The sequence below is a fragment of the Vulpes lagopus genome, chromosome 5 (assembly GCF_018345385.1).
Source record: "Vulpes lagopus strain Blue_001 chromosome 5, ASM1834538v1, whole genome shotgun sequence".
NCBI classification, from domain to species: domain Eukaryota; kingdom Metazoa; phylum Chordata; class Mammalia; order Carnivora; family Canidae; genus Vulpes; species Vulpes lagopus.
In genome coordinates this window covers 7,656,201-7,758,044 of record NC_054828.1, presented here as the reverse complement: position 1 = coordinate 7,758,044, position 101,844 = coordinate 7,656,201, and the positions used below count along the sequence as shown (strand labels likewise).

The 101,844-nt window shown below is 52.4% G+C and overlaps 2 protein-coding genes across 5 annotated transcripts; both read left to right on the top strand.

The window, feature by feature from the left end:
* Positions 1 to 6,368: 6,368 nt before the first annotated feature.
* On the top strand, positions 6,369 to 72,110 carry ZC3H7B (zinc finger CCCH-type containing 7B). The gene is made up of 24 exons (XM_041756527.1): positions 6,369 to 6,763; positions 30,709 to 30,767; positions 33,994 to 34,027; positions 34,153 to 34,350; positions 35,552 to 35,710; positions 38,553 to 38,633; positions 39,436 to 39,492; positions 45,875 to 45,917; positions 46,508 to 46,698; positions 47,048 to 47,369; positions 48,542 to 48,600; positions 49,393 to 49,492; positions 51,180 to 51,341; positions 53,387 to 53,592; positions 54,617 to 54,717; positions 56,129 to 56,310; positions 59,597 to 59,682; positions 63,200 to 63,333; positions 63,450 to 63,555; positions 63,697 to 63,805; positions 64,104 to 64,237; positions 64,377 to 64,540; positions 64,908 to 67,954; positions 68,850 to 72,110. The coding sequence occupies exons 2-23, from the start codon at positions 30,715 to 30,717 to the stop codon at positions 65,152 to 65,154; spliced, it is 2,928 nt and encodes a 975-aa protein (XP_041612461.1). The 5' UTR covers positions 6,369 to 6,763; positions 30,709 to 30,714; the 3' UTR covers positions 65,155 to 67,954; positions 68,850 to 72,110.
* On the top strand, positions 71,978 to 97,265 carry TEF (TEF transcription factor, PAR bZIP family member). 4 transcript variants are annotated; one of them, XM_041756531.1, is made up of 4 exons: positions 71,978 to 72,107; positions 86,349 to 86,666; positions 92,261 to 92,481; positions 93,664 to 97,265. In XM_041756531.1, exons 1-4 carry the CDS (start codon positions 72,005 to 72,007, stop codon positions 93,877 to 93,879), a joined length of 858 nt encoding a protein of 285 aa, XP_041612465.1. In that variant the 5' UTR covers positions 71,978 to 72,004; the 3' UTR covers positions 93,880 to 97,265. The 4 variants fall into 4 exon arrangements, with proteins under 4 accessions (XP_041612465.1, XP_041612464.1, XP_041612462.1 ...); XM_041756530.1 differs by lacking the exon at positions 71,978 to 72,107 and adding an exon at positions 81,748 to 81,982; XM_041756528.1 differs by lacking the exon at positions 71,978 to 72,107 and adding an exon at positions 81,990 to 82,490.
* Positions 97,266 to 101,844: the final 4,579 nt, after the last annotated feature.

Sequence of the window (101,844 nt, the reverse complement as noted above, 5' to 3'; positions counted from 1 at the left end):
GCTCAGTGGTTTAGCGCCTGCCTTTGGCCCAGGGCGTGATCCTGGAGTCCCGGGATCAAGTCCCATGTCAGGCTCCTGGCATGGAGCCTGCTTCTTCCTCCTCCTGGGTCTCTGCCTCTCTCTCTCTCTCTCTCTCTCTCTCTGTCTATCATAAACAAATAAATAAATCTTAAAAAATAAATAAAATGGGAAGGCTGAGGTTTAAAAAGATGAAGAAGGTTCCCCAAGGGTACACAGTGAGTCAGAGTTGTCCCGAGACATCAGTGTTTCCAAGCAACACATGTGTATCATCTCTCCTTCTCTTTCTCCAGCTCTCTCTCCCTTCAACGTTATCACCTGAGGGCTAGTTTGTTTGCCAAGAGCAGTAAATGGAATCATAGCCTTTGACAGATAGATAGAGCCATTTCACACCACCCCTTTCTTCTTTTCAACAGGCAAAGAATTGAGGACCAAAGAGGTTAAAAAACCTGCCCAAATTACACAGTAATTTAGACAAGAGATTGTAGATTTTTTTTAAGTAAGCTCTGTGCCCAACATGGGGCTTGAACTCACAACCCTGTAATCAAGAGTTGCATGCTCTATCAACTGAGTCAGCTAGGTACCCCCAAGATAAGAGACAGCAGAAGCCAGATCCCTGGGGTCCTTTTCAATAGACATGCAAAACAAGTCATTTTGTGAGTATGAGGTGGGTATAAGGGGAAAAGGGAATGCTTTAGACCTTTCTGTCTTTGTTATGCAGCTTTTCTTTCCTCTTTTTTAAAAGAATGTTTTGAAGAAAAAAAGCAGGCTGCCTCTGATTCGTTCGGTTTACTTTGACTGAGTGTTTTAAATTCCATTGTGGTGCCTGAAAACAAACTTAATTGCTAATTGTAAGTGGAATAAATAACAATATTTATACTGGTTTCCTGAAGAGCTACCAAGGCTGCAGACTTGCCATTTAGTGAGATCAAAAACAAATGCCTGAATTATGCCAGACATGTGAGGAATGTGGAGAGAAATTCTCAAGATCCAGCTGGGTACGGGTGCTCGCCTAGGGCCCCTAGAGAAAGGTGGTGGGCTTGGCCCACCAGTATTGCAAGGGAGCCTGTCCCCTCCCCCCCAAGGGTCACCACCCCTGCTGGGAAGGGGTTGCTACATTATCTGTTAAAGACCACTCAAACCACATTCCCCCCTAGGTTCAAGCCCAGGGCTCCCCATCAGAATACATGACCTTTTCAAACTTTGATAAATAACAGTAAAAATAATTCATTCCCCCCACAAATAGTAATCGAGTATCCACCATGTACAAGGCACTGTTCTGGCTCTGGGAATCCAAAGGTGAGTGAGACAGAAAAGGATGATGTCTGTGGAGGAGCTTAAATTAGGATCTAACGTTTCTGGAGAGTTTCCTGACACCAAATGCTTTGGGTAGATTATTTTTTCTTTTAAAAATTATCTTGGGATCCCTGGGTGGCGCAGCGGTTTGGCGCCTGCCTTTGGCCCAGGGCGCGATCCTGGAGACCCGGGATCGAATCCCACATCAGGCTCCCGGTGCATGGAGCCTGCTTCTCCCTCTGTCTGTGTCTCTGCCTCTCTCTCTCTCTCTCTGTGACTATCATAAATAAATAAAAATTAAAAAAAATAAAAATAAAAAAATAAAAATTATCTTAAAAAAAAAATTATCTTGGGGGATCCCTGGGTGGCTCAGCGGTTTGGCGCCTGCCTTTGGCCCAGGCCAGGATCCTGGAGTCCTGGGATCAAGTCTCGCATCAGGCTCCGGCATGGAGCCTGCTTCTCCCTCTGCTTGTGTCTTTGCCTCTCTCTCTCTCTCTCTCTCTCTCTCTCTCTCTCACATGAATAAATAAATAAATCTTAAAAAAAAAAAAAAAAAGAATTCTTTTGTTCCAGAGTGCCTGGGTGGCTGGTTCAGTTGGTTAAGTGTCTGCCTTTTGCTCAGGTCATGATCTCAGGGTCCTGGGGTGGAGCCCTACATTGGGCTCCATGCTCTGCTGGGAGTCTGCTTCTCCTTCTCCTTCTGCCCCTCCTCCTGTTCAAGCTCTCTCCCTCTAATACATAAAGTCTTTTTTTTTTTTTTTTAATTATTTTGTTCCTTGGGATGCCTGGGTGATGTAGTACGTTAAATGACTGACTGTTGGTTTCAGCTCAGGTTGTGATCTCAGGGTCCTGGGATCGAGCCCCCACCTCAGGCTCCATACCCAGCATGGAGTCAGCTTCAGATTCTCTCTCCCCTCTTTCTGTGCCCCTGCCTGTGCTCTCTCTTCTCTCAAATAAACAAATACATCTTTAAAAAAAATAAAATAAAAAATCTTTTGGTTCAAAATGGAAATAATTTTCTAAATAAATACGGACACAAAAAATTCAAAAATAGTATAAATGCAAAAGACCATTAAGAATAAAGTTAAGGGGGAAAAAAATTTAAAAAAAAAAAAAAAAAAGGGATCCCTGGGTGGCGCAGCGGTTTGGCGCCTGCCTTTGGCCCAGGGCGCGATCCTGGAGACCCGGGATCGAATCCCACGTCAGGCTCCCGGTGCATGGAGCCTGCTTCTCCCTCTGTCTGTGTCTCTGCCTCTCTCTCTCTCTCTGTGACTATCATAAAAAATAAATTAAAAAAAATTAAAAAAAAAAAAGAATAAAGTTAAGGGGAAAAAAAAGAATAAAGTTAAGGAGTGTCAGACTGGCTCAGTCGGTGGAGTATGTGACTTTTTTTTAAAGCTTTTTTTTAAATTTTTATTTATTTATGATAGTCACACACACAGAGAGAGAGGCAGAGACACAGGCAGAGGGAGAAGCAGGCTCCATGGACCGAGAGTCCAAGGTGGACCTCGATCCCGGGTCTCCAGGATCGCGCCCCGGGCCAAAGGCAGGTGCTAAACCGCTGCGCCACCCAGGGATCCCCGGAGTATGTGACTCTTGATCTCAGAGTTGTGAGTTCGAGCCCCACATTGGGCCTAGAGTTTACTTTAAAAAAAAAAAGAATAAATTAAAAATTCCCTGTTTTGTTTTGAAAAAATTTTTTATGCGGATTGATGGGTGGATGGATGGATGAATGAGTAGGTGATCAAGCAACATAGCAAAGTGTTAACGTTTGTAGCATAATCTAGTGGATGTGAGTATTCACTGCTTTCAGCTTTCTGTATCTTGGCCATTTTCATAATAACACGTTGGGGACAACGTGACCATGTCTTATTGCCTGGTTTCCTCCCTTCCCCCCTGCATATGCTAGGCTGGGGGCTAGCCTATCTCAGCCCCTAGGTTCATGAGTCCTCTCCACTTTTCTCTTTTTAAGTCACTCTCACCTTTGAGAATCTGAATTCTCTGGACTAGTTCCCAGAAGAATGTATTATTTATTTTTAGTTAATCACACCGTTATCAATGTTTTGTACGCAAGGACTCATTTAATCCTCATGACCTGTGGGGACCCAGTGGGGAAAGTGCTCTTTATATCACTGACCTAAGCTTTAAGTTATGCATCACATCTTCAGGGCCTTTCCCTAAACCCCAAATTAAGATCCCTTGCTGGAGGGCTGGGACCTGGGACTATGCGGGAGCTGTGGGGCCGCAGGGTTTCTCTGCATGTGGCCTTGCAATGAACATTTGTTGAGTGACTGAATGAACATTGCACATGCTTGCAGGAAAGGCTGCCATACATGCATAGACTCTCCACCAGGAGATAGTGAAGCATCTCTGAGGGCCAGACCACAACAGGTGTGAGCTCAGTAGAGGAGGTGCTCCTTGGAGAAGGGATAACTGAACACCATAACTGTTAGTTCCTCAGAGGTGAGAACATGAGTGTCTGATTCCCATTCTCCAGCAACCCTCTTAGGTGTCTGGTCCTCAGGGGTGATCAGGGATGCGTTCAAACTTAAGATGTCCCCATTAAAAAAAAAAAATGTCCACATCATGGGGCAGTGGTGGCAGCTTTATAGGTAGACAAGCCTGGGTCTGAATTCTGTCTCTGCCTCTTTCTTAGCTGTGTAACTTTGACCAAATCACTTAACTGCTTTGTGTCTGTTTTTTCACCCAAAACCGATCAAAATAATCCCTACCTTATAGGATTTTTAGAGGGAAGGGGATAAGAGAATCAACATATACAAAGTACTTGGTCCATCGTAATTAAGAGTTGGTGGTTGGGGACTCTTGGGTGACTCAGTAGTTGAGCAACTGCCTTTGGCTCAGGTCGTGACCCTGGGGTCCTGGGATTGAGTCCCACATCGGATTCCCCGCAGGGAGCCTGCTTCTCCCTCTGCCTGTGTGTCTGCCTCTCTCTGTGTGTCTCTCTTGAATAAATAAATAAAATATTTTTTAAAAAGAGAAAGTGGCTGTTATTTCTAATTAGGCTTTAATATGCAGACATAGAACATTTGCTGCCCAATGACATTTGCCTTCCCAGAAAACAATCTACTAGCACCAGCCTCAAGGATTTTCTCTCAAAAGCACTACCACATAGGTCTGATATCTTGTAAAGTCCCATTTACCATCTCAGGCAGCATTGACACTTTACCTGGTTGATGTCAAATCAAAGTGGAGAGCTGATGTCCAGCTGAATCCCCTTTAAATGATGGACAGTCTTCTAAGGATATGTGCTATTTTAAAAAAAATATTTTTTTTCTTATTTATTTATGATAGTCACACAGAGAGGGAGAGAGAGAGGCAGAGACATAGGCAGAGGGAGAAGCAGGCTCCATGTATCGGGAGCCCGACGTGGGATTCTATCCCAGGTCTCCAGGATCGTGACCTGGGCCAAAGGCAGGTGCTAAACCGCTGTGCCGCCCAGGGATCCCAGATATGTGCTATTTTACTGGCAGCTTGGGATGGTGGAATCACATCATTTACCAGCTAGTTCATTTGAGCAAGTTGTGGGGATCCAACTGGCCTCAGCATCCTCCTCTGTAACATGGGAGTGATAGTAACAGTGGTGCCTAAATCTGATCTATTGTCAAGAGTGTCTGACTGTAAATTGTACAGGGAGTATATATATTAGGTATTCTTATCCTTATTTTACAAATGTGGAAATTGAAACTGTGATTGTCCATGATCACCCAGCTAGCAAGAGGTGGGAGCTGGGACTCCCACCCACCCTGGTCTTCCTAATGCCACCATACCACCCCGCCTCCCTAAATTGCCAGGCTCTGCCTGTAGCTGCCTTTAACCCATGATCTTGGGTCTATCCCAGGTGACCAAGGGATTGAATTCCCACAAAATATCAGAACCCCCAAGAAGCGCTTGTCAGAAATGCTGAATTAGAGTCTCTTGACCGCAGGGAATTAGAAATCTTTATTTTATTTTTCATTTCATTTTTTTTTTTAAGATTTTATATATTTATTCATAGAGACAGAGAGGCAGAGACACAGGCAGAGGCAGAGAAGCAGGCATCATACAGAGAGTCTGACATGGGACTTGATCCTGGGTCTCCGGGATCACGCCCTGGGCTGCAGGCTGTGCTAAACTGCTGCGCCACTGGGGCTGCCCTCATTTTATTTTATTAAAATATTTTATTTATTTATTAGAGACACACAGAGAGAAAGAGATTGAAAGAGAGAGAGGCAGAGACACAGGCAGAGGGAGAAGCAGGTTCCATGCAGGGAGCCCGACGTGGGACTCGATGCCGGGTCTCCAGGATCATACCCCAGGCCGAAGGTGGCACCAAACTGCTGGGCCATCAGGGCTGCCCGGTGTGTTTAAATGTTAAAAATTTGTCCCATCGATGTATCCCCAGCTCCTAAGATGTGCCTGACACGAGCATTTTGGGAAGAGATAACATTTATAAAGTCTGCCAGCTCACAGCTGATCCTCCATAAATTAAATACACACATATGTATGTGTATATACATACATACACATGCACACACGTAGGTATTTGTGTGTGTATATATATATATGCGCATGTGTATGTATGTACAAAACTAAGAAAGGGAAAGAAGGAAATTTGAGAGAATTTTCACAGGATGTGGGAGTCCTCTGGACTCAACGGAGCATGTAGTGGTAGCATGCACAACACGGTATTTGGAGTAAGAAGCTCTGGATTCAAATCCCCCCTGGTCCTGAGCAGCTCTGAGGCAGCGTCAGGGGTGCCATACAGCCAGTCTCTCTGGTTAATGTCCCTTTCCCTCCTGGGTCTCCTCAGTTAGCCCCAGAATCCTTTCTGGAAAGATCTCAAACATAAAACAGCAGCCGATGGAAGGTCTGATTCTCCTCTGGGCCACCGGCCCTCATCCGTGAAGAGGGTTTGGGGAAACCTTCAGGGAAAGCACCTGGCGACGCGGGGGCTTTTTCCGCGGATGGGGTAGGGCCGAGGCGCGGAGTCTGACCAGCATCCGCCCTGAAATACAGACTTGCCCGGGGGGGGGGGGGGGGGGGAGCCCTAAGAGGGGAGGCCACGTTTAAAGAAAATAAAGGTGGCTTCCAGGCATGAGCTCGGCACGGGGCAGGGGGACTTCCCCGCCCCCAGGTGCGCCGCCCACCCCGGGCGCGAGGCGAGGGCAGCCGCGCTCTAGGACCGGGGAGGAAGAGCTGCGGGAGACGGTGCCTCCAGCGGGTGCTGCCGCGAGCGGCCGGCCGGCGGCTGGAAATGAAAGTACAGCGCTCCGGAGCCACATGGACGGAGCTGCCGGGGCGGCGGCGCCGGGAGCAGGATGCGGCCGCCCGTAATTAAATAGCACTTACTCTTATTATTACTAATAATAATAACGTAATCATACCTCTAGTCATAGCATACCATTTATCGGGCTCGGCGCAGGCCCGCGGGGAGCGCAGCCCGGCCGAGGTGAGTGCTGCGCGCGGCCCGAGCCCCGCGGGGCAGAGGCCGGGGCCGGGGCCGGGGCCCGAGCGCGTCCCGGCGGCCGGCGCGGGAGGGCTCGGGGGCGCCCGGGGGCCGCGCCGGGCCGGGGGAGGCGCGGGGGGCCCGGCCGGGCCGGAGCTGCGCGGGGCCCCCCGGAAAGTGCATTTTGCAGAGATAAAGAGCCGCCAAAGCCTCATTTCCTCCTTTTTGGGGCTCCCCCCTCCGCGTCCCCGTGCCCTGCCCCGAAGTTTCAAAGTTGCGCGGCCGGGGGCACCTGCCGCGGGCTGCTTCGGCCGCCCCTGCGGCACCCGGCGGGGGGGGGGGTGCCTTGCAATTTTCCTCCGTTGGGGGGGGGCTCCCGCCTCGGCGTCCGGAGCTGTGGGGCGCGCGGATGCTTTGCCGGCCCCCGCGAAGGGGTCCGGGGGGCCGGCGGGGGCGTCCCTGGCCGCGCGCCCCTGCCTTTTGTGTGCGTCCTGGCCCCGCAGCGCCGCGAGTTGGAGCGACCGCAGCACGGGCCGAGGACCGCGGCCGCCGACCGGTCGCCTCCGCCGGCTGCGGCGGCCACGCGAGCCCGGGGATCCGGGGCCTGCGGCCGGGCCCGGGGGGAGGGGTCGGCAGGAAAGGGGGGCGCGGTCTGGGCAGGGGGGCATTTCCGCTCGCGAGATCCACCCCCGGGCTCGGAGGCCTGAGCGGGGCGGGTCTCTGGGCCGGGAGCGCGCGGGGACCGCGGGGGGTGGGGTGGGGGGCGCCCCCCGGAGATGGGCGCCCTAGGGTCACCGACCCCGGCCTCGGACCCTCCTCCCGCCCTTGGCGGGCCTCAGGGATCCCCCCTGTCTCCTGGGCCTGCTCCCTCCTATCCCTTTTTAAATCGGATGTTTATAATAACATGCCTAGTTTGGGGGGGGGGGTGGCTTTCAACAGAGACAAAGCAGTTTTCCCAGGAGGAAAAAAAAGAAACAAAAACAAAACGGAGAAACGTTCAGTCTGCCCCTGATGGCTGTGGTGCCAGCATGGCATCAATGGGGAAGAGTAGGGTCTGGGGCCAGGAAAGAGTGCTGGCGAGTCTGGGGCTGGAGAGGGGGGCTGGGCCTGGATTGGGGGACTGGGGACCCACAGCATCTTTGTCGGGGATTTCACTTCTCTGGGGCTGCTCGCAGAGACTTTGGCGCCTGGGTTCCAGACTTTGAACCCCAACTTCTTACCATTTTCCTGGGCATCTGCAATTCATCCAGTCCCATGAAAATAGCAGAATGCAGATCCTTAGATTTTCACACAAATGGGATAATTATAGTACATTTAGCAACTGTCAGACCCAAGATTCCAGCGGAATCTTTACTTCTACTAGCAAGACTACTACTGCCCCTCTCCCCACATACAGTCCTACCCACCAAGGTCTCCATTCCTCATTTTGACTTCCTATAGAAATTGGACTGTGAGGTAGGAATGATACCTGGCCAAAACACTAAGGAGCAATTTTGAGGCATGGAATGCCTTGAGCTGAGAAGGAGAAACCTGTGTTGAGGAAGGATGAGGTCTGAGGATGGGAGAGAGATTTTGTGGTCGCTGAGCTGGCACGAGGGTTGTGTTCCACGGATGCTGTGAATCCTAGGCTGTGGGCTTTTTGTTTGGGATAGACAATTAAGAATGCAGGTGTGGGTGGATTATTTGGGGCTAAGGAGCTCTATGAGATGAGCCAGTCTCTAGGAATAAGAAAGTTAAGACGTTGATAGGTTTGGATTCTGAGAATCTGAAAATAATAATCCCTTAAATAGAACTTTTTAGTTTATAACAAAAGGGCTTTCGCATATGCTGGCTCATCTGTCCTCCATAGCAACCATGTCAGGTAGACATTATTCAATCCTTATTTTCCAGATGAGAGACCTGAGGCTTCTAGAATCGAATGTCTCCCTGGAAAGTCACATAGCAGAGATAGGATTCCCACTTAGTTTTTCCGACTCCAAATCTTCAGTCATCCCCCGAGTCCGCGGCCACCTTAGCAAGTTAGTTTTCAAATGCCCCCTTTGGGGCATGGTGAGATGCTGTGGGGCGGGCTTGGGGTTGAGTTTGTTACTTAGAGTCTGGCTGGAAAGAGAAAGCACTTTTGGTAGAACCCATGAGAGGACCAAGAAATGCTCGATACTGGAGTCGATGCAGTGGGATTGAACGGAAGAAAGATCCAGGAAGTGGATCTTGAGTTTGGAAGAATGGGGAGGTTTGGCTGGGAGAGGGAAGAGGAGGGGAATTCTTAGGCTCACCACGTTGCTTCAGTGCTGGGAGATTGACATACATCCTCATTGACTTTAACAGTGATTCTGTGAGGGGTGGGCATTTTTCTCTCCATTTCACAGATGGAGAAACTGAGGGATGCAGGATGAATGCAGTTGGTCCTATGTCATCCAGCTGGATTGGAACCCAGGCCTTTGTGACTGTTGAGTGTCAGAATTGGGTGGCTTCCATTTCAAATGAGTAGACAAAGAGCAGAGACCCAGACAGTCTGATTTGGCACATGCAGTGGAGGTGGGGGCTTACGCCCAAAGACCAGCAGGCTCCCCAAGGAAGGGGAGTTTTACGGAACTACCTTAGATCTCAAGGCCTCACAGGGCTGGCCCAGTGAAAGTACTAAAGAGATTTCTGGAAGCATTCCTGGAGAAGGCAGGATGGTGGTGAAGGAGGACTGGGCTCTGTTCACTTTCTTAGTGCCTGCGGCGGCCTGGCTAGACACTTTGAAAGAGCTTGTAGTTTGGAAAGGAGAAAGACATGGGTGATTAACCTGAGCTTCCCAAGGGCAGGAACGGGTTCTGATTGACCCCCTGTGCTCCAGGCCCCCGTGGAGGTGCCAGGAAGACCCATTCAGCCGACGTGTTGTCATTTGAATTATACCCCAGTGTAGAGGAGGAAGGTTTCTTTTGCCCTGGAGTGGAAGGTCTTCCTAGAAGAAGCACCATTTGAACATTTGAGAGGTGGGTTCAGAAAAGTCAGAGAAGGCATCCTGAGGAGAGGCGCTGAGGCCGGTAAAGGCAGGGCAGTGCAAAGAGAGAACCCACAGATCATTGGTTCGGCCACTATGTGGGTGGCAGGAGTCAGTTCACATTCAAGTCAGGCTCTGGCACTGGGGTCCCTTGGGCTCCCTGGGCCTACATTGACCTTTCTGAAAACGAGCCCTGAAGTTTGATGGTATGATGGTAATCTGTGGGAGAAACCCAGTGCCCAGGGATCGGGGCAGGAGAGTCCAATGCGAGGAACTATATGTAGAGAGGTTTTAAGATGTTTCTGGTTTTTTAAAAGACTTTATCCATTCTTTCATGAGAGACACAGAGAGAGAGGCAGAACATAGGCAGAGGGAGAAGCAGAGTCCCCGTGAGGAGCTGGGACCCCAGGACCACCATCCAAGCCGAAGGCAGATGCTCAACCTCTGAGCCACCCAGGTGCCCCGGTTTTAAAATGTTTAATCATGTAACCATTACCCAATCCAGCATTTCCTATGGTTGGGCCCTGTTGCGAGTGATTTTTCCTCAATAAGCTTACTTAATCTTTACAACAGATGCACAGGTAATAAGCACTGTGACTGTCCCCATTTTACAGATGAAGAAACTGTCGAGGGAGGTTACGTGGCATTGTGTAAGTCGCAGAGCTGGAAAGCAGACCCAGGCTGCCTGGTGTTAGGGTTTGCTCGCCGTGGGACTAGAGACTGGGAGGGACGGACCGGGCAGTGGTAACTTCACAAGGCAGAGGTGGAGGTGTCCTCTGAGGAAGTCTGGCTGCAAGCCGAAGCTGGAGCCTCAGCCCGGGCTGATGAAGTGACTGCTACGTGTCGGCTCCCAGGGGCCTCCACAGAAGCCAGCTCCTTTCATCACATTTAATGGCCCATAGAAAATGGGCTCGTTTTCCTTTCTCTGTCATCGCCAGCTACAGGGCTCCTTCCTGCCTTATTTATTTCCCTAGGAAGTCTGTTTCTCTGCTAGCGCCTTGATGGGTTCTGCAGGTGTGTGAGCACTGTCTCCCCATCGGGCTGTCAGGGCCATGTCTGCATCCAGAGCCCAGCTGCAGCCGACTTCAGTTCAGGCACGAGTCCCCAGCCCCGAATCAGAGGTTGACACATGGGCTTGATGGCAGCAGGGCAATTAGGGCCCCCAGCCACCACATACATAGGGCTGCCATGTGCCAGCCCTGGGCTTGGTGCTTTCTGGGCCCTCTTTCATTAGATTGGCTTAACAACTCTTAGAGGCAGCACCAAGTATTAGCAGCCCCATCTCACAGGTGAGATGGTCACAGGTCTCCCAGGCTCCAAGGTCACAGGGCCCTGGTAAAGCCAGGCCTTTTGTATTCCCAAGCCCAAGGCCTTTGCTGCTCAGCAGGAGAGATGCCTTCAAGTTATATTGTTTAGTTAGTTAGTAATCTCTACGCCTGCCCATCATGGGGCTCAAACTCATGGCTCTGAGATCAAGGGTCACATGCTCTTACTGATCAAGCCAGCCAGGTGCCCCATGAAGTCTCCGTGAAGCTCTTACCTATCTGGAAATCTCAATTATCTATCATTTGTATTGTGCTTTTGGCCGTATTCTCATGAGTCCTCTTGACACTCCTTTAAGGTGAGAAGTGTCTGCTTTGCAGAAGGAAAAAATGGAGAGGCCACCCACCCTCCAGCTCTTCCTACCCTGTCCACATTGGACTTGGAAAGGGAACAGAGTGTCGCATTCCCTGTGTCTTCCGAAGTGCAGGGGTCAGCCAGCGAGCATTCACTGAGCACTTCCTGTGAGGGCTGCAGGGGAGGTTGAGGCTGTGTGACCCTTCTGGGGTTTACGGAGGTTCATCTGTGCTCTTGGTCTCAGGAGCATTCCGTGTAGTGCCCTGTCCCCCTCCGGGCAAAGGAATTTAGGGTAGGGCATCCAAAGCCCTGAGTTTCATTCCCAGCTCTAGCATACACTAGCTGTGTGCGTGTTCTAGGGCACAATCATACTGTCACTCTTGGCCTCAGTCTCTTGTTCTGTGAAATAGCCTCATTGATTTGAGTCCCATTTTCCCCTGGTTTGCTGTGAGACTCAAATGAAGAGGATTTCAAAACTATAAAGACTACTGGTGTGACAGCATGGTTGTGGTGGCTATAGCCTCCAGAATGTTTCTAAATCTCCATTGCTTTCCTTGATCCAGGCTTGGACCACTGCAGTAGCTTGCTAGCTCATCTTCCAGCTTCTCCTCTTGTCATCTACCCTCAATGCAGCAGCCTGACAGATCTCAAGATTTAAATGGGACCTTGTCACTCTTCTGCTGAAAAGCTTCTAGTGGCTTCCTGACACACATAGAACACAGTGCTGGCTCCCCCAGTATGACCTGCATGTAGCTTTCTAAACAGCCTTACCCGGCCCCTCGAAATGTGCTTCCTACTTGTCTTGCCCTCACTCTAGCACTGCAGTCATACTAGCCTTCTGTCTTTGCCTCGAACATTCTGAGCTTGCTCCCACCTCAGGGCCATTACTTTTCCTGTACCCTCTGCTGGTGCACGCTTACCTACCTTGTGTTTTCCCGTGGCTGGCTCCTTCTTGTTTCTCTTAAATGCTGCCTCGCCGAAGGACCATCACTCCCACCACATTTCCCATTTCAGTTTGTTCGTAACTCTCCTCTGTAGCTTTACTTGTCTTGTGCATTTAACATTGGCCTATTTTTTTGTCTTCCCACGCCTGGACCACATGTTTCACGAGGTCAGGGACTTTATTAACCTCTTTCCCCCAGCATCTCACAGAGCTCCTGGTGCATAGAGGTGTTCTGTGGTTGTTTGTTTAATAGATGAATAATAGTAGCAGGGTTGTCCAGAACAGCCCTTGCCAAAAAAGAGTGGCCTAGATAGATAGAAACTGCAAGAAAATTGGTGTTGACTGATCAAAAAGCACTTACGGGGTAATTTGTAAGTTGCCAGGAGCTCTCTAACAGTGCGGGTTCAGGAGAAATACAAATGTCTGATCTCCTCTTGGATATGGGGGTGAGGACACACTGTAAATCTGCAAAATAGTCTTGCAAGGCGGGTATCATTAGCTCCATCTTTGACAAAACCAAGGCTCAGAGAGATGCCCTCAAAGCTAGTGGGAGGCTATGCTGGGATTGGAACCGGGTCTGGTGGACTCTTCAGCTCGGGGCTCTTTGCACTGTCCCTACCTGCCTGTCTTCAGGCAGTGAAGCAGGCTGGGCAGTCTGTGATAAGCTTTTGGTGCCCAGGCGGTATGACCACAAGGATTTCTGAGCGCCCGTGCACAGGGGGCAGTAACTTCTCAATTGCTCAAAAGAACAAGCACTCTACCAGTGGACTCTGGATGATTTCTTATATCATTATTATTATATAATTATACCTGCCCATAATTCCCAAGGCTTTTGCAATAAGCTCCGTTACTTTTCTGTTAAAGAAAAGTTTACTGTTTAAATGTCTTACTTTATAGCTGGTGAGTTATGATGGCGAATTTGGAGCCCCAGCCCTTGGAGATAGAGTTGTGGGTTTGAACCCTTCCTGTGCAGTTTGACCCCAAGGAGTCATGAGTGGAAGACAAGAAAGTAAAAGCCCTTTGTAACCAGAGTGGCAGGCAGGAAGGTTATGCTCTGCTGCTGACTCTTAGTTTGGCTTATAGAGGGACCGTGGGGAGGCCTAAGGGAAGTTTCCTGAACTTTGGTTTCTGTTCAAGGTAGTTAAAAGAAAACAAACTGCAAGTTGTTAAGGCCTGTGGGTGGTCCATTTCTCATGTTCATTCCTTGACAGGTGGTTTCTGGTGCAGCCTGAGGTTGCTGGTGCTGCTAGCTTGCTTCCTCAGCAGCTGGGTAGCTGTGGGCAGGTCACAGATTCTCCAACACTCACTTCTTTTTAAGACTTTGGGTTTTTTTTTTTGTTTTTTTTTGAGGTGCCTGGGTGGCTCAGTTGGTTAAGTGTCTGCCTTCAGTTCAGGTCGTGATCTTAGGGTCCTAGAATAGAGTCCCTGCATTAGGCTCTCTGCTCAGTGGGGAATCTACTTCTCTTTCTCCCTCTGCTCCCCCCTGACCTGTGCTCCTTCTCTCTTTCTCAAATAAATAAATAAAATCTTTAATTTATTTATTTGACAGAGAGAGCACAAGAGGGGGAGTGGGAGAGGGAGAAACAGACATCCCACTGAGCAGGGAGCCTGACGCTGGCCTCAATCCCAGGACCCTGGAATCATGACCTGACCTGAGCCAAAGGCAGACATTTCACCAACTGAGCCGCCCAGGCACCCCTAAATAAAATCTTAAAAAAAGAAAAAGCAGACTTTATTTTTTCAAGCCTAGCTTTTTCATAGAAAGTAGGGATAATAGCACCTACCTTTGAGATTATTGTAGGGATAAACATGATTCCTTAGGACAGGGCTCCTAAATCGTCTCTGCACTGCAGACCTGTTGGGTGGCCTGGGGCAGCCCATGAACACCTTCTCAGAATACTGTTTTATTTTTATTTATTTATTTATTTATTTATTTATTTATTTATTGGATTTTATTTATTTATTTGAGAGAGAGCACGCTCGCACAAGCTGGGGGAGGGGCAAAGGGAGAAACAGACTCCCGCTGAATGCAGAGCCCCATATAGGGCTCTATCCCAGAATCCTAGGACCATGACCTGAGCTGAAATCAAGAGTTGGATGCTTAACTGACTGAGAGTGCCCCAGAATACTGTTTTAAAATGTATAAAAGTAAGATACATGGGATTGCAAAGGAAAACGCTTCTCTCAAACTGTAGCTGGGCTCTTTTATCAGTGCACTGTAAAACAAGATCTGGCAGTGAGTCTAATATAAGCACCATAATTTTGAAGTTGTGATGAGCGTGAACAATATTTTATTGTGCCGGCAGTAGCTGAAATGTGACAGGGAAAGAGCTGTAATTTCTAGCACGACACTACTACAGTGTATTGCCTGCGTTCATAATTGAAGGGAATGCTAAATACCAGGTAGGGGTTAGTGAAAAAAACTTGTACATGTTTTCCCATCCAAGTTCATGGACCCCTGAATTCTCTCCATGGGCCCCAGGCTCAAAACCCCTGCCATAAAAGGTGCATGACACCCAACACGTTATCTCCAGAAATGAACCAAGACCCCTTGACCTCCTTGGTGCAGAGGATCCTTAGGTGGACAGACAGGGTGCAGAAAACCTGTGGGTAAGGGATGAATGCCGACCTAGAATTCTGACTAGTGAGGTTGAGGACGGTGAAACTGAACCTTTGCTGGTCTCTGAGTAAGCTGTTGGAGGGCCTGGTGAGTCAGGAGGAGTGCCAGGCGTCTTTGGAGATGACATAACCACAGGTAGTGCAGTGTGGGGCAAGTCTGCAGTCTGTACTGACTGCTCCTCTTCCATGAAACCTGGGGTAGGTAAAGGCCAGGCATGTGGAGTGTGGGATGAGGCTGGGGGTAGCCTGTGGGGATGGGGGAGGAGCATCTTCGAGTTGGGAGATGAGAGTGTGTGGTGGGCTCCAGAACCCAACTGGCAGGGTTCAAGTCCCCACTCTGTCACAACTTGTGTGACCCTTGGAGATAATTTCACCTCCTTATACCTTGGTCTCCTCATCTGTAGAATGGGGATGATAATAGTACTTTCTTATGGGGTGTGGTGAAAATTAAGTATTATATTTGTTTGTTAATTTTAAAAAGATTTATTTATTTATTTGAGAGGAGAGAGTGTGGGGAAGAGCAGGAGAGAGAAACTTTTTTTTTTTTTTTTTTTTAAGAGACACACACGGAGAGAGAGAGAGAAACAGAGACAGAGACAGAGACACAGGTAGAGGGAGAAGCAGGCTCCATGTAGGGAGCCTGACGTGGGAATCGATCCCGGGTCTCCAGGATCTGCCCTGGGCTGAAGGCAGTGCTAAACCGCTGAGCCACCGGGGCTGCCCAAGAGAGAAATTTTAGCAGACTACTCGCTGACCTCGGAGCCCAGTGCAGGGCTCAGTATCATAACCCTGAGATCATGATCTGAGCTGAAACCAAGAGTCAGATGCTTATGTGACCACAGCACCCAGGGGCCTAGAGAATTAAGTATTATATTTAAAACTCTTTGAGCAATATCTAGTAGGAGAAAAAAAGCTTAATAAAGGACTGAAATTGGGGCACCTGGGTGGTTCAGACAGTTCAGCATCTGCCTTTGGCTCAGGTCATGATCTTGGGGTCCTGGGATTGAGGCCCCGCATGGGGCCCCCCTGCACAGCGGGGAGCCTGCTTCTCCCTCTCCCTCTGCTTGTACTCTCATTCTGTCTCTCAAATAAATAAATAAGATCTTAAAAAAAAATAAAAAAGGATTGAAATCAGCATCTTCCCTGTTATTCTAGGGTTGGTGAGATTCCACTTACTCAGTATAGATTCTGGAGCACTGCTTCTGTGTGCTGCCCAGAGATGAATCAGATGTGGCTTCTGCCTTCAGGGAGCTCATAGTTTAGGGAGAGATGGGGACATAAGCATCCACTGCCAGTGAACTAGGGTAAGTGCGTTGGTTGTGAGCTTGGGGTACTGCCTTAGGGTGGGGGTTGGGGAAACAGTCTTCCTGGAAGAGGAGCCACCTAGGCTAAGCCTGAAGGAAGCACCAGGCCCTAGCCAGGGTGGAAAGGAAGGAGGGGGTGTGAAGGTTGTTGCAGACCAAGTGGGCAGCTTGGGTCTGACACTGTTGGGGAGAGTAACCTTCCAGGCCGGCCGTGGCGCTGGAGGGGAGGCCAGCTACTCCCTGCAGTGCTCTGTGCTCAGGATGAGCAGCTTGGCCTTTGTCCTTCTGGTAGTGGGCGTCATGAAGGTTGTATTTGTTTTTCAACTTTCTATTCACAGGAAGTAGCAAAAATAGTACAAAGAGTTCCCTTCACCCAGCTTCCCCTGATGATGGTATATGGTAGTTGTACATTATTGAAACCAGAAAATTGGCACTGGTACATTACGAAACTTCAGAGCTTATTAGGTTTTCACCTTTAAAAAAAAAAAACACCCCCAAACAACTGCATTCATCTGTATGTGCGCAGGTGCACACCAGGAAGGGTTTTGAGCAGGGGAGTGACATTGACATATGTGTTGGACAAATATCCTTGACCGTCAAACAGCAGCAGATTGGAGGGGGCTTGTTGGAGGCTGTTGGCAGGAGATGCTGCAGGCCTGAGAGCTGTGGTCATGAGGTGGTGGGAGGAGCTGCAGAGTGGAGAACTGTTTTAGAGGTAAAGGTGGAAGGAACGGGGGACTGAGAAAAGGATAGCAGTTGGAGCCGCGACTGGAGTTTGGGAGAAAAGGAGGAGGAGTAGAAGCAAGGGAGATGAAGTCTGGAATGTGGTAAGTTGGAGGAGCAACACAACTGGGATGGGCACCAGGGAGGACTTTCTGGACACGGAGGCATCTAAGCTGGGTCTTAACAGATGAATAGGAGTTGGCATGTGTGGGGAGAGGGCATCCCAGGTAGAGGGCTCAGGATTTGGAAAAGCATGGAGGTTCTAAGCAGCCTGAGTGTTGGACATCCAGATAGTGCTGTCCAGAGGGCAAAAGACATGAATCTGAAATATTGGGGAGGGGGCGAACTTGGCAGGAGGAATAGATTTGTGAGTCATCGACATGACTCATAAGATCATGAAATGCAAGAGCTCATCTGGGGAGAGCATGCAGAGTGAGGAGAACAGGAGCACTGTCCGTTAAATGGAAGCTCGGACGCATTGGTCTTGAGACCTGGGCAGAGGAAGAGGAGCCCCTAACAGAACAGGACCCATCAGAGAGACGTGAGAAGGACCTGGCAGTTGCAGCCAAGAGTCCCCAAAAAGGCGAGTAAAAACTGCCCCTCTACTGGACTCAACAACCAGGAGATCCCTGGGATGGGATGACCTTTGGTGGAGTGGGAGGGGGGTTGCTGAATTTTGGGGAGTGGAGTAGGAGGTGAGGATGTAGAGACAGTATAGACTACTGTTTCACAACATGTGACCAAGAAAATGAGAGGTTGTGCATTATCCAGAAGGGGATTCAGGATCAGGGGAAGAAATTATTTGTGGATGGGGGAGACTTGAGCATGATGACAGGTTGAGGGGTCCTGGAGCTGGATCTGACTGCTTAATGGGAAACAGATGGTGATCTGTATGGGCCCTGGGGCCAGGCTGCTGGGATTTGAATCCCAGCTCTACCATGTACCAGCGGTGTGACCTTGGGCAAGTCACTTAGCTTCTCTGTGCCTCTCTTTTCTCCTCTACAAAGTGAGAATGATAGGCTATCTCACAGGGTGTGCTAGAAAGAAAGCATTATGTATAAAGAGATCATGACATGCCAAGAAAAAAAAAAATAGAGATTATGCTAGCCCCTGGCAAGTAGCTAATGTTATTACTTGATTATTTCAGTGTACATTTTTCTCACTTATTTATTCAACACTCATTCATTTTTAAGATTTTATTTATTCATGAGAGACAGAGAGAGACAGAGGCATAGACAGGATAAGCAGGCTCCATGCAAGGAGCCTGATATGGAACTCGATCCCGGGACTCTGGGATCATGCCCTGAGCTGAAGGCAGACGCTCAACCACTGAGCCACCCAGGCGTCCCTATTCATTCTTTTTTTTTTTTTTTTTAAGAAATATTTATTTATATGAGAGAGACAGAGATAGCAAAAGAGAACATGAGTGGGGATGAGAGGGAGAAGCAGGCTCCCTGCTGAGTAGGGATCTCGATGTGGGACTCGATCCCAGGACCCTGGGATCATGACCTGAGCCGAAGGCAGACGCTTAACTGACTGAGCCACCAGGTACCCCAACACTCATTGATACTTATCTATGTAATAGGTTGAATGAGTTGATATTCATTGGTCCATTTCTTTTACTACCATTTATGGAGCACTTGCTCTACACCAAGCACAGGGCCAGGCATTGAGATTTTGAAGAGGCTGGTACAGTCCCTGCCTGGTCTGATGAAGATCTGAATCTCTGAAATTCTGTCATCATCAAACTCTTCTCCAAACTGGGTGTGTGTGTGTGTGTGTGTGTGTGTGAAGAAAAATTGTGTTTCCGTCATGGTTTTCAGGTCAATGATTTGGTCTTTCTCTTGGGAAGAACAGCTCATGGACATTCGGGCAGACCTGGAACACTGGGTTTGAAACCAGGCTACTGGTTCCCACTTGGCCTCTGCCCTATGGGGTTGACCTCAGGTCAGTCATCTAATTTTGTATTTCAGATTACAAGGTTGATACTTGCTCTGCAAAAAATCCAAATCACACTAAGGCACATAAAGTGGAAAGTGTTCTGCGTCCTGTTGCCCCTTGACAGATCCCAGTCCCCAGAGAGAACCAGTTAAATTTGGAGAATATCTTTCAAACTTCTTGATATAAACACACATTACACACAGATGTCATCGCACAACACAAGAGTGTTCAGGAATCGGCTGCTTTTTTTTCTTCCCTGACTGTGTATGGTGGCATCTCCATCACAAAGCCACATAATAGATGCCAATAGCTGCCTTGTGTTCCACGGTGGGGTGTACTGTAACTTAATGGAGTAATTCTCTACTGATGAACGTTAAGGTTCCCTCGAATTTTTCACTTAAAAAAATTTTTTTAAATATACTTACTCATGAGAGACACACAGAGAGAGGCAAAGTCCTAGGCAGAGGGAGAAGCAGGCTTCATGCGGGACTCAATCCTGGATCCCGGGATCACGCCCTGAGCAGAAGGCAGACGCTCCACCGCTGAGCCACCCAGGCATCCCGTGAGTTTTTCACTCTTAAAAAAAAAAAACAAAAAAACAAAAAACCAAAAAAAAACAGGGCAGCCCCGGTGGCCCAGCGGTTTAGCACCGCCTTCAGCCCAGGGCCTGGTCCTGGAGATCCGGGTTCGAGTCCCACGTTGGGCTCCCTGCGTGGAGCCTGCTTCTCCCTCTGCCTGCGTCTCTCTTGAATAAATAAATAAAATCTTAAAAACAAAACATCCTGTGCAACTGAGCGCTCGCACAAGGATTTTGGTCGATTAAATTATTGGAACTGAAGTTTCTGGGTTCAAAGGAAAGGGCGCTTTATCACGTAGAAAGCCTTTTGGCTGTAAGTAACAATTCCTACCTCAAAACAGGAGTTTATTAGACTCTCATGTGATAAATGAAGCGGAGCAGCGGCAGGATCAGCTGTTACTGGGTCACACACGCCATCCAGTAACTTTGAGCTCTTTCCGCCCCGCCCGTCCCCAGCGCACTACCCTCCCTCGCCGTCCCGCGGCGCAGAGACCCGCCCAGGGCTTCCGCCCCTTTTAAGGGTGAAGAAAACCATTCCCAGAAGTCCTTTGGCTGACTTCCTCTCCTTTCTCATTGGTCAGGGTGATGCCACGTGCCCTTGCCTCAGCCAATCACCTGCAAGTAAAATGACCACTGTGATGGGCTGAGGCTCGTGCAGGTTCACCAGAGTGACTTCGAAGGGAACAGGCTTGGGGCTGTGCTGGGGAGGACGGAGGCCAACTGGCTACCTTGCTCCTTCCGGGAGATGTTGCTGCGCGGCTTCACAGAGACGCTGCCAGTTCACTCTCTCCGGGAACTTGCAGCGTTGGAGAGTGCTCGTTCCTCTACCTGCATCAGCTGGGCTCTCCTCACAGTAGTGTCAGGGGTGAAAAGTGTGACGTCTTGTTTATTGTGCGGTTCTTGTGTCAGTGTGTTCGACTGTCTTTTTTTTTTTTTTTTTTTTTTTTAAGATTTTATTTATTCATGAAAGACACAGAGAGAGAAGCAGAGGGAGAAGCAGGCTCCGTGCAGGGACCCCGATGCGGCATTCGATCCCGGGACTCCAGGATTGCACCCTGGGCCGAAGGCAGGCGCTAAACCGCTGAGCCACCCAGGGATCCCCTGATTTTCTTCATGATTCATAGTTCCTCTGGATTTCCTGTTTATGTTCTTTGCCCTTCTTCTTGAGTAATAATACTGATCATAAAATAGGTTGACATTAAATGTTTACTCGGGGCCTGGCATTTCACTGAATCTTCACAACAACCCTGTAAAGAAGGTATTAGTATCTCTGGGGCATCTGGGTGGCGCAGTCCACTAGCGTGGGATTCTCGATTTCAGCTGGGGTGATGACCTCGGGGTGGTGGGATTGAGTCCGGGGTTGGGAGCCCCACTCGGTGGGGAGTCTGCTTCTCCCTGTTCCTCTGCTTCGTACCTGCCCCCCCTCCCATGCTCGTGCTCACTCCCACACTGTATCAAATAAATAAATAAATAAAATCTTTAAAAAGAAGAAGAAGGAGGTATTAGTATCCCTGTTTGAGAGATGAGGGAAGTGAAACACTGAGAAGTCAAGCAACTTGTATACAGTTAGTAAGGAACAAGGCTTGGATTTGAACTCATGTGTGAACCTGGGTATGTGGTCACATACACTGCTGACATGGTAAGGGAATTGTTTCCTGCTGGTTCCTTAATTAATGGCGATTTCTGGGAAGAGCCATTTGAGGTAAGTCCAGCTTGAGATTCCCAAATTGTAACAACATGGAGGTAGAGGAGGGGAGAGGGGACTGCCCTGCCTGGCACTGAGATCCTGGGTGAAACTTGGGCCTGTTTTCTCCTTGGACTTCTTTTGTTTGACCTACATGCTTTTTGCTCTTCCACCAAGTGCCCTGATCAAGCATGCCCCACCCCTACCCTCACCCTCAAGGAACTCCTCTCCCTCTTCAGCTGAGAAGGAATGCTCTTTTAACCACTATCTCAGTCTATTGGGGGTGCTATAACAATATAGCATAGACTGAGTGGCTTAAACAACAGAAGTTTGTTTTCTCATAGTTCAGGAAGCTCGAAGGCCCAGATAAGGTGCTGGCAGATTCAGATTCAGTTTCTGATGGGAACCCTCTTCCTGGCTTGCAGATGGCTGCCTTCTCCTTGTGGCCTCATCTGACCTTTCCTCCTTGTGTGGGCAGGGAGAGAGAGGAAGAGCTCTCTGGTGTCTCTGCTAATAAAAGCACTAACCCTATGATACCAGGGCCCCACCCTAAGACCTCATTTAATCTTAATTACTTCTCAGAGGTCCTATTTCATATTGGGGCTTAGGGCTTCAATATATGACTTTGGCGGGACACAAACATTCAGTGTATAAATTCTCCCCCTTGTCCCCCCAAATTCATGAACAGCCCCCAAATCTTAGATCCTTCTGCATCAACTCTAAAGTCCCAAGACTCATCTAAGTCTCTAAATCAGGGCTGGGTGAGACTGGAGGCAGATTCATCCAGAGTAAACTCCTCACCAGCTGCGAACCTGTGAAACCAGACAGGTTATGTGCTCCCCAAAAGCAATGGTGGGACAGGCATAGGATAGACATTCCCATTCCAAAAGGGATCCGTCGGAAAGAAGAAAGAAGCAGCAACGGGCCCAAGCAAGTCTAAGACCCAATGGGGAAAATTCCATTTGATTTAAAGGCTTGAGAATCATCTTCTTTTTTTTTTTTTTTTTTTTTGAGAATCATCTTCTCAAGATGATTTTGGCTTCCTGGTCCATGGGAGTGCAGCATACCCCCCACAGCTCTGAAAAGGAATCAGTGGCCCCACCAAGGCAGCTCTGATGATCTGTCATTCAGGATCAGACTTCCCTTGAAGGATAAAACATGTTCGCCTCCAAGTAACTCTATAGTCTGGTGCTGTAGAATTCGAGAAGTCCAGCAGCTTTCCTGCAGTTCGTCATCCAGTTTTCTCTGTCCCCTTTGGTTCTAACTGGCAGTGTTTCTGCTGGTATAATCCCATCTCTATTTCTGATTTCTGCTGATAGCTGATTCGATATGTGGTTCATACTCATACTCAGCTCCTTATCAAATGGTTGTTCAGCCACATCCTGTGTTCTCTTCAGGACACGCTTTCTCATTTTTTTGCAATACAGAATGGCTGAGAGTTTCCCAGTTCTTCAAGTTCTGGTACCTTTTGTTTAACAGTTCCTTCTTCAATTCATCTCTTTTCTCTCAAATTTTATTATAAGTGGTAAGGAGGACTCATGCCACACCTTCCATACTTTGCTTAGAAATCTCCTCAGCTTAGGGGCTCTGGTAGGGGCTCAGTGGGTTTTTGGCTCAGATCATGATCTCAGGGTCATGGGATCGAGTCCTGCATCAAGCCATGTAGCAGGCTCCGTGCTCAACATGGAGGCTCTCTCTCTCTCCCTCTCTCCCTCCCTCCCTCCCTCTCCTTTGCCCCTCCCCCCAACTTGGGCTTGCTTTGTCTCTCTCTTAAGTAAATAAATAAAACCTTTAAAAAATCTCCTCTGCTAAATAACCATTTTCATCTCTCTCTTTTTTTAAAGATTTATTTATTTATTTATTTATTATAGACATAGAGAGAGAGAGAGGCAGAGACACAGGAGGAGGGAGAAGCAGGCTCCATGCCGGGAGGCCAATATGGGACTCGATCCCAGGACTCCAGGATCATGCCCTGGGCCAAAGGCAGGCGCTAAACCACTGAGCCACACAGGGATCCCCCCCATTTTCATCTCTTGCAAATTCTACTTCTCACAAGAAAATGGAACACAATTAATTAATTAAAATTTAAAAGTTTATCTATAATCTCTACATCCAGCATGTGGCTTGAACTCACAACCCTAAGATCAAGAGTTGGTGCTCAGGGCACCTGGATGGCACAGTCAGTTGGACATCTGACTCTTGGTTTCAGCCCAAGTCATGATCTCAGGGTTGAGGGCTCTAGCCCTGCATCAGGCTCTCTGTGCTCAGCACAGAGTCAGCTTGAGACTCTCTCTCTCTCTGAAATAAATAAATAAATCTTAAAAAAAAAAAAAAAAAAGAGTCACAAGCTCTATTGACTGAGCCAGGCAGGTGCCCCACTAGAACATAATTTAGCCAAGTTCTTTTTTTCTTTTTTTAACATTTTATTTATTTATTCATGAGAGAGACACACACAGAGAGAGAGGCAGAGACACAGGCAGAGGGAGAAGCAGGCTCCATGCAGGGAGCCTGATGTGGGATTCAATCCTGGATCTCCAGGATCATGCCCTGGGCTGAAGGCGGCGCCAAACCGCTGAGCCACCTGGGCTGCCCAATTTAGCCAGGTTCTATGCCACATTATGACAAGGATGACCTTTCCTCCAGTTTCCAATAAACTGTTTGTCATTTCCATCTGAGGCCCCACAGGAACTGCCTTTAACATCCTTGTCTCTGCCAGCCATCCCTTCATGGCAATCAAGGGTTTTTCCAACTGCACCTCAGAGCTCCCTCATCTCCAGTCATCACACAGTTCCAAAGCCACCTCCATAGGTTCAGGTATTTGCTATAGTAGCACCCCACCTCTTGGTACCAAAATCTCTACTAGTCTACTCCGGCTGCACAAACAAAATGCAGGATCAGAGAGCCCTACCCTTATGATCTCATTTAACTGTAATTACTTCTTAGAGCCCCATCTCCAAGTAAGTCCTACTGGGGGTAGGGCTTCAACATATACTCTAATGGGAGAAACACACATTCAGTTCCTAACAACTGCTTATAAAAATATTCTTCCCAGAGGAAGGACATTGGGAAGGAGCAAGGGGTGTCAGCATTAGGTGCTTGCTGGGGCTGGGGGCTCTTGGTCACTTGGCAAAATGTTAATGAGGTTGTCCCATGCCCATCTTCCCAGGCCCTTTGAACCCAGGCTCCAGGATCACCGTGTGGCCTTGGACAACTTTCCTAACCTCGTGGAGCACTATTTTCCTGCCTGATGGTGTTGTAGTGAAACTTAATCACATTTATTTAATGATGACTCATTTTCATGCAGGACAAACCAGACACAGAGCTGCTTTTTTGTTCAAAACCTCCTGGATTTCTCATCTTACTAGGGTGAAGCCACAGTCCTTGCCCCACCGATGAAACCTCATATATGCTCTTCCCTGCTAATCTCTCTAAGCTTCCTGTTCTCCATTCTCCCACTGCCCACTCTGTTCCATCCACACTGGCCTCCTTGCTCTTCCTCAGATATACCAAATCAGTGTCCACCTCAGGACCTTTGCACTCACCGTTCCTTCTGCCCAAACACTTTTCCCCACATGGCTTGCTCCTTTCCATCATTTTGATCTCTGTTCAAATATCAAAAAGGCCTTCCCTGGGTCCCCTATATAATCATAGCACCCTGTCGCTCTATCACTTTATTTTTTCATTCTCTATGGGAATCCTTTCTGTGTGCCATTATGCATTTATTTGTTGTATCTCTCCTCCACCAGAACAGACACTCTGAAAGAGGAGAGATTTTGTCACCTTTGTTAATTGCTAAATCCCCAGGGTCTACCTAGAATGTTTAAAGAATCCCTTAAGGGCTTGATGCACAGGTGGCTGGCTGGCTGGCCCCATTGAAGCTCCTTTTTCTTCATGTTGTAACTGTGTCCTTGCAGCCTGCTTTCCCTGCTAGAATGTGAGCCCTTCGACGGCAGGGGTTTTGTCTGTGTGGTGGATGAGGCCCCTGCACTCAGAGCAGGACTTGGTACAGTGGAAGAGCCACTCACATTTAGTGACAGAGTTGAAGGCGTGATTGCGCACATCCCCCAGCTCACACAGGGTCACCGTCTGGCAGCCTCTCTGGTTTTATTTTCCAGGTATTGTGCTTTGTACTTTGTCCTTCCATCCGGGCATCTGGCACTTGGCAGGTGCTCTGTAGCTCATTTTCTGGGATGGGCATGGCCAGGCAAAGCCAGATATAGTACCAGACTACACAGCTGTTCGGGTTGTCTATGACCCTCCTGTTATTAGCAGGGACCCCTGGAGCTGCCAGCAGAAGGCCCTTCAATCAGGGGGAGGTAAGCCCAGTATCTGATGACAGAAGGCACCTAGGAAATGTGGGTTTCCTTCCCCCGCTACCACCTGACCTGGCTTTCTCCTAGTTGTGGGCCAGGCCTACTGACTTTCCAGGGCTATCTCTGCCCTTGGCCAGAGGAGACTATTCACCAATATGTTGCAGGAGTCAGAAAATTTTCCCAAAGGAGGGGGACATGGCGGTTTTCTTTGCACCCTGGGCCCCATTAAGACTTGCGCCTCCAGGGCAGCCTGGGTGGCTCAGCGGTTTAGCACCGCCTTCAGCCCAGGGCGTGATCCTGGAGACCCAGGATCAAGTCCCACCTCAGGCTCCCTGTATGGAGCCTGCTTGTGTCTCTGCCTCTCTCTGTGTCTCTCATGAATAAATAAATGAAATCTTTAAAAAAAAAAGAAAGAAAGAAAGACTTAGGCCTCCAGCTTGGTGTTACTTTGTATTACTGTGAATTTTAACAGTGGTTATATTCTCAATGGATAAGGGGTGTCTGAAGGCCTGAGGCATGTGCATCTCTGCTGGGCATCCCTTGTTCATCATACCTCCTCTCACATATGGTGGCACTCCTTTTTTTTTTTTTTTTTTTTTAAGATTTTATTTATTTATTCATGAGAGACAGAGACACAGGCAGAGGGAGAAGCAGGCTCCATGCAGGGAGCCTGATATGGGACTTGATCCCGGGACTCCAGGATCACGCCCTGGGCCGAAGGCTGGCACTAAACCGCTGAGCCACCCAGGCTGCCCTGATGGCACTTTTTCTTTAAACACCCCTAGGGAGGGCCCAGCCCCTTGGGGCAGCCCTACCAGCCTCTACCAGCCTGGCAGCGTTGCTTATGAGATGAAATCTGTTTGCCAGGGTGCCCTGGCCTAGGGCATTCACACTCAAGAGAATGACTCTAGAGTAGTCGACCATAGACCCTAGAACAAGAAATTAAAAGAAGCATGATGTTTTCACACAGAAATCTTCCCTCAAATGGCCCTGCAAACACATCTGCCTTTTCTGGGCCGTGAGTATTCATGAACACCAAGCACCAACTTTGTGTCTTGTGCCTTTGAGGAAGAGCAGCAGCATTTTTACTGATGTATAGTCAGTAGTTCCAGGCTTGGCCCCCATGTGCTGGCTGAGCCTCACTCTCCTCGTCTTTCAAATGTGGGTCCCAGAGCACTGCAGCCCCAGGGTCATTGATCAGGATCAGATAAAATGTGGGATATGACAGAGATTTCATAAATAGAGTTTGAATGCAGACTTCTAGAAGGCCCTCCCTCCCTGACCCCAATGAGCCAGCTCCTATTTACCCTTCAAAGCCGAATTCAAATGTGGACCTCTGTTTCCCAAATGTTTCCACTTTGGTTGTGCCTCATCCCAGCCTTTGTTTGCCACGGATGTCTGGTTTGGGGTGAAGGTGCTGGGATATTCTTTCCATGTCTCGAAGTAGGTTAGAAGAGCTGAGAAGGCACCCTGGCCTTCTCCCCTATATATGATAGGCATATAGGAAATATTGAATTGAATGCCCAACATAGGAGTTCTGATCCAAAAGCCACTATTTGTTAAGTGTCTGCAATATCCCAGGCCCTAAAATGAGTGCCTTCTCTGTATTCATCCTGTCAGTAGGTGCTGTCTGTAATCGCCACTGTACAAAGCAGGAGACTGCAAATCAGGGAGGCAGAGGAGCCTGCTCTGGGATTTGAACCCATCACCATAGTGCATGCATACAGCAGGCTGCTGCTTTGGGATATCGGTGGTCAGAGAGGAGGATTCACGCCAGGCTGTGTGAGGAGCCTTCTTCATATTGCCTGGGGCAGGGAGTGTTTTTTCCTTGGCTTTGGATTCAGTCTTAGGAATTAATCTCTTGGGATGGATATGGGCAATGCTTGTTTCTATTAAGTCTGCTCAGACCGCAGGGCTGAGAGGAGACTGGAAAACACTGCTTTCTGATTGCTGTGCTTTTCTGAGAGCTACAGGCTGCGCAGGGCTTCAGGAGGGTCATAAGCCAGCTGCTCCCGGATGGCGTGAGCTCATGTGGGGAGACGCGATCAGCCGAAATTCAAGAGAGTCATTAAGAGGCTCTAGGTGGGGGAGGGCAGGGTCTGATTTGTGGGTTCGAGAACCCTCCACCAGTGATGGTCTCAGGGAGGTAGGGGGCATTGAGGAGGCTGGTCCACTTGTCTGGGGGCAGGAAACACCTCAGGTGATGAGGAGGGATGGGGGCTGGATTTTGACCCAGGTCAAAGGGACAGGACTTGGTGGTCATGGCCCTGCGCTGCTGGTTGTCTAGGCCTGTGGGGGGCCCTTTCACAGGTCATCTGACCATTCTGGACCATACTACATGGTGATAAGTGCACCCCTGTCTCTCCTACCAGGGAAGCTTCTCTTGTAGGGTAGGACTGGGCCGGTGGCTCCCTAGGCTCCCACGAAATAGAATGAATGAGCATATGATGGTCCTATCGAAGGGAGAGGGGGAGACTGTGGAGGAGTCAAGCTTCGAAGGAGGGATGTAGGATGGCTGCCTAGGTGGAAGGAGCTGTGGAGTGAAAGCCAGGAGGCAGGAACACCACTCAGCCTGTTCTGGCTGGAGGCCCAGAGTAGCTTGTGTGTGTGAGGGTGATGAGCCCTGGTTTCCCAAACAGGGAAGCTGAGGGCAGAGAGACCAACAGAAAGGTGTGCTTGGCAAGGTCCAGGCAGCCCAGGCCATCACCGCCTGCCTCCTGCAGGAGAACAGGGTCATGTTGTGTCCATCCCAGGAAACACTTGCAGTTTTTTGCCAGAAGGAGGAGCAGCGTTGGATGACATGTGTTCCCATGGTGGCCGGACTGTTGCCCTATTCCACGTGCACTCCACGTGCTATCTCCTGAATTCTCACGACAGCCAGCAGGGTGGGGGCTGCCATCAGCCCCATTTTCCCCATCAGGAGACTGAGGCCCAAAGTCACCCAGCAAGTGTAAATGCTGGTGTTCACACCCAGGTCCGTGTGAGTCCAGAGCCCTGACCCAAGGCCCTGGCAGGACAAGCAGATGTGTAATGGGCATATGGCGATGGCCCTGGCCCTGCCCAGCATGAGGATCTGGTGTGAAGAACACTGTTCTGGGAGTCTGAAGACTCTGTGTGGCTTTGCCCCTCCCTGGGAAGGACACATGGGAAGAAGGAGATTCGAGGAACTGAGCTCCCTGATCCCACACTGTTTTTTTTTTTTTTTAAAAGATTTTATTTATTTATTCATGAGAGACACAAAGAGAGAGAGGCAGAGACACAGGCAGAGAGAGAAGCAGGCTCCATGCAGGGAGCCCGACGTGGGACTTGATCCCGGGACTCCAGAATCATGCCCTGGGCCAAAGGCAGGCACTCCACCACTGAGCCACCCAGGGATCCCCCTGATCCCATACTCTTATCTCTAGAGCCTCACAGCCACCCTTCCAGGCAAGCCTTGTCAGCTGTAACAAGCTACACAGAGGGGGGAAAGTGAGGCATAGAGAAGGGAGATGGCTGGCCCTGGCCATATGGTGTCTCATAGCTCTTAGTGTGGCCAAAGATGTGACGTTTGGTCTGATAGGACTGTTTGCCTATGCTCTGGGTGAGTGACCTCGGGATAGAAGCTTCATACTTTGTGCCTCACTGTTCTCATCTGTAAAATGGGCTAGTGACCCCTACCCCTTTTACAGGACAGGATTGTGAGAATGTGGCTGATGCAGTTGGAAGGGAGTTTTGCAAGGTGTTAATCTGACATGCTTACTCCCTCCCCAAAGTAGCCGGGTGTTTCTCACACCTTTATATATCTTGGTACCACCGCTTGTGTCTGTGTACCAGCCCTCTGCTGATGGAGCTCCACCTTCCTCGCATAGCCTGCAGTCCTCTCTCCATAATCTCTCAGTGGGAGAGAGAGTGAGGGCCACGCTGTGGGGTAGAGTGTGGAAGGGGCCTATGAGGGGCCTGGACAGAAAGTGCTGGCCTGAGGCCAGGCGGCCCCAGTCCCCTTCCCGCTAGGTAGTGGGAGCCCCAGGCTCAGGTTCTGACCCAGGGGAAGGCCCATACCTCTCCTGGGCTACCACTGGGTGGGATGAGCTGCCCCTCAGCAGGCCTTCCAGTCCATACATGATTCCATGGAAGCCAGGAAGGCTGACTGGATGGGTCTAGAAGCTCCTGGGCCCTGGAAGGCTTGCCCTAAAGGTACCTGAGCCCCTAGCTGCTCTGTCTGAGCCTCCCATCTCCTTTTTTTTTTTTTTAAGATTTTATTTATTCAGTCATAGACACAGAGAGAGAGAGAGAGAGAGAGAGAGAGAGAGAGAGACAGGCAGAGGGAGAAGCAGGCTCCACACAAGGAGCCCGATGTGGGACTCGATCCCGGGTCTCCAGGATCACACCTTAGGCTGCAGGCAGCGCCAAACTGCTGCGCCACCGGGGCTGCCCAGCCTCCCATCTCCTTAAACAGTGTTCACTCCCTGCCTCTCTCAAGCAGGTCTCCTGCATGTGTTCAGTACCATCACTTGATGTGCAACATCAGGCCAGTCCTCAGCCTTGCTGGGCTTGTCTTCCTGGTCCAGAACCTGAGGAATTCCCTCCATCTTGGCAAAATGGGGCACACACCATGCTGCTTGGCTTGGTCTGGGCCAGGCCGGCTCCGGGTGTGTGTGGACTGTGCGGAGGGGATGCTGGTGGTAAAAGAGGGTGCCCTGGGTTCAAATCCTGCCTCAGCTGCCTGCCTGCTGGCTCATGACTGGGGCTCCCTGAGCTCCTTTCCTCCTTGGTGAAATGGAGACAGAATGACACCTGCCTCGTCGCATTGTTGCAAGATTCAAAGAGATTCTTATACAAAGTGCCCGCCCCAGTGTGTGGTGCTACGTTGTAGCCATAATCAGCTCCATCATTTTGCATTTTCTGTATCTCTTCTCCTTGGACTGAGTTGGCTGGGCAAACAAGCTTTTCTCTTGGAACTTGGGGTGTCTGGCGCAGTGCTGCCGCCAGAGCCATGTGTGAGAACAGGCAGGTGGCCTCCAGGCAGCCCCCTGCCCATAAAACCCACCGCACAAAACCAGGGTCCTGCAGCACTGTGAGGAGGGCAGGAGCTGCATGGCTGGGTTCAGATGGCCTTTGTCGGCCATGAGACCGGTCACTGTCCTCAGTGTCATCTGTGAAACGGGCTGCGTGTGGGAATGAGAGAGACTACGCCATGGGGTGGGCACTGTGACCAGCCAGTGGCCCCTGCTGACTAATTGATAAACTGCTCTCTCCCCCCAGAGACTGATGGAGAGACAGAGACGGAAGGCGGACATCGAGAAGGGGCTGCAGTTCATTCAGTGAGTGTGGGGCAGGCTGGGAAGGCTGGGGCCTCTGACGACACTGCCCAAGGCCTGCACAGGCCTCCCCAGCTCCCCCTTTTCTTCCTGCTAAGCCTCTGCTGCCCAGGCTGCCTTGTATGCTGGGGAGCGAGGAGGTGGGACATGCTAGGAAGGGGCTGGAGGGACCGGAGGGTAGATCGGTGACCCCCCTCCAACCAGGCACACACATTCCCTGACCCTGGCCACCCTTCTGTCCTGCTCAGTGTACCATTTTACCCTCACCCTACACATACGGAGGCACACATCCTGTTAATTCTCCTGCTTACCTGTGTACATCCCAGGCTCTGTGCTGGGATCTTCACATCCATTAATCCTCACAACAGCCCAGGGAGGTAGGTGGTCTTAGTTCCATTTTGCTGAGGCTCAGAGAGGTTAAAAAACTTGTTTATGGTCACACAGCTTTATTTTTTATTTTTTAAAGATTTATTTATTTATTCATGAGAGAGAGACAGAGAGAAAGAGAGGCAGAGACACAGGCAGAGGGAGAAGCAGGCTCCATGCCGGGAGTCCGACGTGGGACTCCATCCCAGGACTCCAGTATTACGCCCTGGACCAAAGGCAGGCACCAAACCGCTGAGCCACCCAGGGATCTCCTCTAGTCACACGGCTTTAAAGTAATAGGATTTTTTTTTAAGATATTTATTTATTTGAAGGATTTTTATTTTATTTATTCATGAGACACACAGAGATTTTATTTATTCATGAGAGACACACAGAGAGAGGCAGAGACACAGGCAGAGGGAGAAGCTGGCTCCCGGTGGGGATCCTGATGTAGGTCTCGATCCCAGGACCACAACCTGAGCCAAAGGCAGATGATCAACCACTGAGCCACCCAGCTGCCCCTAAAATAATAGGATTCTAACCCAGGTTTGGCTGGCCCATAACCCACATTTCTTTCCATTATTTAAGCTCCCCCCTCCAGTCTCCACATGCCATGTTTGGAGGGTTCTATCCCATTTTCCCCCTTCACACACAAAGTATTTTTACTAACTTTTTTATTTTATTTCTCTTAAATAGATCCCAGAGGCACATTTATCATGACACTAATGAGTTAACTGCAGGGTCCCTCACTCGAGTGGGTCCTTTCCGAAACCACGGAAGGTTCCTCGAGCAATTCTTTGTTTCTAATTTTGTGGATTTTTTTTTTCTTAAATGGGAATCCCCACACAACTAGGATTTACATCTGTCTACCCTCAGATAAGTTCTCCAATTTTGTTTTCTCACAGAGACCTGTAAAACACAACCTGCCTCTTCCCCACAGCCTGGGCCCTTTGTCACACACACGGTATCTATGATGCTCTGATAGAGCTTGTGTCGACAGTCACACACTATCCTTCCCTCCGCTTGCATCATGGTCACTCTGTCTTGCTTAGGCCACTGGGAGAGCTGTGGCCCACTATTCTCTCCTCTCTGGGCGGGTCTCCTTCCATTTGAGGGTACTGCTCAAATTTTATGCCGGGGCCAATCTGATGAACAGAGTGAACCTTGCAAATATGGTCTTTCTTTCTTTCTTCCTTTTTTTTTTTTTTTTTTTAAGATTTTATTTGCTTATTCATGAGAGATACAGAGAGGCAGAGACATAGGCAGAGGGAGAAGCAGGCTCCCTAGAGGAAGGGAGCCAGATGTGGGACTCGATCCCAGGACCCCAGGATCATGACCTGAGTGAGCTAAAGGCAGATGTTCAAGCACTGAACCATTCAGGTGCCCCAAATACTGTCTTTCAACAGAATTGTGTCTTCAAGTCACTGATTTCTATGGAGCTGGACCTTTGAGTCCTGCATCCTGGTTACCCCACTTCCTGGGTGCTCTCCACACCTGCGAGATGAGATAGGCCCCTTCCCTCATGGAGTCATTGTGCTTGGAGTAAATGGTAGCTCAGTGTTCTCCTTCCCGTCTCCAGAGGGGAGTTCCCAGAAGGTTTAGCAATAGGACAGCCTCCTGGGAACCCATATGTTTGTCTCCTAAGGGATGGCTTTACAAGATAACACAGTAGGACGTGCTTCTTTTATGATTAACTGTCCTTTCACATATATAGACTTTGTGTGCTAAGCATTTATTAGGCACCTCTGGGCACCAAGCACTGTAACAGGGCCATAAAGCGGTTTGCACAGGTGGGGCGGTGCTGGCTTGTGTGGAGCCTTAAACATCAGGATGAAGTGACCTTGAGGTAAATAGGGAACTGGTGCTGGAGGTGGAAGGCCAGGTAGGAAGGTAGCAATGGGGCCTGACTAGGTGGTAGAGGGAGCAGTGATGGGCCCCGGTCCCGACAGTGGAGAGTCAAGTGAGAGATCAAGATGGGAGCCCCACTGTCACAATCAGGGACACCTCCTCCCACACACACACAGGGGACCTCGGCATCTCCTCTCATCACTTCTCACTCACTGGTTCAGGCTGGTCTTTCTTGCCCAGGTGTTGACAGCAACTCCGGGCAACAGAAGGAGTCCCAGCCCTGCACTCTGGCCCTGGCTCTAACACTGACTTGCTGTGTGACCTTGAGCAAGCCACTGCCCCGTTGGAGCGTGTGTTTTCCCTTCTGTGCCATGAAGGACTGGGAGACTACCCTTCTGGCTTAGCCATTTAGCGTGACAGATGTGCCTCCATTCTCCTGGGCTGTCATTTTCTTCTGCACTGAGCTGGATTTCGTTGGCCCCAAGTGGAGGAGAGGATACCCACAGCCCCATCTGCTTTGTTGGGGCTGGCATGAAGGGTCAGGCTCTGAGAGTTACCTGGCATTGGCTGGGGGCATGCATATTCTGCAGGAAGGGATGGGGGACCTGAGATTGACTCTTGTGCTACCTGGAGCCTGCATTTGCAGGTTTTGGTCCATCAAGGTGTGGTCATTCTCAGAGAACTGATTTCTTAGGATGAGGACAGCTGGATGGAGCTGGAGCTGGCCTGTTCTGTCTCAGCATCCGAACCTGGAAAAGCCTGGCCATGGCTCTGGGGCAAACACAAGGCCTTCCTCCAACCCCGTTCCATCAGAAATGGAAGACGAACATGGTGTTGGTTTAGGGAGATAAAACTGCCGTCCCCTTTCTAATCTGTGAGGTGACATCTGAGATCCGAGCTAGAGGAGACCACTCCTGGCATGATCTGTGGCCTTTGGCTCAGGCTACTGGTGCTTCCATGAGTCTGAGATGCAAGGGCTCACCCAGACTTTGTATCCCTCTCCTTTTCCTGCTAGGTCGACACTACCCCTAAAGCAAGAAGAATATGAGGTGAGTGTCAGCTGCTGGGTTGGGGGAAGGTGAAGGGCAGGGATGTCCAGGAGAGGGGGCGAGGTGTCTAAGCCTTGGGCTACATGGAGACCCCTGAGCCCCCTCTGCCCCCTGCCCCCTGGCAGGCCTTTCTGCTCAAGCTGGTACAGAACCTGTTTGCTGAGGGCAATGACCTGTTTCGGGAGAAGGACTATAAGCAGGCCCTGGTGCAGTACATGGAGGGGCTGAACGTGGCCGACTACGCCGCCTCCGACCAGGTGGCTCTACCCCAGGAGCTGCTGTGCAAGCTGCATGTCAACCGGGCTGCCTGCTACTTCACCATGGTGAGCCTGTCGCGTGCTCTTCCCCTCCAACTCTCCTCACTCTGACCAGCACATCCCCCAGATGCCCTGCTGAGCAGGCTCAGCCAGGCGGGCACTCCTTGAGGCTCTGCAGGGCCGGCTCCTCCTCCTTTTCCTCCTCCTCCTCCTCCTCCTTCTCCTCCTCCTCCTCCACCACCACCACCACCACCTCCTCCTCCTCCTCCTGTGCAAGTCTCACCATCCACTCCCACAGCTCTCAACCCCAGCTTCACCACAGACTCCCCTGGAGAGCCTTTAAAGTACTGATCTGTGACAAACCGAAAATGGTTTGTCATGAGCCTCAGCCTCACCCTAGGTGAATTAAGTTAGACTGTCAGGGTGGCTAGGGCAGTGGCAGGAATCTGGACAGTCAGGGCTGAGAACCACTCCCCTCATCACTGCTGCCTCTTTCTGGCCTTCCCTCTCCTCTCTCCTGGGCTCCCTCCCTTCCTGTCTCCCCCAGCCAGCCCCCCCCCCCCTTTTTAAGATTTTATTTATTTACTCATGAGAGATACAGAGAGAGAGGCAAAGACACAGGCAGAGGGAGAAGCAGGCTCCATGCAGGGAGCCTGAGGTAGGACTCAATCCCAGGTCTCCAGGATCACACCCAAAGGCAGGTGCCAAACCGCTGAGCCACCCAGGTGTCCCTCCCCCTGCCCCCTTAAAGCTTGGGCCTCCACCTCGTCCCTGTCCTGCTTGCTTGCTGACTCTGTCACTGACCACATCCTCCGGGAAACTCTGCTGTGAGCTCTGCAAAGGACCTAGTAACCCCTCTGTAATCCAGAGTGGACTGTTCTGGAAAAGCATGTGTCTACCAGATGCCTGTTCATACCGTCTTCCGTCCCCTGAGCTGCCTTCATGATTCCCCTTCTTCTCAGAGGTGCTTTTATTATTCTTGGTCCACGGTGCTCTGAGCCCAAGGCAGATGTACAGGTAGATGAGTCTGAAACACCACACTCATCACTGTTAGAATTGGAAGGCCCCTCTACTCCAGGAGACTGCCAGGGTGTGTTGGTTGCCCTCGACCAAAGAGTGAATGCCAGAGCTGTTTCTGGGGCTCTGGGGCCCTCCACCCCAACCCTGTCCTCCAGCATCCTCCGTCTCTACAGGGAAGGGGGCAGGAGACCCCGGCTGGAGGGAGGGAATAGGCGCCCACCGCTGAGCCACCCACCCCTCTCTGCAGGGCCTGTATGAGAAGGCGCTGGAGGACAGCGAGAAAGCACTAGGCCTGGACGGCGAGAACATTCGGGCGCTGTTCCGCAAGGCGCGTGCCCTCAGTGAGCTGGGGCGGCACAAGGAGGCCTACGAGTGCAGCAGCCGGTGCTCCCTCGCCCGGCCCCACGTGAGTGCCCCGCGGCAAGAGTCTGGGCTCTTGGCTCTTCCTTTTTTTTCTAGATTTTTTTTTCATGAGAGACACACAGAGAGAGGTAGAGACACAGGCAGAGGGAGAAGCAGGCTCCATGCAGGGAGCCCAATGTGGGACTCGATCCCGGGACCCCAGGATCACACCCTGAGCCGAAGGTGGACTCTCAACCATGGAGCCACCCGGGTGCCCCTCGGCTCTTCTGAGCCTGCTTCCTCCTCTGGGGCTCTCACTCACATGTATGATAGGGACCCTGAGCTCTGGTTGTGTTTCAGGCACTGCTAAAAATACACCTTGTGTTAACTCACCTAATCCTTGCATCACCCCTTTGAGGTAGATACTCTTATTATCCCCATTTTAAAGATGAGGAGAAAAAAAAATAAAGATGAGGAGACAGGCACTGACAAGAGATAGGAACTTACCCGAGATCACAGCTGGAGCTTACCCTTGAACCCAGGCAGTCCGATTCTAGGGTTGGCACTCTTAGCCTCTGTACTGTACGGGTACAGGGTGGCAGTGAGGACCAGTAGGGATGCCACATGTGCTGGGATCCTGATGTCCAGGCATTTACTAGGTGGGGGAGAGATGGAGAATTGACCTGTAGTGAGCCTTGCTTGCCCTGACGCACACACAGTGGGACACCTGCCCCCTCCCCGTTTATTCATCCATATAACAAGTATTTACTAAACACCCACAAATTGCCCAGATCTATGCCCTTCAGGGACCCACAGTCTGCTAGGAGATGTGAAAACAGTCCCCCCAGTCTAGGCCTGGCTCTACTGTGACTCCCAATATGACTTTGGACAAAACACTTCCCCTGTCTGCATATCAACTCCATGTCTATAAAATGCTCCTCCTACTTTATCTCTGAAATAATGAGTATGAAAGGGCTCAGAAAAGGCTCAATTCTGCCCCAAAGTGATCAGGATCTTGGAGGGCTCCCTCACAGGAGGAAAGTGGACTTGAGTGGGGCCAGAAGAAGCAGGAAGGATCTGGGTGGTCAGAAGAGAGGAGAGGCCGGGTGCACAGTGGTCAAGGACATGGGTATCAGAGAGCTGGGTTTGGATTCCAATCTTGGGTCAGCCATTTACTAGCTGTGTGACCTTGAACACACACAGGTTAGTCTCTGTGAGCCTTCATTTGCACCCCTGTCAAATGGGGGTGATAATATGCCATGCATCACTGGGCTATGAGGATGGAATCCAAAAAATCATACCTCAAGGCAGTTGGCACCATAGCCAGGCATAGTAAGTTCAGAAAACATTCACTGTTACTATACTTTTTGTTTATTATTTGTGCTTCTCCAATTCAATTTAGTTCATAATTGAGATATACAGACAGTATATCTTTCTTTCGTTCTTTTTTTTTTTTTTTAAGATTTTATTTATTTATTCATGAGAGACACAGAGAGAGAGAGAGAGAGACAGAGACACAGGCAGAGGGAAAAGCAGGCTCCATGCAGGGAGCCTGATATGGGACTCGATCCCGGATCTCCAGGATCACGGCCTGGGCTGAAGGCAGGCACTAAACTGCTGAGCGACCCAGGGATCCCCAGTATATCTCTTTCTTATGACAGTAGTCCCTGAGATATACAGAATTTTCTAGTGTCTAGTATTTTCTAGATATACAGGTCCACATCCAAGTCTCATGTTTACCATTCGTGGGCAGGCATGGTGGCATTTACCCTACTGTACGGGTGAGGACGCTAAGGCCCAGCGAGACTGGTAACTTGACTAAGGAAAATGCCCAGATGAGAACTTCTGACTACGAGGTGGGGGATTCCCCAGCTTTCCGGTCTTTGTTGGCAGATACTGGTTGAGCCCTGCTCTGTGCTGGGTACTGGGGACCAGTGATGACTAAGACTCTAGCCCTGGGCTCTAGGAGCTCATCAGGTAGGGAGGTAGACAAATACGTGGAATGTTATAACATCCCTGTGGCCCCTTTGCTACCTGGACCATGGTCCTACTTCTTTGTTTACTGGTTGGTGTTCACAGCTAGATAGGAGCCTCCATGAGGCCCAGACCCTGTCTTCCTGTGACAGTGGTGTCCCTGGCTCCTAGCCCTTGCCTGGCACATAATGCGCATACAGTAATACACCTTTGGAGGGAGGAAGGAATGCTGGGTGCTCTTACTGAGCACTAACTGTGGGCCAACCATGTTGCAAACCTCCCACATTCTCGCTCCTATGAGCCTGGGCACCACCCACATGTCCTCCCTTGCAAAGAGTTCCAAGACATTGTGTGGTGAAAGAAGCAAGTTGTAGAACAATAGTTATAATATGATCTCACTTACGTAAAAAAAAAAGAAAAAAAAAAGGAGAAAATCCTCACAAAGCAAAACCAAGCATCCTTTAGAGGTCCATAGGCACATATGTAAATTCCTAGAAAAGGTCCATAGGGAAATAGTTCAGACCACAAGGCATGCTCCCTCTGGGAGGCGCCTAGGGTGAGGAGGTGGTAATGCAGGGGAGTAGTTGGTCTCTCTGCAACATTTCAGCCCTCTACAGTGACACTACTACTTGCTGAATTTTAGAAATAAAAAAGATAATCTAAGAATCCAAAATAAAAATTATTCCTTTCCCCTTCCCACAGTAAAAGGAAAGAGGGAAGCATGAGTTCTGGTTCAGCCTGACCACAAATGAGCTGTGTGACCTGGGCAGCCAGTGACCCCTCCTGGGGCCTCACTCCCTTGTTGATAATGTGGGGGTAACCGCGGATGTCCACCCCCCCCACTCCTTTGAAGTGCTGCTCAAGGTCTCCGGAGCATAGCTCTGTGAGCTAGGGCAGACTGACCCACTCTACCCTGCGTCTTGCTGTTGCAGGATGAAAGCGTAACTCAGCTTGGTCAGGAGCTGGCTCAGAAGCTTGGGCTTCGAGTTCGGAAAGCATATAAGAGGCCCCAGGTAGGTGGGCTCTGGGCACTGAGGGTGGGCGGGGGTGCAGATGGGGAGGTCTGAGGGGGGACCAGGCACCTTCGGACAGAAGCGGGTGAGGGTGGCTGGGGCCAGATCGGGACAGAGGGAAATGATCTTCCCCCCCTGTTGCCTGAATGTCCTGGACTGACTCTGAGAACCTTTTGGGAGAGCAAAGATTGGCCAAAGCTTCCAGTTTACCTTAGATGCCAGCTGCTAAAAACCTGTTCCCCACGCCCTGGCCAACTTAAATGCCCCCAGAAGTGGCCTGAGTTGACACTGGTGTCCTTTGGCCTTATGTTCTCAAATAACCTCTGTATGGGGCATATTTGAGACCTTGGTATCTGGGTGGCTCTTTCAGATCCACATTTATTCATTTGGCACCTACCGTATGCCAGGAAGCTGCACATAGGAGAGGGTATGGCTCTAGAGTCGGCTGTGACCTTGAGCAGCTTAGCTCTCTCTCCTCTGTGGTTTCTACATCTGGAACATTGGGATAAGTATGTCCACTTCAGGGGGGTTCCTGGGAGGATCGGAATGAAAGAATGTTTGATGTGGCACCTGGCACACAGTAGGAACATGTGTGTGAAAGTCCTCTGCCTGGGTCCCAGAAAATGCCCGAATCTGACCCAGAGACAGGGCAGGTAACTTCCGGCAGGCCTAGGGGCAGAGGACCTTAGGGTACTACAGACCCCAGCTGCCTGTGTTGGGGCCCCCTCTGCTGCCCTGGCTAATGGGACCCTAAGTGTGTTTCCGGAATGTTCATTTCTTCCCACTTCTCTGATCTCTGCAGGAATTGGAAACGTTTTCTCTGCTCAGTAATGGCACTGTGGCTGGCATGGCAGACCAGGTAGGTGGGGGCCTGGACCCCAAGCCTCCCTCCCTGCCTCCAGTACCAGCCTATCATGAGAGCTTTGGACTCCCTCTGTGGGGTATACAGACCCGAGCGGTAGGTCCGGGGCCATCAGACCAAAGGGTTGGGCTCCATCTGTCCCAGTCCCCACTGCTGGGAGCCAGGCACCTGCCCTAGGAAGAGGGCATGATTGACAACCTGGGTCCGGGCCAGACTCAGGGACAGCTCTGGGACGCACAGCTCCTCCACCTCGTAGGAGAAGCCTCCTGTGACCACAGGGCAAAGTGTGGGGACGGGCTGTGGCTGCTGTTGGCGGGAAGCCTGGGTGGCCTTGTCCCAATTACCTTTCTGCTCCCCTCCCCAACCCTTCCTGCTGCTGTTGCTTTGCTCCCCAACGGTCTTTCACATCTAGGCTTCCAGGTCTCTGACTTCTTCCCTCCTGCTTACCCTACTTTCTCTGCCTTTTTATTTTCAAGTCCCAGCTAAAGCACACCCTCCACCCCCACTGAGGCCTCCTGGGTACCCCTGCCCGAGTGACGGCTGGGGAGACGCGCGAAAGTGGGGGGCGCAGAGCTCACACCTGGGACTCCCACAGAGAAGAGCCCAACCTGCTGCGTGCGGGCTGTTCTTGGCAGAACCTTCATCTCTGAGCCTCAGATTTTGAATCTGTGAAATGAGGGTGTTCTGTCCCTAGGCCAGAACAAGGGAGCATGCCCTGAGAAGTGTGGCACCCGAGGGAGCTATGAGAGGTGGCTGCTGATATCACAGCATCATCCTAGGTTTTAGATGTCCTCACTCCCAGGGCCACGACCCTTGTACAACCCTGGCTCATCCCAGGGGTGCTGACAGGGGCCCAGTACACACATTGGACTCTCCTATTGCTCATCACACATGCTCAGCTGGACTTTGAGGCTTTTGGGAAGACAAAGGACAGGCTGGTGGAGGCTGGAGTCCTGCCTCCTTGTTGTACATAAGGGGAGACAGAGGCACAGAGTGAGGAGCGGACTGTGCCAGCATCACACAGAGACGGCAGCAGGCCTGATTGCCTTCTGAGTGTTATAAGGCTTTCATCCGTTCACTCAGCAAACTCCCAGGGAACCCCTGGACTGGGCACTAGGGCATAGCTGAGCTAGGCAGGCGCATCCTTGCCCTTGGGGACTTCCGGGTGCCAAGGGAAGCAGATGTGGATCTGCCTGTAGAACATTCCTCATGGATTGTAACCAGAAATTTTGGGGCCTGGCACATACTGGATGCTCATAAAAAAAAAAAAAAAAAAAAAACAACATACACACACACACACATATATATGTATATAACATTTTTCTTTTCTTTTCTTTAAGATTTTATTTATTTATTCATGAGAGAAACAGAGAGAGAGACAGAGACAGAGACACAGGCAGAGGGAGAAGCAGGCTCCATGCAGGAAGCCTGACTTGGGACTTGGGATCATGCCCTGGGCTGAAGGCAGCGTTAAACCGCTGTGCCACCCAGGCTGCCCAGTTTTGTTTGTTTTTTTTTAAGGTTTTATTTATTTATTCATGAGAGAAACAGAGAGAGAGAGGCAGAGACACAGGCAGAGGGAGAAGCAGGCTCCATACAGGAAGCCTGTATAACATTTTTCTATAACAAAATGCCATGGACTGAGTATATAAATGACTTATAAATGCCTATAAATGACAGAAATTCATTTCTCACAGTTCTGGAGATAGGAACTCCAAGGTCAGGGTGTCGGCAAATTTGGTATCTGGTGAGGACCTGCTTCCTGGTTCACAGATGGCATCTTCTAGCTATGACCTCACAAGGCAAAAGGGTCAAGGGAGCTCTCTGGTGTCTGTGAATCCCATTCATGAGGGTTTCATTCTCACAACCTCATTACCTCCCTAAGGCCACACCTCCTAATACTGTCACCTTAGGGGGTAGGATTTCAACATATGAATTTGACATACATTGAACATTTGACAGATATTTAGACCATAGCAGTGGACGAAAGACCGGAGAATTGTAAATAATTTCACAATGCCTTAAGGGAGGGACTCCTTACTCCTATTACAAAGGAGAAACCAAGGCCCAAGAAGTTAGATGACTTGTCTGAATTCACTGAGCCTGGGGCTAGGTACGTGGTAAACAAAACATTCATGGGATCCCTGGGTGGCGCAGGGGTTTGGCCTAGGGCGCGATCCTAGAGACCCGGGATCGAATCCCACATCGGGCTCCGGGTGCATGGAGCCTGCTTCTCCCTCTGCCTGTGTCTCTGCCTCTCTCTCTCTCTGTGACTATCATAAATAAATAAAAATTAAAAAAAAATTAAAAAAAAAACATTCATAGTTCCTGCCCATAGTTCCTCCAAGAGCTCACAGTCCAGGGTGAATGGATACTAGCCTGATAATTTCTGGTTACAAACCATCATGAGAGCTGTAAAGGCAAAGTGTGGGGAGCCACAGGCCTGTTGGAACAGGGAGGTTTGATTTAGATTGGGCATCAGTGACCTTTCAAATGAGACCTGAAGGTTGAGGAGTAAGCAGGGGCATGGTGTGCTGGTAAAACTGCATTTCAGAGAGGGGATGGTATGTGCAAAGGCCCTGAGGCTAGGAGGAACTCAGAGTATGGGTGGGACCAAGTGGAGAGGAGGCAGGGCTGCAGTGGGGCTGGAATAATAGATAGAAGCCAGAGCATCTTGCACCTGGTGAGGAGCTGAGTCTTCATCAAAGGAGTGTTGAGAAGGCATTGAAAGGGAAGAGTATTGATTCTGTTCATTAATTCAGAAGGGGCTTATTGAGGGCTTCTATGTGCTCAGGATGGAGTTGATTGAGGTACTGGATATACGGACGGGAAAATAGCCAAGGAGCCCCACCCTTATAGAGCTTACATTGTAACTGGAGGAGACAAAGAAAAAGTCATCAGTGATGTGGAAATGAGGGCTGGGGAATGCTGGGGCAATTGGTTGCAGTTTTAAACAGTGAACAGGGAAGGCCTCAATGAGAAAGAGACACTGGAGCAAAGACCTGAAGATGAGGGATGTGCCTTGAGGAGGTCTGCGGGGAGCTGGCAGAGAGAATGGCCATTGCAAAGGCCCTGAGGCAGAAGAGTGTCCAGGGTGTGGAGAGAACAGCCAGGACGCCAGGGTAGCTAGAGGGGACAGCTAGAGGCCAGGGTGTAGGGCTCCTCTTTCCTCTTGCTGGAGGCGATAGGGAGGCAGGGAGTTATTCAGGCACATCTTATTCAGAGTTCTTGGATATCATTCCTGGAGCTGAAGAAACTGGGACTCCCATTTTCTGCTGATAGTGGCTTGATTGCACCTTATAGAGCTAGGGTGGGGTGACCCTGGCTGGATACTTGATGGGGTGTCCCTGCTCCTTCCTTCCCCTCCCACAGTGACTGCCCTGATTAAAGCCACATCCCATTCTTCCAGGTCAGGCTGGCCTCCCCTTCCTGTCTCCCAAGGTGAACTCTGATAGCCAGGCCTCTGGTCTCTCTTCGCATAGAGACCCTCAGTGATTGTTAATTTAAGTGACTGTTTGAAAGTAATCAACTCCAGTTACTCTTGCCTGGCATTAGCAGTCTAGTTCCCATGTCCCTGTCCATCTTCACGCACCAGACAACGTGCATGTATGCATATTTCCCGGGCTCCACAACAAGCTCATGTGAGAGTAGGACTGTGGGTTCCTCTGTTCCATACGTCCACATGGCACCACTTTGGAGTCAGATGGGTCAGGTCTCCGCTCACTGATGGCATGTCTCCCAGCTTTGGGTTCCCCTCTGAAAGACACAGATGATGGTGCTCAGTTCCCAGGGTGCTTGTGTGGATGATATGAAGGCAGGCATGGGAAGCCAGCAGCCTGGCACCCGAGGCAGGTTAGGGGCCCCTCCCCATCCCATTCCAGCCCAATGCACACATCTTTCCTTGGTGTCGGGTCTAGGGGAGTCTCCAGGCTCCTCTCAGGCCGGTGAGTGAGGGCACAGCGAATCTGCTGCTCATCACAGCAGGCAGGGCCATGGCAAATGTGGCTGGGTGCCCAGCTCCACAAGGACCAACCCTCAGTGTCCATGGAGTCTGCAGCCTGGGGGCCACAGATGGTGGCACCCATGGCAGTGGGCACCCAAGCCGCTGCCAAACTGTTCACCCATCCCTACAGCCATGCTGGGGCCCCCACCGCATCCATAGGGGCCAGGGCTTGTCATGGGGATGGTGATCTGGGAGAAGCCCAAGCAGAGGGGACTCTACAGTGGAGACCAGGTCAGATCCTGCTTCACTGGCCAGCATGGTGCTGCACATGTGCACACACGCATCCACACACTTCCGTATCCACATACCACGCACACACACATCCATAGCCCACACTTACACATCCACAGTGTAAGTCTAAGGATCACGGAATGGAGTATGGGGCGTGTGCCAGCCAGATCCCCTGCCCTGGAGCTTTTACACAGACATTGTGTGTGAGCCTGGCCATAGGCATCCCTACAGGGCTCTCGAGCAGGGAAGTCCTGGTCCTTCAGCCAGTCAGGCACCCCACATGTGTGCCTCGTAGTGGAGACTCATGAGCAGCACCCACAGGGAGCTTCATGGGACCTGGGGATGAGTCGGGCATGCAGGGTGCCTGTGCTGGGGCTGTGTCTCGCCAATGGGAGGGGCACAACACAAGGAAAGCTGTGACTTCTAGGAACACATAGAACCTGAGGCAGCCTTGGGTGAAGAGGACTTCCCAGAGCCTGGGTGGCAGGATTCAGGCAGGTGGAGAAGAGGGAGCAGAGCTCAGAGCCAGAGGACCTGCTTGAGCATGGGCCTCGGGGCAGGAGAGGGAGACTCGTATCCTCCGAGACCACAACACTAATTCTCCCCATGGGGGTTTGGAAGAAGCTGGGCTTTGTAGCCAGGCATGCGTTTAGGTTCAGGTCTTGAGTCACCCTTATCTGAAGCACCACTCCACCTCTCAGGGAGCTGCTAGTGCCTGCCACTTTGTGGTGGCTGTAGGGTGACAGTGAGTCGCATATGAAAGCCACTGGCACAAGGCCTCAGAGAGGAGGTGCTCCGGAAACCTCCTTGCTGTGTGAGTGTCATGAAGCAGGAAACGGCAGGGAGAGAGGAGCCAAGCAAGATGGGCTGGAGCTGGGTGATGGGCAGGGTGCCTGGGGGCCGTGGACAGCACTGGGCAGGGAGATGCACAGCCATCCCTAGAGATGCTCATCTGGCACCTCTTTTCCCACCTTTCATGTTTCATATGCTTACCTGTGAGAGCAGCAGCCCTGACCCAGCATGGCAGCCCTGGTTTGTGCAGACACCCCCTAGGACACTGACCTGCCCATCTTTGCCATGCAGGGGCCAGGCGCCAGGGCATGAGAGGGTGTTCTGTGCAGGGGAGGGGAGGCAGCACAGAGGCCTGGGGCTGGGGTCGGGGCAGACTCCCAAGTCCTCAATCAGACAGCCACTCTCTGGCCCAGGAGAGTTGTTCCCTGGACCAACATCCCTGTGGGTGAAGGGACAGCACCTGGTAGGGCATCTGGATCAAGGGCTGAACTTAATTGGCCATGAAGTGCTGGCCCGGCTGGCATGAGGCAGGGCGCTGGGTACATCTGGTTGCTGTTAGTGCCATCGTGGATCCACGGGATAGGATGGCTAAGGAGTGAGGCCCTGGTCCTCCTGCAGCTGTCGGCGGGTGTGCAAGGGAAATGGGGTCACTCAGGGCCCTGCCAGGGAAGGAGGACTTCAGCTGGACCATGTAGGACTCCAAGAAGGGGAGGATGTGCCAGGATTGAGGAATTACTCAGGCCGCAGCCAGCGGGGCACATGGGACATGGGGGAGGCCAGAATGTGGATGCTAGTGGACAAACACCCAGTCCATCCAGGCCAACTCCTGACAGGCACAGAAAGCCCTTCCTAAGGTCTATGCAAACATCAAAATGATTTAAAACTGTCCTAGAAGGCCATGGAGCAAGCCCAGGCCCAGCTGCCCCTCCAACAGCAGGTCCACGGGTGGAGGTGGGACTCCACCTGGTCTCATTCAGCCTGGGGCTGTGACAGGGGAGCGGACACTGGTGGTTTTGAGGCATGGCACTTTTGTCTTTGAGCTGTAAACTATCCATGCAGGGCACAGAGTAGGAGGGCCAGGTAAAACCCCCGCCACCCTCCCCAGGGAGTGGACCCTATCCTGTGATGGGTAAGGAAACTGAGGCTCAGAGGTTAGATCTCTTACCCCCAGTGATGCCCTCTAGAAAGGGGCAGATGTGAGGTTTGTCCGGCTCCTCTCCCCTGCCCTCTGGCCCCTGCCTGTCCAGCCCTGTGCTTAATTCCCAGCAATGGTCCCTGGGATGGGGATGGGGCGGGCACCACGGCCTTCCTAGCCCACATCTGCCCAACCCCCTGTGTCCTTCCTCTCCACAGGGAACTTCCAATGGATTGGGGTCCATAGATGACATCGAAACAGGTAGTGTCCCTGATTTGAGGGCCCGGGGTAGAGATGGGTCCCCGGGGAAGAGGAGGCGGGGTGGTCACCCCTCACAGCTGGAACCTGAGGGCTCCCTGCCCTAGCAACTCCCTGCAGCATGAAAGAAGATAGTGGGTTTGGGAGAACACGCTCCCTCTCAGGCAGGAGAGGGTGAGGGCCTGCCACATAGTAGGGTAGTGCTGCTCTCGTCTCCTCCACTCCAGGTCAGCGCCTCCCCCTACTGGGAGTCCCCTTCTCTCCCTCACTGGCTTCCAGGGAGGGTCACGCTTACCAAGCATCCCTTAGGGAGACCGTTGCTTCCCCCAGGTAGGATATTCAGGCACTGAGCCAAGCCCCTTCGAGAAATACTGTGGGACTGAAGGACCCGCTCCTGCTCGGCAGCGGCCGGCCTTCACTCTGACTGAGCCTCCAGCCCTGGAGTCAGGCCAGCAGGGCAGGCAGGGTTCCTGACAGGAGCTGGGGAATGGAGAGAAGGTGTTGCGTGAGGACCTGAGGGCCCTGGAACACCTCCTGTCCGTCCCCCCCACCCCCGCCTCTGGGGGCTGCTGATCCCACCTTCCCATCCACAGATTGCTACGTGGACCTGCGAGGCTCCCCTGCCCCACTCCCCTCCGCCCCCACGATGCCCCTGTTCCCTCATGTTCTGGACCTGCTGGCCCCCCTGGACAGCAGCAGGGCCCTGCCTGGCACTGAGAGCCTGGACGACTTCTCTGACGGGGATGTCTTCGGGCCGGAGCTGGACACGCTGCTGGACTCACTGGTGAGCTGGGTTGCTGCCCTTCTTCTGCTCCCCCGAGCCCCAGCCCCACCCAGGACCCCCGCACATTCATCCTCCCGCCCCACCAGGGGTGGAGGGAAGGTCCCATCCCCATGTCACAGTTGGAGAAACTGAGGCCTGAGGAGGGAAAGGGACCTGCTTGGGGTACAGACGTGAAGCTTGAGAACCCACAACCAGAGGGACCATGAAGATCCCTGGCTCCTCTCCTGGGATGGGTTGGGGACTGAGGTGCAGAGGTGTCACCTTGCTTGGGACCTGCAGTGCCTGATTCTGCCCAGGCCTGGGTGGTCAGGTTCTCCTCCAACCTCTCCTTCTGTTCCCCACCTCACAGTCCCTGGTCCAGGGTGGCCTGCCTGGCAGCGGTGTGCCCAGCGAGTTGCCCCAGCTGATACCCGTGTTCCCCGGTGGGACCCCACTGCTGCCACCTGTAGTGGGCGGCACCATCCCCGTCTCCAGCCCACTGCCCCCTGCCTCCTTTGGTCTCGTCATGGACCCCTCCAAGAAGCTGGCCGCCTCCGTGCTGGATGCCCTCGACCCCCCAGGCTCCACGCTGGACTCCCTCGACCTGCTGCCGTACTCGGATACCCGGTTGGATGCCCTCGACAGCTTTGGGTCGACCCGCGGCTCCCTGGACAAACCCAACTCTTTTGTGGGTGAGGCCTGGGTGGACACCTTCACCCCCACCCCCTTGACAGTTTTCAGAATGCCACCACATCTCCAGTCTCTGGGGAGTGGAGTTGGGATTACAGTTCAATTCAGCCAAAGCCCAGGCCCTCTCTCCCCATCATGGTCCAGGGCCACTGCCTCTGAGTTACCGTGTCTCCCTCAGTGCTCGGCCCAGGGTGGGGCTGAGGCCAGAGGGGCTGGGTGTCTTGTTCAAGATCAAACAGCAGAGCTGGAACTCACAGTATGGTGCTCTCCGCCCAGCCTTCTGGGGCCCTGGGGTCGCCAGGCTGGTAGGATCCCATGGGAATGATAATAAGGCTGGGGGAAGGACTGCAAGGCCACAGGCTCACTCTGCCTCACTCTGATCGGGGTGCCAGGGACCCAGAGAGGAAGCAGACCTGTCTGGGCCCTTCGCAGGACCAGCTTTCAGACAGTTGGACCTAGGCCAGGGTGCTCATGACTCGGGGATTCACAAGGCTGCAGGAGCACAGATATGCTTGACTCAGCCCTGGGGCTGTGGGAGACTTCCTGGAAGGCTGAGCAAAGTCTTTTTTTTTTTTTTTTTTTAAGATTTTATATATTTATTTCTGAGAATACACAGAGAGGAGAGAGAGAAGCAGAGACACAGGCAGAGGGGGAAGCAGGCGCCATGTAAGGAGCCTGACGGGGACTCGATCCCGGGTCTCTAGGATCAGGCCGTGGGCCAAAGGCGGCGCTAAACCGCTTGAGCCACCCGGGCTGCCCTGAGCAAAGCCTTAAAGGAGACAACCCTCTGCTGACGGAGGGAGCAGTATGACACAGGCTTGTGTGGTGAAGGCTGGCCGCTGAGCAGAGTAGTCAGCCAGAGGGGAGGGTGGCTTGGGTGCCTTGAAGCCCTAAAGCTGGTGTCAGAGGACCTTTGAGCTATGCTGAGAGCTTGGGCTTTCTTCCAGGGGCAGTGGCGGCCGTGGCAGGTATAAGGACAGGGTGCACATGCTCGGGCTGGGACATCGCTCTGTCCCTGAGCTGTGGCCTTGAGGGTAGAGTCAGGGGGTTAGCACACTTAGTAGAGGATCTGTGGCCTGCGTGGTTTCTAAAGTTAGAAATGCATACGAGAAAGTCCCCAGAGGACTTCTCACCCCTTTAGAGCAGGGCAGGTGACCCCTGTGTCTTCTTGCAGAGGAAACCAACTCACAGGACCATCGTCCCCCAAGTGGTACTCAGAAACCAGCCCCCTCGGTGAGTACTTGGTGCAGATCCATGACCAGGCACCTTGTGCCCTCCCAGGGGTGAAAGGGAAGTGGTGTGGGTTCTAGAACAGAGGTGAGCCTTCTGTATGGGATGATGTGCTGCATCCCCCAGACACACCCTCAGAATGGGTGGGCCAGAGGTTGCCTCTCCCTGGTTCTTCCAAACTGAGCCACATGCTGGGAGGGTGAGCTGAGGGCACAGCCCAATCCTTGTCTGACAGAAGAGGACAATGAGGCTCAGAGGGGTTAAGAAAATTTTCCAGGGCTAAGAACATCCCTGTTCTCTAGACTCAGCCAGTTCTGAGTTTAGGAGAGTGCTTGAGTAGGTGACAGGCAGCCTGTGCTCTGCACTCTACCCCTAGCCTAGACACTAGCTGTGTGGCCCCGGGAAGTAACCTAACCTCTCTGAGCTTTGCCTTCTTCCTCATCTGCTAATGCCATGGGGGCTTGGGAGATAGAGGCTGGGAGTGGGGAGGGCATGCGCACAGGACCCAGTTGAGGCCATTCCTGTTTCTATGCTTTTATGTTGGGCTTTTGCTCAAAGGAAAGGTTGTAGGACAAGATTACTATCACCCATGCACCCCCACTAGGCTGATCCAATCCCGATATTATAGATTCTGGATCGTAGTATATGGAATTCCCTGGCTGGGAGGGTAGGAGAAAGGGGAGGGTGCTGGGCTATAGTTCTGCTCTTGGGTAGGATTGGCAGGGGAGGTCATAGAACCCCCCAACCTCTGGAGGGAGTCCAATGCCCAAGATGGCCAACCTCCTCCCATCACAGCCAGAGCCCTCCATGCCCAACACCGCCTTGCTCATCAAGAACCCCTTGGCTGCCACCCATGAGTTCAAGCAAGCCTGCCAGCTCTGCTACCCCAAAACAGGTAATGTCACACCTTCATTCCTCCACCCCTCTGCCCAGAGATACTGGGAATCTCAAGAGTGTAGTATCCCAGAATGACAGACCCTTAGTGTACCAGTCAGAGATAAGTGCAGGAGCCCCTCTAGGTATTTTGAACAGGTAGGGGTGAGAGTATAGAACAGGGGAGTTTGAGGCTGCTAGAAAGGCTGGTGGAGCGGAAGCTGGGAGCCTCCACTGGCCTTTAGGCTGCTCCTCCACAAACCAAGGACCAGAGGCGGGTTGTGCTGCTCTCACACAGGGGTCAGGGGCTGCTGGACGTTCTGGCCCATGTCATAGCCACCCACAGCCCAGAGGCTGGTGCCTGGCCATAGAGTGGAGTCCAGCTGGCTGCTGCAGAAACACATTAGCCAGAGGAAATGCAGCCCACACCTCATGCCACCTCTACCTATCAGTGTATCTCTCCCCTGAGTGCGTCTTCCTGGATGAATGCAAACCTTGCCTGGAACCTGGGTGGCAAAGGAGTCTGGGCAGTGTATTTCCTAGAGTGCCAGCCCCCAAATCCAAGGAAGGCTACAGAAGCAGTTCAGAATAGATGGCCCCTGCCGGGCAGCACTTTTCAGTACACCTGGAATCTCAGAATTCTAATCTAAGACTCATTTGCCAGAATCCCTGAGGTTTTAGTGCAATATTGTTTTGGGATGCCAGGGTTAAAAATTTTAGCAGTCTAGAATTCTCCATCTCAAGTGTACTAGAGTTGACAGGACCTTAGAGGTTGTCTAGTTGTTGTCATCCACCCACTGCAGGACCTTCTCCTTCATCCCCCTGCCACATACGTGTCACCCCTGAGAGCCATCCCACCAAAGGTCCCATGGACTTGCAGGGGCGGGGAGCAGGGCACCATCTTGTTGGATGGGTTTGCCCGTGATGAAGTTCTTCCTCACATGGACCTCAGACTGCCTCCCCAGTCCGCATACCCGCTGCCTCTGTGCTGGGAAAGCTGACTAATGCCACATGAAGTGCTACACACCTGGTGCTGGCACAGCCAGATCACAGGTGGGGGTCCCCACAAGGACTATTTCCCCATCGTCAGAGGAGAGGAGGTTCTGGGTCAGAAGACTTGGCAGGAGCGGGGAAGGGAGGATAAATCCAAACAGTGCCCTTCCAGGCAGGACAAGAAAGGGGCAGGTCTGTTCTCTGCTGGGCGCTATCTTCATGACTCCTTCTAGGGAAACACTGAAACGTCTGGCTTGCTGGAGAGTCAGAGTGGTGATGGAAGGGGAGGGCAGGTACCTAGAAGGGAATCCTTGGAGAGGGTCTCTCCTCGACCCGGGCCCCCTGTCCCTAGGGAGCATATGGCTAGGAAGGGGGTGGCAAGAATGGGCGGGAGGCCCAGCTGAAGGAGGTGGGGTATTTTTTCTTTTTTTAAAGATTTTATTTATTTATTCATGAGAGACACAGAGAGAGAGAGAGAGGCAAAGACACAGGCAGAGGGAGAAGCAGGCTCCATGCAGGGAGCCTGACATGGGACTCAGATCCCGGGTCTCCAGGATCAGGCCCTGGGCTGAAGGTAGTGCTAAACCGCTGAGCCACCCGGGCGCCCCTTGGAGGTGGGTTTTGAGGCAAGGCTCGGAGTCCCGCTACTCAGGCCCATCAGCCGTCATCCTTCAATTCCACACCTGAAATCGATCTCTATCCATGTGTCCCCACAGGGCCCAAGGCAGGAGACTATACCTACCGCGAGGGCCTTGAACACAAATGCAAGCGGGACATCCTGCTGGGCCGGCTCCGGAGCTCTGAAGACCAGACCTGGAAGCGGATCCGGCCCCGGCCCACCAAGACCAGCTTTGTGGGCTCTTACTACCTGTGCAAAGGTGGGTGGGCTATGGCAGGTAAACAAAGGTGGCATTCATCGAGGCTGAATCCCACATCAGAATGAGCATCAAGCTCCTACCTTGACAGCTCCATAGACTGGGGGCAGGGGTGGGGTGGCGTGGGGATAATTCAGGATGTTCCATCCCAGCTGAAGCCCCTACTGAGTGTGAGGGTCAGCCAGGTCCCGGAAAGTAGGGAGCCCGATGTAGGGCTCAATCCCAGGACTCTGGGATCATGCCCTGAGCTAAAGGCAGACGCTCCACCACTGAGCCACCCAGGCACCCTGATCAATATTAGCTTTTAAAAACTATCATGTTGTCATCATCCCCACTTCCAGCTCATGTCAACGTGGCCAGTATTTAGTGGACGTTTGTCACGTATCTTATTTGCTGTCTTTGATTTCCCAGTCTACATGGTGCTGTGTGAACAGTCACAACATTGTTGAGTGCTTTAGAGTGTCACCCTTTTTTTTTTTTTTAAAGATTTTTCATTTACTTATTTATGAGAGACACACAGAGAGAGGCAGAGACACAGGCAGAGGGAGAAGCAGGCTCCGTGCAGGAAGCCTGATGTGGGACTTGATCCCTGGCCCCGGGATCACATCCTGAGCCATAGGCAGCCTGAGCCACAGGCAGATGCTCAACCACTGAGCCACTCAGGCATCCCAAGTGTCACCTTTCTGTCCCTACCATCACAAACTCATAACTCTGGGCTAGGAAACTGAGGCCTTTATCTCCCCAGGGGACAGTAGCCCTGGGTTCCCTGGGTCAGCTCTCTGTCCTTCCCACAGAATCTTAAGGATATGTCACTTCTGGGCTACAAGGCCTCGATCAGCTCTCCCCTGCCCAGTGTGGAGGAAGTCCAAGTTCTCTGAGGCTTACAAGTCTCCCATCTATCCTAACCACTCCCCAAACACACAGAACCCTGACTCTTTTTTTTAAAGATTTTATTTATTTATTCATGAGAGATGAGATAGAGAGAGAGAGAGAGAGAGGCAGAGAGAGAAGCAGGCTCCATGCAGGTAGCCCAACGTGGGACTTGATCCTGGGTCTCCAGGGTCACGCCCCCCTTGGCTGAAGGTGGCGCTAAACTGCTGAGCCACCTGGGCTGCCCAGAACCCAGACTCTTTTCCACATTCCCTTGAACTTGATTAAGCAGCGCCTGGGATCTTGGGAAGCCATTCCCTACAGGGCTCCCCGCTCCCTGGGTGCAGAGCTGATTCCAGCACAGAGCAGTCGGTGGTGATCATCTGTGTATCAGCTCCCTCATCCTGGCAGAAGGATGGAGCAGGGCATCTTAGAGAGAGTGTGAGCAAGGGGAGGGAAAGAAAAGGTTTCGACCGCCAGGGCTCCAGGTTGTGAGCCTGCTGCCCTCACAACTCCCTGGTCCCCAGGGTTGTTTTGTTTTGTTTTGTTTTTTAAAGTAGGCTCCACACCCAACATAGGGCCCTGAGATCAAGAGTTGCATGCTCTAACCCCTGAGCCGGCCAGGCGCCCCTGGTCCCCAGGGGTTTTGTTTATTATTCCACTTACTTCCCACAACAACCCAGTGTTCTCTGTTTATGGGACAGACAACTGAGGAATAACAGGGAATCCCAGCCCAAGTCTGCCGGATTCGAAGGCCCAGGCCCTTAACCAAGGGCATTTTCCTGGTGAATAATCAGAATGAAACCACTTGTGTTTATTTAGAGGCTTGTATTCATCTACCAACCCCCTCATCCCACCTCTTATCCTACCCCAAGCACATAAGGCAGCTTTGTGGTGGGGGTAGAGGGTTGTGACCAACCTGCCCTGTAGCTGGAACACGCAGGTCCCCCCACCCCCACAAGGTGCAGGGCAGAGAAGGGACCTGGCCTGGGAAGGGCCTTCCCCAGCTCTGCCCCCCGCCCTCCCAGGTCCCAGATGAGCACCCCTGCCCCCCTGAGCGCCCCAGCCCACCGCAGAGGAGCTGGGCCTGAGCACCTCCTGCGACCGTGGTGTCCCGGGGGCTCCATGGGCTGCCGTCCCGCCTGGCAGAACGTGTGTGTCCTGTTGCCTCTTTGCAGACATGATTAACAAGCAGGACTGTAAGTACGGGGATAACTGCACCTTCGCCTACCATCAGGAGGAGATCGACGTGTGGACAGAGGAGCGGAAAGGCACCCTCAACCGCGACCTGCTCTTTGACCCGCTGGGGGGCGTCAAGCGCGGCAGCCTCACCATCGCCAAGCTCCTTAAGGAGCACCAGGGCATCTTCACCTTCCTCTGTGAGGTACCTGCCCGCCTGCCTCCTCTGCAGGCTCTGGCATAGCTGGGGCTGGGGTGGGCCTCCCGGGCACGAGAGCCTCTGAAGAATGTCAGTCGCGGAACCTGGGAGTTTGGGGGACCTGACTTTAGAACCCGTAGGTCCTTGCACTGTCAGAAAGGCCTGTGGGACCCTAGCTTGCTAAGGAAAGAGAGATGATCATATCCACTCTTTCCTGATGGCCATCAAAGGCCAGGCTGGGCGCCAGGCACTGTAGGTGCTCATCCTCCCCACACCTCCTTGTCTAGCTGTGTTGGCTCCAATGCCCGTTATACCTTCCTGCCCACCCCCCTGCCTGTATCCAGGCCATCCCTTCTCCCTGGAGCACCCTCGCTGTGTTCCTGCATCTTGGACCCTCTAAGACTCAGCTCTGATCCCAGCAGCTCCACCAAGTTGTCGTTAATTCTGTCCCCAGAGCTGCCACAGAAGACCCCGCTGGCCCCTTGCTTCCCTGCCCGATCGGAGCATGATAAGGCCAGTGATAGTGTCAGGTCCATCTCCGTGGAGTGAGAGCTCTGGATCTAGGTTGCTGGCAGGGTTGGTGCAGCTCAGCCCAACCTTGACCCATTGCATAGCCAGCCCTTCCCCCTCCAACCCTTGCAGCAGGTGGACTGGCCGCTCCCTTCAGCGCAGTTGGCCTGGCATCACAGCTCCCGGCCAGCAGCTGCATGTACTTTACAAAGCACTTGCAGTTCTGTTATGTCCTTCCTGAGCTTCACAGTGAGCCTGTGGGACAGTAGGCATGGTCACCCCAGTTTCAAGTTGGCAAAACTCAGGCTCAGAGACTTGGAGCTACCCCCTACCCCAGGCATTTGGAGCGGTGGGACCAGAGAGAGCCACAGCCCAGGTTATCTGGGAGCTAGAGCCAAAGAGGTGGGGGCTACAGGACCTGGGGTGCCCTTTCTCATTCCCCTGACTCAGCAGGGCTGGCAGGGACCCAGTCTGTGCCAGGTAGCCATTCCGGGTCCCAGCCCACTCCCTCCCTCGGCAGATCTGCTTTGACAGTAAACCCCGGATCATCAGCAAAGGCACCAAGGACTCTCCGTCTGTCTGCTCCAACCTGGCTGCCAAGCACAGCTTCTATAACAACAAGTGAGTGGGACCCACAGCCTGGGCCGGGGAGCAGGGGCACACAGAGAGCTGGGGTGGTTCAGATGCCTGGGGAGCAAATGAAGCCAGAGGGTGTACCTGGAGTGTCAAGCTGAGGGGCAGAATTTAGGGCTCAGATCCAGCATCCACCTGGAACAGATGGAACCAACAGATGAGATCTGTATTCCAAGCGTTCTCTTGGTATTTTAATGATCTTGCTCCTGGAAGGGAGGAGTTACAGTCTCTTTTGTACTGATGAGGCTTGGAAGTAGCTCACTCAACGTGGGAGGCCACATCTCTGACTCCCATCTGGTGCCCTCCACTGTCAGTACGTTGGCGTCAGACAAGTGAGAGGATCTGGGTCAGGCCTGGCACCACCTTCGCTCCCTGTGACTCCCCTTGGCTCTGCCCCAGCATGGATGATAGAGCCCCGGCGTCCTGTGTCCAAATCCCAGCCTGATCAATGCTATAGCCTTTCGTTTCCCTGTCTGTAAAGTTAATGGTGATCCCAATCTCCTAGGGTTGCTGTGAGCATAATTAAAATTTCTGGTCCCTGGGCAGCCCAGGTGGCTCAACGGTTTAGCGCCGCCTTAAGCCCAGGGCCTGATCCTGGAGACCCAGGATCGAGTCCCACGTTGGGCTCCCAGCATGGAGCCTGCTTCTTCCGTTGCTTGTGTCTCTGCCTCTCTCTCTCTCTCTCTCTCTCTCTCTTTGTCTCTCATGAATGAATAAATAAAATCTTTAAAAATAATAATAACAGGGGCAGCCCCGGTGGCTCAGCGGTTTAGCTCCACCTTCAGCCCAGGGCCTGATCCTGGAGACCCAAGATCTAGTCCCACATCCGGCTCCCTGCATGGAGCCTGCTTCTCTCTCTGCCTGTGTCTCTGCCTCTCTCTCTCTCTCTCTCTGTCTGTAATAAATACATAAAATCTTAAAAATAATAAAATAAAATAAAATAAAATTTCTGGCCCATAAATCTAATAAATTTGATTTGCATTTTTAAAAAAGATTTTATATATTTATTCATGAGAGATGCACAGAGAGAGAGAGAGGCAGAGACATAGGCAGAGGGAGAAGAGGGCTTCCCACAAGGAGCCTGATATGGGACTTGATCTCAGGACTCTGGGATCATGACCTGAGCTGAAGGCAGACACTCAATCGCTGAGCCACCCAGGCATCCCATGATTTGCATTTTTATCTTAACTACCAGGCCATTCCTTCTGTAGCTCAGGAGAGCACTCTTTCACCCCAGTGGCTCAAAATATATTGTAATCTTTGTGCTCTCACTGCCATATTTTCCTTACTATGGGCTCCCATATTTTCCTTACTATCCCCCAAATTTACCTGGGAATGGTGGGGGAGGGCAGGGGGGGTGCTGCAGACTGCATCGTGCCCCCCGCCCTCTGCCCACCAGGTGCCTGGTGCACATCGTCCGCTCCACCTCCCTCAAGTACTCCAAGATCCGCCAGTTCCAGGAGCATTTCCAGTTCGACGTGTGCCGCCACGAGGTGCGCTATGGCTGCCTGCGGGAAGACAGCTGCCACTTTGCCCACAGCTTCATCGAGCTCAAAGTGTGGCTGCTGCAGCAGTACTCAGGTGAGGGGGCTGGGCAAGGGCAGGCGGAGGGGAGGCGCGGGACCTGCTGAGGGTGGATGGGCCAGCCCGCAGCAGGTGGCAGAGGGGGCCTGAAGGAGTTCAGAGGGGCGATGGCTTGATGGGAGACGTGCCTCTGCAGGAGCCGGTGCCCCTTAGACATCACAGAGGACACAAAGGCTCTGCTCTCTAGAAGCTTCCAGGCCCTGCTCTCCGGGAGCTTCCAGGTTTGAAAGATCCTGGGTTTATCCCTATCTGGGCACTGCCAGCGGAACACAGGTGGAAGAGGAAGAAGGGGCAGAGCCAGGCTGCCTGGTTGGTCATCAGCAGGTCACTTCCCCTCGCTGAGCCTCCCCTTGCCCATCTGTGAACTGGTGACCATAATCTCCATCTCAGCTGAGGAGATTAAAAGCTATTTGCTTACTCATTCATCTGATAGTGTGATGAGTGCACCTGCTGTGTGTTGGGCCTGAGCAAGGACCCCTTGAGGTCCTGGTTCTCCGAGAACATCTGATATCTGTAAGCAAAGGCAAGACAGCGTAATAAGTACGTAGTAAATCCTGCGTTCCATCTGGTCTAGGACGCACGTTCCCCCCACTGTGTATTGTAATGTAATTTAGCAGCATTGTTTTGGGTGTAACATAAAATAACAGTGCATCTAACAATTGACGTCTTCTTCTTACGGTTGATGAAATAGGGTTGTGTGATTTCAGACATGCTCAGTGCTGAGAGGAAAGTAATGCAGAGGGAGAGGGGCTCAGGCTGGGGCATCTGGGATAAGATGGTTGGGGAAGGTCTCTGTGAGGAGGTGGTATTTGAGCAAGAAAGGGTAGGGAGAGGGCAGCCCTGGTGGCGCAGAGGTTTAGCGCTGCCTGCAGCCCAGGGCGTGATCCTGGAGACGCTGGATCGAGTCCCACGTCAGGCTCTCTGCGTGGAGCCTGCTTCTCCCTCTGCCTGTATCTCCGCCCCTCTCTCTCTCTGTGTCTCTATGAATAAATAAATAAAACCTTTAAAAAAAAAAGAAAGAAAGGGTAGGGAGAGAATGCCAGGAGAGGGAAGAGCAAGGCTGGAGGCCCTGAGGCGGGAGCAAGCTTGGTACAGAAATGCTGTTTGTGAGAGTGGAGCACCTTAATGCATGGGGGGAGGGGGGCCTGAGGTTGGTAGGGACCTGAGTATGTGGAAGTCTCTAGGTTGTACATAGAGTCGGGATTGTTCTCAATATGATGTGCAGGGTGTGGAGGGTTTAAGTGGGTAGAGGTATATGTGATATGATCAATATTTTTTATTTATTTAATTTTAATTTATTTATTTGAGAGAACACAGTAGGGGAAAGGGCAGAAGCAGAGGGAGAAGCAGGTTCCCCATTGCGCAGGCATCCCAATACAGGGCTCAATCCCAGGACCCCAGGATCATGACCTGAGCCAAACACAGACGCCTAATCAACTGAGCCACCCAGGTGCCCTGATCAATATTTTTTTTAAAGTCGCCCTGGCCACTGGGTGGAGGATAGAGGGGTAAGGGCGGACAGTGGGGGGACCAGGGAAGGTATGGCTTAGGCCAGGGTAACAATGGCAGGGGTGGAAGGAGTGATCAGATTCTGGGGATATCTTGATGGTGGAGCCAACAGGAGTTGTTGATGGACCAGGTATGAAGTATGAGACAAAGGATGGCATAAGGTCAACTGCAAGGGTTTTGAGCAGAGTAACCGGAAGGGTGGGGTTGCTATGTTCTCAGCAGGGGAGGCTGTAGGAGGAGCAGGTTTGGGGAGTCCTGTCAGGGTTCACTGTGGGATGTGAGGGTTTGAGCTTCCTCTTGGACTTCAAGTAGAGATAGTGAGCAGGCAGGTGGATGTGGAAGTCTGGAAGTTCACAGGAGACGTCTGAGCTGGAGAGATCTATTTAGGAATCACTAGCAAGAAGATGGGTGTCAAGCACAGTGCCTGGCCTAGAGGAACTCCCCAGTGACACACAGTCACCATGGAGCAGCATCCATAGGACAGTATCAAAAGGAAATCAGTCTAGAAAGGGACTGGAGGAGATGGAAGGAGGGCACACTTCATAAAAAGTGCTCCAAGCTTTACATCAGAGGGTGGGTTCAGTAGTCAGCAGTCAAATTGGGAAGGTCTGGGCCACAGCGTTTGGGTGGCTGTCCCTTTGCTCACTCACAGTGAAGAGCAGCAGCCCCTTAGTGAGCTAGTGAGCCAGCCTGGGCCAAACATGAAGCCCTAACAACCAGTGGACTAGAGGCCACCAAGCAGAAGTCAGGCCTGAGACCCCCACTGAGGGGGGTGGGTGTCATGTAAGCAGCAGGCCCAAGAGACTGACATGAAGGCAGCAGGCCCAAGAGACTGGCATGAAGGCAGTCACCGTGCCATGCTGCAGAGCCAACATCTTTCTCCTGCATTTTCCTTTTTTTTTTTTTTTTTTTAATTTTTATTTATTTATGATAGTCACACACAGAGAGAGAGAGAGGCAGAGACACAGGCAGAGGGAGAAGCAGGCTCCATGCACCGGGAGCCCGACGTGGGATTCGATTCCAGGTCTCCAGGATCGCGCTCTGGGCCAAAGGCAGGCGCCAAACCGCTGTGCCACCCAGGGTTCCCCATCTCCTGCATTTTCCTACTCTTAGCTGCATTTGATTCTCCTGCTCCCTGTGAGGGCTTGGAGCAGGTTCTTCTTTTATTTGTTTTATTAAGATTTTATTTATTTATTTGAGAGAGAAAGAGACAGAGCAACAGAGAGCATAAGTGGGGGAGCAGAGCTCCCCAGTGAGCAGAGAGCCTGATGTGGGGTTCAATCCCAGGACCCCAGGATCATGACCTGAGCTGAAGGCAGCAGCTTAACCGACTAAGCCATCCAGGTGCCCCGAGGTCCTTCATTCTGCTTTTGTTTTTGTTTTTAAAGATTTTGTCAATTCATGAGACACACACTGAAAGAGAGGCATAGACACAGGCAGAGGGAGAAGCAGGCTCCATGCAAGGAGCCCGACATGGGACTCGATCCCGAGTCTCCAGGATCACGCCCTGGGCTGAAGGCAGGCGCTAAATCACTGAGCCACCCGGGCTGCCCGAGGTCCTTCATTCTTAATGCAGAGAGCACATTCATTCTTAATGCAGATTAAGAGGCCCAGAGAGGATGAGTGCTTTCTCTGCTGCCCATGTGTTTGTGTGGCAGGACCTAGCTGGGGGCTGGGGCTCCTTCGCGTGGGCCTGGGTGGCCCTTGCAGATCCCCTGCCTTTCTCTTTGCTACTCTCCTTCACATACGCCGTGTCTGGTCCCGCCCTCCACAGGCATGACCCACGAAGACATCGTCCAGGAATCCAAGAAGTACTGGCAGCAGATGGAGGCCCATGCAGGGAAGGCCAGCAGCAGCTTGGTGAGGCCCTGGATTGGCGTTGGGGGTAGGACCCAGGACCCCGAGGGCCATTCCCCATCCCTTTAATTGAACGTAATTTCAGACTTAGCAGAAAATTATCAGAATACTACAAAGAATTTGTGTATTTTCATTTCTGGATTCCCCAGATAGTAACCATTTTACCACATTCCACACTCATTTGTCCTGTGTGTGTGTGTGTGTGTGTGTGTGTGTGTCCACACATAGACATATATATACAATTATATACATACTTTCTCCTGAACCATTTGAGAATAAGTGGTAGACATGATGCCTCATCACCCCTAAATCCTTTGGTGTCTATTTCCTAAAAATAAGGACACTGTCTTACATAATAACCACAGGACAGTTGTCAGCATCACAGAACTAACATTGCTATAATTTTTCAGATGACGTCCTATTATTCAGATTTTGTGAATCGTCCCCAGATCCCAAGTGACACTGTATTTATTTGTTGTGTCTCTATAGTCTCTCTTTCTCTCTCTCTCTTTTTAGGGATTTTATTTATTTATTTGAGAAAGAGAGAGGGAAAGCATGAGTGGAGGGAAGGGCAGAGGGAGAGGGAGAAGCAGGCTCCCTGCTAAGCAGGAGCCCGACACAGGGCTCAACTCCAGGACCCCAGGATCATGACTTGAGCCGAAGGGAGACACTTCACCAACTGAGCCACCCGGGGGCCCCTGTCTAGTCTCTTTGGATCTAGAGCAGTCCCCTGGTCTTTTTTGTCTTACATGATACTGATGGTTTTGAAGAGCCGCTATCTTGTAAAAGGCTCATCCATTTGGGATTGTCTGGTTCCTCAAACCCCAGAGGTGATGTTATTATGCTCGCCTCAGTTCACTCATCAGGAGCACATCATCTCTGTGTGTCACTTTACTGGTGATCACTTGATTAAAGGTGCCTCCAAGGTAAAGGTTTCTCTACCGTGAAGTTATGTTTTTCCCCCTTTGTAATGAAAAGTATCTTCTGGGGAGGGTCCTTGAGACTGTGTAAATATTCCTTCCCACTGATCGTACCATTCCCATCCATCCCAATCCTCATCCTGTTCCTGAAGAAGTAAGCTGTGGCACTGTGGCATTTGCAGATGGGGAAACTGAGTCTCAGAGCATGCTAGAGACTAACCCAGGGGCACTCTTAGTGGAATAAATGCCTGGTTCTCTGACATCTTATCCAGAGCTTGCTCTGCTCCCCACCCCCAACCAGCACCATTCCCACCACCAGAGGATTCCCCACCCATAAAATGGGGATCATAATCTTGCCTGCCATCTCTAGGGTGGCTATGAGGGTCATAGAACCCAACCAAAGCTGCAGCTTGCAGAGTCCCTGCTCCACACTGGGCCCCATGCCATCCTCAATCCTCATATCCTCCCCAAGAGGTAGGGACTGTTTTAGCCGTGGATGACAACGGGAAAAGAAAGGGTGGTCTCAGGCCCAAAAGATAGTGTGAGGTGAGCCCCCTATGCCATACACACATAAGGGATGACCCCCCCCTCCCCAGGCCAAACCCATCCACCAGTCACTTTGGGAGAAGGCTGGGCCCCTGGCCCCTCCTGAGTGGGTGTGGCAGTGAGCCAGGGGGCAGGGCAGGCTGCCCCACAGGGCTGCCTGGTTCCTTTGGGACTTGCCCTTCTCACTAGCCCATCATTCTGGTCCTTTTTCTTTCTCTCCCTGCTTCCTGGGTTGTCCTCCTCCTCTGTCCCTCCCTGTACTGTCCTCTTTTCCCTACCCGCTCTCTGCCATGTGGTTTGTTTTTTGTTCCTGGCTAGGATCCTGGCTGGAAAGCAGTGAGGGGCTTGGGTTGGACCTGCAGTGTTATCTTCTAAGAGAACTCTGAGTCTTCACCACCTCCTACCCCTTCTTCCTCCTCAGGGCTGCTGCCAGGGTCCCCAGGAACGGGGGCAGGCCTAGCTGCCCAAGGGTGCCATGAGAGGCTTCAACCCCCTTTTGCTGCCAGGGGCCCCACCCAGCCCACCCAAGTTGCCACTCTAGGGCCTGGCTGGGGAACAGGGCTTCTGTGCCAGGCCTGGCCACAACCAGGGCATGAGGCGTCTTGCTTGCTTGCCACCAGAGGGCGGAGCCAGCAGCACTTGGGGCCAAGGATGAGATGCCAGGGGAGAAGCTGCTCGGGCCCAGTGCCCACGGCACCGCAGCTGTGCCATCCCACAACAAAGCTCCTGCCTCTCACCAGGATCCTGTCCTCAGACCACTTACCCGTGGGTGGATTAGTAACCTCTGTGAGCCTCTGCTTCTGTTCAGTCCTACCCGACCCCAGGGCTACAGTGAGGAGTTGGTGAGGCTGTACAGTTGTAGAAAGCGAAGCTCAGTGACCTGGCATGGCTGTTCGTTAGAGTAGCCCCCCCTGCCCCCGCAATTCCCTCACCTGTGAAATGGTCCCCTCGGGCTTCTGTGAGAATCCAGTGGGACACCTAGAGATCAGTAGTGATATGGAGAACCTCCTGCCCGCTCCAGCACAGGCCATGCCCTAGTTACAAAGCTCTGCTTTTACCTTGTTACCGAGGTGACATGGGGGTTATCCTGGGGCTAAGCCAGGCTGCGAGTCGTCCAGCACCCGGCCAAGGGTCAGTCAATACACGTAGACAGAACCCCTTCCTGCTCAAGGACAGGCCCTGAGCGAGGTAGTGCCAGGCACACAGGATACTCCCACAGTAGAGGACATGTACCCTCTTCTAGCCTGGGGGAGAGAGAGCAGCCTGGAGGGGGGACCCCACATCTGAAGCTCCAGAGAGGACAGAGAGGCTCTAGGTAATGGGACAGTCAGTAATTTAGCCAACGTAGTTGGAGGAGGAGGTTGAAAGTGGCAGAAGACAAGGCTGCGTGGGCATCTCCCCCACTTTCACCGCCCCCTCCCATCCCAAGGGTGCCAAAGAACAGGCCCCCCTGCCTTCAAAGGAAAGGCTAGAGCAGAGCATGAGGATGAAGTCCAGGGCCGCCCAGGCAGGCTCCGGTGCAAGTAGCTTCCCACCTGGGCCCTGCTGCCTGCCAGGCCCAGCCCTCCTAGCTGGAGGAGTTGATCAACATGAGTCAGGTACTGTGGGAGCTCCTAGGATGGGTGGCTGCCACTTAGAAGAACTCCAGGGAATGCTTCCTAAAGGAGGTGGTACTCGAGCTGAGTTTTGAAAGTTTCCAGAACCAGCCTGACCAAGTCCAGAGGAAGGGCATTCCAGGCAGAGGGAACAGCATGTGCAAAAGCAGGCCATGCTCAGGGAAATGCCAGCGGCTCCAAAGAACAGACCCATGGGGACCAGCCAGAGAAGGCAGAGAATATTCGATCGGGAATCAGAAGCCCCATCCCAGGCCTGGTTCCCACACTGAGAGGCCAGGGGACCTAGAGTGGGGAGGTTACTTCCCTCTGGGAAGTGGTGATGGGCCGGCTCATTCTAAGGCCCTGAGGGGCCCTAACACTCCTGGAGGCCGCCTGTGTGACAGACTCCAGGCCTCCGCCCTGATGCCTTTGGATTCACCGACCCCCTTCCCCCAACAGGGCGCCCCTCGGACACATGGGCCCAGCACCTTCGACCTGCAGATGAAGTTTGTGTGTGGCCAGTGCTGGAGGAATGGGCAGGTGGTAGAGCCTGACAAAGATCTCAAGTACTGTAGCGCCAAGGCCCGGCACTGGTGAGCCAGGCGCCCAGCAGGGGTTTGGGCAGGGTGGGGCCCACCCGAGCACCACGGGTAAGGAGGCCGGGGCTCTGCACTGGGCTCTCCCCAAAAAGCACCCGTCTGTCCTACAGTTGGACCAAGGAGCGGCGGGTCCTTCTGGTGATGTCAAAGGCCAAGAGGAAATGGGTGTCGGTGAGGCCACTGCCATCCATTCGCAACTTCCCACAGCAATACGATGTGAGCGCCAGGAATGGGGTGCAGGGTGGTGGTAGGAACTCAGGTGTGGGGGCAGAGGGGCCTTGGGAGGGCTTGCCTGCTGGTTGGAGCTGTCGCATAATCCAACGGACTCAGCAGGCTCACCCCACACCCACCCTGCAGCTCTGCATCCATGCGCAGAATGGCCGCAAGTGCCAGTACGTGGGGAACTGCTCCTTTGCACACAGCCCAGAGGAGAGGGACATGTGGACGTTCATGAAGGAAAATAAGAGTGAGTGGGAAGACCAGGCAGGATGGGGGCCTGGCCCAGGGTCCCCTCATTGCCAGATACCCCAACTCATCAGCAGGTCCAAGAATACCTGCTCTCTCCCTTTGCCACCCAGGCCCTCCTTCTGCCACCCCCGGCCGTACCCTCTCTGCATTTTCCATTGTTGACCAGGCAGCCCGACAGCAAGGCCTGCGGTGCCCCCAGCTCCCACATCCGGGGGTGGGGGTGGGGGGCGGATCATGGGGCAGAACGGATGGAGAATCCTGTCCCACCAAGCACCCTGTCCTCTCCTTCCCACCAGTCCTGGACATGCAGCAGACCTATGACATGTGGCTGAAGAAACACAACCCAGGGAAGCCAGGGGAAGGGACCCCAATCAGTTCTCGGGAAGGGGAGAAGCAGATCCAGATGCCCACGGACTACGCCGACATCATGGTAACGGCCTCACCCATGTTCGGGCCAGTCCCTGAGCCTGATCTGGTTGGGCATTGGGGCGGGCTCAGCCTCCCTGGGGGGATCGGTCTGGGCAGAAGTGTGAGGAATGGGCACCCACGGCGGCTGTGCCCCCCACCAGATGGGCTACCACTGCTGGCTCTGCGGCAAAAACAGCAACAGCAAGAAGCAGTGGCAGCAGCACATCCAGTCCGAGAAGCACAAAGAGAAGGTCTTCACTTCCGACAGCGACGCCAGTGGCTGGGCCTACCGCTTCCCCATGGGCGAGTTCCGGCTCTGCGACAGGTGCTCCCGGGGAGGGCAGGGCCGTGGGTGGGCATGGTGGGACCTGGTGGGCTGCAGGGTGGGCCTGAGAGAGCCCGTGGCCAACCCCCACGCCCCTTGTCCTAGAGATGGCGTGCAGAGGGTGGTGTCCCAGAGCAGCTGCTTGTGGATGTGAGGAGCGTGGGGCCGGGGTGGGGCGGGATGCTGCCCGGGGCTCAGAACCGCCAGGCCCCCACCTGCAGCCCTGGGTCAGGTCCTAGAGGAGGCTGGGCCCAAGGCTGTCCAGGGAGAGGCTTGTCTTGGGGGAATCCAAGTAGCTAGCCCGGGGTCCGCAGCCCGTGGTGAAAAGGGCACGGGGCGTGGGCAGTGAGCCTTCTGCTGCCCACAGGCTCCAGAAGGGCAAGGCCTGCCCAGATGGGGACAAGTGCCGCTGCGCTCACGGGCAGGAGGAGCTCACCGAGTGGCTGGACCGGCGCGAGGTGCTGAAGCAGAAGCTGGCCAAGGCCCGCAAGGATATGCTTCTGTGCCCCCGGGATGACGACTTTGGCAAATACAACTTCCTGCTGCAAGAGGACGGGAACACTGCCGGTGCCGCTCCAGAAGCCCCTGTTGCCGCTGCTGTCACTGGGGAGTAGGGCCCGCTCTGGGCCTCGGGTGAAGTCCTAGGGTCAGGGGCGGGGGTGGGGACAGAGGGCCTGATAGGAGGGCCAGGGCAGGGGTGGGGGGCCGCCCTCCTCAGGCAGCCCCCAGCCCCCTCTGGGGCCCCCTCCATCCTCTCTGACCCCACCACCTGTGTGCAGACCCAGGGCCACATGCTGCAGCCCTAAGCGGTCCCAGGGTCCTCATCCTGCCAGAACCCCAGGCAGATGCCCCCACCCCCCAGGGCTCCCCTGGTTGGGGAGGGAGGGGCCTGGCCCACCCCTCCAGCCTCAGCCTACAGCTTTAACTTCTGTCTGCTCCTAAAGGGGGCCCAAAGCTCAGGGCTGGGGAGCCTGGGGTCCCCACTTGAATCTGCAGCAGGGGGGTCCTCCCTGCCCTACCCTCACCCCATCCCCACCTCCCCTGGGGGCAGATCAGGACACCACAGAGGGCTGGAGACCCCAATTAGCTTTAAATGCCGCCCCAGGATGGAGCCGGGAACACAATATTGGTCGCTTGCCCTCCAGGGCCTCAGTTTCCCCTCTGGTTGGAAGAGTGGGTGGGGCTGGGCTAGATGATCTCTGGAGCCTTTCCAGCCAGGCCACCGGCCCGACCCTCCTCGTGGGCCACTGAATGTAGACTAGGTCCTCAGAGTCCCTGGAGATGATTCGGCCCAGACCCCCTCATTGCAGAGAGGGAGATGAAGGCTGGGCAGGGATGGGTGACCTGCCCAGGGTCTCCAGGCCACGGAACGAGGTAGAGCCAGGAGAGGGCCAGTTGTCTGCTGGAGCCTCCAGGCTCTTGGCAGAGACAGGACCGTCTCTGAATCAGTGTGCAATGGGGGTCCCAGGCAGTGCCACCTCTGGGCCGAGGAAGGGAGGTCATGTCCGCACTCTGCAGAGGGACCGTCCCCTCCCGAGGATGGTTGTGGGGAGTGTGGCAGCACGACGCCCACTTGGGTGGTGGTAACGGGCAGGGTGCCCATGGGCTCAGCTTCCACATGATGTACTGGGAGGAAGGGGAGGGGTGGGGTCAGGAATGTGGAGAGAAGGGAGGTGATGCTGGGCAGCAGGGACCAGTTGGGGATCAGACCCAGCCCCTCTTTCCTGGGGACCCAGCATGGCCCTCTCCCCCTTCTCCTCAGACCTAGACATACAGTTGCATCCTAGTCCTCCCTGATTCCTGGCCTTGCCGGCTGCCTGGGACCCCAGCTGACCCCCAGCCCCTGCCCCCAGCCACCAAGCCCTGTCCCATCCCTGTCTGCACCCTCTTGTCTACCCGTCTGCGTGTACCCCCTCCTCTCCATCCCACCCCCCGACCCATGGGCAGACCCAGCCTCCCCCAGTTCCTGAGACATTCCAGAATGTCCCACGCTGTGGGCCCTCCCCCCGGGAGGAACCGGGGCCACAGCTGGAGTCAGGGGTGGGGGTGAGACAGAGAGAATGGAATCCCCCTCATTTCTCCTCAAGCAAAGATCGATAGCGAGCAATGATGTGATTATGGGCACCCCGGGCGCAGAGAACGTTGTTCCTCTTGCTGTCACTGCCCAGCCCTCCCCAGTAACCGTGGCATGCACCCTTCCCTCTCCCTGTACCCCCCCTCACCCCTGCCCCCAGCAGGCCAGCACCACAGAATCCCTCCCGGCGCTGGTGGCATGACTGGAGGGGAGGAGAGACCACACGCAAGGTGGGGGCCATGGCTGTGAATGTCGATGACACTTGTTTTCCCTGATCCGTGATGTTGCAGTCTGTCGTCACCAGCCTCGTTTTTAGTGTGTATATATGTCGCCCCCGTGATGCATATATACACAGGTATTAAATATATCGCTCTATATAATATTATATATGTGTGTGGTATCCAAGGAATCACTTCTAATGAGGGCTAAAGATAAAGAATTTGGCCAGAAAATGCAGCCATCCTGGTGTAATTAAGAGGGATTTTTCAGATTTGGGGGCCTTGGAGCCATGGGTTGGAGGTGGTTTGGCAGCAGGGGCAAGAGTGGCCCTGCCCAGGCCCAGTTTCCAGACCACTCCAGCCTTGCTGGGAGAGAGCAGTGGTGCTCCAGCCAAGAAAATGATTGGTGTGTGTCTCCCACCCCAGAGAATAGGATCAGAATCTATCTATATTTTTCTTTTTCAACCTGTTCTCCATCCAGGAGCCCTTGGGATCTGGGGCTCCCCAGCCTGGCTAGAGCTGGATTCCCCCCCCCCCTCCCTCCCAGGGTTGGGAAGAGAGCAAAGAGGCAGGGGGCGGAGGAGCAGGAGTATGCTTTAAATGATGAGGGTGATTATTTCAGTCGTGACCCCGACTGGGAGGCTTGGAGAGTTGACTCAGGGGCCTGTGCCCACTGCCAGCAGGCAGAGACAAGACTTCGGACAGGTGCCCCCGATGTGAGTGTCCCTTTTGGGGAAGGGGAAGGAGGGATGCTGCATTTCTCAGCTGGGCAGTAATCAATTTAATGGTCCTTTTAAAATGTCTGTGTATTAAAAATTTAAGAATACCACACTTTAATATTAAATATTCATAAGGTCTAGTATCTTGATAATAATGTAGATGTTTTAATAACAATTTTTGTCCTTCTTAAAATAAAATGAAAGAAACTTGATTCTTTTAGCCTTTGTTCTAGAAAATAAACGTGTGCACTTTGACCTCTTTCCCCAAGGTGTCACTCCTGTTCCGAGCTGCCTGGCATGGCACTTGCGTCTGGAGGCCTGGGCGGCTCTGTGCACGTGGGGCAGAGCTGCCTGGTGTGGGGCATGCATCAGGGCGGACATTCCGCGGGCTGAGGGGCAAAAGGTCTGTGTCCCTGTGTAAACAGGGCAACCTAGCTGACCCCAGCTCAGGCATGCAGCACCTGGGCTGGCAGGGACAAGCTGTGCTGTGTACAAGTGGCCCCAGCAGCCACCCTTCACCTTCCTGCAGCCTGCCTCCGCATGGGGCTGTCCATAGTTACCCACGCCTCTCTGCCTTTATCAAGGGCACCATCCTGAGTTCCAGATGGCTGGCTCTGTGCCCTTTCTGGGTGTGGCTTTTCCAGGAAAGTGAGGGTCTGTGTCATGCTTCGAAATTGGATTCTTTTTTTTTTTTTTTTTAAGATTTTATTTATTTATTCATGAGGGACACACAGAGAGAGGCAGAGACACAGGCAGAGGGAGAAGCAGGCTCCCTGAAGGGAGCCTGATGCGGGACTCGATCCCAGGTCTCCAGGATCATGCCCTGAGCTGAAGGCAGGCGCTAAACTGCTGAGCCAGCCAGGTGTCCCGTGGATTCTGACTGCAACCCAGACTCCTCTGGGCCCAGATTTCTCATCTTGAAAAGGAGAGGGCGAATTGGATTGCCAATTCTCAGTCGGGGAAGCCCGTATCTGCTGGGCTGATACACTTTTCCAGATCTCTTCGGTTGTGCATGTTGCAGGTGATGGAGGGGAATCCTGATGGGAGGGTCTGCATGTGCTCAAGAGCATGCTCTCACCAGACCACTTGCAACTGCAGGAACAGGGGTCGAAGGCCGATGAATTCTCCAAGGGTGAATCATTTGGGCCAGATATGCATAGGGGCTCAGGTCCTTGATAAATGACCAGATGAGCAAGGTAAACCACCAACTTGACTGAGCACCTTCTGTGTGCCTGGCCCGGGATGTGGCGTGTCTGTTCTCTACAACAACCTGCACGTTTGATGTCCACATCTTACAGATGTTCAGCAAGGGTTCCAAGGATCCTCAGGAAGGAAACAGGAAAATGAGAACCACTGGGAACTGAGTGATGATCGGCAGAGGTCCCTTCAGCACTGATGTTCTGTGGGGTTCTCAGCACCACTGGCAGTACCGTGAAAAGCGAAACCAGCATGGCAAGCAAGGTACAACTCCGAAAAGAAAAAAGCAGACCCGTCCTCAGGCTGGAGAGATCATGAACCTGCACCTGGACCCCCCCACCCCTGAACTCAGAAAAATCAAAGAAAGTAAGATATGCTGAACCTTGATGCAGCTGGGAGATGAAATTCTTCAATTCTCGACATTCCCCCGAGTTCTCTTCTGTTCCTCCTTTAGCTCAGGTGATCAGTTGGTAAACAGTCACTGAGCATCCATTCCATCTCAGGTCCTGGGAACACAGTTACTGAAGAAATGTGGCTTCCCTTGAGCCCACAGTCTGCCAGGGGATACAGACCTATGTGGGAGAATGTAGGAAGGCAGGACAGGCACAGCTCCAGGTGCCAGATCAGGGAGGGCTTCCTGGAGGAGGCAGAGCTGGAACAGGAGCTGACAAAGATGGTTGTATCACTATCCTCTATGCGCACTTACTGTCCTGCACCTTTCTTTTTCTCTCAGTTGTATTTTGTGTGTGCATCTCCAAGCCCCGACGTAAGCTAGGTATTTATGATCAGTGCCTGACAGTTTATCCATCAAGGAGCCAGAGCTGGCTTGAGCAGCCTCCAGTTACTGAACACAGGTCCATTTCTGGTCTTCATGCCTGTGGGAAAGGGCCACAGTAGGCACCACCACCACCATGGAGCCCCAGCAGGCTCCTCCTCCCTACCTCTGGGGAAGCTGCTGCTAAGGAAAGGCCAACTGGGCAGGGAGGGTGGCTGCCAGAGACCTTCAGGGGGACTCTGCACCTCTCCAGAGAAAGCCCTTGAGGGGGTGACCAGAAACTGTGCCCACTATTACCCCCTTGCCAGGGGGGCCATCCCCAGCAGGTGTCAGACCTCTGAGTCAGGAAAACCAACGAGCGCAGACAACCCCAACATTCCCACCTTGAGGTCCCTTCCAAATGTCTCCAGGTTCTTCTGTGGCCTCCTCTCTCCCTGTCTCTCTCCTCTCCAGCCACTCAACCCAGCAACCCACTGAAGTGGCCCCTGTGTGACCATAGGTGACGCTGCCAACTGGACGTGCTGGGGGCAGAATAGGGGTGCCACGTGGACTGACTTGCAGTGGCATGAAAATCCCCTAAAGGGGGGAACCTGCCTGGCTGGGTTTGTTACTTAACTTTGAATCCCTCACAAGGTCTAGGCTGGTGCCAGGTATGCAGTAAGCACACGTGGTCTTAGATGCTTAGTACCTTTGTACAAGGAAAGGGTTCTACAGAGAGTTCATGGGAACAGATTTCCGAGGATGAAATGTCATTCAGCAGGTGGGTATTGTTGAGACACGTAGGACATTTCCTGTTGCCCCTGGAATCCTGCTCCTTGCACCTACCCACTCCACCTTTTTGGTAAGCCAGTCTAGCACAAGAGTGGGTTTTCGAGCCAAGGAGCAGTTCAGTCAGCCCCAGCCTGCAAATCCCAGGTCAGCTTGAGGCAGCCAGCCCACCAGGCCCACCTCACTCTCACCATCCAGCATCTCAGAAGCGAAGGACAGTGGAAGGATAAATAAGAAACTAAATTCATTTACAAGGAAGAGGAATGAGGAGGAAGGACAGGAATAGAAATCCAAAGTGTTGAACTTGGAGCCTGAGACTAATTTTTAATTAATTGGGGAAAAGAGCAGAGTTTGGGGAGGGCTATTAGGGAGGATGGGTGGGCAATTAGAGGACAGGCTGAGGGCTGTTGGGGAGGGGAGAGGCCAGAGGGGTTCCTGGAGAATTTCTGCTTCTGTCCAAAATAGAGTTTGGGAAAGTGGTAAAGAACTGCCTAGAAATCATCTACGGTGCAGGGGAACCAAATGCTTATTGCATCCAATTGGGAGTGTCAGAGACATGGAATGGGCGTCAAAAGGAACTTCAGAGGTCACAACACTGAAGAGTCTGGGAACTGAGATCCAGAGGAGCCGTGCAAGCTTGTCCAAGATCCCACATCAGTGTGCGGCAGAATCAAAAGCCCGACCCCCCTACACCCCCACCTCCCCTGCCGAGTCTGTTGTTGGTCTTTGGTGGAGGGGGACATACGGAACCTTGGCTTTGACCACACGCTCAAGTGGCCTGGGGACCACAGAGGCCAAAGTCCTGCTGAGAGGGCCAGGGAGCAAACAGCCAGTTGCCACCAAGGTCTCCAGGATGGGCTGGGAGGCAGGACATCACTCAAGACAAGTCTGAGCCGCTCCCTTTCAGTGGTGCTGCTCTGTGGGCCCACCCAGGGCTTGTCTGCTGGGCACCTGCCTCTTCCCCTCCCCGGAAGACCACAGGAATCCCAGGCTGCAGGTTTTCACATGTCTTTTAGGAGAGCAGGCGTCGGGCTCTGCAGATGGCGCAAAGCCCCAGTTAGCCACGCCACACGCAAACCTGTGTGCCTTGCAGGACGCACAGGTGTCAGACTGTGCCAACAACCTCTCGAGGCTCCCAAGCTTGCAGGTGAAGGCGTGATCCCCCTTCCTGTGCCTGTCCGTGCCAACTCAGAGTACGACCTTCGTGCTGTGCTGTCCGGAGCGCCAGGGTCTCCGGTCCCGGGCCACACTGATTTCCATGGCCGGCCCTGCCCTCTGCGGCACTTGGCCACCAGGGTCTGTCGGCAGAGTGCGCCTGGGTGTGCGGCACACGCTGGCTGTGGGCGGGGAGCCATCTCCCTGTCTCACCTGGCAGGCCTGGTTATGGCTCCCAGCCTGGGGGAGAACTTCCCTTTGCAAAGTTAGATAACAGGCCGGGCTCTGTCAGAGGATTGGCGCGGTGGCTCCACGTGCTGCAGCTGGCGCAGGGCCAGGCCCGCCCTGCCAGGCAGCGGGAAGGGAAGGCCTGGCTGCAGCCCGAGCTGGCGGTCGGCCGAGCCGGGGGTGGACGGGTGGGCTGGGGCCCCTACTGCCCATTGGCTGCCTCGGGCTCCCGCCCCGCCCGCCTCCAGAGCCTGCGGCTCCCGGGCCAGCTCCTGCCTCTCTAGCTGCTTCTGAACTCCCCGAGCAAGCACCTCCCGCCGGGCCACGTCCATGTCGAGCTGTGACCGGATTGGAGTGGCCCCTGCCATGGACATGCCTGAGGTCCTCAAGTCCCTGCTGGAGCACTCTCTGCCTTGGCCAGAGAAGAGGACAGGTAGGAACGGAGGTGGCCTGGGTTGGCTGGCCGCCCCTGTGCCCGAGGGGTGGGGGCAGTCACAGGCACGGTGGCGGGACGGGCAGCTCCCCACTTGAGGTCTGCCCTGGGCCCCCTTCGTGGGCAGGAGGAGGGCTGGGTGCAGAGAGGGAGAGAGTGGGGAGCCCCCACTGCAGCTCAGGGGCTGCCTCCTGGGCCTGTGGGCTCCGGGAGCCCTGGCCAGCGTGCAGCCACTGACAGGTGCTGTGCTCACGTGGGGCATGGGCAGGACCCGCGCGCTGTGCTGGGAGAAGCACTGAACGCCGCCGACTGTGTGTTAAGTTCCCTCCCTCTGTGTGTGTGGGGTGGCGGCAGCTGGTGGAGGCTGTAGATCTGGGCAGTGTCCGGTGTCTGGAGAAAAGGCTTTCCTCCATTCGCCTGCTTCGGCTCCCGCTCGCTGGAGGGCTGAACCCCTGCATGGCATGGAAGCTGTTATGTAACAGGACCACAGGCTCGCAGCCCCGGTTCCTAGGATACACGGGCAAACACGGGGCCCGGGAGCCAGCAGAGGAGGGCGTGGACAGAGGGGCAGGGCCAGCAGCCGGCACCAGGTGCCTCCTGAGCCTGCCTGCAGAAACAAGCCCGTGGCTAGATTTGGGGGCCAGCCTGCTCAGAGTACTCCCTCCTGATAAACGTTTCTCCAAATCTCTTCTGTGCTCAGATGTCAGGGGCTCACACCCAGGTCCTCGCTGCTCAGAATCCACATGTGCCTTTAAAGGAGCCCCCTGGTCCCCTGCTGCTGGAGCAGACTTAGGACTCCCAGCTGCCCCCTTGGGGGACCCCTCTCTGCTCATCCGGCTGTGCTGACACCTGATCTGTCTTGTCACCAGAGCCCTGGGTGTCCCCGCAGGACTTCCTTCCAAAGGACTCTTAGCCACTCCCAAACTCTGAAGCCTGGGGACAGACACCACAGGCCCTGCCCTCACCCTCTGGGGAGTGAGGAGACCCTTCCCCGAGGGAGGAAGGTGGCTCCCCAAGCTCAGGGCAGGGTCCCTGTGGGCTCTCCCACAGAGCTCTGGGCGCAGGCCCCTCAGACCACGCACCCTGTGGCTTGAATCCCGGGGCAGTCGGGGCCACTCTCAGAGGCGGGCGTCCTAGAAGGATTTCCTACGCCCGCGTAGCCTCAGGCCCCGGCTGCTAACCCAGAGAAGCCCGTCTCTTCAGGAAACTCTCAACTAAGCCTGGCAGAGAAGCCACAGCTGACTTTCTTGCCATCTCTGAAGGGCTGTGTGGGTGGGTGAAGCTAGAAGTCTTTCCAAAAGCTAGAGGTAGAGGCGCCCGGGGAAGATAGGGTGTCTCAGGATGGCCCAGTGTGTGCACAGGGAGCAGCTGGGTGGCCAGCAGCTCTGCAGGGACAGCCCTCAGCTGGACAGAAAAGGGTTATCGGGGCGACTCAGGGCACTGCTCCTTGGACTAGGATCACAGAGCCTTTGAAATGTGGCAGCAACTGCTGGCCACTGGCTCCCAGCTGGCCCCTGGTCCCCACAACTGCTGGGCAGTCCCCCTTGCTTCCTATGGGTGGGCAAAATCGGGGTTCAGCACTGAGGGGACTTGCCCAGGTTCTCAGGCAGAGCTTTTCCAAGAGTTGGCGAGTTCAGACTGAAGATCAGTTTGTCTGGTATGGCTAGGTCGGTCCAAGGGTCATGAACCAAAGTCTCATGCCACCTCTTATCGATTTCCCATGTGGCATCTCACTGGGGGTCAGAAGCATGAGGCCCCACGGGGCTGATGGATGCCGATGAGCAGATGAGGGGATGAAGGTTGAAGAGCTAACAGTGTTAGTGCACCCCACAAAGACCTCATTCATTATGGCTCCCAAACCACCGTCACCATTCTCCAAAGCTCCCAGATTCCCCATATCTTTTTTTTTTTAAGAATTTATTTTTAAGTAATCTCAACACTCAGCGTGGGGCTCAAACTCACAACCCTGAGGTCAAAAGTCTCATGCTCCACTTGCTGAGCCAGCCAGGCGACCCTCTCCATAGTTTTAATGAAAATAAACATATCTACCTGAAAACCAATATATCTTGGTAAAAAGACCACACATCCCATACAGAACTAGAATTTCCAGCAGTCATGTAGCAAGTACTTTACAAGTTCTCTCTCCCTGTTTCCCCCGACCCTGGCATCTGACTTCAATGGGAGGAAGACAAGAGAAACATCCAGCTGCCCCAGAAAGCAGGCCTACCCCCAGGATTGCTCACCCTTTGTTTTGGTGTGAAAGGGGTAGTTTCTCCATGGGGGCCTGAGGCCTGTTACAAGCTCTCCACTTTCTCCAGCCCAGTGACTGCTTCCACACACCTTTGGGTCACGTGAAGAGCATATCTTGGGTTCAGTGTGAGGGAATTATAGACGCAACCCATGCCAAGTGTGAGAAATCCCAGGTGCGCTCTCACGAGACCCTGCTCCCCTGCAGCCTCTCACTCCATGTTCTAGTTCGAAGATGCTTCCTCAGATACAACCTTGGGGCTTCTCTCCCTTTTGCTGCCCCTGGGCCTCCCCCACCAGCCTGTGCAGACCTCTACTTCTTTCCTGTCCCTAGTCAAGCACTTTGTCTAGCAGAGCTGACCAGCCTTGAGCCCCACCCCCGGCTTCAGGTCACCATGGCTGCCTGGTGGCCCCTCACTGTGGCCACCAGTTTGACTGACTTTCCTGAGGGCAAATTCATATCCAGCAAAAGAGTGGGTCTGTACCCTGAGTCCTGACTCAGTTTCCCTCTGTCTCTGGTCCCTGATCCCTAGAGGGATCAGGATGTTTCTTGTTTCCATTCCTGCTCTTTCTCCAGAGGATCCTCTTCCAAGAGGGGATTCTGTTCCAAGTCGCACATTCTCTCTCTCACTTCCTTCTCCAGCCTCTGGAAAGACCCTGTTTCTCTCAACCACACTGTTAGATCTTTATACCCTATCCTTCCCTCAACCCATGGGGCCTCAGCCGTGCTCAGAGGCTAGTCCCTCCTTTTCCTGCCAGCTTTGGTCTCTCAGGCATCCAGGGAGCTGTGTGGCACGAACACTCCCCACCCCCCCACCCACCCCCACCCCAGAGGTTTAACAAGACCCTTACTTTGAGCTGGGCAGTCAGGGTACCTGCCTCAGGGAGCTTCTGACTAGAATCCCTTGTGGGTCACCCAACAGGGAATCCTTGACAGGCCCCCCACCGTCGATCTGTACAAGGTACAAAGAATACCTGCTTCACAGGTATTCATGCCAGGATTCTCCTATGGAGAAGCCTTTGCACACTGTGAAGTGCTACACTGTTTTCTTTTCTTTCTTTTTTTTTTTTTTTTTTTAAAGATTTTATTTATTTATTCATGATAGACACAGAGAGAGAGAGAGGCAGAGACACAGGCAGAGGGAGAAGCAGGCTCCATGCAGGAGCCTGATGTGGGACTCGATCCCGAGTCTCCAGCATCACGCCCTGGGCCAGAGGTAGGCACCAAACCACTGAGCCACTCAGGGATCCCCTGAGCCACTCAGGGATCCCCGCTACACTGTTTTCCCGTGAGAGACAGCAGCTGGGCCTGGCATGATGCTCCTTCCACCAACATCACATTTGTAATCTGACCCTCCATTCCCCTCTTGTGACCCTCCTTCCCGAGGATATTCTCCTTGAAAGAACTGGATCTTGCAAGTTTGTGGGAGCACACACAGGGCTGTCTCCTTGGAAATGGGTGCTGAGGCTCCTGGGGCATGGTGCCATTGTCTGCACCCACCAGTACCAGCTGTGCTGGCCAGAGCAAGGGCCGAGTAATAGGTGGGATCCCAGTGGGACGTGCTAGGGCAGAGGCAGGGGTGCACGGAGAGAGCCTGGGTGTCCTCCTCTGGGAGGACTGTGTTGAGTGGGCCAAGAAGTAGACTCCATGCACCCTCGGCTGTTCTGAGCTTGGCCTCAGGAAAAATCCATGTGGTTGCCTCCACACCCAGCCTGGCGGAACCAGAGAGAAACTGAGAAATTGTGGAGTTTGCTTTTAGGGAAAAGGAGGAGGCGGTGGTGGGGTGGGGGTCTTCTATATACTGGGCACGTTAGCTCCTTGAATCCTACCACCTCTAAATGGTGAGGAAATGCACTTAGAGGAATCAGCTACCCTCAGGCCAGTGTGTGGACCAGCCTCTCTTCTTTGCTCCCACATCAGGGACTCAAGCTTTCTTTTCTATTTGCTCCCCACCATCACCAATCACAGAGAAATGTGATAAATTCATTCTTACCGAGTGCCAGAAACTGGCAGTTGTGTCTAAGAGTGCCCCTCGCAGATGGTTTCGCACCTTTAGGAGCCTGACCCAAGGTGACGCTGCCCAAGGAATGAATCCTGATCCTAAGAACCAGTTTCCTGAATGTGAGCTTTTACGTCACCATTTGTGGAATGGCTTTGCAAGGGAGGTAGGATCATCCATTCTACGATGAGGAGTTGGATGCTTGGTAAAGGGAAGGCCACAGACTTATCAAGGATCCCAACCCAGCTCGGCCTGCTCCGGGCTCATCCTTTCCCGCAGGATTCCCACAGGATCTCCTCAGTCATCTGATCGCTTATTGAGCGTTTGCTATGCTTGTGGCATGGGTTTGGGGGTGGGTGAATGACGCAAACACTCCCCCCCACACACACCGGTGTTTGCATTCCAGTGGGGAGAGACAGACAATCAGCAAAGAGGAGGGTCGGGGCCAGCCTCTCAGAGGGGGTGACATGGGAGCAGAGGTCCAGAGAGGGAGGAAGAGTGAGCAACACCTAGAACTTTCAGGCTGAGGGAACAGCACCTGCAAAGGCCCTTTTCTGGGTCAGAAAAGACACCTGTTTGAGGAATAAAGGGCCACTGTGGCTGCAGAAAGTGAGCAAGGGGGACAGGAGGTAGAGGGGGGAGGTGGAGAGACCTGCAGAGGGGAGAACTTACAAGGCCCTGGAGATCATAAAGAAGCCTGGAGCTGTCATAACCCTGCCTGAGAGTCCCCGCCCACCTCCACTGTTCTTGGGGAAGTGGCAGGTGGGGAGGAATGAGGTATTCCCAGGACAACCCAAAATGCAATTAGGCTGAGTTAACTTCCACCAAGCGCTTGCTGTGTGCCAAGTGCTGTTCTCAGGGGCGTGCCTGAAGTGTTTGCTTTTGACATTCAGGCACAGAGAGGTTAAGTAACTTGCCCAAGGTCACACAGTTAGCAAGCAAAGTAGGAATTAAACCCAGATGGTCTGACTCCAGAGCCCACACCCTAAGGCTGCACCATCAGCACAGCTTTCACTGGAGAAACTGTGGTTGTCGGTGGCTGTTGAGACGTGGCAGAGGCTGGAGGTGATGGCTTCTCTGGAAATGGCACTCTCGGGCAGCGCTCCATCTGTAACCCGAACCCCCGGGGTGGACAAGAGGCAAGCCAAACAGGAAACTCGTATTGAAGAGATGGGCAAGCGTTAGTGAAGAGCCTCCACCCACCACTTCTCCCCTAGAGCACACTGAGACCAAGGTACAAACCACAGCCCAGAACTATGCAGCCACAGGTATGTAGGTTGTTGGCCAGCCTTGTGCTGGGGGACTTGCCATCGAAGATGGCTCATGTTTGCTATTCCACGTTCGACTGTGAATCAACACAATGACTGTTATTTAATGTCAATAATGTTCCAAATGTATAGGACTTGGCTCTGAAAGATTTTGTCAACCTTCCTAGCAGCACTGCCAACAAAGCGAGCCAACAAATATTTACTGAGTTACTACCCTGAACCAAGTTTTGTGCTCTCCTGCATTGGGGACTGGCAAAGCACACAGACAACTAGGCTTTGTGGGAGCTCCGTGGAAGCCTTCTCATTGTCCTGCTCTTACACACACCATGCTCAGTAAATCGGAAGACTGCAAGTGGTACTGTTCTACTAGATGCTCAACATTGGCCAAATGGATCGCTGTGGCCAAAGGCTCCCTTGCTGGAGTTTTAGCTCCTCTGAAACTCAAGTTTAAATAATAATACTCTGAATTGGCATAATGGTTTAACAAAAGGCACTTGTTCTGCATATGCTCAAGTAAGTTGGGTTGGGTTTTTTTTAGTACTTTTTTTTTTCCCTAAGTAGGCTCCACTCCCAGTGTGAAGCGTAATGAGGGACTTGAATTCATCACCCTGAGATGAAGATCTGAGCTGAAATCAAGAGTCTGACCCTTAACCAACCGAGCCACTCAGGCACCCCTTAATTACCTTTTTTTCCCCCTTAATTACCTTTTTAACTTGGGTTGGTTAGCAGGTTCCTGAAACACTAAAGAGAATTTAAAGCCAGACATTGCACATCCATATCTCTGCTGTAGCTTTGACTCTGGAACCCAGCCTCCCCAAATAATTCTACTCCTGACCTGACACAACCTGAATGAAGGGGAAGGGTGGAGGCCCACCCACTCCATGCCACATACTGTTCAGGCAGGCGCTTGAGCTCGCTTCTCATGCTTCTCATCCTCACAACTGCTCTGTGAGGTATGCATATCTACCCTGGTTTCTGAGAGACAAATAGGAGGCTGAGGAGAAGTCACAGGCCCAAGGCCATGTGGCCAGTCAGCAGCTGAGAGGAGATCCAACCCATGCCTGCCCCCAAGCCCACAAATTCACCCCTGGACCACACTTCTCTCAAAAGTCACTGCATTGAAACCCTGTCACTAAAGGACACTGAGATCCCACTTCATACCTTTAAAGTCTTTTTTTTTTTTTTTTAAGATTGTGTTTATTTATGCATGATAGACACAAAGAGAGGCAGAGACATAGGCCGAGGGAGAAGCAGGCTCCCTGTGGAGAGCCTGATACAGGATTTAATCCCAGAATCCCGGGATCATGATTTGAGTCAAAGGCAGATACTCAACCACTGAGCCACCCAGGCGTCCCAATACCTTAAAGTCTTAACTGTGTAATGACATGTCCTTTTATGGAGCTTTTTTCTTCATAGGGCTCACACACCCTATGGAAATCAGCTAATTCTCACAACATCTATTCCTCCACCACCAGAAGGGGTGAGGCCACGCTGTTATTCCCACTTTACAGATTGACAGGAGACAGGCTAGCCAGAGGTGCTATGGCTCCTCTCTGGTCAGCTAGAGAAGGAAGCCCAGAATGGAATGGCTCTCGCCCCACCTCCAGGGTGGTGCTATTGAACGCTGCCAGTGCACAACATAGCTAACCTCCTAGCTTGCAAGCAAGCACGAGAGAACATGTTTATAATGTTCCCACAGTGTTTGTGACACACCATTTACCCTGTGGTTATCCAGGAGAAAAGAAAAAAAAAAAAACCCAATACACACACATGGGGAGTGTCAGGACATGAAAAGAGAATGAAATCAAAACTGAGTTTTAAAGTTCCAACCTGCTTGTCTTGCTCACCAGTGTTGCTTGCCTGTTAGGTTAGTTGCTCCAGGCTGAGTGGTAAGTAGAGCTGGCATTATGCCTTTTGGATAACTGTAGCTTACAAAGATATCTGAATCTTTACTCCTTACTACATCCACCCTTGTTATAGACATGTTACAACTTTCCATTGTTAAATGATCACAAATCCTCCTCTAATACCTTGAAAATTGTTTTATTTTTTTTACCCCTTCAATAATGTCACGGTAGCCATGAAAATAAGACACTTAACTAACGCAGCAAGTCTCTCCACCGCCAAACCAGCCTTTTTTTTTTTTTTTAAAGATTTTATTTATTTATTCATGAGAGACACACAGAGAGAGAGGCAGAGACAAAGGCAGAGAGAGAAGCAGGATCTATGCAGGGAGCCCAATGTGGGACTCGATCCTGAGACTCCAGGATCATGCCCTGGGCCAAAGGCAGGTGCTCAAGCACTGAGCCAGACATCCCCAAAACTCCCTGCTGAGCAGGGAGTGTGATGTGGGGACTTCATCCTAGGACTCAATCCCAAGACCCTGAGATCATGACCTGAGCCCAAGGCAGATGCTTAACCTACTGAGCCACCTGGGCACCCCTAAGATTTTATTTTTAAGTAATCTCTACATCCAGTGTGGTGCTGGAACTCACAACCTTGAGATCAAGAGTCCCATGCTCTACCAAGTGAGCCATCCAGGAGTCCCCCTAAGATATCTTTGTTTAACCACATACGTAACTCCCACCAACAAGGCCACAACGCAACAAATCTGTGCGCAGCTTAGTGTTTCTACTAAACAGAGAATCAGCATACACCGAGCAGTGGGTTTGTAGCCATGTTTAGTAAAATTATGAAGACTACCATTTGTTGCACATTTACAATTGTCCAGTGCATTGGCTTCTGGAAGCCCCACAAGGTAGACCCTTGCCCTACCTCCATTTGATATACCAGTAAAGGAGGCCTGGAGATGTGAAGCCATTGGCTGGAGGTACGAGCCAGAAGGTGACCAAAGCGTCACGTGTGTGGCAATTGAGAACTCGAATCTGGAGCCAGATGCCATGACCCTGGCCCAACCATTCCCCCAGAATCCCTTCAAAACTCTTGCTTCCCAGGTTTGCTCAGGGGCCCCACTTCTTTTTCCTCCTCAACTTCCAGCAAAATCCTGATTGCATCAGCTGGCCAGCTTTCAGCTAGGCGGGTGTTGGCGAACGGAACCTATTCTGTGCACCAAGGCCTGTACTCTGCCGCTCCCCAGCCTGGCTACTGGAAGCCCCAGGCTCATTGGTGAGAAACCGGATCAACAGGCCAAGCCCCCCACCCCTTCCCCCGCCCCCAGGGGAGTTTAGAGGCCGGGAGAGTCCAGCACAGCTTGGGTGCAAAGTAGAGTGTAATTTGTGCTCTAATGAGGGACAAAGTTCTGGGCGCTCTACCGTCTCCACGTGTGTGTACCCACTCACATTTTACACTTCGACTGTCCCCTGAGGAATTCTCAGGGACTATTCGTGTTTTAAGAGGAGGTTCTCCCGCAAAGGGTGTAATCGGTACCCTGCGAAAAGAAATTATGTTTTGTTTCGCTTTTCTCTAGGAAAAGGAAAGGAAAGTCCTAGTGAGGTACAGGACTTGCAGAGCTGTTTAGGATTTTACAGAGGAGCCCAACCCCTTAATTTTATGGATGAGGAAGCAGGCGCTAGTGAAGCCACTGGACTTTCCCAAGGTCACAAGCTGGTGAAGGGGAGGACGGAAGCGTGGCCCCGGCCCCGGCGCACGGCAGCCCCTCTCTCGCCACCCGCGGGCCTCAAGAGCGCGCCCTCCACGCTAGTGTTTATCTGGCCGCCACACCCGCACAGCACCCGGATCCGTGGGGAACCTGACACCCCCCCGCCCCCCTGCCCCGCAGCCGCGGCCAGGCCAGCCAGCCCTACGGGCAGGGCAGGTCGCCGTCTGCGGCCCTGGCCTCAGCCAACCTCTGGGTCGTGGGGGAGGAGGGGCGCGCGCCAGGTTTTCGCGTTCCCGTCCCACGACCCTGGGCAGAGTCCCCGGAACAGAAAGGCCCGCCCCGCCCCTCCGCTCCCCTCCGCTCCCCTCCGCTCCCCTCCGCTCCCCTCCGCTCCCCTCCGCTCCCCTCCGCTCCGCAGCCCCGCACGTGCTACGCCTCGTGCACCGCCCCGGACCCCGCCCCCGCCCTCCATTGGCTGCACCGCGCCTTCCGCCTCTTCCCCCTCCCCCCGCTACTAGACTCGGCTGCGGCTCCACGTGACCCACGGGGGGACGGACGCGCGGCCCGAGCCGGCCACTTGATAGGCTCCCCCGGCCGGCCCGGCCTCGCCCAGCCCAGCTCCCTTCAGTGGCGCGTCAGGAGGTGGCGAGATTGCGATGAGAGGGAAGGGGGAACGGCTGCGGTGGTCTGGGAGGAGGGCGGGGGTTGTGAAGAGGGAAGCGAAGGTGCAACCACGGGTTGAGGATAAGGGGCTGCGGCCGAAGAGGCCCCATGACACCGATTCCAGCAGGCGCCAATCAGGTGACACAGAGGCGGATGGGGCGGGGCCTCCGGCGTCGCTCCTCACCTGGCCCCACACGTGCCGCGCTAACCCCGGCGGCCGAACCAATCACGGCCCGGAAGGCTGCGCCTGCCCTCCTTGCAGGATGGGCCAATCCGAAGCCGCGATCCGGGGACGCTGGCATGGTCTCATGAATAATTAATATGCCAACGCCAGTCCGCAGGCGGGGTAGGGATGGAGGGAGGTGGGGGTGCTGCTGGGCGCTTGCGCAGTAGCTGCCCGTGTCGGCAGCTGCTGCGGGTCGCACGGCTCCGGCCCATCTCGGGGGGCGGGCGGGGGAGGCGAGGCGCGCGAGCAGAGCGCGGGGCACGATGTCGGACGCGGGCGGCGGAAAGAAGCCGCCTGTGGAGCCGCAGGCGGGGCCGGGCCCCGGGCCGGGGCGCGCAGCTGGGGAGAGGGGCCTGCCGGGCTCCTTCCCGCTGGTCCTGAAGAAGCTGATGGAGAACCCCCCGCGGGAGGCGCGCCTCGGTGAGGGGAGGGGGTCCGCGCGCGCCCGGGGGCGGGGTTTCTGCAGGGGCGGGGCCTTGCGAGGGCGGGGCCGGGGAGGTCGGAGGTCAGGGTGTAGCCGTCCTGCGGAGGGCCGCGGAGGGCGAGGCGAGGGGGTTGGGGAGAGAAGGTCGGGGTGGCTAGCGAGAGGCTAGGTCAGATGGAGGTTGGCGGGGAAGGGGCAGGAGGGAGAGGTGAGGTGGGGGTCGCGGTGAGGAGGTTCGTTGGGGCCGCCTCAGGGCGCGCGCGACGTGTAGGGGTTACTGAGGAGGCTGATGGGGGTCGTAGCAGCCTCTTAGCGGACGCTCCAGGGCGCCTTCCCTGGGGATGCCTGCAGCAGGATCACTGGGGATGCTAGTTTAAAATGCTGGTTCCTGGGCCCCACCCTTCGCCCACCCAGTCTGCGGCTGCTGGGACAGGAACCTGCATTTGAAGGAGCACCCCACCTCTGTGATTCCAAAGTCCACCAAAGTTTGAGAAGCGCTGACATACGGTGGTGGATTGTCTTTGTATGTGGACTTCCCTGCTCCTGGGAGGAGGACCCTTCTTCATCCCTGCGTGTGCGTATCCCCAGCTACTAGGTACACCCGGGAGATTTTCCGCTGCTGAGGTGGGGGAGGGGTGTCAGGAGAAGGGATGCCAGGTGCCCTCCCAGGGGGAGGTTGGGGCGAGGCAGGTAGGGGGATGAGGGTTAGAACGAGGCCACTGTGGCCCTTCACCTGGTTTGTTGGGGCTGACCCTAGACTTTGGGGCCACTGTGGCAGGGTTGGGCTGCTGCTTGCTTCCTAGGCCACAAAGGTCCCTGGAGCCTGTGTGGAAAGCAGATTTGGCCCTGTTTTTTGGCCTTTGAGAACCGGAGGTTCAGGGCACAGGAGGAGTGCTACCTATTGTGAAGTTTTAGCTGCATTGAAGTATGTTTTCAGTCTGAGATCTTTGAATTTCTGAGAACCATCAGTGTGGCTCAAGGATTTGGAAAGGAATAAGCCTTCTGTGAATTACCTGTCTTGAATTAATTTTTTTTTTAAAATGCTGTTTCTCCTTTTTTTCTGAGTGTGTGTTGAGGTTCCCATCTCTATGGCTGTCACTATTGGGTTATAAATAGCTTCAGCACATCAGGTAAGGCCAGGCTCTCCCCTTCTGCTTTGGAACCTTTTCTGCTCTCCCCTTTCTGCACAGACCCTTTTCTTTGTTTGGAAGGCAGTGCTTTGTTCCAGATGATGGGGATGAGAGGAGCTACTGGGACAGGTGTGCACACCTCTCAGGTTCTTATTCAAGATTACTAAGTAGCCACCATCTATAACAATAATTCTACCTTGTATTTGCACAGTGCTTACAAAGCACTTTGACATAATCGTATGTAGTCTTCCATAGCAGTCCTGTAAGATATTACTCCCATTCCCCAGATGAGGAAAGCTGAGGCTCAGAAGGTGAGGGTGCTTCCTCAAGGTCACATAGCTAGGCCTTACAGCTCTCAGCCTGGTCTGGTGCTTTTTACGCTATCACTGGCAACCACTGATGTCCATCCCTGTGACCTAAGTAATGGGCCTAGTCCTTTATCATCTTGTATAATTAAAACTCTGACTATAATTTATAAAAAAAATTATAAAAACACTGATTAAAATATTCTTGGGGTGCCTGACTGGCTCAGTAGAATGTGCAACTCTTGATCTTGGGATCTTGAGTCCAAGCCCCACGTTGGACATAGAGGTTACTTAAAAATAAATTTAGGGGTGCCAGGGTGGTGCAGTTGACTCTTGGTTTCAGCTGAGGTCATGACCTCAGGGTTCTGAGATTGAGCCCTGCATCGGGCTCAGTGCATGGAGTGGAGTCTGCTTGAGATTCTCTCTCCCTCTCCCTCTGTCTGCCCCTCCCACTCATGCTTTCTTTCTCTATGAAATAAATAAATCTTTAAAAAGAATAAAAATTTTTTAAGAAATATGTTTTTAATTGCTTATGCCAAGTAAAGCCTGGAACTTATTGGTATGTGTCCTTCAGTATGGCTGTTTTTCTGTCTCTTCCCTTTTCCTGCCTCCTCTGATTCCCATGATCCAATCCAACATAGGGCACAGTCGTTTCTGAACAGAATGTAGAGTCAGATCTCAGAGGAGTAGAACAAGGAGGCCACCTGGCCCTCCCAGCCCATCCAAGCTTGGTACAGAAGGCAGTTGCAACAACTCAGGTTAGAAGGCATGAGCAAATTCTGTTTGTCAGAACCTCCACCTTTTTAACACACTGGGTGTGTTCATTTTTATTGGACCAACAGGCTGCTTTTCTGACTGACTGTGGTCTAGGAGTACACACATGACTGGTTTATTTCTGACATAATCATATTTGATTTGTCTTTTTCACTTCAGAATCCAGAGTTCAAAGTTGTCTCCCTCAATTTGAAGGCCCATTATGAACTTGTCATGATTTTATCTCCCACTTCCCTGATTAGCCTCCCTTTGATTCCCTTCTAACCTTGTCACATTTCTTTCATCTTTTTTTTCCCCTTAATTTGCCCGTTCTTGGGTATCTATGTGCATAGCTTTTGGGCTGAGACAATTAGGTGGGATCCAGTCTCCACTAATTGATTAGTTTTGCTTTGAATGGGAACAAGCTTGGGGGGGGAGGGTGCAGGAGGAAACAAGCTTTTCTACTTCAGCTCCAGCCCTGTCCTTCTTTCCAGAAAACCTGCCTTCAGTCTTCCCTGCTTATTCAGAGATAGAAGGTTCTTGAAATGCTTGCTCTGAAATAGGTTCTGAAAAGACAGCTCCAAGCCCTCTCTATCCAATAAACCTAAAGGGAGTCAGTTTGCAAACCCAGCATTTTTCATTCAGTATGCACATTTTCCTTCAGCTTGCTCCCATAGTGGTCTTTCAGATGTAGAAATGAATTAGATGTAGTCCCTGCCCTCAGGGAGCTCACAGTAATAGCGAATGCCTGCTGTGTGCCAGGAACCCTACAGGAGATGTTCAAATGCTATCCCTAGGGGTGCCCGGCTGGCTGAGTCAATGGAGCATACAACTCTTGATCTCGGGGTTATAAGTTCGAGCCCCACGTTGGATGTAGAGATTACTTGAAGATAAAAATGTTTTTTAAAGGGGGATCCCTGGGTGGCTCAGCGGTTTAGCGCCTGCCTTTGGCCCAGGGTGCAATCCTGGAGTCCCACGTCAGGCTCCCGGCATGGAGCCTGCTTCTCCCTCCTCCTGTGTCTCTGCCTCTTTCTCTCTCTCTCTATGTCTATCATGAATAAATAAATAAATCTTTTTTAAAAATGTTTTTTAAAAAAATGTTATCTCTAATTTTCACCAAAGAGGTTGCTTTGTTCTCATGTACAATGAAGGACACTGAGGCTGGCAGAGATTAAAATCACACATAGCAAGTGGGTGCCACAGCTGAGATTCAAGCCCTAGGCTGGGTTGCTGTGGAGAAGCTTCGCTGGAGGGAACAGGACAGAAGAACACAAAAGTTCTTGGCCCGAGGAATCCTAAAATATCCTTTCCTAAAATATTACTAAGATAGCAGAAACTCCATTTCCTCCCTGCAGCCTCTCTCCTGCAGATGCCAATCCCACAGCCTATTCTGAATTAATCCTGGGACCACATCAGGCCCTAGAACTTGTGGAGAACATTCTGGGAAGCCCAGCCATGGGTGAGGCCACGCTGCCACCGCTGAAGGAGACCAGTGGGCCTGGGACAAACAACAGGTTTTAACTGGAGAGCAGAGCAGGCTCTTGAAATTGCTGGGACGGGTCAGGGCTCAGATGGAAAAGAGTCAGGCCCGAGAGGCCCACTGCTTACCTCCTGAGGTTGAATTACCCTCTGGTGTGGTGTCTCATCACAGATTTTGTGTCTGCAGATAAAGAAAAAGGGAAGGAGAAGCTGGAGGAAGACGAGGCCGCGGCAGCCAGCACCATGGCGGTCTCAGCGTCCCTCATGCCGCCCATCTGGGACAAGACCATCCCTTATGATGGCGAGTCTTTCCACCTGGAGTACATGGACCTGGATGAGTTCCTGCTGGAGAATGGCATCCCCGCCAGCCCCACCCACCTGGCCCAGAACCTGCTGCTGCCTGTGGCCGAGCTGGAAGGGAAGGAGTCAGCCAGCTCTTCCACGGCATCTCCTCCATCCTCCTCCACTGCCGTCTTTCAGGCCTCTGAAACCGCGTCCAGCACAGGTGGGTGCCTGGCCACCTGGCCCATCCAGAGGGCCCTCACACACCCAGTGAAGCCTTTCTCTCAGAGGTCCTGGTGGTCCTGCAGCATGGAGAAATTCTTGGCTCCTCACCCTTGAGCACAGTCCCCTGAGGCTGGAGACAAAAATAGCAGCCACATCAGCGCAGTCTGGGCCTTTCTGTAGGTTGGTGTGCTGCAGATGGCTGGGACACTGGAGTGAGCCCTTCCAGTCTGAGGCTTTACAGGATAGAAATCCCAGGCTGCTTTTCCTCAGCACACTGCCCTTTGTGTCTGCATGCACTTTGCCACAGCTTATTGGGAAGCTCAGGCAGTAGTAAAAATAATAATAATAATACCAGGTAACATCTGTTTAGAACCTACTGCATGCCAGGCATTAATACATAATCCTGACAAGAACCTTGTAACATTGATACTCTCATACCTGTTTTATACCTGAGGAAATTAGAAGTAACTTGCCCAAGGTCACACAACTGCTAGGTGGTGGAGGCAGCACTCGAAGTCAGGATGCCTGACTCCAAAGCCAGATACTGCTTAGGCACTGGCCTGAGCAAGGCATTCTTGCTGCCAGGACCATCATCATCTTCAGGACACTTCCTTTATCCTCTTGTTCTTTTTCTGTTCTACCTCTTGAGGTAGGTGGGTGGGTGGGTCGGTCGGTTGGTTGGTTGGTGAGTTGGTTTTCATGCTGCTTGGACATGAACCCTTCAGAGGAGGCATGGCTGCTGTCTCAGAGAGCCCTACAAAGTTTTTTGCAGGCTCAGTTACAGGCATACAAGCTGATGGCTCCCATGAAGGATCCCAGGAGTTGGTGTGGAACCCAGGGGACCCACACCCAAGGAATTCTCATGCTCTATTTTTATTTATTTTATTTTCTTACTTTTTATCTTTTTTTTATTTTTTTTTATTCTTAATTCATAATCAGTCTTGTTTTCCATAACTTCTTCCATTTTCTCACCTGGTTATTTAAAATCAAATTCTAGATACTATATCATTTCATCTGTACGTATTTTTTTTTAAGATTTTATTTATTTATTCATGAGAGATACACACAGAGAGAGAAAGAGACAGAGGCAGAGACACAGGCAGAGGCACAGGCAGAGGGAGAAGCAGGCTCCAAGCAGGGAGCCCGATGTGGGACTCCATCCCAGGTCTCCAGGATCACACCCTGGGCTGAAGGCAGCACTAAACCACTGAGCCACCAGGGCTGCCCCCTCATCTGTACGTATTTTAATATGTCTGTAAAATTTAAAGGTTCTTCTAAAAAACATAACAAAAATACCGATTTTACATAAAAAGTTGACAGTATATCCATCAGCATTCCAATTCCCAAAAAGTTGTCTCAGAAATGTTACTGTTTAGAGGGACACCTGGGGAGCTCAATTGGATAAGTGTCTGACTCTTGATTTTGGCTCAGGTCATAATCTCAGGGTCATGAGATCAAGCCCCACATTGGGCTCCTTGCTCATCAAGGAGTCTGCTTGAGATTCTCTCTCTGAAAAATAAATAAATAAATAAACAAACAAACAAATAAATAAATAAATAAATAAATATTCTCTCTCTGCTCCTCTCCTGTGCACACATGCACACACATGCACATGTACTCATTCTCTCTCTCTCAAATAAATCTTTAAAAAAAAAGTTACTCTTTTACTGTTTGTTTGAATCAGGATCCAAACAAGATCCACAGATTTCATTTAGTTTTGTCTCTTAAATCTTTTGTTATCTATAGGGTCCCTTCTTTTTTTTTTTTTTTTTTTCCAATTTATTTGTTGAAGAAACTGATCATTGGTCTGTAGAGTTTTGCAAGTGCTAGATTTTTCTGACTGTAGCCCTATAGTACATGTTCCTCTGCCCCTTGTTTTTCTCTTGTAAACTGATGAGATGTAGAGGCTTCCGCTGATTCCAGGTGAATTCTTGTTTGAAGGCAGTTCGTTTTTTTGTTTTTTGTTTTTTTTAAGATTTTTTATTTATTCATGAGAGAGAGGCAGAGACACAGGCAGAGGGAGAAGCAGGCTCCATGCTGGGAGTGCAATGTGGGAGTTGATCCCAGGTTTCCAGGATCAGGCCCTGGGCTGAAGGCGGCGCTAAACCACTGAGCCACCCGGGCTGCCTGAAGGCAGTTCATTTTTGTGCCCATTAGATTGTCCTAGAAGGCTGGGCCCATGTATGGCTAGGGGGCAGAGCTGGAAATGAGTCTTCATTTTATACCTTAGGCAGTCTCAGTGGCATTTTCTTTTGATTTGTTGTTATTGTTTTAAGATTTATTTTAGAGAGAGAGTGAGGAGGGGAGGGGCAGAGGGAAAGGGAAAGAGGGACTATCATGCAGACTCTGAGCTGAGCACAGAACCTGACATGGGGCTCCATCCCAGGACCCTGAGATCATGACCTGAGCCGAAACCAAGAGTCAGAAGTTCAGCCAACTGAGTCAGTCACCCATTTGCCCCAATTTTGTTTCTAAGTAAGCCTTCTTAATAAACCATGGCATACAGAAGTGCCCATATCACAACTCGATGAATCTTCACAAAGTGAACCCACCCATGTAACTACCACATAAATCAGGATATAGAACACGGTTGGTATCCCAGAAATGCTTTGTGACGCCAATTCAGTCATTACTACCCAGAGGCCATCACTATCGTTATTTCCATCATCAAAGATGCTTGGCATTATATATATATTTTTTAATATTTTTATTTTTATTTTTTTATTTTATGATAGTCACAGAGAGAGAGAGAGAGAGGCAGAGACACAGGCAGAGGGAGAAGCAGGCTCCATGCACCGGGAGCCTGACATGGGATTCGATCCTGGGTCTCCAGGATCGCGCCCTGGGCCAAAGGCAGGCGCCAAACCGCTGCGCCACCCAGGGATCCCGGCATTATATATTAATTGTATATGTATGTGTATTATGTATGATGTTTGTTTTTGCCTATTGTAATTATGTTTAAGGTCTGACATTTATCAGTACCTATAGCTAGCTTTATAATACACATATAAATTATAGGGGCATATGAATCACTTTACACTGACAAAATATATTTAGAAAACATACTTATGGGGCAGCCCAGGTAGCTCAGCGGTTTAGCGCTGCCTTCATCCTGGGGCCTGATCCTGGAGACCCGGGATCAAGTCCCATATCAGGCTCCTTGCGTGGAGCCTGCTTCTCCCTCTGCCTGTGTTTCTGCCTCTCTCTCTTTCTCTGTGTCTCTCATGAATGAATGAATGAATGAATGAATGAACAAATAAATAGGAAATATCATGTTTAGTAGGAAAAAAACAACACTTATAAAAAAACAAAAAACAAAAACAGGGCAGCCCTGGTGGTCCAGCGGTGTAGCACCACCTTCGGCCCAGGGCGTGATCCTGGAGACCCGAGATCAAGTCCCATGTTGGGCTCCCTGCATGGAGCCTGCTTCTCCCTCTGCCTGTGTCTCTGCATCTCTCTCTCTCTCTCTCTCCCTCTCTCTCTCTCTGTGTGTGTCTCTCGTGAATAAATAAATCTTAAAAACAAAAAACAAACATACTTATGGAATACTCCTCTGGCAGAAATAAAACCACAATACAGGTAAAGTAAGTTTTATATTGAAGAATCATACACATGGTAGAAATGAAAGTAAAATTCCGTCTCTTAATTTTTCAGTTCCTCCTGTTAAAAGACATAAGTAGTATGTATGGTCTGTCCAGCTTCTTTTCCTCAAATTTGTGAGGAAATTTATAACGTGCCTGTAGCAGTTTGTTCATTTTCGTTGCTTGAGTGATTCCATTATATGATCAATCATACCATGTTTGTCCATTCTATGGTTGATGGGCATTTGGGGCATTTCTAGTTTTGGGTTATGCACAGCACTGCCATGATCGTTTATGTGCATGTCTTTTGGTAAATACGTCTGTGTGTTTCCATGGGGCTGGGTCATCAGACACGTATGCCTTCAACCTTTGTAGTTTCCACCACATAGTGTACAAAGTGGTTGCAGCCATGTCTGCTCCTCCCTGCAAAGTGTGGGAGTCCTAGTTGTCAGGCTTTGGCATCCTGGCTGTTTGTCTTGCGGGTGTAGGGTTTGGCAGCTGCGGTACTCCCACAGTTACCACATTGGTCCCTGGTCATTCACTCTCCTGATGGCCAGCCCTTTTTGTAATTAGCCCCCTCTCATAGGATCCACTGAGTTTATGCACACGATCAGGAGAAAACCTATCATGTCACACTTTGACTCAGAACCCTCCAGTGGCTTCTCCCATCTCAGGGCAAAAGTCCAAATCACTGGGACTATTGACATTTGGACCAGATAATTTTTTTGTTGGGGTAGAGGGAGGGACTGTCCTGTGCATTAGAGGATGTTTAACAGTATTCTTGGCTTCTACCTACTAGATGTCAGAGGAACATGCCCCCTTTCCTTGTGTGGCCATGTGTCTCCTGTGGGACAGAATCATCCCCTGTTGAAAACCACTGCTTTCTGGGGATTAAAAGCCCTGTATTTTATGTTCTGGAGCTGTCCTATTACTCTTTCCTCCCATCCTTTCACTTCAGCTACATCGGCTGCATTTCTGTTTCTTGAACACACCACTGCTTGCCTGTGTACATCCTGGTACACTTGCTGTTCACTCTTTTTGAAATGTTCTCCTCCCAAATAGCCACATGGCATCCAACACTTTTATAGATATTTTTAATTTATCTTGTGTAATGTCAGCCTTCCCCCGCTAGAATAACATTCCATGAAGGCTAAGATTTTTACTTGTTTTGTGCAGTGCTTTGTCTTTGCAAAGACAGTACCTGGCATGTGGTAGATATTTAGCAAATATCTGTTGACTTAAGAGTTTGTGTACTCCTATCAGTAGCATTGAATGAGTAGGCCAAAGGTATGATGGTGTTTTTTTTTTTTATAACTTATCTCTAATAATGCACAACCTTTGCATTCTGAAAGTGCCTCTAATCCAATGTCCACTATAAAGTGGCAGTCGGAAGGGGTAGAAAGGATTCAGAGTCAAGCAGACCCAGACTCAAATTGTACTTCAGTCACTTACCATCTGTGTGACCCTGGGAAAACCAGGCTATTTCTCTGAGCCTCAGTTTCTTCATCTATAAAATAAGGTTAACACCTGTCTGCCTTTCAGAGTTGTCCTAAGACTGAATGAACGCTGTGACCAATAATGTTTTGAGGGACTCAAAAATGGAAGCCATTTCATTCAGTCTGGGTCCCTAGCCCATAATAGTTCATAGAGGAATTCAGCTGTTTCTCATTATTTGAGAACTTGAAACCACAGGAAGTTAGGGGGTATAATGATTTAATGTTTTGCTTAACATTTCTGGGGGAAGGGAGACAATCGGAAAATCCTGTCTTTTTCAAGGGCCTCTGTTTCCTTTTGAGCATTTTGTTCCTAATGGACAGAATTCTTTCTGTATTTGTGTTGTTGAAGTGAATCACTTATGCCAGCTTGGAGGCTAAGGCTGTTGCAGTTTTTCTTCCCTCCAAGTGGCAATGGCTGGTGCAACCTTGAGGTTGAAGCAGGTGTCCAGGTGTGTGAGACGTGTCTTTGCTGTCCAGTGAGCTGCTTTGGGACCATCTGCCTCTGTGTCTTTCAGAATCCTCCCTGGAAAAGGAGAGGGAGACACCTAGTCCCATTGACCCCAACTGTGTGGAGGTAGATGTGAACTTCAATCCTGACCCTGCTGACCTGGTCCTCTCCAGTGTCCCTGGTGGGGAGCTCTTCAACCCTCGGAAGCACAAGTTTGCAGAGGAGGACCTGAAGCCCCAGCCCATGATCAAAAAGGCCAAGAAGGTCTTTGTCCCCGATGAGCAGAAGGTAACCTGCTATGGGTTATAAATAAAGGTACAGCATCAGTTCAAGAGCCAAGGGGTTGTGCTTCCTCCCATTTAATTTCATGTGGAGGACCCTCCACCTTTCAGGTGGAGGACCCTGTCTCCTTGGGGACACCATTTAGAAAGGCATGAGTTCAGCGTGCGGAGCCATATCCTGCAGCAGTTGGTAGAAAGAAAGAGAGTCAGGTAACATTTGGCCCCAGTGCGACTCCCTGTAGCTTCTGTCTTTTCTTCCCGGCCACCACTGTGTTGATGTTCCCACTTCCTGGCTTTGGCCCAGCCTTCGGGCCAGAGCTCACTAGGCCACGGGAACTGGCGTTGAACAAGCCCTTGCTTTGAAGGACAAAAGATAGTTGTATGTTGCCATCCCCAGGGAGGAGAAGGCAGCTTTCAAGCTGATGCTCTTGTAGGAACTCAGAGAGTGGGAGGGAGAAGAGGATTTTACAAAAATCTTTCCATCCTTTCTTATAAAAAATTCAAAAGGAACATATTTCATCCAAGCTTTGGAATCTGGCAGGCCTGGGTTCAAACTCCACTTTGCCACCAAGAGCTTACGAGGCCTCAGATTTCTCATCTGTAACATGGAAATAACCACACCTGTCTCTCCAGAGGCTTCTGAGCCTTCAGTAGCAATGACAGTGAAAATGGTAGATGTTTGTGTGGTCTGTACCATGTGCCAGGTGCTGCCTATAGGCCCCTCATACATGGTAACTTGTTTAACCCTCAGAAAGCTCCGTGACAGAGTCACTGTTATTATCCCGCATCGTAAAGATGAGAGGCTAAGAGACTCACACAGTTCCAGCCAAGATTTAAACTCAGGGAACTGGATGCAGGATGCGGGCCCTTAGCCACAACCAAAATGTCGAAGTGAGGCAAGGCGATAGTGTTTTATGTTGAAGTAGCCCAGAACCAGTGACCATGAGTCCTCTTCCCTCCACCGCATATACTGCCCAAGGGCTTTGCTTCTTCCACATGCCTGGGTAAAGATTAGGGCCCTTCAGTGTCCTTGGCACATGTGGCTCCTTCCCTGGGGTCCAAGCTTTTGGCTGGCTGCACCAGATGGAGTTTTAAGAGGAATCTGGGGTGCAGAATGCTGGCAGGAAGGGAAGGGTTGGGTTCCCTCATGGGGAACAAGGAGAAACCCACAAAGGACACTTCCCCACAGGATGAAAAGTACTGGACGAGACGCAAGAAGAACAATGTAGCAGCCAAACGGTCCCGGGATGCCCGGCGCCTGAAGGAGAACCAGATCACCATCAGGGCAGCCTTCCTGGAGAAGGAGAACACGGCACTGCGGACGGAGGTGGCTGAGCTGCGCAAGGAGGTGGGCAAGTGTAAGACCATCGTGTCCAAGTATGAGACCAAGTACGGGCCCTTGTAACCCGTGTCCCCTGCTCGGGCAGCGCTGCCTGCACCTCAGACCTCTGCCTGGGGGCTCCCTGAAACCCCACACACGCGTGGAGACTTATGACTCGTCATGGTCGAACGGTGGCACACCTGCTCCAGGATCGTTCACGTTCAAGCTTCATTATCACATGGCCAGCGCACGTGGCGACTTCTCTGGGGGGCCAGCCTCCTCACCCGTGGGGATGTGAAAGAATCTACGTAGACGGGTGAATCAGCCTTAGTTTCTATTCTTGGATGTCCCAGTTGAATCGGAAGGGGACCTCTGGGGTACAGATCTCCTTTCACCAGGGGCTCGGGCTTCCCTGACTCTCCCTCAGTCTCCAGCCTGGGCCATTGAGCCTGTCTCCACAGAATGAGTCGTGATCCTTGTCGCCCAACGTCTTCTCAGGTAGCGGGGCGCATTTCCAGGTGGGGTGCGTCAGTCACCCACCTCACCCTCCCCAGAAAGTCTTTGAGAGAAACATCCGTTCCCATCTCCCTCAGAGGTAGAAAGACAAAGCAGCTCCTCCACAGTGTCCCCCCAGGGCCGGGCCTCGGGAGCAGGGTCTCCACTCGGCCTGGGATGGGGTGTGGGTCTGGGGCCCACAGCAGAAGCGCACCCGGCTGTTCTTAGCTCCCACACCCCTTTTCTCCTGTGGTTCTGAGGCCTGGAAGCCAGGGATGAGGCCCTGGCGGTGGGCTCTCTCCATTTTTCATCTGCTTTGGAGGAGGGACTCCCAGGCGGCTGGTCTCCGAGTCTTGACCACAGTGCAGAGGGAGGCCTTTTCATCTCTTCTCCAGGCCTCTCATGGAGGCCACCTGAGACTTACTTGTCCCACCACACTGGGCCTTGGAGCCTGCTGTTTCTTTTCACCCAGTGACCACTCTCAGATCTTGGATTTAAAAGGAACCCACCCCCCTCTCGCCTAGGAAGCTTAACTTCCTGGAGCCAGGATGCACCTTCCGCATGGTGTTTAGAAAACCAGCCTCCACGACCCCGTACATTGTGGGCGGAGAGCTGGGGCATGTTTCCCAAGAAGTTCCCCTTTTTTCTTGCTCTGCTCTCCAATGTGGGCCAGGCCAGAGCCCACTTTCCCTAAAAGCAGAAGAGGGCTTCCCAGTTCTTATTTCAGGATCCCTCCCCTGTGTGAGCTGCCAGGAGTGTCAGTCTGCGGGACTTGGTAAGGGGTCGCAGGGCTCACAGCTCAGCTCTTGGGCCATCCACTCGGGCAAGGGGCCCCTTGGTCTGTGTCCCAGGAGGCACCGGCCACCCACACAAGCTGGCTGTGGTATGATGTGGAGGGAAGAGGTCTTCGCAGCTGTGGCTCCTCTATCTCACAGCTGTTCCTTTCTCGTGTCAGCGGACTCAGTCATCCTTTTGCTGTACCTGGAAGATTCATTGAGGAAAGCTGTGGGACCCTCTGCTCACTCTGGTCAGCCGGGGCACCTGGAGATAGGTGTATTTATTTGCTCAGGGCGGGTAGCCTGTGGTAAAGAGGGGTCAGAGGTGACAGGCGCACTTTGTCAGGCTTACCACTGGCTTTATTTAAAGTGGTGGCTCCAAGTCCTGTGCCCTGACCCTGAAAGACTTTTCATAACAGATGTTAAGACCGGGGGACACCATGTACCGGCCATGGGCCACTCCCCAGGGGAATGCCACGGCCCTCCAGGGACCTGCACACCTGCCCTTCCAGGGTACTTGACAAGGGTCCCTGAGGCCAAGGGAGGCCACCCCCTCCCTCCTGATTTTGACTTCGTGGTTCTATAAAACCCATATTCACTCTCACTCTATTGTAACCACAACAGGGCCGTTGCATCTGGCATGTCTGTGTCCTGCCCCGGGCAGCTTGCCTGCCCGGACACACTCTCTCTGGTCTGGCTACCCACCAAGAGGGCAGTTTTCATTTTGTAATTGGTAGAAGAGCCTCCAGCTTAAAAGCTCTTCCTTTTCTTTGGTCAGAAAGTATATGGTTTGTGTTGTGTTTTGTTTTGTTTTAAGGATGGACATCTGCTCTCTGGTTAGTGTTCAAGTCCCCCCTTGAGCGGTGGAATGATGGCCTGATGTCTTTCCTCTGTCTCACCTTCTGCCTGCCCAGTGCCCTCCTTTTCCTCCCTGCCAGGCAGTGGCTGTCTGGTTCCTTCCCAAAGTGCTTACTTGGAAAGAGAGTAGCTGCCGGCCTCTTTCAGAAGAGCTCCTTTGAGTCAGGAGCCTGGCGGGGATAGGAAGGAGGGGTCCACGGAAGTGGACATTTGGGGGAAGAGGACCGCTCAGAGAAAGCATGTCTCCTTCCCAGGCCTAAGAATCGGGTGCTTGGAGCAGGAGAGGGCTGCTCCCTGCTCAGTATCCGTCAGGAATTGGGAGTCTCCTTGACTCCCTCCTTGGGGCTGACAGCCAAAGAGTGAGGCTCCTGTGCTCAGACCTTTGACATCGTCTACGGAGCGCTGGAGGCTAGGGAAGCCAGCAGAGGTGGCTTTCTGTGGGTTTGTGATTGCTTGGGAGGCGCATACCTTCCTGAGCTCCCCGTCTTCAGCTCCACGGTAGCCTCATTGCAACCTCAGAATAGACAAATCATGAATGAGCTAGAATGTTGGAAGAATATACATATAATGTATATCTAGATACAGAAATATATATATATTTAGAGAGAGCTTTCATGATGGCTAGCACCTTGTGGAGGACCTGGGTAACTCTTACCCGTGGCCAAAGGAAGGGGGCTGTCTGTCCTGGCCCTGAGGTTGGGGAGGGCATTGGGCACTGACCCTTGACTGGGTAAGCATCGCCCTGCTGCAGGGGGCTGCAGTGGCCCTGGGCGGGCAGCTAATATGGTCCTCCAGCCGGAGGCGGGGTGGCAGGCCTGGGAACCAGCAGAGGAAGGCCCGTTTGTGCCGGGCAGCGCTCTGTCCGTGACCCTGGGAGCTCTGCTCCCGGTAATACAAAGGGCAAAGAGCCCCTGGTTTTCGTGGCAAAGCCCCACCCCAGAGCTCCTTTAACATCTGTTCATTAAGTGCAATAAATTTTTCTAGAAAATGGCAAAGATGACTTCCAGGTGGATATTGCTCTCTTACGGTGTTGGGGATGCCAGAACACCACTTGGTTTTATTTTTCTAAGTGCATGTGATAGAGTGTGTGGGGCTCTGCGTCCTCCCCTGGGAGCCGGCATTCCAGCGGGCCCCTCTCCCCTTTACCCTTGTTGGGGGAAAGAGGCAAGGAGAAGCCCCTCCTTCCCCACCAGAGAGGGCAGAGGCAGACTGTAGCCCATTGGCCTTATGTGCGTGTGTGCGTGCGAATGTGTCGCTGCTGGTGGGCTGGAGTGATGTGGCTGGGAGGGAAGTCGGGAATGTGTCCTTTTCAAGACAAGATTAAATATTTTGAGATGAGAATCGTGGGACTGTCTTTTCTGTCCTCCTCCCCTGTCCGTGTGTGTTGTGGCCTAGGAGCCCGAGGGACATCACAGGCACCCCTGCGCCACTGGCTGGGTACCCTCGGCCAAGTCACCTAATCTCTCTGTGCCCTCGTTTCCTCTTCCGTCCCCCGAGAGTGACCTGCCTGCTCACCGCACCATGTGTTGAGGAAGGACAGATACCAGAGCAGAAGCTGTAGGGACGAGGAAAAATGTGGTACAGATGCTAAAAGACGGGGAATGGCTCGGGAGAAGAGTTCCCAAGCAGGGAGCCCCTGACGGCAATTATATAAAAAAGAAAAAGTGTCAGGACTAGGTGTGGGGTCCCAGGGTAGAATTCCGGGGATGTTTCTTTCCTCCATGGGCCGAGTTTCCTGTCTGTGGCCACGGTGGACCTCACAATTAAAGGATACATTACATACGAGGGGGCAGCCACTGGCAAGGTTCACTCAGCGTGAGCATCCCCGGGCCCCCTGCTCAAGGCTGGCCCGGGTCCCTGGGGGCTTTCATCGGGTATGGGGGCAGAAGAAGGTGTACCCCTGGGCAGAGCCGGCGACGAATTCACCTGGTCCCGCAGCAGCGCCCTGCCTTCACCCTTTGCCCCCTGCTCCCTCTGGGTGCAGAGTGGCGGTGCCTGCTGCCCCCTGTGGCCCCGAGCTGCCTGTTTGCAGGTCCTGCCTCCCCACGTGGCAGCCCGTAGTGCTCAGGGCCATGAAGTGCCCGGGGTCGCTGTGGCTTCAGGGACCAGGAACCATCCCTAATTTTGTTTCAAAGGGGAAAAGCACTCATGTAGAGTCTGGAGACAGGCTGGCCAGGTGGGCTTTTTAAAATGGCCATTTTAGGGATTCCTGGGTGGCTCAGCAGTTAAGTGCTTACCTTTGGCTCAGGGTGTGATCCTGGAGTCCTGGGATCGAGTCCCACACCAGGCTCCCTGCAAGGAGCCTGCTCCTCCCTCTACCTGTGTCTCTGCCTTTCTCTTTCTGTGTCTCTCATGAATAAATAAATAAAATCTTTAAAAGAAAAAATGGCCATTTTACGGGGCACCTGCCTGGCTCAGTCAGTGGAGCATATGATTCTTGATCTCGGGGTTGTGACTTCGAGCCCCACTTTGAGTGTGGAGCCTACCTAAAGATTTTTGTAAAAAAATGTTTAAGACTATTTTACAAATAAATAGGCTCAGAAAGCAAAGTGATATGCCCCCCAAAACAGCAGCAGAGCTGAACTTCCAACCCAGAGTGGGTTTCAAGTTCAAATTCCCTGGACAGTAAAGGCAGGTGGACTGTTCTTGGCCCTGGGGTCAAGTTGGTCTTACCCAACTGCACCCTTGGGTCTTCCCATCTCCCCACAGCATGCACAGGCCTTCTGGCCCAGCCTGCCGCTCATTCCAGCTCCCAGTATCTTGAGTCCCTGCTGTATCCTCGGCCTGGGCTGGGTACTTAGAGATGTTATCTTATTTGCACTTCTCAGAGGTCGGGGGTGATGTTAACCCCCATTGTGCAGTCGGGGAAATCAAAGTTTAGAGAAACTTCACTCAGCAAATATTTATTAAATGTGTATTCTGTGCCAGCCGTGCCTCCTGCCCTCACAATCTGCTAGCAAAGACAAACATTCCACAGACAAAAATAGAGAATGATGGATTGTACTCAGTCATGTGACTGAAAAGACGGGGGAACTGGGAGGGAGACTAGTGGAGGGGTCAGGGAAGACCTGTCTGCAGGCGACATTTAAGGAGACACCAGAAGGTGAACGGCTGTGACTTGCCCTTAAGGCTCACACGTGAGTTGGGCTCAGAGCTGAGTCCTCCAGGTGGCTTGTGAGCTCCGTCCACATGCCTCAGTTCCCCAGGGCATACATGGACTGTCCATCTGGCCAGAGGTGAGGCACGAGGGGAGCGGTGATGAGAGGACCCAGCGTGAGTGGAACCTTGACACTGCCACCTCTTGTCACCAATGTTGAGACTAGGACACCAAGAAGCCCTGGAAAGCAGGTCTAACTTGAACAGACCTTTGGCCTGGTGATCGAAACATTAGGCAAAGGCTTTGTGTTGGCCCTGTGCCACCCCCTAAGCCAGCTCGGGGGCTGCAGGGGGCTGCTGCATGTTTACCGACCCTAGCCCTGGGCACAGTTGATTGTCCAAGGAGGTAATATAACTAAACTGGACCCAGAAGGTTCCTTCCCTTAAATTTGTCAACCTGAGGTCTGTTTCTCCCCTGGAGGTGACCTCGAACCCACTGCATTTTCTTTTTCTTTTTTTTTTTTTTTTTAAAGATTTTATTTACTTATTCATGAGAGATACAGAGAGAAGCAGAGACACAGGCAGAAGGAAAAGCAGGTTCCCTGCAGGAAGCCCGATGCAGGACTCGATCCCAGGACCCCAGGATCACACCCTGAGCTGAAGGCAATGCTCAACCACTGAGCCACCCAGGCATCTCCAGCCCACTGCATTTTCTACCCTGCATACAAATGCTCCCATGCAAAACAGTTTTGTGCAGCCATGGGAGCATAGGGCATTTGGGCTCAAAATATGTCAAAGCTACAAGATCTTTGTCAACGCTGTGGCAGGTAAGAACATAGGGTTTGGAGTTAGCCCTGGGTTCAGACCTTGCCTCCCATCACCAATTTAGGGTGTGATCTTGGGCAAGTCACTGACCCTGTTTAGGCTTCTGGGGTTTTTTATGGGACACCAGCTTCACAGGCCTCTGGGAGAGGGTAGATCCCTTGGCTATGCACTGAGGTCATGGCGTAGAAGGTTCTACACAGAGATGAGCCCCTCTAGGCCTAGCAGCTGGGTGGTGTGGGACACAGGGTCAGACCAGCTGCGAGGCCTGGGGCAACTTACTCCACCTCCTTGAGTGATTTCTGTCTCTGCACAAGATGAATGTGCTACACCGATCATGTGTGAGTGGCCAACACAATGCGCCTCTCTCTCCCACCTCTCTGGAGGACGGACTTCCAGAGCTGGACACATGCCTCCCTCCTTGACTATACCCAGCTACCAGGCAGCCGTCACACACCTCCCAGAGGCTGTGCCAGGCCAGCCCAGCTGGCAGCTCCTGACGTCAGCTGCTAATCCGGGAAAGCTGCCTGCCAGAGATAGGGGTGAGTGGCAAAGGAAGTCGGAAACAGGTTTGAAGGTGGGTGCCCCTGGCCCCCAACCCCCAGCCAGCCCTTCCCGTGCTCACATCAGCTGCTTCAGCAAACCCTCCCAACCCCACGCTCGGCCTCCTCCAGCTCCTAGGGTGCACGTGTCTCCAAGCTAGGGTGGGGGGCATCCACTCCGGCTTGGATTCCAGGCTTACTCCATGTAGCTGGTCCCATGTGGGCTGCAGAGAAAGCAGAGGAAGGAGGAATCTTAGCCAGTCCTCTGAGCCCAAACTGGGGCATCATTACTCACTGCTGTCCTGGCATCTCAGCCTCATGGCACCTAGGATGTGTGTCCCATTTTACAGAGGAGGACACCAAGGCCCAATGAAGTCTTGGGTGACTTGCTTGGCCCAGATCTCACAGCTATGAAGTAGCAGAGCTGGTTGGCTCCTAAGCCCAAGCTCTTCCGTCATATCAGTCATCTCCTAGCCCAGGTGCTGGTGCTGCCAAGGCCCGTCCGCACCCCCCACCTTTTCCACTTCCCTGGGCCAGCAGGGGTCAGCCAGCCAGGGCAGCCAGACCAAGGCCTGGTGGGACATCTTCTCACAGACTATCCAGGCCACCCTGGCCGGCAGCAAGGCCAGGTCCAGCAGCTGGCGTGAAGGAGGAAAAAACTGGTAACTGTCCCACAATCTGGGCTGGGACCCTCACAGTGACCCCCCACTGGGCAAATGTGTCCACTGAGGGTCAGACAGGGGATGTGACTTCCAAGAGGCCATACTGCTTCTCCTCTCCCCCACTCCTCAACCTCTTCCTTGGTCCTCACCCAACCCTGGACCAGTGTCTGTCTCTCTCTCTCCCTCACAGCGTGTCCTTTCTTCCTGGCTGCCAGGGTCAGAGGCCTTAGACAACAAGGACCTCAGAAGTTATCACCTCCAGGCCCTCCTGGAATGGATGGGAGAGAGGCCCGGAGAGGAAAAGGAGCCATCCTAAGGTCACACAACAAAATGAGATTCGGACCAAGGCATCTTGCATATCCATGTTTCCTATCTCCCAGAAATCACTTCGAGGCTGGGTGGCCCCTCCTCGTTCAGGGAGGGCACTGGCTATTCCTACTACCTGGACCATGAGCTGTTCACAAAAAGCTGGGCTCACATGGATCCAGCCTCATCCCAAGCCCATCTCCAACTTGCTGTGTGCCCTTCTGCAAGCCACATCCCTCTCTGAGCCCCTTCTTCTTTTCCTTCCCCTTCTTTTTCAAGATTTTATTTATTTATTTATTTGAGAGAGAGAGCACAGAGGGAGAGGAAGAAGCAAACTCCTCACTGAGGAGGGAGCCCGATGCGGGCTCGATCTCAGGACCCTGAGATCATGACCCAAGCTGACGGCAGACACTTAACCAACTGAGCCACCCAGGCACCCCTGAGTGCATAGAATCAGTGCATAGAATCAGAATCCTTATCCTGCCCACTTAT

Coding starts and splice junctions, on each gene's coding strand:
- TEF (XM_041756528.1), top strand. CDS start 82,334: ATGTCGGACGCGGGCGGCGGAAAGAAGCCGCCTGTGGAGCCGCAGGCG. Junction 86,667..92,260: donor TGAAACCGCGTCCAGCACAG/GTGGGTGCCTGG, acceptor TGTGTCTTTCAG/AATCCTCCCTGGAAAAGGAG. Junction 92,482..93,663: donor TTGTCCCCGATGAGCAGAAG/GTAACCTGCTAT, acceptor ACTTCCCCACAG/GATGAAAAGTACTGGACGAG.
- ZC3H7B (XM_041756527.1), top strand. CDS start 30,715: ATGGAGAGACAGAGACGGAAGGCGGACATCGAGAAGGGGCTGCAGTTC. Junction 39,493..45,874: donor TGGCTGGCATGGCAGACCAG/GTAGGTGGGGGC, acceptor TCCTCTCCACAG/GGAACTTCCAATGGATTGGG. Junction 56,311..59,596: donor GCTGCTGCAGCAGTACTCAG/GTGAGGGGGCTG, acceptor CGCCCTCCACAG/GCATGACCCACGAAGACATC.